The sequence below is a fragment of the Falco rusticolus genome, chromosome 7, assembly GCF_015220075.1.
Source record: "Falco rusticolus isolate bFalRus1 chromosome 7, bFalRus1.pri, whole genome shotgun sequence".
Classification (NCBI taxonomy): domain Eukaryota; kingdom Metazoa; phylum Chordata; class Aves; order Falconiformes; family Falconidae; genus Falco; species Falco rusticolus.
This window is the reverse complement of record NC_051193.1, coordinates 12517861-12639756: the sequence shown is the minus strand read 5'-3', so window position 1 is coordinate 12639756 and position 121896 is coordinate 12517861. Positions and strand designations below refer to the sequence as shown.

Genomic DNA, 121896 nt, shown 5'->3' with positions numbered 1-121896 from the left:
ACAGACCAAGAAGTTTGACGAGAGATGCTGCCAAGTATTTCCAACCAGGAATATGCTGAAACTTAGTGAAAAACGATGGAAGAATTCATCCTGTATCTCTCCCTCTTACATCCAACTTGGAGAGAAGTTGGGAAAATTAAATGAGTAACACTTCCTGAACTATGATGGTATATGGATGGAAATGTGGCTAAGAATTAGCTCCCATGGAAAAATTAAGAAAAGTATATTTCTACCATCATAATGAAGACTTGAGCTGTTATGAGTCATTAGTGCCAGTTTATAGAGCCAAAGATGCTAAGTGTCAGGATACAGTGAGCCTCATCTGCATTTCTTTCCTGTGAGCCAGCCTTTGTGTGTGGATCTCTACTACAGTGTCCTGCCACGCTGAGCTGCAGCGACTATTTGCCACCAAACATTTGGCTCCATTTCACATCCACCATCTCCACACCCAGATTTCACACCAAAAGTAATAGCTCCCAGCCCTTCCACACCCAGCTGTCACCCTGGTGCCCAGAAGTCCACTTGATTTAGCACGAGAGCCAGATTAATGATGATCAATCCCTAAGGAGTGCTAGGAGAGATCCTAAACCAGCCCAACCACACAACACTCTGCTTGGCATTGGTGCAACACCTATTCTGTGTGAGCTTTTCTGTTTGGATAGCGTTATTCTAAAGCAACTAAAAGCCTATTAAAATGCACCAAAAAAAGCAAGAAACGGCTGTTGTGATGTAGGTATGCTGCATTCCCAAGCGGGGTTCATGATCCGGCACATATCCATTCATCAAAGATACTTACAAGCATCCGAGGAAATGCCAAAATAACATCACATTGTTGAAAACCCAATTTTCACAGCAAAACAGTGCAAAGGGAACATTTTCACTGACCAGCCTCTTCCTGTGGGATGAGCACTTAGTGAGTGGAGCCCGACAGAGCAGGTAGGGCTGGCGGCTGCTTCTGATCAAGCACATCCCAGTGCCCTGCTCTGATCATGGGTTTCCCGTCAGGTTCCAGCATAGCCCATGCCTGTTCTCCACAGGCAGAGCCCTGAAAATGGAGTATGAGCTGTGGAAACGCCACCTACCCTGCACCAGGAACACGTGTCCTAGAGCACAGCATCTTCAGCTCCTGCTCGGTCCAGTCATCAGCTTTCTGGATTTATTAACAAGGTAAATCCCACTCACAAACTATCAAGTTGACAAAGAAATACAGTATAAATACAACAAAGAGCCACAGTGAAAGGCAAACACACTTTACATAAGAAAGTCTGGAAAGGCCACCAGAATGTTTGTGGGAAGGATGCAAGTGTTTTTTAACTTTGAACAATGAGACCAAAAGGTGGACAAAGAAACCACTGTGTTACCACCCCAGGGAGTGAATAAAAATTGCCACAGACTATGAATTAATTCTGAAACAACCAGGCTCTGATGAAACCCTCTACAATACAGATACCAATTCACCCACCTCAATGTCATCAGCAGAACAGGGCTGTTAATCAATGTTTTCCTGGAACTTCTTTTAAAAGTTGAGATCTCAAACTATCATTCCTCTGCTACTCCCTCTGGACAGCCTTTATACAAGACAGATAAAAGGGGAACGTCCCATTCACGACCACACAGCATAAGAGATTTCCAAGTCAAAGACCAATGCCTAATCTTATCTTTGGCATGAATCTTATAATTCAGGGTTATTTCTGACCTGATGATTCCCCACAGCCTATCTTATTTACAGAAAGACAGGAATTACCAACAGCTCATGACATTTTTATTTTAATGAAATTTAAAAAGGCAGTTATTAGTTATACATACACACAACTGATTCTGTACTTGTTAGTCATAAATATAGAACATTCAGAAGTACAAAATACACTTTATCCACAGCACAATTTCACATCAATATGAAGAGTTTAAACAGATACGTAACCAAGTGCCTAACAATGACAGAAGCCCATTTTTGGAGTAGTTTTCTTTTTTTTTTTTGTCCTTTTTTTTTTTTTTTTTTTTTAAAGACCATTAATCTACACAAAGTAATCAGTGCCCACAGTCATCAGTTCCATGAAATGCACTCCAGTTTAGATTAGGAAAAGACTGACCTTTTAAAGACAATTAGATGCCATCACCTTTTCTTTGCCCACATTCTCCACGTCTCACAGCTAACAACTATGATAAACGGGACTCTGGCAAAAATCACCTGAAGCCAAACTTGAGCACTGCCAGGAAAAGTGAAAATATCTGAACTAGAAATTAGTCCACTCGATACCTTGCAAACAAAGAGCAACAGCAGTATGACACTGATAAGGCATTAATGACAAAATGGCTGTATTATTCTCGAAAAAAGAGTACACCTATGTATAAAAATATATGTCATAGCAATCGGGTAAATCCAACACTATTTAACACTGTGCCAAAAGTAATTAACAGTTAAAAAGGCAGTACTGCAAGAAGTATTTACAGTTTCATACTGTACTTCAAACAAAAAAGAAAAAAAAAGGCAACAAAGCTACAAATGGAACTATCTGGTTAAAGCATCACTGTAGGTACTGCCAGTAGCACTTGTAACAAGTAATGTGATGGAGTCCCTCTTGTTAAACAGGATTGCTTGTCTGAATAAATGAATGTCAATACTTCAGTATCTAAAAAATCTTCTCAGTCTACATGCCTGCTCATTGAAATAACTCACCCAGACCATTACTATTTGCAGTTTCTTGCTCCATCAAGTTTAAAACCCAAAAGATTCAGTTTCAAGAAACACTGTGTTTGCCGCACAGTTTGATGAGAAATCACAGCTTTATTTCCAGCTTAAAAAACACAAAGGAAATGAGAAATCCACCACCTATGAAATTCTGGAAACCGGCAGCCAAAGTGCCAGCAAAGCTACACCAATGGCACGTAATAAAAACGTTAGCATTCCAAATGCATTTTATAACTTCAGCTATAGGATAAGTAAGTTGCTTTAGTAACCGAACACAGGACAAAAAGATACAGCACAGCCAACACTACAACAGCTTCTTCGGCCACAAGTCCTGGGACGAGGCTGTTTCAGAGAGCAAGCCACTGACACGACGGCAGCACACGGCGAGGGCAGCAAATGCTGAACTTGCTCGATCGCTCGGTCAAAAGCACAAAGCCGCCAAACTCTTTAAGCTCATTAAGTGCTCCCTCCTCGCTGGCTTGGGAATGGCAATCCGATGCCTCCCACATGGGCGTGGGAAAGAGCTGCGGAGATGGGATGGCCAGGAATGGGAGGGGAGGTAAGGAAGGGTGGAAATGCCAAGAAGAAAGCACTGGCTCGGGACAGCAGAACAGAAATGGGGGACAATAATGGCTCACAGGGAAACCCCAAACTTGGCACGATCTGGTCTGCCCCTTAGCAGAGTAGCCATCCCCTTCCCCATCCAGAAAGGCAGGAGTGGTCTACAAGGTAAGAAGCAGCCTCAGGCATATTGGCTTCAAAAAAATAATACTGTATTTAAAAAAGAACAACAACAAAGAGAGATGTGCTTGAAATTCTGCTAACAGTGCGCTTCTAACTGCACAACCAAATTCTGTACATGAGAAGCCTTCTACAGTAGTATAAAATCCACGACACGCTGAGGAAGTTATCACTGATGTTAGGAGTAAATTTACTTTAAAAACCTTATTTTTAGATTGAATTCAGGAACAGAAGTAAACTATAAATATACTTAAAGCAGTTTTGGGGGTAAAATAACACAGAGGAACAGCATCTTTTCGATTCATTTTTCACTTTATGGAGAAATATTTTTAAAAAAATGTTAGAAGAACTGACACTTACCGTGTCAAGCATCTTCTGTGCAGAGATACAAACTGCTCATCCACTGCTCTCTCCCTCATGATTAGCCCCTTTTGAAAGCATGCCCGGCTGTACAGAGGCCAACCACCTTGCTTAGCCGGCACAGCATCTAGGCAGCTTTTACAGACATCAGTGAAATTCATTCGGGGACAGCAGAGCTTTGCCTAATTCGATGAGCAGTCATTCATTCAAGCAGCATGAGTGGAAAGGGAGAAGGCTCCAAGGGAATAAACATCCATGTGTTTAAAAGAATAGTGCATAAGTGCATGGCTTGCTCACCTAAGAAGGTATTTTCCCGATCCCTGGGAGAGAAGAGATAAGAGTTTTGTTTGTTCTCAGTGTGATTTTTGTGAGGCAAGTACAGACCAGGAGATCTGAGGCCTCTCCAGTACTGCATCTAGAGATATAAAAAAATTTCCTATAAAAAGAGTCCCTAGCCCCACTTGCACATAGGGTAAGAACTTGGTCCCAGACTTTGCAAGAGAAACAGCAGGAAGGACTCTTCCTGGATACTGAAAACTACATGCTGTCCTTGGAGGAGGCTGGGAAAGCAGTCAGATGGGAACACCAGCATATGGCTAACTGCTGGAGCCACGTCCCTGGGTCATGCTCACCGCAGCCCAGCTGCCTGCTTTGCTTCTCAGCATGAAACCTGTGCGGCCAAAGCAGGCTGCGGGACAGGGGCCTGCCTGCTTTTCAAGACACTATCTCGACAAGATGGACTGCAGTGACGTGCACGGTGCCTCCTGTCAGTCAGAGGCACCCTAGAATTCAAGAGGAGCTACGAGGAAGCAGACCTGAGCGCTGTGAGGTCTAAGAATTGCTGTGGACAATGAGATCTTCTAGATGGGGGCTATGGCCTGGGGTTGCTGTTTCAAGGTCTGTGATGGCCCCTGAACATGCAAAGGCTGAGGGAAGCTGTCCCCTTCCTCCTCTGCAAAGGCTGGTTACCACTGTCCAACCTCAAAGGTTATGAGCAACCTGCACATCGGAACTCTGGGTTCCTTGTCCTTCATGAGTGATTTCTTGTCCTCACATCCCAGAAGAAATGATCTGGATAAAAATACTGACCTTACAACCTCTGTAACTCATCATGCATGTGAAATACTGCATAAAAAAGTTTCTACCACACTTCTGATGAAGACATATGGTAGGTGACTCACAGAAGAGGACGGAGATTAACTCACCTCTGTGGAAAAGCATATAGCATTCAGAAGAGTCAAGAGTCCTCAGCATGCTTGGTAAGCTGAAAATCCCGTATCCAACAGAATGGGGTTAACAGGGTTTAACAGAAGTGATTGCTTGGGAATCCAAGCAAGAATTCAAGTTATCACTGTGTACGCAGTGGACAATAGTCCAATTGATATCTATTACCAACTCACCCTAAAAAAATTATACACTACAAAACCATCTCACTGCTTGCAGCAAATGAGCTTGAATGATTTCCTAGTAATAGGCCACCACCTTGCACTGTTAAAATGTGAGGTTTCACAGTATAAAAAAGTACTTCACAGAAAAGAAATGCAGCTAATATATAAAATGCAATCTTGATGTGTTTACAGTCATTTTTTATGAGGCAATATTTTTGGGAAAGCAAGAACAATAGAAATTAAAGCAGCCAGTGAGAAATGTGAAGAGTTATAGGCCTCAATTCAGTGCAAAACCAGACTAATAGCTTATGTAAGTAAATGTTTGTTCTGAATAGAGAACAACCTGAATTAAAAGTAAGAACACCTATGTGAAGTGATGGAGACTCCCATGATATCTAAATCCTTCACATATATTGTCAACCTTTTCAGTACACTCCAGAATGGACCCTTGGTAAAGGCAAAAGAAACCAGTACAGGAAATCACTTCATACAGCACAAGATATACATAAAGTACCGAAATGTACACACATTCAAGTTTAAGTTAGAAAAGGCAAAGCTGAATCTTCTGGTGAGAGAGGCCTACATTGTGTTGCTTAATCTCACATTTAAAGTGACCTAAAACCCACAAGAATCAAAGAAAACAGAATATTGTGTCTGCTTCCAGAAACTTAAGCTTAAAGCAAGGCATCGAAATTGAGCGGTAGGCACTGCAACAAGACATTACCTTACCTTTTCTCTGTTAGTCTTTGTTACTTTGTTTTCTATTTAAAAATTACCATTCAAAGGAAATATTAAGTATCATTCACATTCAAATATTTAAGACTCAGAGATATTTTTTTTTTTAAATCAAGCAAAGTTTTTCATCTCTGAGGTAGATGACAATAAAATAAAGAAAAAAATAACGGAGCTGTCAATGAACACTAACAAGTGCTGGAGCTCCTCTGTTGGCACTGACGCACCCCAAGGAGGAGAGAGCAAGCCCTACATCACTATCTGAAACATGAGAAATGTGTCTCCTGGTTTAGTAGCTTCTACAGAAATGCAACACAGAAAAAGCAGAGCCCAAATTACACTGAATGGCCTTGGAGAAGAGCTTCCATTTCTGCTTCGCAAGCTACTCGGAAAATGGTGGAAACATGCCCAGGTCAGCAAAATCTTCAATGTTGTAATTGCCAGTACCCTGTGTTGGATCTCCTGGCATCGGCAGCATGTCCTGCGTGATAAGGAAAAAATCAAAGTGAAGTGTCACTTGCTAGCGCATTATCCAGACACAAACTGTTTCCTGTTCCATCTTTTCAGTGTAAAACCAGAAAAGGCCAAAGTTTAGATAAATAAGGTGAAAACCAGACCTGTGCAGGGTGCTGGGCTAAGGTTTGTGTGCTGCTTGTGTTTTGCTGGACCGTTTCTGAATGGGAGGTGGGACTTCAGCAGGGCAGAAGTTTGGGATTGCTCCTCTGAATGAGGCCCATTTGAGCTGTCCCATACTCCTCCCAGGCTGAAACAGCTCCCCTTGGGATGGGTAGCTACATATGGAGAGAAGCAAGCCCTCTGATTTCACTATATGGGAAGTATTCAATGTGTCACACACTCCCGCACCCTACAGAAAGGAGCTCCTGCTGTATAAGCATGGGTTTGGGGAGGGTCTCACCTCCTCACCAGCAGTCTGTAAGTGAAAATATTACTGCTCTTTGTTCTCTGAAGAACACTAAAGACTGTACATCCACCCCAGCTAACAAGATGCCCAAGCAGCCTTCGTCCATGTACAAAGGCAGAGGAAATAACAGGAACTTCTCAGGAGAAATGGGATGTCATGGTAATTGCTCCCACGTGTCTTAAGCCAAGTGAGGTCCCTGCAAGAGGCTTCAAAAAATACTCAACCTTTCCTCTCAGCCGGAGACTGAAGCCACAGGGAAAAGATATCCCTTGCTGGGAAAACCAAAGTTTATGCTTGCTTTTCCTGTCAGTCCTTACAATAATAAGCTCTTTTACTGCAAAGCCAAGTTGTGGCAGGGATGGCTCATTATCCTTATGGTAAAACAAAACCTAAAGAGCAAATAGAAAGCTCACAGGATCTGGTCTGTGAAGGAATAACTACGGCGAGCTGCTCTGTACTGAGAAGTCACCCCAAAATAAAGACCGATTAAAATCCGTCTGAGGTCTCTGAGCATCCCTGTCGATGGTGGTGAAAGAGGCTGTGCGCCCAACTGGCCATTGTGCAGCTGCCAGGGTCAGCCTTCATTTTCTAACCAAAGCTTGCAGTTATTTTCCCAGGCAAGGGGAAGTTGTAGCTGCCCCCACCTGTTTAAATTTCCATCTCTGAAGGTGTTTCTGCTGCTAGGGCCTCTGCGGCAGGGTCTCCTCAGGTACAGACCCATCAGGGTAGCCCCCCTCTTGAGTCTACCTCTCCTTATGTCCAGGGCTGGCTTCAGGCACAAACAGTCCAAGCAACTTCTTGGAGGCCTCTGAACTGAGCTCTTCCAAGTTTCTCATCACATGCAGCTACTACTCTAATTCCCTCCACATGCAAAGTCACCTCCAGGAGCTCTGCAGGTGAGCCCACCTCTCCCCTTCTCCCTTGGTCTCCTTCCTGCTAATTTCATAAGACATTTTCTGGGACACAGCACTTGCCTGGACAAAAGCAAGATGCTGCTTGGAGCCCCAGTGGGCTCTCAATTCACGCTGCCATCGGCTCCACTGGCATCATCCTGAATATACTTTTGGGTTAAACTACATGCGAAGCGATTAAACTTTGCTAACAGAGAGAGAGAGATGCAACAGATTAATCTTGCCTGGGCCCTGAGGTAAGAACACACAAGCAGGTAGTTATTTCAGATGTAGCGATGTTATTTGTTCCTGTGTGAAGCAACGGTTTGTTCACACAGGAATATTTTCAGGCTAACTTCTCTCCTGCCGTGTTCCTGTGAGCAACTGAGCATGAGCCTGGTCTTGCAGGTAAATTTACTTTCTAAAAGATAATGAGGTGTCCCACTTCCAAACCTTGCTTGGGGCTTGAACTGTCTTTCCTGCATTTCTCTGTATTGTTTTGTTGCAAAATGTCTTCCTGATCTAATTTAAAAATAAGTTATACAAGGACACAGACCTTATTAGTTAAAATTAGGAAGTCCTACTCCATCTGTAGTGAAGGCCCAAAATTATGCTTAATATTGCAAAATTAGGTAGTTGAAAAGGATTTTTTACCAGCGATCTGTTATCTGACTGGGTTTAACCTTAAGAAATTATTGGCCACTATCTTCTATGCAGTATCCTTTCCTGCTTGAACTATCAAAGAGAATTACACTGATGTCCAGTTGGACTTAACAGGGATTTTAGAGGCCAGGACCAGGATAGGAAAGACACTCTATTTGGGACTCTTTAATGACTTCCCTTTCATACATAAGCCCTAAGTATAGAGCGCAAACAGAAGGGAAAACAGCATTTTTTTGTCACCAAAGATGATGCTGTTTGTCAGAAAACAAAACCACTTCAGTTGTAGCTGATGCCAGCTAACAGCAGTGCAAACCTACGGCAGCTCACAGTAATTGCTCCAAGCCCTGTTAGTACCCCGGTCATCGAGGGCCACGGTTCTTCAGCTCAGCAGTGACAAGTTGTCAGAGGGACTCTGGGCTCACTGGGCTCTCCTCACCTGGAAGACCTCGGTCTGACTGGGCTGCGGGTGCGAATGCTGGTCGCCGCTTTGCTGGTTGTGATGTTGGCTCTGCCACTGGGACCAGACTTCAGAAGGTCTCCCCTGGAACTGGCCGCTGCTCTGGCCACCTTCAGCTGGACAGGGGCAGAAAGGGTGGAAAAGTCAGAGAGCACCTCCTTCGAAACGCCTGCCTGCTTTTGAGGCTTCATCTATCAATGCCTGTGTTTACAAATGAGTCTTAGAAAAAGGTCCCTGAGCTACACCTAGACCCTGAAGGGTGGAAACTGAGGGGAGTTTCATCCCTGACTGCAGGGTGGCAGCCAGGCTGAGAGCAAAGCTCATTGCTAAGGCTGCACAGACGTGGCAGGTGAACTGCTCACAGCAAAATGCAGTGACATCACAAACCAGGTGCTGGAAGACAATTTTCAAGCATCCCACCACTGCTTTTTAATTACTAATAAGGAGTATTTGTCATTTCACTCAAAACCCGAACTACATAATCTAAATGCTCTTTTTCTTTAAAAGACTAATTCTTCCGGAGCAGCGGGTGCACAGCTACCTATTCAGCTAAGCAGCATGTAATTTTTGTAAGCAGATGTAAAACCAGCAAGATCAACAGACAGCAGCCTTGCTGTATTAAATGTAGAGTGCTGTCTGCTGGCCCGTCTTGTCCTCCAATATTAAAGTTGCAACACGAGTTATTTAACCATATGAACATATGTCAGGTCTCCGGTATCCAGACTTGATCATGTCAAATCAGTCACTCTTCATAGTCATGGCTTCAGAAAATACAGAAACACGTACTTAATCCAATCCTTTTGGCTACCAGCTAAAGTATGCAAAACAGATAAAGTGCACATTTTACAGGAAAGTAAACAGGCTGCAGTAATGTATTTCTATCACATCAGAAGAAGATAATTATAGCTCTTCCCTTACTGACATTACCACAATCAGTAATTCAGCTGAACTAAAAAACCCTGCAGCCATTTTATGAGCCGAAACAAAATTCATCTAAGTTACCCTTTAAAAGAAAGCTGCAACTTTGGTTTTTATTCTTTTTTTCTCAGAACAATACACTGAAAATAATTCAGTGAGGCAAATGATGCTTCTTTTCAGCAAAACAGTTACTGCCAGCCGGAGGTTCAAGACATTTGTCTCTGTGAAGGCTGTGTTATTAATAGTATCCAAACTGATGTAGGTCAGGAAATGTTTCTCATTAGGTGAAAGGGTTCTTGCCAAGTAGCTTAGGCCTGAAATACAAGGCTGTCTCATAAACAAATGTACAAAGCCTGGTGGAAATGGAAATGGAGGCATGAATAAGCTCTGTGGGAAGAGCTCCATTTCAATGCACTTTTTCTAGGCAACGCAGCACAGGTCTGCACTCTGGGAGGCTAATCTGCAACAGGTCTGCGCCAAAGAGAAAAACAGCACACATTAGCCCACTGCTACCTATGCTTTTTGGAATTGCACATTATTATCAGCCAGTAATATTTTTCATGGACTCCACGTGTGCTTATCACTGATGGATTCAAAATATTTTTTACTCGTGAATATTATTCTGCTGGTGGAGTGCAGAAAACTTACCAAGGGATCACGCATTGGGTGACAGTCTGAAAGCCACTAAATTAGCATGTAATAGGAAAGGAAAACCATTTCAAAACATGGCACCTACTCTGATTGGGTTAGTAGCAGTGGAGGTACAAAAAAATCCTGTCCCCAGCCGAATTCCAACAAGCCATCTCTGGGCAAGAGGACACCGCCATACAGTCAGGGAAGTTGAAAAATAAAAAGAATGTAAGTTTGTGCCATTTACACATTCTCCTGAGAAGTTAAAAGAAGTTGAACCTGCTGACCACAATTTGAGAGGATGTGTACTACTGATGTAAGCAACTTCTGAACATTTCATGACACTATTTACTGAAAAAGAAAAAAAAACGTCCCTCATACCATAAAATACCACAATATTCTGAAGTGGGTTGGATGTGGAGGTGACGCAGCATGGAGGGGACAGGTCACCTCTGTCCACTGTGCTCAAGAGGAGAAAGCAAAACCCTTTCGCCACCTGGGCTTCCCAACCAACCCACCAACAGAACAGGCTGGAGGATTTTTAATCCAGTTAATGCTGGAGAGATTAATTCTTAACACGCATTTCTCTGTTACGTCATTTAAAACTTACCAAACCCTGCACTTCGGTTTGCTAAGCTAGAGTAGGCATTCCCACTTGGAGAAGAGGTGGCTGGGCTGGAAAGGGGGCTGTATGATGATGGATCAGCTGGGTAGGTGTGACTTGTTCCAATCCCAAAGGGAGATGACTGAGCCTTGCCAGACTGAGATGGAATTTGCTGAGGAATAAAGGGTAAAAGAAGGAATGAGTTTTACTGTTGAGGAACAGCACAGCAGACTCACTTTTTAACAATGTAAAGCAAAGACTAAATAATAAAGTCCACAGATATGAACAGGCACATTACTCCTGTCTCAGCCACATTTAATTTCTGTCAAAGCCAACTTACTGCTGCAGAAGGAACATGACAGACTATAGATCAACACTTAAAGCTCTCCTGCTGAGTAACTCACATGTACTCAATATCAGAGCTATTTGAAAAAACATGATTTCCTTCATCTCTATTACAAGGATCCATCTCAAACTGAACAGGTATAAAGAATGCACCTTTATTTGCCAGGTGTTTTGATTTTGCAGTGCAACAGTAAAGTCACAGTTATCTGAATGTCTGGCAGAATATATGCAGTTCTCAGATGACCAGTCTCCAGTGCTTGGGAGTAAATGGTCGAAGAAGTTTCAAAGCTTTTGAGCTGCTTTCTCTCCCTGTAGAAGAACTACAGGCAGCAGGTATTTTGCCTTGTAAAAGGCTTGGGAGGGAGTCTGAATCACCAGTCCTGGGAAGAGGGAAGAAAAGAGTCTAACTTGGCTTTAACCAGGAAACTGAGTTCATTCAAGGGTATTAAAAATCAACTTGCTGGCATTTTCACCTACATAGTGGCTTTGTCACAGGGTCTTAAGACTGTCACACAAATGAGTAAACACTGCAGACTGCTTTGAGACACGTACCGCCTGTACACCGAGACCAAGGGAGGGGAAGTGTCTCATCCAAAGTCATGTGCTACAGAAACATACAATGCTACAGACAGAATCTGATTATAAACCATTTCCCGCATCACAGACAAATCCAGCAGTTCCAAGAAAAACTCGCTGCCTAACCAGTTCCACAAATAGAAATAAAGGTGATTACATCTCTGAATACTTCTAATGACGTGCACTGTTACTGGCAATCAATGCACTCAAGTGAAGCTATTCTCCCCTGGAAGACAGGGACGGGGATCGGAACGAAGCCCCCATAACCCAAGGGGAAATGGTCAGCAACTGCTGCAGCACTCAGACACACACAGGTCTATGGGGCCAGACGGGATCCACCCCAGGGTGCTGAGGGATCTGGGCGAAGCGCTCCCCGAGCCGCTCTCCATCACTGACCAGCAGCCCTGGCCGCCTGGGGAGGTCCCAGCAGAGTTACCAGATGTGACGCCCATCCACAAGAAGGGACAGAAGGAAGATCCAGGAAACTGCCAGCCTGACCTGGTGCCGGGGGAGGCCGTGGAGCAGGTCACCCCGAGCGCCATCACCCAGCACGTGCGGGACAGCTGGGGATCGGGCCCAGGTCCTGCCTGACGGGCCTGATCTCCTCTGTGACAGGGTGACCCGCTGGGGGCTGAGGGAAAGGCTGTGGGTGGCGTCTGCCTGGGCCTCGGCAAAGCCTCCGGCAGCGTCTCCCACAGCCTCTCCCGGAGAGCCCGGCTGCTCCTGGCCGGGCCGGGGGCTCTGCCCGGGGTAAAACGCCGCCGGGCCCAGGGAGCGGCGGGATGGGGTCACATCTAGGGTACAAAAGGGCCTGGGGGGCTGCCTGGGCCGGCTGGGCATGAGCCCCCCGTGGGCCCGGGTGGCCAAGGAGGCCAGCAGCGCCCGGCTTGTGTCAGACACAGCGTGGCCAGCGGGGCCGGGGCAGTGACCGTCCCCCTGCGCTGGGCACTGGTGCGGCCGCCCCTGGAATCCTGGGGTCAGCGCTGGGCCCTCACTGCAGGGGGGACACTGAGGGGCTGGCGGGGTACATTGGGCTTTAGGAAATCCTTCTTCACCAGGAGCGTACTCAAGCACTGGGACAGGCTGCCCAGGGAGGTGGTGGAGTCACCATCCCTGGAGGTGTTTAAAAGACGTGTAGATGTGGTGCTCAGGGACACGGTTTAGTGGTGGACTTGGCAGTGCTTGGTTAATGGTTGGACTCAATGATCTTAAAGGTCTGTTCCAATCTAAATGATTCTGTGATTCTTGGACCAATGCAGGGGAGCTGGGGGAGAAAAACAGATCCCAACAGGCCTATAACTTGATGAAGATGCTATTAAGTCTTCAGCTCAGTTCCAAGCTAAGAAATCGTACATTTCCAATGGCTTCCACAATGACAGTCAGAACATGACATGTTATTTCTGCAAGGCTTAGTTCTATTTTATTTTATTTACGGTGGATGAATGAATTCCAGTTGCCCTACACTCAACATACAAACTCTGTTGACTTGGACATAATTTGTACTGTAAAAGGGATGAGAAGGTTTTTTAGAGTAATTTTTAGCATCTTCCATATCATTTAAAAAAAAAAACAAGTTACTGTTACAACTGAATTTCGTTAAACAGGTGTGACAGAACAACCATGGCACACTGAGGGCTGGGAAGAATCGGTGATTAATGTGGAAACAATTCAGTTACTGAAAAATTATTTAGTGCCTGCCTCAACATGCCATTCTAACGTACCAAACAATGGAAAGTCAACAGTAATTAAGAGCAGCATTAATGATAGATCAAACATGATTATTTCCAATTATTTGCTTTTAACAGAGTTTCAAAACAGTTCTTCCATTGTTACACAGAACAAGAGGCCGTTTCTGGGCTAACATTGTCAAGCACAGGGCATCCGATGGAGGGATGGGATGCTTCCTCCAGACAACACAGCGTGAGCTAGTGCAGTGCTAATGGAGGGGCAACAGACTAAGCAGCCTCTGCTCTGAATTCATGCCTGGATCTGCATGTGCCCCTTTCTGACAACTCTGCTAACTGTAGGTAACTTTGCTTGGCACAAGTTACTGGTCCAAGAAACATTTAATTCACAGGCTTAATACTAAAGCGTAACGGCTGTCCTCTTTTACTTCACTCTGTGCACATATAAAAGTAAGCGCAGGACCAAGACCTTCCAGTGGGATTTATGTCAGTGTAGCAACTGCCACTATCACAAACTAAATGTAGTTATGCATAGGGCAGCTGTCTCAAATTACTATAACGTGCCAAAGAATAGAATCAGGGGAACTGATTTCTCTCCAACCACAAATGATAATGACAAACCATGTTTAATCACGTTATAAATGGAGCTCACTGATTCTTTTGTAAAAAGCACACAGACTGGAAATCTTTAATGACCATGGAAATAAAACACCTTTAATCAATACCTGTCCTGGAAATGGTGGGCGATTTCCTGTCCAGGCAACCTGACTCTGATTTAGCTGGCGAGATATCTGTGTCAGATTCTGGCCTGTTGAAGAAGAAGACTGGATGTCGTTCACACCAGGCACATGTACCACAGATGAACTAAAGGAAAAGAAACAGTGCCTCATTTGTAGGATATATTTTCGATGCACAAGTAGTATTCCAGATATTAAAATTTTGATAATCAGACTAAAACTAATTGTTCAATCTATCTTAATAAAATGATGTGATGACTTACAACTATCACAAAGCGATGAAACATACTGGCATTCTAAAATGTCATCTCACATAAGACACAGAGGGCAAAATTATTCTGAATTATGACTTCTATAATCTCTTTGAAAGGGCTTGCAAGGATAAAAATCAGTCTAATGCACGGTTCATTAACATTTAGCTCCACACTAGTTTAATATTCAATGCATTTAAAAAAACCTGCTTGCAGAGACTATTCAAGCAGATACTTAATTTGTACTTAAAGTGAACAGTATGTAAGTATTTGCTTAAATGCCATCCTAAATGAAGATGCACGAAAAGATGATACTTGTAAGTACTTCTTTATTTGTTTCCTGTCTGGGAAATGAAGAAGCATGTGTTATTTATTAAGAATTTGAGCTTTTAATTTCTTTTTTAACAAACTGATGCTAAAGAAGAGCATGCAGTTATGTACTCAGGCAAAAGAATAATCAAGACAGAAACTTAAACTAATGTAATAGCTTTGGAATACACATATATACATACATATCTATATCTAAAAAAGAGTCTTTCCAAAGGAGCTTGTTTATATGTTAGCAGTTTCCTAATAACTGACTTTCACTACAGAGAAATTTCACAGAAATTCCTAGTTAGAACAAAAATTCTGTGAAAACTGCTCCACTTTACCATTTTATTCTCATGGAAGTCTTGAACAACTGAATCTATAAACCACACATCATGAATAAGCTTTTACATATTTTTACATATAAAAATACATATTTATTATTTTACATGTCATATATAAATATTTAAACAGAGACACAACACATAATATTGCTTTTGTGCATCAAATAAAACAGCTTGCTCTTTTCCCCAGTCCCTTCCCTATTGTCTGTTTTCACAATCTTACAGAGAAAGAAAAGAGCAGATTGGGAAAAGAAGTAAACAAGGCTGAGCAGAGAGGAAGCAGGACTTTGAATCCTCTGAGAAGCCTGACAATATCCCTCCCAGAGTGGTAAGCAAAACGTGGCAGGCATTTGAATGCAGGAGTTGTTATTCTGTCTTTCTTAAGCTGCCCAAAAGCAAAGTGCGTGTTTAGGAATTCTTTGCAGAGTTTGTTTTCATTTTTTTCAATTTTGTTTTTATTTTTTACTACCACAGAGTGTCCAAAGAGGAAAATGTGGACCAGAAAGTCCTCCTAAATCTGGCTGAACTTGGAAGCACACAACAGCTGCTGGGGAGGGCTGGCCCTACTGCCAACACCTTTCCAGTTGGACTGACAAGTCCCATCATTTAAGGGACTCTGACTGTGTCTGGAATATGAACTTTGAAAACAGGAGTCTGCAAAATAGCGCCTAAAGGCTGCCTGGGCTCAGTAACTGAACAGACCAGGCTGGAGAGCATTCAAGGAGGGCAGTTCACTGAGGGCGGAAATGCTGGCAGATGTGTCATTACTTGATGTAATAGAACAGCAGTAGGAAAAAAGCTATAGTTAAACATCAGGAATTAACAAAGGATACGAACAAAACACATGCCAAACCCCAAGATGGCAAGCCAACCATCCAGTACTATACACTATTCAATCAAAAGACATTTTAATTTACCGTCATATTCCCCCCAAGTTATTCTTGCTTTTAATTTGACAAAACACACGCACAGGGATTTTATTTCTCCCTACTGAGATTATCAGCAATTATAACTTTAAGAACACATCGGTTTAAATAACATTATAGTTTGCAGATGTTTTCTAATTCCTGGAACTGACAGCCTCTGAATGGTTTTTCCTTCACTTTCACAACTTTGGTTGGACTAAAACAGGAGAATGAAACTCCTGTATGACAGTCCCAGAACAGTGATATGAAAGGCAATAACGTAAATACAATCACTGTTACCACACTTTCAAAAGGTCACTGGAAATAAAGGCAAAGTCCTAAACTTCAGATTAGCCAAACCTGCATTGCCAGCTGGTAGGCAATGACTGGCACCTTGAATAACTCAAAAATGCCTCGGAAAATGCCAGGCCACCACCTTATGTGTGTTTGATAGCTGCCTTAGAAAGCTATTCATGCCCATGTCCCAGCCCTCACCAGGGGCTATGGATGAAGCATCCCTTTTTTCCCTTTAATAAGGTGTCCACACTGCTACCCTTCAAGGCAGCACCTTCCTAGCTTGGCTGAATGTTCCTCAGATCTCTAAGCCTGCCTCATCACCTCTTGGATTCACTTCCCTTCATGATTTGTTGCTGCTTCTTAGCTTTTTTCCAATTACATTATCACAGCAACAAGTATTTACTTACCAGGCACCACTTTTAACAGAGATATCCAAATCATCTCAGCTTATAAGCCTAGCCTAAGTGTCGAGACATGACACAGGAGTGAAGTGTATGTACACAAAGCAAAGTTCATTCACGTAAAGAAAGCCCTCGCACCTTACGTTGGTTTTGCTTCCACCAGATCGAAGGGGAACAGTTCCCCACTCTCACACAGAAACCGATACGTTCAGGTTTGGACTACAGTACCTGAAAGTCTTTCCCGAATGTCCTGGCGGAAATGGGCTTCCCTGTGAGTAAAGTTGCTGGTTTCCTGCTGTGGATGCCGAGGCCATCATTTTTTTATCTGCTACAAAAGAAAAACAGATCACAGAAAAAGAAAAAGTTTAAGGGATGAGAAAATGAAGGCAAAATTATTTAACGAGAATTGCAATGTATATATGCAGCAGGGATTTTTCTTTCCTCCTTAAAGCTTTATGAAGAAGCCCTGTGGAACACATTAAGAACGACACAAAAGGGCTATATGACAATTCAGTATGAAATGAGAGGCACAGCTGGTTTCTGTCTACTCCATACCCTCTTCGCAGGATGTACCTCATTAATGCTATTGTTTGCATGGAACATAACGCTAGTACGTGCCCTCTGGCCACACAGCCCAGACCCTCTCTGTGCCCACTGGAAGCTGCTCCTGATCACGCAGGCAGGAGTGGGAATGTGAGACAGGGAACGGCTCTGGCTGAGGTGGGGAGCAATGGGGGTGTGGGTCCCAGCTGCAGGCTGGGAAGGGGAACACAGGTTTCCTGGAAGAAAGACGGGAGAGTCTGCCCAGTGGAATGGAGGAATGCCACATGAAACAAGCCTTGACTGAAGATGCACAAGCACTTCTGTGGCTGCCTCGAGGTGGGCTCGGGTGAGGGTATGTTTCTGGCACCAGGAGAAGCCCTCCAGGGCTGCCACTGTTATCACAGCCTGGTCACACTGAGGTACGAGCTCAGGGCCCACACCTCTCTGGGTTAAATGCCCCAAGGAACAGTGTCAAAGAGCCCCTCTCCTAACCAGCTGACAAGTCGGCATCCCTCCAGGACAGCTGGAGAGGAGTACCCGACTCTCCTGGTGGCGTGCCTGCAGATCTCAGGGTGATCTGGGTGATCCTGCAGCCCTGCCTGTACTGCAGCCATACAGGCGGCTGGAGGCTCTTTGCAGCTCAGTGTCTGCAAGACTCGCACACCTGAGCTGTGGCAAGGCAAAGCGCTGGTCCTTATGGATTTTGCTGTCCTATATGTGGCTTGAGGGAGCCATGAAATAGGATGCAAGCATCCCAGTGGGGTGTAAGACAGACTAGTGTAATGAATAGCACATACATGGAGATGCCATTAACTTTTATAGTCTACTCTTAATGTGGCGACTGGAGATCGATCTCTAACTGAATGAAACGAGATTGGGTGAACAGCGCCATTTGGTTCCTTAATTTAATTTTCTGGCACCGGATTATTCCAAAGCCCAGGGAAACCTCACTACTACTACTTTTCTTAAAATAATTTAAAGGTCTGCTCCCAACCCTTTATTCACTTTCTCAATCTTACCTTACTACCTCCAAGCACAAAACACCCTGCAACTTGTTGATGGCTTGGCAACCATTTGTTGCTATGTGCCTCTGACAAGCCTAGAAGTCAAGTCTTCCCATTTTCCCCTTCTCTTTTCAGATTCGCACTCACTTTACAAGATGCTCTCTTGGACAAAAGGTCCACTCAACTCACAAGTAATAGAAATAGCTTTTCATTGTCCCTAGCTTTTAGAGACCTTGCAAGTATGGCTCACCAAGGGCCTCCAACACACACCAGCTCTTCTCTGTTAACTTAAGTTCTTATGTTATGTTCCTAACAAGAATCTAAGCTTGCCTTCCAAAAGAAAGAAGTCACCTCACATCACCTCACAGGAACCTCAGAGAAGGAACACGTATGCCACTGATACAAGCTGTCATTGCTTTTCCTCTGTAATATAGAAATCTGTAGAAATTCCTCAGTGGCTACGTACTGCCCAGCACAGACACCGAGTCTGGGCTGCAAACTTACACTCAAAAAACCAAGAAGAAGTGGGGAAAAGGTCTGGAGAAGGCTGTGTACGTAGTAGAAAGAATTGAGAATGGGTTGGGATATCTCTGAGAAGGACAGATAATTTTGCCTTTTTTTGCAGTAGTATGCAGTAATTCTTGCATAAAATGTCCCATTTTCTAAGGCCACCCTTTACAGGGATACCAAACTCTCAGGGTTGGAGGAAACTGAGCCAAAATCCTGCGGGTACTTCAGATATTTGAGAACAACTCATCAGCAAAATTGAGAGTGCCCTAAATGAACTGGAATTCCTCAAGTGGAGAAGAGTTGCCATGGCAGCTACCAGGGTCTGTGCCACAGGATGGGGCCAAGAAAAAGGGAGCGGCTAAACTAATCACAAGCAGTTAAACTGGCTTTAAAATCTCTTTCCTGAGTTACGCTGAGTGCTCTGAATCTGGCCCACATTGCTTCACTCAGGACTTTATACACTACATCTCTGCTCTCACCTTTGGTACAGCACGGAAAACCTATTTTGTTTTGGTGTTTTACCTGAATCCTTAGACCTGTTTAACTCTAAACCCCATCACTGTACTCATCAATGATATGCCCTTCTCCCAGCAAGACCAGTGCTTCTGCCCAGAGAACAAAGATCTCTGAAGAACCGCATCATCCCGTGCTTCAAGGCATTTGCATGAATTGGTGATGCCGGGCTTTTCTCCCTGCTTTTGTTTATTTAATTATGTGTGGCCACTGCATGCAATTATGGCAACAATCTCCCTATGTCAAACCTGTATTTTTACCAAATGTCGCACAGAATGAAATCGGGTATCAACATAATGCAAATGTCTTGCAGGCAGCATGCAGGTTTGTCAGTATTGGTTTTGGACAGCATATCTCATCTCTAACTGTGAACCATCTCTTTTTATCATTCAGAGAAGACCTTGATCACAGCTCCCATGAGAAATTCAGACAGGGTGAATGTCCCAAAAAAAGCATAGCCTGTAAATTGATAAGAATGAAAAGAGAAATGGCATTTCCAAGAACATAACCTCCCAGCTATCTCACAGCTTGCTAGACCCTTAACCCTAACCCCTCCCCACAAACAGTTTAGAGCTGCCTGAAAAAGAGCCAATAAGGCAGCCAGAAAGCAAGATGTTCTTGCTTGGAAAAACATACTCTGGTGTTTAGGGTTGGAGTCTTGCTACCTTCTAATGGACCCCTTTTATGGCCTCAGCTGTTGACTTCACTGTCAGAGTAGACAGACAAGGGTGAAGAGGAGTAACAGAGAAGTCCTAGCAACAGGAGGACAGAATATCAAGTCTATCCTGCAGTTACAATGCCTTCTGCATTTGAAAAGGCCAAGCCAGACATAAGAAACCAATGCAGTGAGGTCATCTCCCAACACCCCTGGAGTCAAACCCTGTGGGTCATTTCCTTCATGCACTGCGTGACACTTGCACATTGATTTATTTAAAACAAATGTAAAAACTTCTCTTTTTAAGTGAGGACAGTTAAGAACAATAAACAATTAACGAATTCTTCCACAAGCAGTGGAATTAATGAGCCTGGTTGCCTACACATATATTTCAGATGACCGCTTCAGCTGCCAGTTTTCCCAATGAATTCTGTCTGTTAGGGCACCAGGCAGCATTGGTTGGGGCTAGTTTGAATCAGCTACGCCTGTTCAACTGACAAGTTGGCTGCTACCTCTTAGAACAAGGCTGGGAAATCCTTTGGTGAGAGCACTCAGTAAGGACTCCCTCCTCACAGTAATTTTCATGGAATATAGAACAGCAGCGTACTATTTCTGAGACTCATATCACTCCCTATAAGAACTTGTCAACAAGTTCAAAAGTTGTGGGAAAAAGAGCAAGAACTCACTGACAGGTAATGTGATTGGAGATGCCTCAACTGACCAGAAAACAAGTGTATTGTTACACTTCAAGGCAACATATGCCTCTGAAAGCATCAATGCAAAAACTGGTGATTTGATAAAAAACTGCAGGCCTATCTTAAGACTACATGGTACCTTTCTTAATTCATGTCTATTTTGTGAGATGAACTCACACCTGCTGTTTAAGATAGAAAATATATATTGAGAAACAGTAAGTTTTGTTCAGTATGTTTAAAATTACAAACAATGCTTAAGGTGCTGCTGTGAAATGAAGACTCAAAAATAGGTAGCTCTGGTGACAAGAAAGCTGTCCTTCTCTCCTTGAATTTACTCCTCTTCAGCTTTAGGGGAAATATCAACTAAAGGCAACTTCTAGGAAATGTCCTGAAGACTGATGTTGCCTGGAAATTTCTCTGCCATATTGTAGTTTCTCTTCATTGTCTCAAAGCTGTGTTCCACATCATGTAACCAAGCTTAACACAGTATTAAAAATTAAACATCAGAGACATTCACTTACAAGCAGTTATTCCAGCAAACATCTCAGCAAATCTAGGATCTCTCTCTTGGGAGAAGATAGCATCAGGCTTTTCCACAGACTTTCCACCCTCATGAACATTAGCTGGTATACTTGGAACAGGCACCTGTTGAGATACACAGAGGAAGGTAACTCCCTCCATCATATTTGATGAAAAGGAATTCAGGGACAGTCATAAGGTATTTTTAGTTTTGCTGAAATCTGCCATTGCTTTAAGTTTTCAAAGATTAGAGGCAAAAAAAACCCCAACAACCCAAAACCACAAAAACCCTTGAGAAATTTCACCTGAGATAAGTCATATGATGACAGCCCATCTCTTTGATGTACTTCAAGTTCTGCTTGTTGTTGCTGAAGTTGTCTGCAAAAGAGACAAAATGACTTTGTTACAAAAAACAATTAAGATACAAAAAGGAACAGCCATGGTCTCTTATTTTATACTCAGTGAAACATCTCTCAGGTGATCCTTTCTGGTGAAATCCATCTGTTTTTAAAGCTTCCTTATGGAGAAAGCTTGCACCCCAGAAATGTAACAGGGCACATGAAGAATTCTGCTGAAGAATAGCACAGAAATGCAGATGGGCAAGTAATGGAGGATGGAATACAATCTCCTTATAAAAGATTTAAGAATTCACAATTAAGACACCAAAAATTCTTCCTCATGCCAACAACAAATATACCAGACCCCTTTCACTGATCCTACTGAAGTAAAGAGGAAATCCAGTAACATTAACACAGAATTATGCCTGTCAAAAAGAAAAAGTGATCAAAGCTCTGAAGCACATCAGACCAAATGGAACGACCTGTTGAGCTAGAAAGAACTCCATATAAATCCTTCATTGTAAGATGCTTTGGCTTTATTCTCCTCAGGACCCAGGTCCAGATTCTTATTCAACTTTTGAAAGCTTTTAAGGTAATGAGTGTCCAGAAATAAATTGCTTGTGCTAATATATAAAATCAAGACATTATATAAAATCAGTTTGCATTGACAAATGCAACAGAAAACAGAAAGCTCCTTTTCATGAGGAGAACATGAAAAAATATCTGTTGTTTAAATGACACAAAAATCACCGGAAGTAGTAGCCTTAATTCAATTATATGAATTTAGGAAAAATTAAATGTGCAGCAGCAATGAAAAAATACTTCAAAAGAAACTGCCAGACCAAATAAACGCTGGGGCCATATACTAGAATGAAGAACTTTACTGTTGAAAACTCTGCAAATTCTTGAAATGCACTTGATTTGTGTTTACTGTCAGGTGCTGCTACTTAACTAAAACAATTAGCCAGTATGAACAGATAAAATCATTGGAAGTCATGAGAATTAACTGATAGGTGACCTGTAGGGACAACTTGCAAGTGGTGGTAAGTAAGGTATATTCATGTTTTACATAGGTAAATATTGCCTATGTATAAAAATTTACAGATTTTTTTACATAGTTGTAATACATCTAGCACAGTGTTCTTCTGGATCCATTTCTTCACTTGCTTTTTTTTTTTTTAATTCTGAAAGAACACAAATTCAAAGATTAAAAAAAAAAAAACAAACCCAGAGACAGTTATATTTATTATTGCTAGCAGAAATTTTGAAGTTAGTGTTAACAATTTCTACACAAAAAGCCGCTGTGCAGTACAGTTTATCAGAAATAAACCGAAATAAATCAGAAATAAATGAAAGGCAGGAGTGCTACTGATGCATTAAGACCAGAATTTTACCATTAAAATGTGAACTTACAGTTTCTTGTTTGGACTCACACCACCCCCACGTCGGGTCATTAGGAACCCCACCTGTCTGAGCACAGGTTTGTGTGACTTTGCAGACAGACAGACCCAGCTTTGTCCCATTGCTGAGCTGGGATGGCAGAGCGCGAGAGCCACATGATCTTAGCAGCACAGCGCTGGGTTTGAGTTGTGCCCAGCCTGAAGCCTGATCAAGCAACAGCCCCGAACAGCATCGCCACAGCATCACCTTCGCTTCACAGCTTTGTCTTGAAAGCAGCTTGCAGCCCGGACAGGCAGGCGCAACAACTTGGGACTTCCCTGTGAAAAGGAAAGGCTCCACCGTGACCCTTGTCTGAAGAAGCATCATTGCCATGGAAAATAGAGAGTTCCTTGCTCTGGCATGGGCCAACACCACGAAGAGCACTGAACCAGTCTCTAGGGTGAAGCTGGGAGCTTGCTGGCATTGCAGCACCGCAAGGAAAACTGCCTGCGTAATGACAAAACCCCTCAGCAGCAGCAAAATTACCTAAATGTTTTGCACCTTCCATTAACAGTTGCTTTCTGTCCTTTGGTCACAGTTAGGAAAACTGCTTCTAGCCTGAAGATGCACAGGTAGCGTGCTATCTCGGTGGGGCTCTTTGCTCAGCTAGCCGAGAAGATGTAAATCCCCCCAGATTGTGCTAAAACTTAGAGATTAGGATAAGATTGGCCCTGGACTAACAAGAAAGTAAGCTTGATACTTGCAAATGATACTTGACAGTGGTCACAGTTTCTGCATGCTTCTGGCCTGCTTCTGAAGGAAAAAATCACCTAACAGACAGGGATTACACACCGCAAGGGTTTTCCCCCAGAGAGACACTATAATGTGACAGGCAGTAATAGAGGAGATTTTGCAAAATAGCAAGATTGTGGATTTGAAACTCTGGAAAATTAGCATACATTTTTGGCCACCGGCTTGCATTTTAGATTTTTATCCAAATCTTTCAAATTTTGAACTAGATAGATTCAAATGTCAAGGGACTGAGAGACAAACTTGCAGACAGTCAAATGAACAAGTTAGGCACAAAGTGGTGGGAATGTGAGGGACCACTCAAAAGAACTACTGAAGTAAGTAACAGATTTTTCCATCCCTTGATGCTTTTCTAGAAGACACTTTTTTCAGACACCAGTTACTAGGCTCCACGGCAAACTGGCCAAAAACCTGTGACCTGCAACAAAGGTTGGAGTAGAAGGCCAAAAGCCTCCTGCTAGCCTCGTGGTGTAAGAACACCTAATACACGAATCACTTCTGTCCTGAGTAACATGCAAAAAAGGTCAGTCCTCCAGGTCACCAGAGCCATGGATTTTCCATATTATTTTAGCCAACACAAAATTCCTAAAAATTACCTCTGGAATGCAAAGAAATTCTTTGTTCACAAGCATAAAATGCATCTTTTCCAACAGAACCATGGGAGGTAATTTAATTATGTCAAATCTATGGGGAAGTTTTTCTAAATACCACTCTGTGGACAATAAACACTCATTAAATCCTGTTGTTAACGTGAAAGCTAATTATACTGTTCCATTTGTTTTTATTACCAATGACTTGGTGCGTGTGTCAATAAACAGCACATTAGGTCTCCTCTGTTCCGTATAAAGTATGTTTTCTTGATTCAGCCATATACATACAAATGAGCCAAACAAAACAGCATACTTAACAAGTTATTTGTTTTGTAGGCACTTCTCTAACTTAGTGCTCCTTCGCCCTTCTCTACATTTCATCTCCAATACTCATTAAGCTGCAGTACAATATAAATACCAATCGTGTTAACAGCACTGAACTTTGGGGACAACCTCCCCAATCCATTTCCTATAAAACCCAAATACTTTGGTGTATTTTCGCTGCAGTCTGTACAAGCTATGCTGCACTTAATTAAATTGAAATACAAAGCCAGGTGAGCGTCTTCTGCTGTTGTTTGCTGCCACTGTATAAATAGTTCAAATGATGCTTGAAACCTGACAGAAACTCACGGACCAGCTCATGGACCAGCCGACCAGGGAGAGCTGCATGCTGCTGTCGTGGTTGCTTCAGTCCCTGCCAACTAACCAGCCCTTTTGACTGACCAGTTAATACATGCAGGTCCCTTCCATCACCCAACTGCTAGACAGTTTTTGTAAAAATTATACAGGACGAGCGTTGATTATCAGTCTGGGCAAAACTCAAACCGACTTCTGACTTTGAAACCAAAATACAAACTCCAAAACCAAAACCAAAAAATTGGTTTCAATTTCAGTTTCACAGCTTCAAGGAATAAATGAAAGAGACATTTCCTGGCTCTACAGGATACCCGACATGGCAAGGAAGGTATCGTCTGGGCCAGCAGAGGACTCTGCCTGTACTGCAGGAACTCCTGGCTCACCCACGGGTTCGGCGTGGGAAAGCCCTTGGCTCGAACAAGGAATGGTTCAGCGCATCTGAAGGTTTTGATAGTTAATTCAAATTTAGTTCAGTACATGTATTTGGAGAAAAAGGGAAGATTCTGTGAAAGCTGCTTTGACAATGGGGAGGATTTCAGCCAAATTAATCTCTATGAACACTGAAGTCACCTGTTCCTTTTCCAGGCATCAGAGTAACCAAAAAAGGATTTGAATTTTAAAATTAAGTCTCTATGGTGGGAGAGGACCAATGCTACTGTATCCCTACCAAGCTGTTTTTATGTAATACAGGTACATGTGCTTCCCCTGTCTAGTGTGGACAAAAAGGGAGTAATAAAAGCTTTGGGGCTGCCATTGTAAAATCCTCTTTCAGAAACTCTCAAAATCTCCCTCTTTTAGCCTACAGCTTCAGTTCACCAAGGGTCTGTCTAACACTGGCCTTGAGGGATCAAATAGCCTGCTGATGGCACAGAGATCACGAGAAAGTAGGTCTCTAGCAGCGCTACCATAGACTGGAATTCTATCAGAATAGTTGATCTCTTCAGTATTTTGGCCCACGACAATCTGAAACAGAAAGCATCTCTCCCACAAGCACAGGCTGATTCATCCAGCAGGCTGCCTCCAGCACTGACCTGTGCCAGCTCACTCTAAGACAAAGTCTTGGGGCGCAGGACAACTGCAGGATTCATAAATGCACGCAGTGCAACACAGGACTTGGGGGCTTACAAACACGATACACCAGAATTTCCATAAAGGTCACAAAAACATCTTTCTTCTGTCTATATATACACATATAATGACTTTTATATATTTTTATCTGTCACCATGATGGATTATTTTATTCAAACGCTGCTCTATCCGTATGTTAAATAAACGATGATCACAATTATTATTTCTTCTTTTGGAAATCAAACAGTCCCAACTACACAGGAAAATGCGGTCAAATGGGGGACTCTTCTTTTCAGCCGAACACAGCACAAATGCTAAACGTTAAATGCTTCATTTCTCCAGGAAGTTTCTCTTGGATGACTACACCCAAGAGAAACCGAGAGAAGTTTTCTTTTCTTTTTTTTGCAAGGAACTAAGTGAACATTTGAACCTAATGTTTCATTATCTTTCCGCATCAGAAGTTTGGGAAGTTGACTGTTTGAAGCTCCAAAGGAGTATCTTTATAAAAAAAGAAAAAGAGAAACAAACCAAACAAAACAAACCACCACCACCACCAAAAAAAAAATAATCAATTAATCCCTCCACAACTGGAACCACCACTGCCCTCTACAGCCTTTTGGGAATTTGCTGTTACGCTGTTCACTGGCCAAGGCAAAAGCTGTTCTGTTAACAGACACAGAGACATATGTGCTGCGGCTTCAAACTATCCTACGTTAAAAACTGATTTAAACCTAGATCTTTCGGGTACATTGTCTTTACACTTTCATGCTGAACTTTAACTGCCTCAAACCTGTATTATATGGAGCTGACTAGGTTATCACAGCGATGGACAATCCAAATTTGTCCCTGTGCAGAACTCATTACGACTGCACAGTGGCAGGCACCCCTGCCTGGTCTCCATGTGAAGCACTTTGCTGGACCCTGAGCATATGATCCTTCCACCGACACGTATAGATGCTCACGCACACTGGGATCAGTGCCAACCAACCATTCCCAGCAGGAGCTTAATGAGAAGGCGGAAATCAACAGTTACAATGACGTACAACTCCCCAAGGCATCTAGGAAATCAGAAGTCAAAACATGACCCCAAAATGTGGAAAAAAAGCAGCAAAACAAAACTAACAAAAAAAATATCCAGGAACAGCAGCACATTACAGTAAGTCCTCTTTGGAAATCGGTCTGAGAAGTGGGAAGGAACAGAGGGAAAACCAGAAAACAGTTTGAATAATGCATTCTTTCTACTATTCAAAAGCAGACATATAATGGGCTGTATCTTGCCATAAGACTAGAACATTTTCAACATGTCAGGGAAGAGGGAACATCCTCTGTCAAAGTAGCAGCAGGCAGCTTCCATATTAGGTCAACATCTCTGGGTTGTTATTCAAACCTAGCAAGAGAGATATAACAAGAGCCAGAAGCTGGCACAGTCCTATTAATCGCAGTAAGTGCTGTGATGCCAAGCTGAACAGTATAGTGGAAGCTCAGAAAAAAAACATTCCCAGAGTCAACACAACATAAGTTTACAGCCCCACTTTGTGATCAGTGGACTCTTGGGAACAAAGCATAATTAAGCCAGCCTGGACAGATTTCAGAAGTCACTTTTTATTTTGCAGGCCTGTTTTTGCATACAAATTATTTGGAAGAGAAATATGGGATAGCAGAAATGTGGAAATATCTATTTTGATGCACGGTGCAGACAGGGAGATATTCAGCTGTCTGATTTCAAGACACATTGACTTGTTTTCGAGGACCTTAACTATTTATTTGTTTAAGCCTGACTTTTTGGGTATGCAGAAAAAAACGAGCAAAACAATTGTGATGATGGGTTTCAAGTGAGTGAAGGCACAGCCCTTCTAGTCCAGGTATGTGTCATGTCCAAAGGAGCAAGTTGAGGAACACCCAGAGACACTTGATAGCTTTCTAACTTCAAATGCCAAAGCCCCAGGGGTTTGGTTTTGCAAGGGGAGCTCTCAGCATGCATCTCCACTAGTAGACTGCTCGCTCAGCATTTCCATTATACAGTCCCACAGGTTGAGGTCTTAAAATCAATAATTTCTTCTGAGCTAAAAACCTGGCAAAAAATCTTTGGTCAGACCAGAAGCAGATTTTGCTTTAGAAACAGATTAAGTTTATATTGGAAAGAAGAAATATTTATTAAAAAAACCCCATGCTATAAAGCAATGTCTTTATCAAGGCCAGATTAGCTTCTGCAGTTACTGGCTCGTAACTCAGGAGGCTCCAAGAGCATCTCTGCTCAGTTACACAGTGATGAACCTCCGCTATACTCCTACATCGACCTCCTCCTAAGAGGTCCAGTAATAGATTTTTGAAAATATTAATGCAGACAGGATGATTTAATTTCCCTCTTAAGCTAAGGGGCTGGATCTGTCCCCATACTTGGGGATATTCCACCAGCTTTTAACTGAGATAAGGACTCAGTTCCTTAAGGACCGAGTTCCTTAACTGAAGGAACCCTTCCCACTCAAGCCTACTAGGAAATAATTTTGTCAGCTTTCATAGGATGTAAGAGTAGACACAGCTCAAGGAGAAGATGCCCAGGACTGGTATGATCGCAATGAACACAGACAAGCTATTTTCTCTTTGGCTTAGGAGTCAGGCTAACCTTCCTCCAATATCGGGACAGCTGGTCTGCTGCTGGAAGCTCTGTGCTAGTTTAAGGCAGCCTGGACTGAGATCAATGGGCCTGTCTAATGATGTAACAGATAAGCGATGTTTCAACCCCAGTGCAGCCAGGCCCTGGAAGCACCACAGGATAATAACACAAAGAAACAGCTACGCTGCGAGATCTCATGATGCAGGAAAAACCCTGTTACAGACTGTACTGTTACAGAGAAACAAACGTAGCTAGAAACAGGCTACCAAAAGAAATGGAATTTGCTTTACAGCAAAAAGCAATGCTTAAATTCTTTCAAAACCATGTAAACAAGCACCTGGAAAGGTACATACTTTACATTAGTGTTGGTGCAGATGATGTATTCAATCTCATCGGAATAAGGATTCTGAAATGTGAAGCTGCTGGTTCTGATCAGCATCCATTCCCGGTTTTTGGTGCGAAAACGATACATCACAGACAGGACTTGACCCTTCAGTTTCACAACCTGCAAAACCATTTGGAAAGGTGAATACAAGGAAATTTCTACCTGCTGTGTAAATGAATAGTAAACAGCAGTAACTGGTATGTGTTAAACTTGAATTACAGAAAGCTATGGACACAGAAGGGAGATACTTAATTTGGAGAGAATAAGGAAAATATGATTCATGTCTGTAGTTGTTTCCTTCAGAATGAAACCCTCACGCTTTTTTGTATAAAATGCCATTTTCCAGCCTGCTGTAAGAAGAACACAGATTCAGGAAAACCAACAGATTGTGCTGTTATCCCAACAGGGAAGCTTTAAGAAGGTTTTAATGTGCAATGCTTACAGAGAATGACAGAAAATAAATGGAAGATCTTTTAGAAGTTTGTATGTAAACTATGAATCAAATATTGCAGCTGAAAAAAAATTCCACAGGAAAAAAACATTCTGAGGTTGACTTATCTGCTCTTCTGCTTGGATACCTAGCTATACAATTCACATACTTGATATATCAAATCACCCATCAGATCAAAATACAGGATAACACTTAAACACGATGTTGGGTTTGGTTTTTTTAGAAACCATACATGGTTGTTGTTGGTTTTTTTCCCCCCACATGCATCATAAGACTCCCAGGGACGGCACAGTACTAACAAGAAATGCTTGCTTCTGGCTTTCAAAAGAAGAAAGAGTGAGCCAGTGTTTGAATGGAGAGGACACCAATACGCCCCTGTCCATTTTAATAGTATTAAAAAAAAAAAAAGAGTGCAAATTCTTTGCTTGGACAGCCTATTTGTTTATAGCTAAGAATTCAGATGTCTGGCAACGCTCAGTTCAAATTCTGGTTTTGGCACCTGAAGTTTTGTCAAAGTCAACAGCTGGGCACCAAGTTAGAACTAAGAAGCAACCAGTTAAAGAAGTACATTCAAAACAATACTTGCTCACTGGTACTGTAACTGCATTTTATGTGTTATCCGACAATCTTGGTTTCAGTCAGAAGAAAACTTACATGGTTTCAAGTCATTCAGCTGGCACTTAGCTGGGCTAGCTGTGTTTATTTTTTATTGCTTTTCCACCAAACTATCTCAGGGGTGCCTCAGGGAAGGAAAGGGAAGGTCTATTGCAAATAAATGCCACATCTCTTTGTGGACTCTTAATCCTTATCCACTGGAATTTATTTTTTATTAGCTATCTGCAGCTTGTATTCTCTAGAAGTAGAACACCCAGTATTTACCCTGTCTTTACTGACAAGCAACTGGATTAAGAAAAATGCTCCAATCCTGTTTTTTCCAAGGTTTGCATTTCAAACTGATCAACTGGATATAGGATTAAATGGAACGAATGCAAACACAAGACACAAAAAGCTTTAGTGATGCCCAGGGATGTTCAAAATAATACTTTTGGGCTGGTGGTTTTTTGTTGTGGGTTTTTTTTTTTCTAAATGCTTTTGTAGTTTGAGTTTGGTGAGTGACATTTTTATCGGCAATTTTCTACATCCACACCCAGGGTAAAAATCACTGCCTGTGTAAAAGTGTCCAATCTGAATAGCATCTTACTGGATATCCAATAGCTTTATTCTGGATCCTTTGATAGTAAATTCTATTTGTTGATCTTGGCTTTGAGACTATCTTATTCTGGCCTGATTTTCCCACCCTGATGAATGAATTTATCTTCCCAAGGAAGTAAAAGCTTTGAGATGGATACTGGCAGTTGACCAAAAACTGCAAAACCCTCCCTCCCTCCTCTGTTATGCACCAACCTGGTTCTGACACTGTCAGCAAATTAGAAATGTCAAGTTTTCTGGGGGTTTTAGAAAAAAAAAAGTTTATTGGAAATCAGTTACCTTTTAACGAAGAGATTTCTAAGGCCAAACTAACAATAATAAAACAAACTGCAGTGATCTATCATCCTGAAGTCTGAATTAAGCAAACATCAATTCTGTTATAATTGGTCTTAATATAATAACGGTCTTAAACCAGTGCACACAAACAAGATAGCACAAGATTTTAAAGCTGCTGTTTAACCTTCACCTTCTTACATTCTTTGGAAATAAAAACCACCTGGTGCATAGCTTAACTGTTTACTTCAGTCTTTTATTGCATAGTTGAAATAACAGCCCAAATCACACTGCTACTGTACTGAACAAAAATATACTGAAAAAAGAATTGCCTACTAAAGAAACAGCACAATATTTTCATAGGTTGGACACAGGTTGAGTGAACGGGATCTGCATTTTTCTCCTGCTGTCTTTTTGTATGACCTTAAGCAAATCATGTAGGTCCCTGATCCAGCAAATCATTTAAGCACATGCCTCACAGTGAGTGGTGACAGTTTGGTCCCCAGCAGCTGAGTTCAGGGATACACTGGCAGCCTCCCACAGCCTGATCTCACTCTCAGCGAACACAGCGAGGACCAAGTCATTAACTTGTATGTTAGTTAGTCAGCCCTTCTGAGCCCCAGGCAATCACTTCAGAGAGGGATGTTTGATGTGTTATTATCCAGCAGCTCTCTGTCATTGTCTCTTGGACAAATTAGTAGGATCAATCATCTGGGCATTAGTGAAAAACAGCAGACTCGCTCTGGCTGCTCTTCTTGTCCCACTGATGTGATCAGGCACAAGTTCAGGGAGCTGAACCAGCTGAAAGTTAGCCCCTTGCAAAAGCAATTAGTCCCTTAGCTAGCCTACATGGCAAGCCCATCTGTGCTAGCACCAGGACAGTCGGAAGGGTGGGGAGGAGGTCACGGAGGAGAGAAGAGGGGGAGTAGGACCTGGCTCCTGGTGACAGCTGCCCATCAAGGTAGGTTCAGCTGCTCCATCCACCCAGGGTGGGGCAGAGAAGAGGACTGGGTGTAGGCACCTAACTGTTTCAGGCACCTAACTCTAACACAGGCTCCTGCCTGTGAATCAGCATCTTGAATCTAAAAAGCCTTTAGCTGCTGTTGGAACTCAGTCCTTTCAAGGGACACTGAAGTGGAAGCAGAGTGCTCACACAGCCTTTTCTGCTACCTCAGTGGTGGGGCTGGGAGTCTCCGCCTGAAGGAAGGGATGGTGAGAAATAGCTCAGGAGTACTGATGTCTTATAATATCTCGGACATTTCTGTAGTAGACCATAACTTCAGTTTCACAATCTATTCTGCGGACACAGTACAGCATTTAGTTGTTCTCCCCAGAGAAGCTTCTCAAGCTCTGTTTTTGCATGATAAGCTATACGGGTTATTTTAGAATTCACTTCTTAGCCACATTTCACAGGCGAAAATACTCTCAGCATCCAAAGCAAGACAGATCAACAAAACTTGGTTGAGCTACAGGGTGTTGTCAGAAAATCTGGAACCGCTCGATCAACTGAAGCTCAGTAATTGGTTGAACATACTATGCCACGCTTTCTCGTGCAGCAGGGAAGTCGCTGAAAAGACCAGCAACAAGCATAAAGCTTGGGGAAAGCACTCCTACTGTATGTCCCAGACCAATCTGAATCAATAAGCTCTGCAGTGGAATAAATGCCTTTGATATAGCTTATGTAAACGTGGCTTAACTGTAAAAATGAATCTAAATCGGTAATTCTTCCCATATGTTGCATTTCTTTTGCTACTTCTCTCTGCATTTCAGATCCTAATAGGGAAAAAGGCCAAATTCTCTGGAAGTCCTGTTACAGAGTAAAAACTGGTATAACTCCATCGAAGTATGCGAAGCATGACATAACTATGCTAACAGAGAATTTAGGTCACAAATGATGCAGCATTACAGAGGAGTGATAAATACTTTCAAATCAACAGCCCATCTCTAATGGTAAATACTTTTGGTTATCACTTAACATAGTGGGATCTATACAGGCATCTCCAAAAGAGCTCTGTCCAGTGAACACTCATGTAATCTTTTGAGAAAAGAAAACAAAATGTGTAACTAGGTGACTTACTTCTGAAAATACAGCCAGCACATGCTGATTAACTGATTACTAATTAATCAACAAATGCTTTCATATCTTGCCACTCCTTCTCCTTCATAACAGAAAAACCACCTTGAAATGTAAATACAAGCTGCTTTTCTGAACAAAATAATAAATAAATTGTGGAAGAAAAGGAGCAGGATCCAGCACCTGTTGGAAACTTTCTCTCAAATGGCTTTGATCTTCAGGATGGCAGAATTCTAAAATATCTTTCCCCAGAAGATCCTAGAATAAAACATAAAGCTGCGTAAAAAACCCGAACCACAACACAAGTCCACGTGCAGATGTGTAAGTAATCCTTGCAGATATTAGGCTTACCACTCTTAATGGTACTACTCAGTTAATCAGAGATGAATCATACAAACAAAGTTTGTAGGCATCAAGTCCCATGTTGTATCTGTACTGTTGCACAGATACATGTATTTACAAATTTTAAGTGATCTTTTTAAAACCTGTGAAATGGTGTCTCAAAGAGACCGACATCCTCTATTACAGCTTGTGATTTTCGCAAAAACAATTACAAAGCTACCTGAAATCAAAATAAATGGGGGGAAAAATGAGCAAGAAATTATTTTTGCCTCTATGTTGCAACTGTTGAGAGTTAACCAAGGGAGAGCTGTGGTAGCCAGGAGTTTGTTCACTATTCTACTCAGTTCTGTGACTAGCCTCCTATTCACAGGAGCAGATGCAAGCCTAAAGGAAAAAGAGATGCCAGAAGCAATGTTTGCTTACTGTTCAATAGATTGGCAGAAGTAAAGATCTACGGGACTAAAACTCCAAGCACTGTTAACTTTCTACCACAGAAATGTCTTCACTGGAAAGCTGTGCAAGGGGTTTAAAGCATCCTGCTGATAGAATTCTAATTAGATCTAAAAGGTATAAAAAGATCCCCCACATAACAAAGGAGAAAACCGTAAATTTTACAGAAGCATGGACAGCAAAGAAAAATGAACAGCATTTAGCGCATGCCATATGAATTTTCAGCTACAAATATGTCATGGTTTTGCTGTTTGTTTGTTTTTTTTTTAATGCACAAATAGAATTTTCCTCATTAGCTCTAACCAGTCTCTGTGTTTCCAGTGACTCACTGACCTGGGGCTGGTAGCCAATGACACTGATGCACCTTGGGTCGACGAAGGTGATGACTCCATCAGAATTATGCCTAGACAAGAACTCAGTGGGGACTGACATGCCGTTCATGTCCATGCACACAGGAGAGCTGGTTACCTGGGACCAATAAAATCCACAGTATTTAGTCCGCTGAACAGTCACATTAAGTCAAATTTGATTACATAGCTGAAGAACAAAATCTGCTGGCAGACTTCTAACTACTGAAGAAAGAGATAAATAAAAGAGCAGCACATAAATGACACAGAACTGCCTTTAGTCTGGTTCATAGGGCAATCATCTCACCCCATGGCACCTACCTAGGCTTGACAGCACAGCAGGAAAACAAACACACTGGAAGTTGCCAAGAAGCAGGGATATAGTTAGGATATAAGTACAGCTGGATTAATCTCACTTTGTGGCACCACATTAAAGTTAGGCATCTTGGTTCCTACCTTTGTCAACCAAGAATGAGACACTTGCAGAGGACAATTCAGTCCACCCATTTTAGGATAACAAGGTCAATCTCTAGAAGAGGCCAACTCATTATCTGTAGACATACACAACAGACTAAACACTCAACTTTCCAGCGAGGTGAACCTCAGCTGAAACACCCAGACAAGCTGAACAAAGTTCTCCTGAGGTTGAGATAGGTGATACGAGGCCGGCAAGTGGCTGCTCATAATGAAAGCACAGTGTCTTATAAAAGCTCCTCAAATCTCATTAGAGAGAATGACACATTTCCAGCTCTGTCTGAAACCTGTGTATCAGGCCACTTCACATCCATTCATTCCTACTGAGGCCACAAGTGAAGCCACTGTTTTTCTTACAACTCCCAGAGCTATCTCTGTTAACAAGGTCCCAATGCAAAAGGAGCAAAATCTCCTGGTTTTGCTGTTTTGAAGAAGATTAGCCCGTTCACTGTATGCAAGATTTCATCTGCTGTTATAGAACAGAGTTTAATTTGTACACCTTGACTCCTTTGTGATTAAACCCATCCACAGAGCCTCCTCTTGCCCTCCCTCACATATCCTGCTGGTCTTCTAACATAACAGATGTTTTTACACGCCACATGTTACTAATGCAATTTCCTTGGAAATCATCTTTCTTTGGCAGCTGTAACACACGAATCCACGTAACTTCCTTCTCTCCATCAGTGGAATATATTACCCTTAATTATAAAAGCCAGATTAACTTCAAAAACATCATGCAATACTCTTGTAGCTCTGCCATAGCAATAGAGAAACACTCTGCAGAACTGCCAACACTTGCAGTAACACGCAGGCTGTTCAACTCAGGTAAGATGGGTTTGGCACCTGTGCTCTAATGAAAGGGTCATTCCACCTTGTCAGAAGGAGCGATGCCATCCTAGCAGATGGCAACGAGTGCAGGCCAACAGGAGATCATGCAAGAGGCTCACACACGTTCACCCAGGGCAGAATTCCCAGACCAGAAAGATAAGAACTGGCTTCCCTGCTGCGGTGAAGGAGATTCACCGCAACTGCTCTAGCTGCCACTCAGAACTCTCGTCAGCAATGGACAAAGAAGAAAACGTAACAAGTCGGTTGCAATCGGCTGGACAAAAAGGAAGTAAAGTTTTATTTCCACAGTTCCCTTGGCTGATATCACATCTGAATGCACAATACAATATACGCAGAGAATAAAGCTATTATTTGTGAAGTGCCTCTTGACTACCTTACCTTTACCGTTTTCAGAATGACTCCTGCAATCATAATTTTTCAAGTACTTGATTAGTCAGAGAGAGAGAGCGAATGAAAGAGTAGCAGGAAGCATATCACTGGCGTTGGGAGCCACTTTACCTACCATCTGCAGCACTGAAGTACTCCCATGTTTCCCAGTATCTACAATATCCCAGCCCTACACATCCTACAGCATGGCAGGTCTGTCCGTGTTCATCTTCCAGGAGCATCTTTGCTGCTGTTATTGGATTAAGTACACATATGCACCAAAATCACATTTCCATTTTGCTCTGGTGACATGTTCTAAACAAGTCACTGGCTGCACACAGACATCAAAGTGCTTTATATTTTGGAAGCGTATTAGAAGTTATAGTCTAGTACCAGAACTTTGTGCAAATCTTTTATAACTAAACCACAACAGTGATCATGCTTTCAGAAGTAGTTTATATAAGGAGAGACTGGCATTACCTGAAGCCTTCCTATTGCCACGAGGCAGTATTTACTACCTTGTCCCACATCAGCGTCTTCTTCTGGTATAGTCATTCCTAGAGTAAACAGTAACAAATACTGTTATAATTAGGAAACTGGGACGAGCAGAGGTGCTGCTGGCCTGGTTCTATACTATTCTAAATCATACAAAACATCCTTATTCTCTTCTCTAGGATCCAGGCATTATCTCTGGGATCAGATCAGATGAACTTTCTCAGTTGTGCTCGACCCTACATATCTCTCCTGCATATACAGTACCCACGTCAGCAATTTTGGCTGCTGAAGACAAAGCAGATACAAAAATTCCATTATACACCGAGATGGACAGTAACACTGCCATGAGCACTGCTCCACAGCATGTTACTGGAACCATGTGGTGTCTTAACATAGTGGTGAATGCACGCCATGTTCAGTTTTCTTTGTGAATAATATAATGAGCTTTAAAAACGAGGCACAGCCTAGATTTTTCATTAACTTTGTGCTCATATTTAACAGCCGGTTTTACTTTTTTCTATAATGGACTAAATCTGGGTCGTTATGTTGAACAATTGAAAAAATGCTGATTCCTTGCTAACATTGCTTGTTTCAGCTGTGTAACAGGAGTAACTATAAACACAGGAATAATTTCAAAACATACAGGTACTGTTTTCCATCTCAGTGTTTCACAAATAGGAACATTCAGATAAGCACTGCCTACTTGCTAGTTGGCTAAGCCTTTAATTAAGGCTATTTCCCAACTCCAGTTTTCAGATATCAATTTCCTATGAAGCACTTGAAAAAACATCTTCCAAGAGTGACACTGCTGACTTAAGTGATTTGTAAACTCTTTCACAAGGCTTTTCAAGGAATTCAGTCGCAACAGGCACTGAATCATTCAAGAGGCACTTTAAAGAACTAATGAAATTAATTGTGCAGCAGTTACCAATTATGAAAAAACAGCCACTTTATTCTTAAAATCTGTAATTCCCGATGTACGTCAATCTTTGGACTGTGCAGGGGATGACAGCGTACAACTTAAATGATGCAAATTCTTAAATTCTTAAGTTTCTGAAAAATGACTATAAATGCTGCTGAATGAACTGAAGTAGTCTCTGAAGGAAATTACTTTGTATCAAAATAGATAAATCTTATCTGACAATCAGTTTCTAAATAGCATTCTACAGGTATTTTTCAGTTCTCATTGAGCAATATAATAGAATAAAATATATAAAGTATGGAAAAAAACCCCCATTTTTTTTTCCTATAATATATTCAAATTTTATTTGCCATGGAATTCACAATTTTGCAGGCATAACTTCATCTACAGCCCCCAACACATAATAGGATTTTACCAGGGGATCACAAGAGCTTTACAAAGGAGGAGCATTAGTGCCCCTTCTCACAAGTGGGAACTTGAGGTACAGTATGAATTTCAGTGTCGCACATTACAAGATCTGGGCAAACCCCTCCTTGCCTTCTACCCTATGGTCTTCCCATCCAGAGATACAAATTTGGCCCTAAATAACTCATTAGCTTCTAAACCCATGTGTTATCCCTCACCAAATGCCAAACTTCTAAGAAATGTTTTCTTAGAAGCTGTATGAGAAGATCAAGGTGACAATATGTGACTGTAGGACTACATTTTAAGAAATTAATCATTAAACACATAAGCTAAAAAAAAACCCCAAAACCCAACAACATTGGGTGGAATCAATACATGTTATTTTGTAATTAAACGTTATTTTGTGCTTCTGATAAGGGTCCCTCTGTGGGTTACTAGGGTCCCAAACTTTCACTTAAGAACCTTCACCTGATTTAGAACATCCTTGAAATGAAGACAGTCTGCATTTACTCTCCTGCAGGAGTGTCCTGCGCTGCCTGCAGTTTATCAGGTCCTTCAAGCCATTAAAATTACAAAACCTTGTTTTGGTATTTCACACACCACTATTCCAATCTCTCCTCTGTTACACACTAGGGAAACCACAAACAAGATGCTGAACACAAATAAGTCCCATGCTCTGAGACACCAGCATCCCACAGGGAGCATCAACCATTGACATGAAACTATAGTTAAGAGACTCATATTACAGAAGTATTTTGTCTTCCTTCTTTGCTGTGCTTACACACAGTTATTTCTTCAATACAAGACTTAGTAATTAGCTAAGGACAGCTGCAACAGGCAAAGGAACTGAATTTGGCAGCCTCTGGAGAAAAAGACAGTAAACTACCTTGAAAAAGCAGCAGCAAACTTACCTACTCAAAATTGTGTCCACTTAAAGACAAAATTTTGGCAGACACGTGGCTACTATCTACTCACATACCTGTGGAGCACAGGGATGGTCAAGCTTCCAAAACTAAACTTAGACTCCTCCACATCAGCAACTTTAATTTTCAATAGGTAGAAACCAGCTGAGAACTGTGTGCAGCTACACAATGAGAAAAGGCAGCCAGCAGTTTCACCCAACAAAGTCGAGACTGGAGGTGTGAACCGAGAACAGGATAAATTAAATGACGCAGCAGTTTAGGAAGGACCATGAAGTCATTGACTCTGCTATGAAACAAACACAGCAGTGTACTAAAACAACCAAGCGAGGAAAGAAAGCACTGAACCGAAGAGTTGACCTAACACACTTTGGCTGGAAGATGGCAGCAGGGGATGGATGGGGAGTCTCTTGCTCCTCAGTCCTCAGCTCCACACAGCAGCAAACCTGCAAGTTCAATCATCAGCTGACAGAACAAACATTTTAAAAGTTGGTGCCTGAAGCTATCATGGTTCCATTCAGACATTCAGTATAGATGGTCTGACTCCGAAGACGGTGGGTGATTCCAGGCCCTGTCACCTTCAGAGGATTTTCTTGGTAGATGCCTGGTACTTCAGAGAATTAGACCACTTAAACACAGGGGCCCATGTGCTGTTTTAAGGAAATATAGGCATTCTAGTTGGATAGCGTTAACCAAAAGATCCCTTTTAAATGGAGTTTTCCATTTGAGGACAATTTCAAAATATTTTCCCTTGACTTCAAAAGCTTTTTCAATCATTTCCTTAGCAGCACAGTGTATTGCAAAGGACAGCAAAGACACTCAGCTGGATGGCTTCCACTTTGCATAATCTTTTTTTCTGCAGCTTTCAACAACGCTTTCCTTTTTAGGAACTTGGTCCATCTTTATACTGCCCAAATAAACTCAAGGCAACATAAACAATCTCCAAAATTAAACCTAGCTAAGCAACATCATTTCTGATGTCACTCTGTTGGCAAGGGAGGCTGTTCTAATTTTCACTTTTTTTTTTTTTTTCCCCCAAGGTGGATTATATTTGGTCTGTATAACACACTGGAAAATGTATTAGTTGGGCTATCCCACAAGACACCCTATGAATAAAAAACAATCTGGCTGGAATTAATCAATACACAACCCAGTGAATTGCAAACCCTTCCCTAAAAGTGCCTAGAGTGAAAATATGCCAGAATGATTGACTGCTCATCTTTCAGGGTAGGTACTATTACGGACAGCATTCCACAGAGGGAAATTAGTTTCTTTATTCCTTTGCTGATACTTACAAAGATTCAACTGTGGGTGTACTTATAGGGGAGGATGCATTTGTAGAAGAGATTTACTTTTGCTTTAGCATTCTTGCTACTGAACATACTCCAATACAGACAGCTAAATAAAGATATGTGTGCTGCACTTAATACTGCTTTGTCCCGTTCCTAACATAATGTAACATTGCTCCTTAACATCACCAAGTACCATCAGTATCTCCAAAAAATGTTGTGAAAGCCTTAAGGAAAGCAGCCATGAACTGATCTTTAGGGGGCATCAACAAAATAAACATACATTAGTTGATCACATTCTTTACGTGCAACCCTGATATAGGCTTTATTTCTCAATCCCAAATATATGCTCCTCTTGAATAATAAACACAGTGCTACACTTGTTCAAGTTAATACCAACAATTTGCAAAGCTAAGCCTACAACTGAGCATCACAAATAGAATGCTGTGCCATTAGAGGTTATATTTAATTTCCAAATGTCCTTTATGCCAGCAAACAGTTTCCCACAGAGCAATGGCATGTGTTTGTGTGGACAGAAGGAACTTCTTTGTTTTCCCAGTGAGCTTCCAGTTGGCTCTAACAACAGAACAGCTTCATTTTCTGCCTTCTTTCTCTACCCTCCTGCCCCATTTTTTCTGTGAGACATAGAACAGTGTTAGTGGATTTGTGGTTTTACTTCACTACACTCAAAAATAAATGATTTATGAGTCTGTAGAAGGATGCAATGTCAGTGTCCAGTGGCCGCTAGCAATCCCCTGTTAGTGCTTGTATCTGTGAGAACCATTTCTGACAGTTACATGCCTGTGCACGAAACTGTGTGACTTTATCTCCCATACTCAACAATGGAAAAAGGCTTTCACGAAAAAAGGCTGTGGATGTTTACAGCATAACAAGGAAAAATCTCATGAAAAATCCCAACAAAACCTAATTTTTTTGTTGTTGTTTGAAAAGCCTTAAAAATGACAGCACTGCAAAGAATATTCAAGCAACTATGTTGTTTTGTATTGGAAGAGGGAGCACTTTGCACAAAGTCCAGATTCTGGCCAAAACTTTAGAATAACCTAACAGCTTTGGCATGCTGTGGTTAAGACATTACCGTAAGTCTGACTTAGAAGACTAAAATGTTTCTTTTTTAACTAAGGAGAAAAAAAAAGATTTCCCCATTATTTGAATTTAACGTTATTCTGGGACCTTTTTTAAGTTTCTGAAGTATGTATCTATCTAAGCCTTTTCATCACTATGTGTTTTTCTGCAGGTTCTGGCTTTGATTTACAGGAAACAACCAACATCCTGACAGACTGTATCTTCTCTCTCCACCAAATATTTTCCATCAATTGTTATGGTATGAAAAAAACAAACAACCTATTAGGAAAATATCGTATAGACCACATAAGACTCATTTCCTTTCAGGAATGAGATGTTCAGATGAGAAAAAAATCAGAAGAAAAGCAAATCTTGCTGAAGTTGAAAATTGAATGAGCAGGAGAAGGTCAGCATTTCTTAGTTTTGTGACTGGTTATGGAACGTGAAGAATTGCCTAGGCTAAGGATCACAAATTCTTCCAGCTGTGCTGCTTCGCCGGGAACAGTGGGACAAAAGCTGGAATTGGTGCTCAGCCAGTTTCAAACAAGGGGTCTTTTTACCTCATTCAAAATAATCCAACACTACACTGTCATTATTTAATCTAACATGCAACGTAGCTGGTTGGAATGTCGATCTGGAATATCTGACTCCTTTGACTTCTACAAAAGTTTACCCCAATTATTTGAGGCCAACATGTAATTTATAGGGATGTAAGTGTGTGGGTATCATGTGCCGAGCTTTGGACTTGAGCTTAGTTTTACCCTTCTCTTGCCGGCATAATGGAGGAAAATGAACAGACCATTAACAAACAGCCTGAACGGAGGATGAGGCATGATGCTTCCTGTGTTTCCTCTCCCATTTCTCAGTGAAAAAGGGGCAAAAAAAAAAAGGCAAGCTAGATGTGCAACAGTGTTTTCATGCTAACCACAGACCTGAGCCATAACAGAATTTGCCTTCTACTTTAGATCTCTGAAAAAACCACAATCCAGTCCTTAAAATATGCCACCATGCTGATACCAGCTGTCTGTAGTTTGTTTTCACCTGTTTAAAGTCCTTAAATTACTGAAGAGATTTAGCATAGATGACTCACAGCAGCAGCGTTGTCAAACCCAATAGGCTATCACACTAATAATGATCAAAGAGCAGTGCTTGCCATGGTACTTCTGTATCAATACTGATTGTGTTATAATCAGTGTGGGACTAAAAAAATGAACACATTGGCCACAGACAATGCAATACAACCCCAAAAGAAAAAATACCACCTGTTAAACAAATTACATTAGGTACAGATTAAGTGCATTTGCTAATTAATTGTTATTTCATTTATGAAAGTATGTTTTGTATGTTGCATATAAGTTCTATAATGCACATGCCACAGTGCATGCTCTAAAAGAAAAGGATATGGAGTTTATATTAGAGTGTCCACTTGGCAACTGAAATATAAATGCAAATGATCTTTTCAATAGCTAAATTTTTAAACAGCTGTGATTTAGCACAAACCCATTTATTCCCAAGAACCCAGAGATGATGCAAAGGTCAGGGGCTTGCTCCTCTCTGATTTGAACAAAAGTAATTTTATTACAGGGTAGAAAAGCCTTAGCAAATTCAATTACTGCTGCAGTTATTCCATTTGCTTTGCAGATTATGGTTGAATATACCACTGGAAATGAGGAAAAAAATGCAGCGATGTCGCCATTGACTTACCCAAATGTAATGGGGACTAATTCAGCCCACGGATATTCCCATTCAACTCCACAAGTCAATGGATACACAACAATCACCAACACAAAGTGGGGAAAACTGGGAGGGCAAATAAACACTCATAGAAGGGGCCCCAATTCAGTACTATCTGGCCTGAAAAAGGCACTCGGGCATGACTATTATGAGTAACAATTTGGATGGTAACAGAAAAGACTATTGAAATTCCACATAAGGCTGTCAAAATCGAAAATATCCCTTAGGATTACGCTATAGTTCGGAGGCATTAACCTTGTGGAGAAGCATTGGGATATCATAAGGGAGGGCCATATGGTTTTGAGGAGTGGAGTAACAGAAATGGGATGAAATTCAACATTACTAAATGCATAAGCATGCACTTGGGGACTAATAACAGTCATAAACTACAGCAAAAAAAAAAAAAGGGATGAAACTTCATATTACTAATTGAAAGATCACACCAATTCAAAGCTATTTTTGCTATGAACTGGAAGATCTGGAGTTGACAACTGAGAAAAAGGCAGCCTGGTATATATATCAGGCAATTTAGGATGTCAGCAGGATGCACTATACAAAAGAGAAGCATGCCATATCAGATGCTACCAGCCAAGATAGGAAATACCATTTTCATTATACATCACTACAATCTCATCTGGAACAAGAGTTTATAGTGCCAGTCACCCACATTTTGAAAAGTTAATGAAAACACAAACAAGTGCAGAGAAAAGACACAAGGATAAAGAAGAGAATGCATTGTGAGAATGGAGATTAGAGGAAAAGGGCTGGTTTAACTGTGCAAAGTCAAGGCTGACAGGATATGACACCCTTCTGGAAATGCACCAGAACACTGCAGAGCGACAGAGACACAAAGCAGGAAAACTCCTGTTCGATCTTCAGTGAAATAAAACCAAGAATACACTGGCATAAGCTTCCCATAAACTAATGAGGATTGGAAATTAAAAAGTTTGTTAAGCATGGAAGAGCAGTGGGGATTTGGAAGAGCTGGAGATGGGGAAAACACCTCGCTGACGTGAACTGGAACTCACAATATGATACCTGGCAAATGGGTACTCAAAGATCCAGAAAACCTTTTTCATCCCATGCTCCTGCACTGCCGTGCCTGCTCCCCTACAGAAATGGCAGCTGGAAGTTGTATACTGCTGACATTGTAACCTGGCACCGATATGAGTTCATGTGTTTGCAGCTCTGCATTAGCAACATACACCCCTGAAGCGTCCGATCTCTTTAAACATCCCACAACACGCAGCAAGCTTTTCATTCGAGCTAAGCAAGGAGCTGAAAGAAACCCCGTTTGACCTGCACCTTCCTGAAGAAACATCCCGTACATCAAGGCTGAATTCGACTACATTTGGAATTACTGATAGAAAAGTTAATCTCTTTGTGGAAGAAAAAATAACCCAAACCCTTTCATTTTCATAGAGCAATTTACACACTGTGCTCTCACTCTTTTGAGACAGAAATGACACTGAAACATTTTGACTCCTACAGCACACTGAAAGCTACTAAATCCTATTAGCAACAAGAGGGGAGGTTTTCCTCCTCTTCTGAAACTGCAGTTCAGCAGGAAATCAAGAAGTAGTTCACATCTGCACACCACTGCACAGACTTGGTGCAAACCAGCTCTTAGCATTCATAATCCCTGGACAAATGTGATTTATGCTTGCGGTGTAAGACCACAAAAGGGCAGGACAACTCATGGTTTGATTCATGCCAGCAGGCGCTGTCATATTGCAAACAGCCTCTTCAACTACTGCAAGCGCCAAGGTCAACTAACCCAGTTCATGATGATGTCTGGATGAGCTCCACTGTCTCCTCTTTCAATTTTTCAAAGGTAAATATTCCCATATGTAATACTGAGTTACTGTAGGTAAATGTTTTCCTCTGTAGTTCAAAGAAACATGCCAAGAGTTGTTTCCCAGAAAAACACCCTCAAAACAGAATTTATCACAAACACTGAACATTCTCCACTAACGCCACCCACTGTGAAGACCTATGCACCTAAACAGAAATTACACATCTTCATACATAGGTGCTTGCAATTCAGCACCTAAATGTAAAAGCACTGTCCTATGTTTCTAAATGCTTTGTATCTACCTTCTTAAAATTAGGCCATTTTTATGTTCATTCATCGGACTGAAAACTTTTGGTCCCAGTTGCTGGAATCCTGCATTACTGACAATTCCTACAGTTCCTCTGTGCCAATGAAACTGGGAAGGGTTTCACATGGAAAAATGGGGAGGCTCTGAGTGAGTAACAGCAGTTGCTTTCTTGATATCAAATCTTCTCAAGACCAGACGGAATTGGTTACCCCACTAAAATTCAGCCTGGTTTTGTACCAGCAAAGGAACCTGAGCCAGGTTTTCAATTGTCTTGAAGACAGTGTGGTACACACCACCTTCAACGAGATCAGACAGATACATACCTGCTGGTGGCCAGGCCTTGATATAGCCAGTGCAATGGACAACAGCATACTGTGCTTCGCCTTCTTTTACTGGGCCAAGGCCATTCCTAAATGGAAAGGAAACACAGAAGTATTATGTTGACTGACTTTCAGAAGAGCTTTATGCTTTTAAACTACAACTACTAATGATTTCCTGGTATTTGCAAGTTATGTTAGAAACAACCCACCATCAGCGTAGAGTTCTGTACGATGTCAGCTCCATTACAACGCTACTCAAGCCATACCTGTTTTCCATAATATTTCTCTGAGAAAGATACTGGAAGCTTATTTCAGACATGGAGCTGGTTAAGACAAAGTCGTTGAGAGACTTGTGCAAGGTTTACAAAAAGATCCAGTGACTCCACCACAGCTGAATTTAGTGGCAAGCTCTCCCTTGAAACTCAGCGCTGTTTTACACTGTGTGCTAACACAGATGTTTGTCCAGTAGTACTCCTTGAGTGAGCTTAGCCCAGTGGAAAGTAAGAGTGCTTATGGCAACTAACTGTTGTGCTAAATTAAGTAAAAGTACCTGTATCTTTTTCTCATGGTGGTTATTCTGTTCAGAGGTAAATGATCCAGAGGAGCATTTCCACACCTAGAAGTAAATTAATATTTGAAAGGGCTCAAAAAAGAAATCTAAATACTCAAGATGAACATGCATTTTAAGATGTTTATTAGCATATATAAGTAGACAATAATGGATACTTATTTCTGATAGAAAGTCACAGATTCATGTTTTCTTAGAACTTGAAGCTTTCACAGACTGAGCTTTTTGAGTGTGGTACAAATATTGTCTTTACTTTATAAAGAAAAATAGAAAAGACTACAAAAGGATTCCCTCCTGCACACCCCCAACCTAAAGACTATTTGAAATAGATATTCCAAGAATGGCTAAAGAATAGATACACTTCAAAATACTATAAAACAAGGGTGAAAACTAGAGAAGAATGTAAGTCAAGCCCCCAGATATCCACACAAATCAACCTCAGTGTTTCAGTAGCTCCCCAGGACAGAGCATTCTGACTGCCATACACCAGCTACTATGTTAGTAGATACTAATCTAATGTTTACAACCACAGACTATTTACACTGTCAAGTAACTTTGTTTAACACTTGTCCATGTATATTTTGTGATATTTCTAACTATGCTGAACTGCATAATTTTAACAATCCATTTGAAGCTGAGTAAATAGTTTGAAGGGTAAAACCAGTTCATTTTTAATGGAAAAAAAGAACAATAACAATGAAAGAAGTAATCACAAGGAAAGTTCACATTATTTGATGCTCATTCTTCCCACAAGTTTGTCGTTTGGTTTTTTTTTTTTTCTACCAGTCACTGCCAAAGAGAAGGAATGAACAATTAAAATAAGATTTAGAATTACAAAAACAATGGAGCTACTGGCATGCATAAAATTACTCTCGTGCACTGGAGTTTACAGAATCAGGGTGCTAGGGAATAACTGCAATCTGAACTGTTGTTTTAAAAGCTGGGGCACAACTGTAAACAGGACATTTGGCCTTGTTCCCTTCGCACAAAGAAGTCCTCACATGATCACTGTGTGCAGCTTGGAGGAAGAGAAAGCAATGTTCCCAGCTCTGCCAGCCTGTGTTTCTTTCCCCCCAGTTAAGGGGGGAAAGACGCTATAGCTCTGAATTCTGATCTTGCAAGTATGAAGTATATAAACCCCTTACAAAGGCACCCAAGAGCCATACATTCAGCCTCCTCACATGAATGGAAGAAAATCCACCACATAACCTAAGAACAGGCATCTGTTTTAATGTGTGAAATATTTTGCTTTGCATGTTTCATTCCATAACAAATTTGCATCGTCTGTTTTCAGCATATATACTGGATATAGGCTGCAGATGCAATTGTGTACTTTCCCTCCCTAACCACACAGACAGAAATTTATTGCAATAGCAACAGGCATTTTATCCCATTAGCACTCGAACAACAGAAGTGCCCACAAGCCCCAGTCAGAAGAACTGGGCTGGCAAATCTCTTTAAAGCAGCCCAAGCAATGCAGGAGAAGTTGGAAAATTGCAAAATAAAAACCCTCTAACAATTACTCATTTATCTAGCATCAACCAGCTGACATCTGGTTAATTCATACCAGGCTTAGGTTAATTCCTACATAGCTGGCAAGTTTGTAGCTGAATTCCTGTTTGTCTTCAAGATTCTTTTAGTATTATTGGTTTGCTGAAAAAATACACAAGAGTTGGTCTTTCGTTACACTTGTGAAAGTTTTGTTCCCAAAGTATTGATTCGAACAATTTGACTAGAAGAGACAATGGCTTACATTCCAGGGGTGAAGTTGTCATGAAGTTCTCTGGGGAAAGCATCCTACACCCCACACTGATAAAAATAACTGCAACACACAGATGAGGTGTTATTTTGTCATTAAAGGAAGACAAGTTTCAGTTTTACTCCAGTTCCAAAAGCAAGATCTTTGGAAATGCTTAATGGGAGAGTGTCATTACAGCTTTGTTTCCTAAGCGAGGTAAAATTAGTGCAATAAGGTATCTGAAGTCTAATCTGAGACAGGACTGGAACCATCACAGGAATACAAGGTAAAGGATAATACCTCATCCTGCAAATGAAAGAGCGCCTTGATCCCATGCACATTCTCATTGAAGACTGCTGACCCTCTTTCTTTACTGTTCCAGTCTTCAAGTCCAGGATTCGTCCTAGAAAAGCCAGGGAGAGCAACTGATGTTCAGTACATAAGTTTAATTCCATTTACTACGAACTGAGACGACAGTAAGTTCATTAGCTAAATGTCATCAGCCCAGTTGGGGGAAAAACACCAACAAAAAATCTTGACCATGGTCTCACACAGGTTATGTGCTGGCTTAACTAATGACTTCAGTGAAGCTGACTGAGTCACAACAGTGATGGCTCTTTTCTCTGTTGGCCCAAGACCAACTTCCAAGGCAGGGTCAAACGTCTGGAGGCAGAGAATGACAGCAAGCATTTTTGACTCGATCTGCTCGTTCCACTCTTTACCAGAACTGTGGATAAAGCAACATGCATCATTCCCCTGACAGCTGCCCCTCCTCCCCTCTGCCTTTATGCCTATCCAGGACGCTTCCACCATACCACCACCTCACATATTCAGAACTGCAGTGATGGTGAGGAACACAAAAGATCAAGATTTTCTCCTTGATGATAAGATACAGGTTATATCACAACAGCACTTGTGGTGAGGCACTTTCAGAGTGGATAAAAACCTGACGTATCGGGCTATTTTTAAAGTTAATTTTCAGCCGGATCAGGGAGACGATCTGACTCACCACAAGCAACATGAGTCTATGCAAGGTCCGTGGCTGGACCCTGCTGATCAGCAATAAGCTGACTACAAACCTCAGGATCTCAGCCCACTGACAAAGCATTGAAAAGGGATGACAGCTACCAAGTCATCTCAACAGAACACTGAGCTGACACTATAACAGTAAGCTGAGGGAGGTCTTTATTAAAAAACAAAGGTAGCAAGGTGGTAACAGAATAATCTTCCCATTCTCCTGAGACAAAACACAAGGCAGTGACTACCACAGAGAGGTTCAGATCAGTGGTGATGCGGTACAGGGTATCACCTAGAATCCTACTGTTTCACACCAAAGAACTAAGAATGGACTTTGGCATCTACAGCTCAGTTGCTAACAGATGACTATAAAATCTTGTGCCTTAGTAACACAGACTAAAAATGAATAACTGGCCCAGATCCACAGTGCTTCAGGGCTGGATACAGCCACAAATGTGACAGTGGGCAAGAGAAATGCAGTGGAACAGCTGCCGGACAATTAAATGACAGCTACCAGCGCTGACGACACAAGACCATGAGCAAACCTACATGTTTAAAGGTGAGTGTCTTTCAGTAACTGAAACTATATAAGCCAAGTCTTTACTATGATATAACTAGACAAGTCTACAGCAAAATATGATACCGTACTCTGTCTATACTAAACTGAAGAAATAACACAGAATACATTCAAGGCCTCCCTCACCAGATTTACTCACAACTTTCTGTCCAAAAATGAAGCATGAAATAATCCTACTGCCAAATGTTAATTTCAGAAGTACTTTAACTGAAAAATATTTACCTCCATCCATGAATGGGAATAAAATAACTTACAAAACAGTTTAAAGATTATTACTTTAGATAAGGAAGTAGGCAGCAGCATTTTATTCTTAAGGTATACTCAAGATTACTTCTGGAGGAAAGCCATCCTTGTCAACAGAAGGTTAGATACTATTTGGTATAGCTCCAAGGTATAGATATATCTCAGATGGTTAAGTTGTTAGCAAGCCTGGGACCAATTCCTAAAGATGCTTCAATTCAAAGCACTGCGCTACCAGCACTCATACCACTGTATTTCTCAGCTCAGTTTATGCTGACCCTATGATGTAGGATGGATCTAAGCTTCAAATCCACCTCCCTCCCCTGCATCCAAGGGTCTCTCTCAGTCTCATTTTCTACAGGTAAAGCCACGGTCTATTTCCCCACCAATTTAGAGAAATAGAATATCATTACACAGGAGGCAAACAGACTCACAAATGAAGGCAACACATGATGAAGCAAATAAAGACAGAATATATGTTCAGGACCCAATGGCTGTTCATATTGAGCATCAAGACAAATCAAACTATTAAAGGCATTTTTCTCTTTGGACACAATAACTTTGTCATACACATCATCAAAAGAAAAGTCATTTTCTGTGCACTTTTATTTTTTTGCATCCCAATTTAAATTCTTGAAGTGACACAAACAATCCAAAAGCAGTTGACAGTAAATGTAAGTCAAGCAGCTCATAGAAAATTCTCATTTTTTATCATTCAAGAGCATCTATAAAAATAAATATACTTCACAACTATGTGGTTGGTAAGCCTAAAACTGCTGACATGTTCCTTTGGCATGTCTGGAACCCCCGACAACAAAAGTCATAGTTTTTAAATATAGCTTTTTGTTTGGCAATGTCTTAGAAATATGTACCAGATAAATAGTCTAAATTTTGCCCTGACTTACAAAATCACTGCAGGGGGTATGCGGGGGTATGAGTCAGAGAAACGTGTGGTGCACAGATATTATGACAAAGTGCTCTCAACAGCTTGTTTCAATAGTCAGTCATGTGTGTATTAACCTTGCAGAGCTCTAACAATATAGTGCAGATTTTGATAAAGAACAAGCAGCTTGTGTCTCATACTATTAAACACTTACAATCAAATTATATTAAAACAAGGAAGAATTATAGGTGACTAGACTAAGGATAAAGCTTTCAATTTATCTCAAACATGCTCATCTGTGCACTCCCTGGCGTAAGAGGGATCTCCTAAGACCCAGCATACCAGGGCTTGTTGGAGCTTTGAAGTTAATAATACCGGTGTTGCCAGGTGTGCAGAGCATATCTGGGAGAGTAAACTGGGAAGAAACCCACTGTGAGATCTGCACGCAACCAGTGCAGCCACGCAGCACAGGTAGAAGCTAGCTTTGGGAAAGGAACGGCATTATACTACATTCTTGCACCCTGTGTCTGCTGCAGTACTGCACACACCACCGAGAGCTTTCTCTTGCACCCTGTGTCTGCCTGCAGTTACTGCACAGACACCACTAAGGGTTTTCTCTGCAGAGCTCTCCTATTTCATGATGGCCATCTGGATACAGTGTTACCACCTTTTATTTCCACCCTAACTGCTCGAAAAACCGTCTTCATTTCTAGACCTAGACTTACAAGCACTTAGCTTTTACCAGATAATTCCAAAGAAGGCAAAGAGACAGGAAACAGTGAAGTCAGGACATGCTGGAGTTGTACCCCAGTGTTTGTCGTGACTTCTTATTGCTGTGACAATCTGCAACGGTGACAATAAAATGTCACCTGGTCTCAAGACAAAAGTCCCAGCCATTTCTCCTAGGCTCCCTGCCACTCCACAGCTGACTGAGAAGGGAATGGACCCACACCACTCTGCTTCTGCCAGCATGGAACTGCAAAATTATCTTTTACCTGCTTTGGTATCAACTATAGTTCACTGCAGCTGCTCATGCGATGGACCTTGGCAGGCCCCATGCTGCGGTCCAAGCAAACTGGCATAAATCACAACATGTCCTATGGACAGCTCAGTTCAAGGCGGTGGCATGCTCTGATGAGAGCTCCATCACAGAACCATAAAATATTCACATCTCCATGTGTTCCTGCATCTTTTACACTGGTACTGCTAGCTCGGTGGTAAATGCTCAGTTAGGTTTCTCCACAGGAAACACATACAAAGTACATCCAATATTAAAGTTGGCAATTATGTTCTTATTAATAAGAAATATTCTAGGATGCTCTGACAAATTCTGTTAACTGAATAGCGCACATGTACATTTTTTAAATTTCTTCTAGTTTCTTCAGAAGAACAGTTTTAACAACCCAGTGCCACCACCAGCTGGATCCCTTATGAGCTTCCCCATAAACTGGTAATTGCAAGTAGTCCACCTTCACGTTAAACTTTTCCCCTCTCCAGCTCCAGACACAACCTTCAGATACAGCAAGTGTAGGATGTGTATCTCCATCACAGCACTACTGTGACTGACACTGCTGTCTTATTACCATTTACAGCAGCTGCACAACTCAGAGGAAACCAGAATTTACTCTGCTGCAAAAGAGAAAGCAAATAAATGAGTACAATGCTTATTAAAACCAGCACACAAATCTCTCTGGTTGGTCCAGGTATAATTGATAATTTGTTGAAATCTACCCACTACAGTCCCCATCCAGAAGGCAGTATTGCTTAAACCTGCAATAAACTAGTCCTCTGAGCAGGAATCAACCACATGACCCAGGAACCTGGGACCACAGAGGTGAGGACAGTGTGCGAGTGACTCATTATTTGGGTAACACTACAGAAGTCATATAAAGGTCTTCCCAGTAAAAAGATTAGTTAGCAACAGATTCCAGTACTGAGGATACAAGCCAGAAACATTCCCCTTGTGTTATGCTGCAGCATCTTTTCAAAGATGCTCTAAAAACTTTCTTATAATGATCAAGGGGACAAATGTTCGCATTGGCACAGATACACCCCTTGTGTGTGCAAATAGTGAATGGATTATGCACAAACCTTCCTGTTCTGGATCTACAGTTCCTACCGTGAATGTTCAAATACCTTTTCTGTGCTTGCAATGTTTGAGATGAACGTAAGCCAAGGACTGGCCTGGGCCTACTGAAGTTCATGGGGTTTCAAATCTGGGAGTTTGGCTCAAATCCATCTTTACACAATAGCACCAGCCTGTTAGAAAATTCATTCCTCCACGTTTAAGCACTGCATGCTAAGGTTTATAGTCTGGTAATCAAACACAGTCTGTTCATTGTTACTTTTTCAGGGTTTTTTTGGTTTTGGGGGGGGGGGGGGGGGGGTGTGTGGTTTTTTTTTTTTGTTGGTTTTTCTTTTTTTTCTTTTTTTGTGGATTCAAAACTTCATAAGCTTCAACGCCTAATTTTACTACAAATGCTTTCTCTGCTGGATTTCAAGTTCCTAAGAATCCTACAGTCTCTAGTTAGAAAGGAGGGTTGTTACATAAGGGTATTCTGCAAAAATTTCAGTGTAAGTTGAAATGGCTGTCTCTAAAAACAATAATATGGTATTCACATCCAGTTTGCAGCATGAAAAATAACCTTTTAGAGCACCAAAAGACTACTACCTGCTTACAAAGATCAGAAGAAATCTGTTTTTGCCTCAAGCACACAAAAATACTGTTGGCAAAGTACATGACAGAATTTTCCACTTCCCTCTAACTTATCAGTAGATGGACTGCTATCTTGAACAGAATCTTGGACCTGATAAGGAAAGAGTCTGCATTAATATATTGGAGTGTCCCTTGCTCTCAATACCTTCAGCAACCCAGCAAACTTTGTGCTGTAGATGATAGAGTCTTGTCTTACAAAGGACTAGTCAGGTATTTCATAATCATTGTCAGCCACCGGATTGTCTACATATTTCTTTCCAGGCAAAATAAAATAGAGGATAAACCAAGTTTGGTTTGGACAAGATAACAAAAGATGACTTTGTGCTCATTAAGTGTACTCCCCAGGCTACTCACGGAAGACAAACAGAACACAGGAATACAGCACCCAGAAATTCTTCTGAAAACTAAACACATCTTTATCTTACTATACAAATGGAAAGAGCAAGAGAGGGATGCAGGAAAACAAGAGGAAATAATTAAAAATAAAAACAAAGTAACGATCAAGATACCGATGCTTCTGGACACAGCTCCAAATGTAAGCTGACCCTCAAACTTACGGGTCAGAGAACAAAGGACTTCTTCTATGGCGATGCTTAGTCTTTATTAGTACATTAAGTCTTTAGAAATAAGCGGTAGAGATCAGCTTAAAGATGTGTGTTCTCAACTAAAACTACTAGGTACTCATCCATCACACAGAAGCGCAACACTGCAAGCAAAATATTTATCATTTGTAAGGGGGCAGCACAGAGAAGTCTATCACTCATGAGTGTAGCATCAAAAACCCAACTCTGTTACTGTATCCTGGCATATGAAAGATGCGCATGAAGACAGCATTAGTGGTTGGACACTGACTCCACAACAGTTTGTACAGATAGAAGACACAGGTAGCTGCTTGGGATAAACAATCAACTTCCAGAAAACAAATCAAAACATCTTTTTAAAATTTTTTCTTTTATCAGTTTACATATATACACTGACTACAGCTGAACATTCAGCTTTACAGCCACTAAGGTACTCAGCTAACAGAGTTCCTCTTGGAAACAATGGATGCATTATGAATACATAAACAAAATGTCTTTAATAAGAAGATTAAATAGCCTGAATTTCATCAATTTATATGAAATTACTCTTGATAATCTCATGGCAGAGCAAAGCAATTATTCTGCATTAATTCCACAATTAAAAAAAATAAAAACCTTTAAAAATTCATACCCTTGCAATTGTAAGGGTTACCATTTTCTCTCATGTTTAATGCAGCTCTGCAACTGCTTTAAGCTCTATTGCATTTAATAAATACACATTCACCCCGTGGATCCCACCAAAAAAACTTACAGATGATCTAAGAACACATTAAGAATCAAAACTGTGATGCACATACAGTATTTGAAGGCTCTCTTTCCAGGAACTCACATTTACATAAACCAGAGGCAGCTTGCAATATACAAATAAACCATTATACACATAAAAAAAAAAAAAAAAAATCCTGGTCACACAGCTATTCTCTCAGCATTCTGGGGTTTATTATTTAGATGAAGGTAACGGTCATAAAAGCACTGACATATCTACCATGTACATACACATGTTAGAGTACACAGTCCCTGTCCTGAAAGCCCAAGTGCCTGCCCTCGAAATGACAAGGTATTTACCATGGGGCTCGGGGGACCGAGCACAACTACCACGGTGCAGAGATGTGCTGCTGGTCCTCCATGTATCCTCTACAAACAGAGCATCTCTTCAGCATCACAACACAGAGGCAGGAACTGTGTGGAGTTAATGCACCAAAGGCTACAATCGTAATAAAACTGTACCCACAAAAAATGCATCTCCCTGGCCTCTCACTGAGGGGAAAGCAAACACGGGAGCACTAAGAATAGCCTGGACACTCAAAACATAAGTGGACTTGAGACCATCCTAACTTCAGATTACAAAATAAGGGCAGAAACACATGACTGGCACCAGTTACACTGTGCACCCAAAATCAGCACTGAGTTTACAGCGTGCCTCTCCTGCTCACACCAGAGGTTACAGTGCAGCGCTCTCAGGCAACGCCCGCTAACCTGGTGTTTATTTTATCACCGCTAGTTCATATTTGCTGCGCAGTTAATGGCCTTTTAAATCTACAACAAAAAAAGACACCAATTCTCGATAACATTAAAAACACATTGAGAGGCCACGAAGAATGTACAGCTCTAGAAAGTACAAGCCTGATGAGGTTGTTTTTAGAGAACAGATTAGCTAACTCGTGATGCTTAACTCATTCACCAAAGAACCCTGCTCATTCACAAACAACCCCAGCGTGCAGGCGCTGGCACTCCTCGCACATTTGCCTTCCTCTGCATCAGACGCAGCACCGCCACGTGGGACTGCTGCCAGGGCTCGCAATGATGCAGAGCAGATGGGCTCATAGCAGGCAGCAGGCGCCTTCTCTTTCATACTTTGGATTCATGCAAAATAAGTACCATTGCTGCATTGTTAGGGGTGTACATATAGTTTTAATACACATGTGGAAAGTTTTAATTCACATGTGGAAAGGGTCTGATCTTCAGACCGTCTCCTCTGTGGGTGCAGGAGCCCCTGGGTTCTGCCTGGAAGGTGTCTGGTAGCACAGGTCATCGCTTACTGGTATCATAGCCTTTATGGACCACAGTCACAGCTTCAAGCCCCGGCTTACAGGAAGCTTAGGACATGGCAGGGGAGAACATGTTTGATTGTTTGTAGATGGTCAATGCAATCTAAATTTCCTGATATTAAAATCACAATCCTACCAAATCTTCCAAGGCATGGGTCAGTAGGACTTTGAGGGAGGTAGCACTGTGGGTGGGAGCAAGGTCTCCCCATGCACACCCAACCCTTGCTTCCCAGCTGGTCTGACTGTACAGAACAGGCTGGGACCTCCCCACAGGAGCCCCACAAGGCTGTACAGCAAGCCAACACTTACACCTTTGTCCTCTGCCTTCTAGGGTTTTGTGCCCTGGCCCAGCTTCTCCAGAAGAGCAAAGCCACGGGGACACTGGTATACCAATACCCCTTGAGAATACAGTACAACTGTATAATCAGTCAGCCTCACACAACCTGGAACAAAATCAGGGACCACACAGGACTTCCCAGCTGTCATTATACTGCATACGTATCAACCAAGAAGCTTGCGGGATGGCAGGGATAAAATGCAATCGCTCTCGCTCCAAAGTTGGCAGTGCCTTCCACCCAAATGTTACAAGACTGCTACAGCTCTCGCAGGCTGGGGCTTCACTGTGCTCGTGTGTTTGTTGTATCATGCAGCAGGAAACAGCACTGTATCCCTACCCCACCGTACACACTACGTGACAAAGCATCGCTAATACACCGATAAATATATCGGTAAACAAAATAAATAACTGGCTCCGGTCATGTACTTATCCGCAGCTACTAAAGCGATGTCGAGAGGAGATCCACACCTTCACTCTTATTTTAAAGATGAGGGCACTAAAGCCAAAGGAAAGACTTCTCTTGCCTGCGGTCAACCAGCAGTGGAGGCGCAGCCAGAACAGGGTCCACGCTTGAATAAGCAATATGAGTTCTCAGCAGAGCAGAGCTGTAGATAAAAATTCTCAATAACATAATCCACAGTGATTCTCAGAAAGTCCATAAAGATCTCATGACAACTCTATGCTTATCAGGGCATAATCAGCTTAAAAGAGAAATAAACATGATTATGCTTCCAAAAGAAGACTATAGGCTAGGTTGCAGATTCATCTTTCTTTATATCCAGTGATAACCTCTTGATGTATCAGCGTAGAACCTGAAACAAATCAGTCCAAATAAGGAAAAGAAATCTCACTTGAATCAAATACTCCACTTTCACGATGCTACTTAGAACCAGGACATGCTCTCTATTGCTCATTTTCCCCTCTCCACTCATGAAAAACACTCCTGAACTACCTATCCCACAAAGATGACTAATGTTCCACTAATGTGGGTGTCCAAGTGGAGACCAGCGACGAGTGGGGTTCCTCAGGGGCCGGTATTGGGTCCAGCGCTGTTCACCATCTTTGTCAGTGACGTGGACAGTGGGACTGAGTGCACCCTCAGCAAGTTCGCTGATGACACCAAGCCATGCAGTGCAGTCAACACACTGGAGGGAGGGGACATTATCCAGAGGGACCTAGACAGCCTTGAGAGGTGGGCCCGTGTGAACCCCATGAAGTTCAGCAAGGCCAAATGCAAGGTCCCACGCCTGGGTCAGGGCAATCCCAAGCACAAATACAGACTGGGTAGAGAATGGACTGAGAGCAGCCCTGAGGAGGAGGACTTGGGAGCTCTGGCTGACAAGAAGCCCAACATGACCCAGCAATGTGCACCTGCAGCTCAGAAAGCCAACCATACCCTGGGCTGCATCAAAAAAGCATGACCAGCAGGGCAAGGGAGGCGATTCCCCCACTATCACCACCTCTGCTCTCATGACACCCCACCTGGAGTGCTGTATCCAGCTCGGGAGACCCCCAGCATAAAAAAAGACATGGACCTGTTTGAATCAGTCCAGAGGAGAGCCACAAAGATGATCAGAGCACCTTTCCCATGAAGACAGGCTGAGAGAGTTGGGCTTCTTCAGCCTGGAGAAGCGAAGGCTCTGGGGAGAGCTTACATCACCTTCCAGTACTTAAAGGGGCCTGTAAGAGAGCTGGAGAGGGGCTTCTTACAAGGGCAGGTTGTGGCAGGACAGGAGGGAATGGCTTTAAACTGAAAGAGGGCAGATTTAGGTTAGCTCTTACAAAGAAATTCTTCACTGTGGGGGTGGCGAGGCGCTGGCCCAGGCTGCCCAGAGCAGCTGTGGATGCCCCATCCCTGGCAGTGCCCAAGGCCAGGCTGGATGGGGCTGGGAGCACCCTGGGCTGGTGGGAGGGGTCCCTGCCCATGGTGGGGGGGTTGGAACTAGATGGTCTTTAAGGTTCCTTCCAACCCAAACCATTCTGTGATTCTATGATTATAAATATAAACCATCAAAGCTCACTCTCCTCGCTAGCCTAGCTTCTCTGGGGGACTATTTGAACCTCTCTAAATATGTTAAGGTTTACATCATCTAATTGCAAAAGGCGTTGTATAAGCATTAGAGTCAAGTTATGACATTCTTACAATAGAATGAAGAGTTGATCCAATCAACAGCAAAGTTAAAAAAAAATAAAAGTAATGCAATTGAAATGTAGCTATTTTCCAAGCTATTTTTAAATATCTGTCTGTCCCATACTTACCAACTGGAGACACTGACCCACAAAGGGATAATTGAAAAGCTTTCTCACCCCCTCTTGTTTTTCAATAAGAAACCCCTCACATTACACAGCTGTTTGCTTAATACAACTTGTTCTTATAAAAGCTCATGAGGCCAAAAGGTCTCTGCTGTGCCTGCCTTCAAGTTTGACTAACCAGTCCGCATCAAGTAATTCTCCACAGTGTTGGGCAAATATGCATCTTTTTAATTAAATTAAAAAGGAAACTATGTGGGCTTTTGAACCTTGCTATTGAGTTAATTTTAAGGGACTATCTGAAGGGATAGCGTTACAGATCACATGCAGATCTCTCTGCTGATGGACCTGGAAAAATGGGACTTAAAACCCCAAGCGAATAATTCAAAGCACATGTTGAAACTTAAGTTATTAAAAAAAAAAAAAAAACAAAAACATTTTAAGGACTAAATGTATTTTCAATTCTCCACAATAGTTATCTTATGTATGGGAAACATTCAGCATACTAAATAAAACAGCTTATAGAAACCCACACAGATGTGCAAGCTCTCCCTAGACATAAATACAACAGCATCTATCTCCATTTCCAGTTCCCTATCTGTAAAGCAGGATGATGATCCTGTTTTTTCATCCGTGCATCGCCCATTTAAACTTCAGCAGCAGCAGCTTTATCTTGCTATAGGTTTGTATAAGTCCTGACAGTCACATTCTGATCTCTGCAGGTTCTTTCAGGCTCAGTCACTAAACAAATAAATATCACCAAGTTCATGGTTCAATGAGCTGGTCAGTTGGGGTAGCACTTCTGTTACAATTATCGGATGTGTTTGAAGGCAAGCCTGAGCTGGAGAAAACTATACTAAGGCCTGCCAGTGATCCAAGACACAAAGAGCTCCTCAAAAGACAGAGCAGACTTTCTATAACTAGAAAAAGGATGGAAAACCCCAGAAACAGTTACTCGAAAGCACCATCAGCAGAGACTCCCATGACAGAACAGTTATCCAAAACAACTGAAATATGTAATTTATTCTTTTACCATTCACAGCTGCGTAATAAATCAATACACAAAGGTCGTAAGTAGCTTTTAAATTAACCTATTTGTTTCACTTGAATGCTCAGACAGGAAGCTTTACTGAAAAACACTTTGGCCAAAAAAGCTTCAGCTCCTGGCATTCTATATCACTTGTACTTCATTATCAAACTCAAATAACTGGGATACATGCTTTATTAGTAAATACTAGTATCATCTGGTTCTGAAATTTGGCTGTGGTCTGTTCCATATGAGCTGGTGACACACTACAGAGTAGTCCATTAGAGGAAATAAATAATGACTGCAAGATGACTTTGCAAGATATTTTGCTGGGGACAGAATTAAATTTAAACCCATGAGGAAGGAGAGAGAGGGAGGAGAACAAAAGGCCCAAGGATGCTATCTGGTTGTTTTTATAAGCTACTCTTTTAATTCAATTAAAATAAGGTGTGTGGGGCAAAACATTATTATAGGTTTTAATTCTCTTTTTGAAGACTCAAGATACTTACAAATTACATGCAAAAGTCTCCATACTGTGAAAATGAAAGGAAGAAGGCTTGATAACCTAAGTTCAGATCTAAGGCACTACAATAAAACAGACCAAACCACAGAAAACTGTGGGTTTGTGCTGCCATATGGGAGGCTTTTCCCTCCATGCAGCTCTGTGCAGGGTATCAGTGAGAAGCAAGCGGGTGCCACGGTCTCACCAAGCTGATCCTTCCCTAGCATTCCATCAAAGACTGTGGAAGTCCTGCCTTGGCTGTCCCAGTGTTATGAAATAGGAGAGCTTTAGCTAAGGAAAGAGAGATGGCAGCAGCATGGGATAAGTCAGTAATTCCCCTTTTGAAGCAAGCATAGACTCGGGTGGAATGCTATCAGTCCCAGGTACCACTCCTCACTCCGCTTCCCTAGCCTGTTGCTGCAACTCATCACATAATAGTAAAATATTTCAGTGCATTGTATTAAATTCATTGAGACAACACAACACTCAAATTAGGCGAAAGGAAAAGCTAGTTCTCAACAGGGCAGATGTCAAGGCTAATATTGCACCCTCCCAACATCTGTGGAGTTCTTATCAAAGCAGTGAATCACCTGAGATTTAGAGAGGGTTGCAAGCAGGGCCAGTGCCAAAAGGCTCTAAGAGGTATGCTCAGACTGCTTTAGTGGCAATGTGTTAACCAAAGAAGTTGGTCAGGTATTTGTGAAACACTAGTATTTTTTTAATGGAGGAAAAAATCACTAACTCCATATATTTAATCGTGTTTAACAAAATAGAGCGGGTTGAATAAATATTGAACATTAAAAACATGCAGCACCCTTGAAACCCAGCAACTGAAAATGATCCAGTCAAAACATCTGTGATAACAGACCTAAGTATGCAGCAGTTTCCAAGTGAGAAACTCAAGGTGAAGACGGAAGAGAAATAATAACCGCAAAACCCACTTGCACATGCATGTCTAAACACCTGAAAATTCACCCTAAAAGCATTCCCTAATGCTAATCAGGTGTAATAAGTCTGTCTCAGAGTACTAGGCTAAAGTCGCTTCCTTATTTTAGCACAAACATGTACTGACCTCTTTAAACCACCATTATAATTACCGAAGTAATTTTTAAAAAATGCAGCTTATTCTCACTTGTTTTCCTTCGAGTACTATCCACCCAAACGGAGCGTGTCAGCGGCAGGGAGACCACTGGGTCACTGTGTTTGTGTAGGAGTTGCTTTATGAACTGTTTTATACATAGCTGGCTTCTCCCAGCATTTGGGATTTCCCCCCCACTCCCTCAGAAACAGCCCTAGAGACAAAAGCAAAAAAACCCCAATAAATTCTCTTGGAATAAGTTAGAGAGATTAAATGTACCACACATTTAAAATATGATCATTTCAAAATACCTATTTTTTGAGAGCAGACTGCATTTTTCTTATTTCTGCGGTATTGTATAGTGTGTCAAAAGTACTGGAATGGTGCTCTAAGGCCTCAAAGTCCTCTTTCTCACGTAAACCACACAAAAAGCCAAATTCCACTCTCTGTGTTACCCCTGTACAATAACGGGACCACAGTTAGCGGTCACACAGCCAGACCTGAATAAAGGATTTGTTTCGTTCAACTGAAAAACAAGGCAATCCCCTTGCAAAGGAAGCGTTAAGTCCTGTACATGTAATGTAATGCACAGAGTATTTAAAACTTTCCTCATCTTCCCTCTGGAAAGCCCAGCGCATTCAGACTCAGCTCTCACTGACCCACTAAGCTTTCCTATTTTGCCACATGAAGTTCACAAACGGTGCTTGATCAACCCAAATGACAACAGAAGAGAAGCTGAAGACACAGAGGTTTTGTGCATCCCCTCCAGGCACACGCTAGCGGGATAGCCAGGATGCAGATGCCATACAGGCACAGCTTCCTTGTTGCCCGCTCCTAAGCATCTACTGCACCGATTCATTTGCTTGCAAACAGAATGGGGATGGAGGAAGCAAAATATTCACGTCCTCCATCCTACATGTAAAAAACGTGCCAGCTGAACAGACTAAAGCTTAAACCCCACAAATTCCTATGCTTGGCACTGCTCAAGTTCAAAGGCTATCTCTAGCTGGCACCGTGACCTTCCTGCTATGAGAACAAACAGTCCACAAAAATGTGGGCAGATTATTTTTTTCTTTGGAACAATGCAACAGGCTGGTGTGTATGGAAAGTCTTACAACTGGAACATTCTCTTCACTCTCCGCAATGCCGGTGGGACCACATAACTTTGCTGAAAAACAGGTATCACATGGTGATTTGGTAGTTGTCAGCAACGAGCCAAATCTTTTCTAAGATTTCACACTTTAAAATAGGAAAAGATGCCTTGCCAAAATTGGCTTTTTGTACAGTAAAACCAGACTGAAACCTGAAACACTCAGTTCACACGAATCACTCATATATTCTATACATGGCAGTATGTTTCAAGAATTGTCCCCTCTTTTTCGGGACAGCTTCAGTGTTGAAGCTTCTATTTTCAAAAATCTCCGTTCCCTTCCATTGCAGGTACAATAACCCTGGCACAGCTGTCTCCAGCCTCCACCCTTCTGAGGAATAAAGTTGGGGGTGTTTGGGTATGTATGTGTGGGTGGGTGGAAAATCCCATAAAATATTAAAAGCCAAGTTTCAGACAGGCCTGCAGAGACACAAAAGATTTCAGGACATCTCATATCACGTATATGGAAACTTTACCTCCTCCCCACCTTGCCTGCTTTGTGTGTGCTGTTTACTGGATGCCTGCTCATCTTCACTCTAGAGGTTGTTACGTTTCATGGACATACAGTGAAAACAGCTGATGATGAACCACTGTTGCTGGGATAAAAAGTACAGGTAGCTATTAAGTCTCTGTATAAACAAAAAATTATACAACTCAGTCCCCACCTGCCCAGAAGCTAACAGCCTTACTAGGTCAGTCATCCTGTCCCAAGATGCTAAAATCTAAAATACTAAGATCTGGTTTTAATTCTCTGTACTCTGCCTTCTAAGCTGCTGGGCTGGGCACTTTCAGAGACAGATGGTTCTTTAGTGTTCATGTACTTTAATTCAGACAGAAGCAAAAAAAATAAATCAGATGTCAGTTGAAACAGCCCCTTACACACAGAGTACCTTTCCAATTCTGATAAACATGCTCCTCAGAACCAAAGGCTAGAAAACAAAGTCCCAAAGGAGCTTTACTACATCTTTTGTCGACTATCTTACCAAGGACACACTTCTATGAACAAAAGGAATTTTTTTCCCTTCCCCCCCCCCGCCCCCCCTCCCTTTTTTTTTTCTCTTTTTCTCCAAGGAAAGTTAAGAGCTCTCGGTAGAAAAACATGCATCTTTGGCAAGTATCTTAATTTCTACAAAAGACACAGGGAAGACACAGCATCTGATGATGTATTTTTGGTATACAATTTTTAGCACCAATACCCAAAATAGACATTTTACCTTTTTTTTTTTTTTTAAATAATAAATAGGCTGATCCAGTTTTCAACTTGATGAGGAGAAGCTCCCTGGCTTGCTAATACATTGCAGATGACATCCCATTAATTAAATGTTTTGATAATACATTACTTTTTCATTAGACATCAGTTTTACTGTTAGTGACAATGACATTTAAGGCATAACAGAATTATATTTGACAGGGCTGAGTTTCTGGTAATGCCTCAAGTTAGTCTTTAAATTTCTTCACAGAATTTTGCACATGGAACCAAACAGGAGTCTGATCCCATTCTCTGTACCAGCTAAATCTTTGTTGTAGTCAAGAGTTCAAAACAGAGACCATGAATAAGAGCCACATTTGCGTTCACTTGGCTGGCTGGGTGTATGAGAAGAATCCCCTCTCTTCTAAGAAAGATTATGCAGAAAACAGAATTGGCAAACTGACATGGAAGTATAAGACAGCTCACAACACAAAAAATCCTGTGCTGATTTTCAGGAAGAGTATCTGTTGTAATGAGAACTTACTCCTAATCTTCTCTTTTACGTGGTTATTTACCGTTTGTTGAGCATCTCCCATCTGTTCAGTGTTGTGGAAAGCTTTTTTTCACTTCTCCACTGGTCTCTGGCACTGCCCTCTTGAGTTGAACACTATTTTTCTCATTTTTACAGACAATTTGACTCTATCTACAGTATCTGGATTCTGTGGCTGTGAAATCTGCGTATGTTGAAGCCATCACTGCAAGACAACATATTGTTTGAAGGTTCTGAGACAGGTTCCCCAATCCAAATCCCTGCTCGTGTAACATGGAGTGATGTTTCCATAATATTCATGAACCACAGTGAATTCTCACTCAATGGTCTTTTCTTCTAAAAAGGTACCTATCAGCTCCACTTTTGCTGTGGTCACTCACCATTTCCATTATATAAATTCTACTTTTTTGCACTTAGAAAATAAGGCAATAAAATACCATGCCAAGATTAAACTTGGCATTCAAGTTCTGCCCAGAAGTAACCTCAATTAATCTTTTTCAGCTAGCAAATAAATTGACTTAGTCATTTTTAAAACACTTGAAAATTAAAGCTGTAGCGTTTCTCGTTCTCATCATTTTCTTGCAGTCACAGGTCTGCAGTTTCAGCGCCCCTTGACTGCTCCGCTAAAACAGTTTGCAAGGACACCTTCTGAACCTGCATGGCCTGAGGAGGTTTTATGCCACAGATGGGATTACACATGCTGCTCCCTGCCTCACCTTAGCTATAGAGAGTGAGGCTGAAGGAAGAAATAATAACTGGATTACTGTGTGCTGTACTGCTTGGAGCTCAGAACTGAATATAATAAACTCAAGCGTTTCCCATTTGCACCACTGGAGATGCTGGCTGCAGGAACAGGGACCTCACAGCCTTGACAAGTATATCTCGGACACATCATGGAACCACTTGGGGTACTAGGCAACCATATAGAGGTACCTCTATTTCTCATTCTGCCTTTTCACAAACTGTTTACAGAGAAGTAGATTGGTAGAAATCAGTCTTGCAAAGTGCTCTGGAACACTGTATTTTAACAGAAGGGCAGTCTACTACAGTACTTGCTCAGTCATTTTTTGGAAAGTAAATGTAGCGGAGGTATTCTTCCAAAGTTTTTTCTTTGCACTTAAACCTAAGTTCTGTCTGTTCCCTGCAACATTAGAGATATACTGTCCACAGCTGTTTAGAGGCTCTCACATTAAGATTCCACTGTACTGTGTGTTATTCAGCCCTTCACCACTTCCAACCCTGAACCTGCACCTGAACCCAACATCTATCAAGTTTCATCAGTGCATCCTAAGGGCAAAGAGGTCTTTCCTAATGGATCCTACTGTGGGATCTGATCTTCATCCATATTTGAACTGATCTTTTTCCCCATCTGCAGGTTTCCAAGAACAAAGAGGGAAAATAAATTATTACTCTGAATAACTGCCCCATTCCAATTAATCATGACCATGACGCATGTAAAGACTTCCTGGGAACACTATTTACTGCTATCAAGTCTCAGCTGCTGTCTTTTTTTTAGAGGATTTCAAACCATACATCACAGTTCAGCTTTCCTGTTGCTACAATGTGTTAGCAATTAATGTACAACAAACAAGCAGACAATTGTTCCATTTCCAGGGAATAAAATCTCCAAGGATATAAAATGGAAGAGAAACTATCCATCCTTCCCCATATCCTAAGAGTTAAAAATAGAGCAAGCAATTACCTCCCCAAACACACTACATGGTTCAGGCCACAGTAAACAGCCTATGCTTTTACTGTTCCTAAAGTTCTGTCCTCTCCTTACCCTTAAATATTCAGTCCCCACCTCTCCTTGGTGTCAGCACAAGAGTCCAAGCAACCCTATTGATACGGTGGGCCAATGAGCTGTCTCTACCAAAACCAAGGGGGTTTTTGCTTAGCTTAGCTTTCGGCTGGGTCAGCCCCCTTGATGTGACTCACTGTAGTACCACATGAATGCCAGAGGAGAGGGTGAGATGAGGTGAGGATTGCATAAGCTGGTGTGACTGCCAAAGAAACGCTCATGCAACCACAGCCCTAGTCTCAGTCTTATTCCTGGGGGCAGAAATGTGAGAGGGAGCCTGCTTTCTCCACTGGCTTGTTCTCTGTCGCTCCCCTTTGGCAGTGGCAGCCTCCCAAGTCCTCAGGGTCTGGAGCAGCTTCTCAGGGCAGCAGGATTGCTAAGAGGTGCTGGGAAAACCCCGGCAACGCAGCACTAATGATCAGCGCTTGTAACAGGAAAAAACAAATACAACCAAAGGACATTGCTGTGATCTGATGCAAGGCAAGTGAAGTTTCTCCTTTGTCAAGATGCTGTCATTGCTTCCCCAGTTCAAGGGCTGAAGGAGGTTACATGGTTGAGAAAATGGACCCTGAGAAGGTGAGGAAGAGAGCAAAATTAAAAATCATAACATACCATTATACTTTCACCTGCAAATCTCCTCTTTACCCTAAGCAGATCCTGTGCCTAACAGCCAGAGGTCACTAAAAGATGAGGATTTTCCTGCTGCCTACAGTGAACTTCACTTTGAGCAGGAAAAACGTCAAGCATAGCTGACTGGCTTGCAGTGTGCACGTCTTTCAAACTCCACGTTGCTCTTTGTTCTATGCATGAAACTTAACTTTGGAAAGCCGAGAGAGTCTTGGGTGCTGCCCAAATGGTTTGATAAACACAGACTTAAAGGAAGTGCATTTGCCTACTTGACATTTTTCTAAATGTCACTAAAGGCACCCATTCTTTCTGTTCACTGCAGTATTTCATTTTATTCCTGTTACAAAGCTGCGACGCTGAATACAGCTTGTGTTACAGGAAGGAAAATGTAACTGGTTGAACAGACTCTAGAATCACTTTGCTTCCAGACAGGTACCTCAAAGGAGTGACAGTTGTGCTGCCGAAGTCCTGCTGCATGCTGTTTAGAAGCAAAGTGATGCTGGACTGACGGTCCTTATAGAACACTGCTTCCCTTATTTAAATGGTACCTCACAGGGTCAAGGAAATGCTAGTTTAATATAACAAATCTAGAGCTTTCTGTTTATCTATGTGCTCCACAGACTGACAAAACTACTAGTATGTTAACTAAATGTACTTCACCAGTCACATCTTTAAAACAAAATCAGTAAAAAAGCAGGACTATATTATGGTGTTACTTGCTTTACACTAACTTTATTAAAAAGCTAGAAAAATGCAGCAGACACCTTAAAAAACCTGTTCTGTGATGATCTTACCAGAGATGATGTACATACAACTATATATACCTATGTTTGACTCAAAGCACACTGATGATTCTGCTTAAGCCTTGTGAAGATGTTCAGCTGGCCAAAAAATTGCACTGCCCGTGTAACCGTAATAACTTTATAAATGAAAATTCACACAATGTGCCCTATATAGTTAGGGCCAACTACGCACTGTTCTTACTTGCACTTGATTGGAACAGTTGCAACTACACACTCTCTCCCAGCCCATAAAAAGCACCCTTCTACATCCAGCCTGCCTCTGCACCTTAGGAATGCTACCCTGGCTCTAAACAGGCTGATGCTTTCTCACACTGGGAAAGTGTTCAGCCGTGATTTACAGGCCTTCTGTGTCAACGTGACAACTCCCTAAGACTCAGGCAGCAAAAAGATTTAGCCCTACAAATACTATTATTTGAACTTCTCTTTCCACTGGCTACAGATGAATTTAGTGTAAAAAAAAAAAAAAACCCAACAAACCACATAGTTAAAATTGGAAAAAGCACATAGCTGGGTTTTCAGAAGTGCTCTGTGTTTGTCTAGTCCCGCTCTAGTTTGACCAGGTTAAGGCCCATAACTGAGAACTTTTAGAAGTCGAAACATGACTGTTCACTGAGGCTCTGGAGTAACTGCTTCTTGGAGGAAGATGGTATGTATGTTAAAATGTATTACATGCTACATAATAAAACCAGAAGTTGTGCTCTTTTGCGAGACTCGTGGTATTAAACTCAGCTGCTTTGCTCTGCACAGGTTCCCTCAACTGTTCACTTGATTTCGATCCATCTGGATTTTCACCACAGAATTTTGCTTGGAGTTTCCAATTTGAATACATGAAAGCTCTGCCAAAACCACATCACATTCAAACCACAGGAAATCATGAATTTGGCACTGTTTTGACATGGAAGCTGTAAACAGTGTGCAGGTTCACTCAAAACTGGATCACCGTCCTTTGAGTTATGAAACACAACAAAACTTCCAGCAAACCAGGTCAGAATTCTGAATTAGTAAAGCAAGGAGAAATTATGTGACTTTTGCATGGATCAGGATTTTGTTACAAAAATTTTCCCCCAGCTTTTTTCCTTTAGCTATAAACATACTATGTGGAAGAATAAAAACAGAAGTTGGGTATCCTCCTTTCCAAGTTTGAGTTAAAACGGGATTTAGCTAATTCTCATAGCTCTAACATACACGTATCCTATTAAAGACAAAGGTAGTTTCCTACTGGCAACTGTGAGCATGAATAACTGTAAAAGCCGGAATGATACTGAAGATATGAATATGGTTTAGTTTTATGTGCAAAATGATAAGTAGTTAACTTAGAGCTAAATTATATCACGGCTACAGGAGCAAGCCTCCAGTTAAAATCCACTAGGTTTTTCAGCTGCCAAACACTGGATTTTTCCCCAGGATTCCCGTTAGCAAACCGCACGGACCTTTATGAAAATGGAAACAGTCTGAAGTATGATTTTTGCCTTCAAATAAACAACTGCCCTAAGAAACACATATTTGTAAAGAAGTCACAAGTTTCATTGAAGACAAAGGAAAACAATCTACAATTCCAGACCAAGCCTGGAAAACAATCCAGATTCCAAGCCTACCCAAGCCTGAAGTTTGAAGGCAGAGCTACATGAAGGTGATCTGACTGAAGTCCAACAACAGAAAGCAAAATGTAGTTATGCAAAACAAGATTTATATTACTGCACCACCTGCAAGAAATGCAGTTTAATCTTGCTGGATTTCATTTTTACCGGATTTTTAAACCAGGCAATTTGAATTGTCAGAAAAACTGCAGAAAAACGTATGTGTTAACTGTAACACACACAGAACCATACATCAGACATATCTGACCGTCATAGAGTTTTTCAGATGTACATAGTTGCTCTCAGGCAGCTTTCCATCATCGTCCTGATGAACCTGTTCATACAAAGTGCTGAGCCAAACCATTCAGACTGTGGCTGGTTCAGCACAGGAGTCACAGAATCTGACACGTAGATCACTCTTCCCGTCTCAGCTGCAACTACAAACAGGAACCCATCTGCAGCCTCCAGGATAAGATGTTTCAGTTCCTTCCAAAGAAAGGACTTAATCAGAATGCCAGCAAGAAAAGGGAATTAAATAACACATCTGTCCACTGCCAAAAATATTGTTTTCTTGTGATCTTAGTAGCTGATCACAACCTAGGCAGAAATTTTCACTGTAGTATTGATTTAACAACACAACCAAGCTTGTGGCAAGCCATAAATTGCTGATCTTAATAACGTTTTCTTTATGCCTTTCATCTGGTGATGTCAAGACACTTTAGGAAAATTAAGATACTAAACTCACTGCATAGGTGATAGGCATCTGACATGAAAAAAAAAAAAAGATATTTCAGAGTACAAACAGAGGAAGCGAACAGCTATAACTCAATGGCAAACTCATCCCTTAATTAAACGTCCTGAATAATTAATTGGAAAGAAACCAACAAATCTTGTGGTTCGGTTTTGGTTCACACACACACAGCGCGCCCACAGGATGAGCTCTGTTTGTAAAATTAAACAGTCACCGGATAAAAGACAGAAAGTGTAACGAGAACAGGACAGGAATTCCCAGCCTCTCCTCCCATCAGGGGCCTCAAGCCACTGCACAAGAAGGTTGTATCACTTCTTGCTTTCTTTTTCCGCCTGTGAATATGAAACCTCAGAGATCCAAAGGATCTGAAACACCACTGCCTTTGGCCTTTTCTTTACACAGTCCCCTGCTCCTCATCCTGGGTACTTCTGTCCTGAGACACCCACACACCCACCTGAGATGCAGCACCCAGAGCTCCAACTCCACCTGGGGCTGGAAGGGGGACTGTAGGTCTTTAAAGCAAGGTACTTCCGTCCCTCACTTTCAGTCACTGTGTTTAGACGCCCAAGACCTTGAATTCCACATGCAAACAGCTCTTTGTACGCATCACACAGAAACGCTAACTTTGCTTAACAGAGCTTGAAAACCTCTCACAGGAAAGGAAAACTACCACTCCTGTTCCTGGGGAACAAGCTCAAACAGCCTTTGCTTGGTGGGTCCAGTGACCACGCGAGCTTGTCAAGATACTGCATCTGGAACTCGGACAGAGAGCTTTGGACAATCTCAGTCCCATGCCTGGTTAGACAGCTCAGCACAGCTAGTGTGCAAGTGGCAGATACTAGTTGATAAGGTGAGGATCAAAATCTGGTAAATTCTACTAAAGACACGGATAACTCATCTCAACAAACACTTAACAGACTGTTAACCTCTGCCTCTTTATTGTACAGAAAGCACATCAGTTTTCAATCACTGACTATAAAACCCCTACTGCATAGCCATCTGCACTATACAGAGCATAATGAGACCTGTTTCGCATACGTTATTAACACAGAGAAAAATAAACCTTCTTGTTCTGCAAGGTTCCAAAAAATCCCAAAAGCTGCAATGAGAAGTGACTAGGGTGCCCTACCAACAGCTAGCTGAGCAGCACAGGCCCTCCAGAAACACACCAGGAAAGCCAGAGTAAGTAGAGATGTGAACACAGAGAGGTCAGCAGCAGCTGCTGTTTCTCTAATAGAAAGAAGTATTGCCTCTAGCCATAACTTAACATGTGTAAGTGCTTAAATCGTTTCAGACCACAAAAATGCACACTACACCCATAGGACTTCAAAAACAATGAAGGTGGTAGGAATTTTCAGTGCGCTCAGTTAAACACAGTTTTCCTTCGAGCACTGGGCGCATCTTCTTCCATCAAAAATGTAACCAAGGAAGTACCTCAGCCAGGACAGATGGGATTAATCTCTGCCCCAGTTCAGCTGCTGGGAACTTAGGCATTAAGACTAAACAATGTTTTAACCTTCCTCTAAACCCCAGGAGGGAGAGTCAGGTCTTTCCAGATCCATTTTTACCTGTTTTAGAGAACCTTTGTTTAGAATGGGACGAACCTAGGTTTTGAGGCAAAAATTCCCATGACAAGAGGCAGCAAGCGATTTGCTTTCAGATGGATGGATCTCAATGATAAGAACACCCATTTTGCTGCTTCAGAAAGATTTGTCATATAGTTAAGATTAAGTCCAAAGAGCCACAAAAAATTGTTTGATATTCACATCTTGGATATGTAGCTTGTACCAGTTACTACACAACAGCAAAGGATCATCAAGCTGACGCTCTACTCCTCTCAGCATTTCCTCACATCTTTTAAGACCACAAACCAAAGAAAACAGACAACTGCAAAATATCTAACCTGTTCTGTAAGAAATGAGGGCTTGTAGGCTCCATCAGTAGATTTGTTTCCAGTGCCCCTCATGGATTTCATGTGTGAAACGGCCATCCGAAGAATTGTCAACTTGTCAGGCTTACGAGCCAATGCGCTACAAGTGGGTACCATATCAGACAGTTCGGTGATGTACTGTGTCATCTTATTTCTTCTGCGTCTCTCAATTTCACTATGATTCTCCCTGAACATTTAAAGAAACACCAAACCAACAGAAAACCAGACATGATCAGTGTAAGAATTGCAACTGGAGGTAACAAATCCTAACACTTTGCACTGGTTTTACTGTTTTCACCCCAGGAGAGCAAAGTGCATTACAAAGCTAAGCACTATTATCCCGCAGTTTATAGACAGAAAATCCAGGCAGAATAAATATGATTTGCCCATAGCTGTGAAAAGAACCCGCATTTCTAGGTATTGGCTTGTGGCCTTAATCTCTTAACCAGTTTAACTTCCTTTGGTATAAGGACAAAAAATGAAGTTGAAATATGTGAGGAACTGACAATGGCCAACTCCAGCCAAATTCCCAAATTTGCTGTGATGAACCTCACAGCTTCCAGTCCCTACTCAAGGTGTTGGATCTGCTTATAAAAGTTTTCTTTTAGAGGAAACCTCTCACTGACAGCTGGATCAGGTCAGCAGTAAGCACCAGAGCTGGCTTACAAAAACCCCCACTCAATGACAAGACAGATCTCCAGTCCTGTAACGCCGTGTGCAATGTCTCGCACCCCTGCAGGGAGACACTACATGCTTACAGGATCAGACTGCAGGACTGGAACCATATATGGTATAACAGCACATACAAAAAAATCCCCAGTAAATATATAAAATGAGTATGAAAGACAGCAAGTAAACATCTGGCTTGTCAGACACAGATCAGAATTGATGTTCGAGAACAATCTAGCACAGCAGGGAAGTAACAATGACAGCACGTGACGTTGCCCCGCTTTGGGCTGAGCTCCAATGTTCTCACCCTTTATAGCAAACATATGACTGAGGCGGTGAGTCAAATTTGAGAATTCTCAAAACGGACAGTCACCAAAACCTTTCAGAACTGAAGATCTGAGACTTTCTTTTCCCATACTGTAAATCACCATTACTTGATTACTATTAAGGGATTACACCAATATATACACCTGAAATGGTCCAAATGGACCTAGAATACTTCAGTGCCTAGCACTTATTTTGCTCATACTGTACCTGTCAGGTGGCAGCTAAATACAAGTACACAACAGGTACATGATGCTTCAGATGTCAAAGCAGCATCTTCCACTGATTTCAATGAGCTGCGCATGGCATTTTCTTGTGGGATCGCTGGCTGATCCAACAAGATGTGAAAGGTGATCACCTGGAGAGTCCACCAGCATTGACCGGTATGGCAACACAACATTAAAAGAAATCGCAACATTCTTTGGAGCTGACTGTTACAAAGACTGATCATGAAAGTAAAGCTAGGGTCGGCATGCTTTTTGGCTACTTTTAATAATGAATCTTTTCTTAAAATGCAGAAAAGAATCTGAGTTGTAGCTGCTGCTTCCTCAAGTAGAGGAACCCATGGGCTTGACCTGCTTTACAATGTGCATCCTGCCCCTGCACACATAGGTGTTACACACGAGGCATTGTCTCCAGAAATACCACTTGTAACGGCTGCATGCAAAGTTATTACTCCTACTGATGCCCGTGCTTACTGTCTGATAGGAAATCCAGCTATGCGCCCCTGCAATGATAGCTTATGGATGTTCAGTAAATTACAGCCAGTCCCTTGGTTAAGGTCACTATTTATTTAACTTATCTATCACACTGTAATAGTGAACCTTTCCATTTCAAATGGCTGATAAGCAGCCTTTGTGTGGGTCTGCACAGATGTATGAGAAAACAGTACCTGTGTGGGAACGGATCATATACACATACACAAGCAGAACAGCTTGTGCGACAGTGCACATGTACATAACAGCACACGTGTGTACATGTCAGCATATACATGCAGATAAATACGGACAAGGGGAAGAAAAATGCATGTTTACATGACAAAAGCTTGCTCTAAGTTCAGCATTTTCATGGAAGCGGTGACCGAGAAGGAAAGAGAGAGACAAAGAACACATATATTCAACATATATTTTACATTTATAAATACATATTACATTGCCTGCCACTAAAGTATTTTAATGCTCCTGAACATTGAAAATAACCATTATAAAGAGTAAACAAAGTGACTGCAAAACTTCCTGAGAAGAAAGAGAAGAATATCCAACAGTCCGTTCATGATTATAAAAGCTAGAAAGTAATAGTATGTTAATCATCTGGCCATGAAAACATTCAAGCAAACAAAACCCTGAAACTTTCCTGAAACTAGGTCAAATTTAAACCCTTACAAGAAAAAAAAGAGAGGCTGTCTCCTCTTCCAAAAGCATCTGCCCTAGGAACCCTGGCATTCATAGACATGTATATAGAATGATGTCCTAATTCTGTCATTTCTAACTTCATTTTTGTATGGAAATTTTGGAGGGGTGTTAGACTTTGGGAAACTGCAGCAGCTGATCCAAACTCACTTAGATCCAAGGTTAGTATTTCTGATTTCAAGCATTTTTGAATCAGCCAACCCTGACTTTTGATCAGCCAGAACGGCATCATATAAAACTGGGGGCAAACCATATTTGATTTTCCTTTTTCCTACCTGGCCATTCTTTCTGTGTCAGCAGTACTTTGATCATCGTCCCACCTAGAAACAAAATAACCAGCTCTCTAAGCTAAGGCACACGTACTGAGATTTTTTTGGACACGAACATCGCCCTCTTTTGTCTCAGCAGAAGAGCTCTACAGAACACGCCTACCTTGCAAACTTTTCCTTATCACCAGAGATTTGATCACCATCATACCTAGAAACGAAAGATAGTAAGTAAATCCACAAGGGTTATGCATTGCATGATAGTCAACACAGCAGAAAGCAAAGAGGTTCACAACTGCAAACTATTACAAGTAACAGCAAGAAAAACGAAGGCATGAGAACGATAAAGCAAAGAAAACGTAGTCTGATGAAACTTCCAAGCCATGCCGATTCAAAAGCTTCATTTGTATATTTAAAAAAGTTGGGGACACATTTCAGTGGATTTACGCAAACACTTTGACATACACTCATTGCTTGGGAAACTTAACAACCAGCACCATTACATAAAACACCACTGAGATCTTATCAACAGCAGTCCATGAAATATTCATTGCTGCGTTGGAAGTGAAAGAGTTGTATCTTTTCCAGATTGCAACCACAACTCACTCCATTCAGCAGAGGGCACTGATGGTCTACAGATAACATGAGAGGGCAGACACACGCTGAAGTGCAATGCATTATATAAGGATGCCTTCAGAAAAAAACACCAGCAGGTACAGACACTGTACCGTCTGTTGGGAAGACTGGCAAAAGCCAGTCAGGCAGATGAAACTGCTGGGTAAATAGAAGTGAAATTAAAACTGGCTTAAATTCCTAGAAATAAACAGGTACCTCATTCCCACCCAAATCAACAGATTTTAGACGTCCAAACAACTATGTATGGTGTATCAGCACAACTTCATGGAGGAAATCCAGATCAATGGGACTCTTGTCCCATGGGATTAAAGCTTCACTGTTTCCTGAAGCATTGTCCCAGCCACAGGCAGCAACAAGACATCTGACTAAAAAAACGACATGCTGCTCCTCCTTTCCCTTTCCTAAAAACATACTAAACATTTGAAATTAGATTTTGCTAGCAGATTAACAAAGAGATACATTTGTTTGAAAAATATCTTGCTTCTGGAGAAACAAAACTGCCTGCTCCTAAACAGAAAATGTAGGTTTTGAACATATAAACATAAGGTTAATGGCTTTTCTAGAAGTGAAGAGTATTACTGCTCAAGAGTAGTCGTGAGATTTTGTATTCATTTATGCCTTCCAAAATGATGTAATTTATTAGAACAGAGTACCTATGAAGGTCCCATGTATTAGCTAACAAAGTCATACAGCATAATTAAGCATCTTTTCTCTTCTAAAAGACGAATAATGAACTTTTTCTTTTTTTCTTCTCAAATGAATTAAAACTAATTTTAAGTACCCCAGCTGTGCAAGCTCCTCTATAAGGTTTCGTATTTTCCTTCCTCACCAAGAGTCATTCAAATACTGAAGACAAAACTGAAGCAGGACTCTGAGCTGTATTTCTTTCTATGTTGTGTTTAACACCAGCACTCTCAAAACATTCAAGTGAAAATACCACTTTATTCCACTTGACTCTGCCCAGAGAACAGCTAGGCCCAAACAATTTTAAACAAAAAGACAGATTCGATGAGGAATGGCCACATGCCGTTAGGTGAGAAGTACATGCATACACCTCCGTGTGACAATGAGATGCCATGCAGAGATACCTGAGCTGGCTTGGAAGTCCCTGAGAAGCAAGATGTGTTAACTCACGTGGAGTACCGTACTAACACCACTACCTCCTCCGCTCCCACTACCCTGGGGCTTGTCTACTCATCCTTGTCTGGTTGGCTGGGCTGAAGATGTTATTGCCTCCAGCTACTGTTTTCTCCCTTCCAGTCTCCCAGCTGACCTCTCTGTGTGCACGCTTCTTCAGGCACTTCAGTCAAAGCCAGCTGGGTTAGCTTAAACATCTACACAGCAGTTCTTTGCTGACCGAGTAATTTTGACTGAGACAAGCTAGGAATCAGTCATGTGAGCAATTTGCAGAAGGGAAAAGTCCTAAAATGAGGGTACAACTAGAAGAAGATGTCTGAACATGGCCCTGGGCACCTCTGCACTGTTTTTCTGTACTCTCTAACAGCACAACAATCCAGGGTTTTTACAGCATTTAAGATTTAAATATCAGATTTTGACCTGACATCTAAAATCAACTGAGTCTAAGCACCGCACAGCATACCTCTGCCATAAAAATAATGGAATTATTTGCTCTCCCCACCACCAGACTTTGAAAGCCTGAAGCCAGGATGGAGATTGACCAGTGCACATGCACCAGTGTGCCTTGAAACCCTGACACTTATGCAGGCACAAACCGGGTCACATTCATCACAAATCTTGTTCCCTTAACATATGTCTTCTAGCAAACATTAGAACTAGCCCTCAGATCACTAGTTTTAACACCTGAGACTGGAATATCCTTTCTGTAAATGACATCAGCTAAACAGGGGTGCTGCTGGTCTTGTCCAGTAGGTTATGGTACAGCACTACAACACACCTTCAGCGTACTTATCTTTCAGACTGACTAGGAAGATCTTGTTAAAACCCTGTGGTGGCAGCTGTGTTTCAATACGGCTGCTGCTACAGAGCTGCAGTTAAAATTTGGATAATCAGCGGTTATCTGTAGGCCTCAAAGTTATGTGCCCCTCACTGCAGCTGCTGGGTTTCTAATGAAAAAAATGCAGTGTGACCAAAAAAAGGAAAAGTGAAAAAATGGCAACGATGCTTTAATGTTTGTTTGTATTTCTAGCCTAGCCTATTCCATGGTAATTAACATTTATTTTGGCAAGTTTCACTATTCAGTTACACCTAATGATACATAATGACCTTTAATCTTAAAAAAAACCAACAATCCACACCTCTGTCATATTGTCTTAACAAGCAGTTAACATCTGAAATAAATTCAAAATATAATTCATTTTCAGTGGCAGAAAGACAACTTCAGCAATGCCAAATAACCAAAGTTCATCTACAGCAGTTGAAATAAGCTACAAATCACAAATTTTCTCATTTGACATAGCTGCAGAGCAAAATTATGACACACACTGTTAGTTTTGTAAGCCAGTAACTACATTAGGCAGATTTCTGCCAGGATGCCTAATTTGCAGTGGAAGCTGATAAAAACAGTAACTAGAATTTGGGTCAGGTTGTTGGCAATCTCTTCAGCCATATTCATATTGACTTTAAAACATCAGTAGTGAGACAGCCGTCGTTCTCCACTGAAAGAAGCCAGTGATTCAGCCAACTCTTTGTAAATGCTCACCTTGAAAATTTGCTGGGTCCCTCCCCATCTTCATCATCAAAGTCCATTCTGTAAAAGCAAGATTTCCATATCAGTAATTGTGACGTTGGCAATGGTGACATGAACATTCAAGCCAGCAGTTCTCAACCTTGTTTGATTTATATTTTGACTGGGAGGTGTTACAACTGTAGATTCCAGTCTTGCTCATATTCTCCAGACCCCTAAAAGTAGTTCATCAGCTGCTAGGAATACAAGGAGTACACGTTTTTTAAAAAAATAATTAATCACTGTTCTCCACTGAAATCTGCACTGTTAAAATGAACAAATAAAAGGAAATACTAAACAAATGCAGTTCTTGTGAGATAGTCAGAAGTAATATCTCTTAGGCCTGATAGGAGTTTACAGAAATTAGTGGGGACTTTATGTTAGAGGACCGAAATTAAGGCTAAAGAAAATAAAGTTCTAATGCTGTACCTTATAATAAACATCAGGCCACTATTCTTGCCCCAGTCTAAAGAAAGCATGTTAGAGAAAGAGCAGAATAAACTCACAGCCTCTCTGCTAAGAGGATTATCTACGTCACCACTATTGACTGTAACTGGGGTACATTCTTTAGACTTGCCCTATATTACCGATCACTTCACACGAATTACCAGCCAGTCTGCAGTTGGCAACTACTTCGTGGTATTCCTGTGGTCATTATTAAAATGACCGATGGGGCTACCATGCACCTGACTTACCTGGTTTATGTCCCAGACCTTCTTCTTAAGTCAGTGGAAGAGATGAGCTCTTCCTTGGGCCAAATCCCAGCCCTCCAGTTAGGCTCCTCCAGGGAGCCACAAAAACCAGGAATTTCTTTCTTCACATCATAAACAGAGAGAGTAGGAAGATTAACTTCCTAAATTAGCCACCTAAATTAGTTTCCTATGTTAGGCAGTGTGATTGTCTCCTTCCCACTGATATTAAGTCATTACAAAGTTATGCAATAGCATAATTTCCAAAGCATTTTATACACTTTTATACCTTTAAAAAGAGGTGGACAAATGTATACCCCAATTACAAGGGCATGACTCTGACATTAACGGAGACTAAGAACCAAGCTGATACAAAATTATCATACACAATTATTGTATTAGTGTATTTATTTTAATGAGAAAATACATTAGTATGATATACAGACCTTGATCAGTCACTTAAATTTGAGTAGATAGGAAATCATAGTTTTGTTACACAAACAGTTTTGTCGGGGTTCTGTTACACTCAGCTTTCTTACATTTCAGTGTAATAAAATGTCATACAATTATGGATTCCATGTCTCCAACACTCTTCACATTAACAACAGTCATATTAAAAGCAAAACCCTCCAAAGTGACACTAATATTTACCTCAGTAAAAAATTAATCCCTCCCAATTAAAAATTAATGATTTCCATGTTCAGAGTGTGGGAACAATGATGTAAAAAGGCACTCTAAAACTACATCAGCATAAAGAAGTATGAGTGCCATTCAGGCAGTACTGCCTTGCTTCCTAACTCTGATAACCAAGACAGACTGGTCCATAAAAGATGTGCCTGAATCACAGCAATCTATGTACAATCAGGACAAGGGCAGCAAATAAGCACAGGAATTGGAAGTAGTATTAGAAAGGTCACAACAACATTCTCCAGATGGTAAGAGTAATTATTCATTTCTGGACGAAGCAGAAAGAAAACCATTTCCCCCCAAAAGTCTTACAAAAGACATCTATTTAATTTGATTAAGTTCACACAATCGTCATTTCACTATAAATTTCATTTTTGCTCACCTAGTTACCACCAAATTCTGTTTGAAAATCAGCAATGTCTCAGGCACTTTGTGCAGAACGCCGCCACCCTCCAGCAGCCAGCACCCTCACTCGTGCCACGGGTCTGAGCTAAGCCAGGACCCAGCTGACATGCCACTACCTGTCACCCCAAACATGGCCTTCAGCGCTGGCACCAGCAGCCTGGATTTCGCAAGACCTGCTGCATATACAATACTCCCAGCAATTCAACATTTACACATAACCATCTAGCTGAAGGTCTCCTCTTACCTACCTGCTTCTTCCCTACATATAGTAACGTGCCTATAGGTGCCATTCCAGAACAAACTTCTGAGTTATTTCAATTCCACTGTTCCTACCTACTGGGCTGGCTCCACTGGAAAACACTCACAAAAGCATCATGTCAAGCACATCCTTCACTGGATTCACTGCCAACCGAAATACAAATGAGAGAAACCTCCAGTTCCAAACTCGGGGAAAAGGGCCGCAGAAAATATATATGCCTATGGGGAAGAGCCTTTTCTTCAGGGCATTTAATAAGACACTGCTTTAATTTGGGAGTAGATTAATTTTGTTAATCCTTTCCTTCCCCTCCAATACACTGAGATTCCATGCCTTGATAGATTTTCTTAGCTTCCAGCCAAATACTCCAACTGAGTGCTAAGAGATGGATTTTCCCCCAAAAATCAAATATTAGCTCTACTGCATTTAGTCTAGTCTGTCATTACTGGAATATAAGGCAGAGAATTACAGAGAAGCCGGTAACAGTTTAAGGCTTGATCCTGTTGCTCACACGGTATACGTACTTCCAAAGGAGTAAGCAGGACTACCACACCTATTTATCTAGATGGCTGGATATCAGCTTCTCATCTTATAAGTTCTTAATGGGTTAATATCCATAGGTGATACCTACCGCATTTATAGCGGGCTCATCACGGCAGAATCAGAGTGCCCAGGGTGCAATACCATACTATAGCAGACTAAATCTTTAAATAATGCCTTTGCTTTGTTAAAATGCCTAAAGACATTGCCTTTATTCCAAATGCAAGATTATTAAAAAAAAAAAGAAATTAAACATAAAGCTCATTAAAAATGTCAATACTTATACACTTGCTGTTGTATTTTTACCTCTGTCCCATCTTTCTTAATAAACATGTTTCCTAATTTTATATTCCACTGTGAAAAATGAGAAAACCCCTTCAAAACATGAAAAAAAATCTCAGGTATAAAGCCATTGATTCCAATGTCCTGACTGAACTACTGTGTCTGCTTTATAGCAAAGCGGAATGAAAGATGGGGAATCAGTTGTAACGTTTAGCAAAACACAGCAGAACACATAAAATTAATATTCCAACAAACTTCTCATACCCTGACAGATAAGGTCTTCTCTTTAGATAGAATATATTGCGCATTAGCTGAACAGTAGAAGCAGCCTCCAAGAAGACAAATTACATCATTTCAGAAGTTTCAGAAAGAGTATCTTTTATCTTAATTTAAAATTCCCATTAAAAAGAGACTTTAAAAAAAGAGCTGCACTATGCTCTTTTGTTTTGAAGAGACAGCATAAATCTTGTTTTCTCTTCCATACATTTTCACATCAATCGTAAAAAAAAAAATCCCTGATGTATAAGGTACCTGTTGAAAATAGATCTTCCTCAAAAGATGTGTGTTTACCATAAATACTGTGACAAAACTATTTTTTTAAAAATTGCTTGGGTTTAATTAGAATCATTTCATGCCAAAAAAACCCCCAAAAACTCAACAGCCTCCAGCAAGGTGGTCCTGCACAGGTTAAAAAATTCGAGAGGGGAGAAGATGCAAACATTGCCACAAAATTATATGTAAAACTCCCAAGAAATGTCAAAAGGGGCTTGCCATGATTATACAGCGTAGGAAGGGGGCAGGCAGGACTGATGAGAAGCAGACGCAGCTGAGAGGCAGACGGGGATCTGTACTACAGCCTTTTGTTCTGTACAATATTGGGGGGTACGACCAGGGAGGGAGGCTGGTGCGCTGATATCCAGCAGATATATCCCCAGATCTTACATTCAGAGAAAAGTACAAGACTATATGCTGAACTGAAACAAAGCCAATGCAACTGTAAACCAACCAACCAAAGAAACCCCCCTAACCCTCCCCTCCCCAAGCACAGATAACCTAGGAAGGTGAAAAAGCCCCATATCCTTAATACAGCAAAGCCTAAAGAAAAACCGTCTTAAATAAAGAACTGATGTTACCATTAATCTAAGGTAGTCACTGACCACTGCAGTGCCCTACCTTATGCTGTCACTTTTTTCTATAAAATATAGTATAAATTATAGAAAGGAAAATATTTTTCCAAGCTGTCAATGAAGCTGAATGCCTACACGGCAGGACAACCTCCTGGCTAGCCAATGAGTTGCAACTGATCTACAGTCAAGTCCATACAGCAATTATTCTGCCAGCTTGCTCAGCAATTATGAGCAAAAGAAACAATTTTCCAGAGATAACAGAGCTGGAAAAGATGGCTGTGTTCACTAGCTACATTCCTTATGTTGACACAAAGCATTCATTTCTAAACTGCCAAAGGATTTAGGTGTACAAAGATGTATCACCAGGACAGTAATGAAAGGACCAAGTGTTCATTGCAACTTTGTTCAAAGAGAAGCTAGGAGGAATTAGACACAGCAGGCATTTTTCCCTCAGGTCGAATACATATACACTGAACAACAACAAAAAAAGCACCCTCAGCTCCGGCTTGGAGAAGGGCTATTAGTTCAGAGCTACGGTGCCACAGATAAAATACCACGTATGGGTATAACAGCAATCTATACACTTACTCACTGCATTTGCATGTTAATACATTCAAAATAATTTGATTTTATGTTCCTCCCACCCTCGCCCCACTCCACTTTCTCACAATAGATGATGATACTTAAAATGCAATGGTTAAAGCATAGCTTCAATTAATACCAAGTCAGTATTCATATAATCAAAAGATTTCACAGTCAGCAGCATCAACCCTTGGTAACGGTAATTTGTAATTTGCAAACTGGTATTTGCAGTCGACATGGTTTATGATCAAAAAGAGATCAACTACCCTGCAAGTCAAAAGTACACAGGCTATATATGTTATGTAGCAACGAAAAGATGTTAATACTTTTTCTCTTTTGAGTGCAGATTTGAAAAGGCTTTTTCATTTAACAGTCATACAGCTAGCTCAGCCTATGAAGCTGAGTCAGTGGGGCTAAATCTCTTGATTGTCCTATCTGAAGGAACCCCCCTCAGAACAACCAACCTGACCATTCATTTCACACCAACTTAGCTCCACTCCAAAATGACGTCCATGCTCTCCCTTTTTAATTCATTCCAGGACTGAGACTCCAGCAGACCCTAAAACTGGCAATGTATTTTGGTGAACAATCCCTAGAGTAGTTTTCACCTGGAGTAAAATCTTTCCTTAGGTGTCCATCAGTGAAGATTTTACTACACTACCAATTCCCATTAAGCCCTACCACTGTCATATTTGGGGCTAAATATAAGACTAATCAATCTCTTTTTGCAGGCACTCTCAGATCAGGTATCTCTGAGAACTTAAAGACCATTATTGTGACCAAACCTTTGATAAAACAGGGTGGGTTGTAATGCCGGAGAGTAGTTTTCTGCCCTCTGCAGCTCTTGCTACGCTGTTCTTCTAACGCAGGATTAGTATGAGTTGCCACAGAGCATCTGATGTGGAAAAACTATCCCTACACCACACCAACCTCTGAAGTGGATAAAACAAATTTTCTTCTTTATCAGAGCCCTCAAGCTAGTGTGAGGGCTGAACTTGATTCAGGGCCTTTCTCCCAGAAGAAGGACTATGCTGCATTTCCAGTGAGACCTAGAATATGCAGACCACAGTCTCTGAAGAGTGGACTGCTTGTGTTATTTCTGTACCTGGGACTATAAAGAACACTTTTTAACAGAAGGCCTCTATTTGAGAGATTCCAAGTCCAAACTTCAGATGAAGTTGGATAAGCCTTCATGTGCAAGTAAAAACACATCTCACTACCTGCATTCACATGATAAAACCTTTTAAGGTTAAACAGATTTGGCAATATGCATTCATTGCACGTACAACAGCCACGTGATCCAAACTCTGTTCTTGATGCTTTGCCCAACCTGAAGTCTTTTTGAAGCATGCAAAATACAAACAATATGCTATCAGCAAGTTTGATCTTGCAGGAAGAGCAGATACATTGAAGAGAAGAAAAAAAAAAAGCCATAATGCAGTTTCACATACATAAACATTACATAATAACCAGAAACGTTTTCAGTTTTCAATACCAGTCATTTCCATTTTCAGCACCTGAAAAAAAAAGAAATGGCTTACCCAGAGCGTCGCTTTCCCCCTCTGGAAGGCATGGATCCTGCCATTCTCACTTGTCCGCCTGCCATTGGTGCCACTGGCAAGGCCACCGAGCCAGGAATATCTGATGCCATTTCTGTAATGCAGAGGTTGGGAAAGAGGTGGGGAAAAAAACTTTTAAGCCATTACTTCAAGGAGAAAACTTGTGATGACAACATCAGAGAAGGTCCTTTCAAAAATAGCAGAGAAGCCTTCTTTTATTTCTAAGAAAAACTAAAGCTCTCCATGAAAAGACCAGCAAATTCACAGCTCCCTTAAAAGAAGTCCAGTTCTGTCGACAGCCATATGAGTGCCATACAGGTGCCTCTGTATTCCAATTTACCTAATAGTTCTAATTTTACTGCTCTGAGGGGCTGTCAGATGAAGGCCAACAACCTTTTACAACAGTTAAACTGTCCTGTAGAGAAATGCACAGCTGAACCTCCCAAGACAAATGAGCTGCGGATCATTGTACGTGGGTACCAAGAAAACTAAAACTTCAAAAGCTTCTCAGTTTGCTACCGGGGTCAAGAGTTTAGACCAGGGAAGAATTATCAGGTGACACTGGTTTTTGTATTTTGGTGGCATTCTGAAGACCAGACTGAACTTAGCAGAGCTCCAAGGCTTTCTGCATCTCTGCATGGTGCCTTGCCAAGCAGTACCCAACCTGAAATCCAGGCTGATACTGGTCCCTCTGCCAGTGCTTTGGGTACAGCCACAGGTTAATGGATCTTCAAACCTCAAAACTTTGACTTGAGGAACAGCAAGAGCACACCTTAACCAATGTTTTTTAGACTGCTAATGGCAAGCACTTTTACAAACTATTAATAACAGCTCATTACACTTCAAAAGAAGTGGAATATAATGTATTCATACCCTTTCCTCCTGTCCCATGGGTTAAGCATGTTTTGCCTCTGTGCAACTCTTGTAAACTACGTAAGCAATTAAAACATTTTTAATGCAGATATACTCACTCTGCAGGTAAAATCTATAGTTACAACATTGAATTATCTTGAAAGAAAATGCATTCTCCTTCCAGCTTTTCCTTTTTGTGTTTCTTGAATTGGCAGAGTATATGAAGCTACAGATAAATATATTTACTAATGGAAAGCAAATCTGTTTTAAAATCTTGCCATTTTTTTCCAACAGATAAGTACAAAAGAACTTCAATTATAGAAACAGGAATCCATGTTCTTTCATTATGTCTGGAGAGCACTTAATCTCTGCCACACTTTCTATAAATCCATTATGCAACATTATGCATTTCAAATAATAACATTTCATCTGTTCACTGATTTCATGAATTTCTTCTAGTACATTTACTTTTATTAACTCCTTTCCAACTAAAAAGCAACAGAGCAAAGTACTCATCTAATATTTTTCAACAAAGTGTGCAAGGACAAACAGTGAGACCTCTGCCTACATCAGCACACCATGGGAAGTCCCACTGTGTCTAAAGCTGCTGCTATGTGGAAACACTACATTAATGTATATTAGCATATTTCCATACAAATAAAAGCATGAGCATCCAAACAACTGGTAAATTACTATTCCCAGAATAAGTACCCTTAGAGGTCTAATGCCAGTAATTCACTTGGAACATTCAAACTCACGTTTCATGGTTAGAATCAAAGGTCATTTCGAAATGCTCTGCTCACTCATTTATTAAAGCACATGGTAAAAACCGTAACAAATCTACCTGCAAAGCATCCCTGCCACTCAGAAACACGTGCCAGTAGAGATCATCACAGAGAGATTTTTTTTTAAAGTAGTAATTGTAAAACAATTTCAGATGAACTCTGAGCAGTATTTTAAGAGAGTAAAAAAAAAAAAAAAAGTATTTGCAATTGTGATGAGAAATCCTGGTAACCTCCTTTTCCTCAATCAAAGCTGATGAAAAACCAAGGCCATGGGGTGAATTCATCTACTTTTAACAGTCTAAAAGTCAAAGCTAATTATTTAAGGTAAATTTATAGGTCACTAAAAGGGAAACAAAGCACCATCCCTGCACTACTATGCATCCCATGCTCAGAGGTGCATCAAAACTGGTTGAGTAAAACTCTTTCTACAGGTCCCTTGCTCTCACCACTGACGACTCAGGGAGACCTAGACAGTTTTGATCTGATGTCCTGTCCAATTTAGGTGGTTGTGGCTAGGCAGAATGAATTGGTTTTCTGCTCTTATGTTCAGCCTTTAATGTATGAAGACATGAGAGGTTAGGGTCATTAGCAAGTTTCAATTAGTAAGGAAAAACAGAAACTGTGTACTTTTTATAAGAAAAAAAGAAAACAAACAAAGGCTGGAAGAATGGCCAACCCACAGGCTCAGTTATATCAGCGTCCAGAAACACCTGAAAGGAAAAAAAGCATGTCTTCAATAGTTTTCATTGCCAAGATATAAGCACAAGAAGAAAAAAAAAATAATAATCAGGGGATCCACACACATTAATCCACGTGAAAGCTCAATTAAGAGGGAGGAAAGCTTCAGGCCCTTCAAATCAGAAAACCTTCCATTATGCAACAGTCTAAAGGTGTGACAGACCTGCACACACATCGTCTCAGATGCCAAATTTACCCTTCCACTTCAGATTTTCCCATGCCAAAGAGACACCAGCCATTGTAGGACCTACTGCAGCTTTCGTAAGACTCTCAAGGGTGGACGTACACTGCTAACAAAAGCAGTCAGGTTTCCAAGATTCCGTTCCTGACTCAACAGATTTAGAGTTCCGCAGATGGAGAAACCAGGAGGGTTGGGTCTGTTTTCAAGCCACTCAGTAAATACAGCAAAGAAAGCAACTCCAAGGACAACACCACCAAGGAGCATGGAGCACCCAGAACCTGACCTGCCTCAGCGAGAGCAGCCAGAGCAGCAGTGAAGCACCTCACACAGACTCTCGGTGCACAAACAGTGACACCAGAGCACTACAGGAGGGCTTCGGGGATAGAGCTGACAAAGTGACCCCATGGCTCAGCTGCTGCCAACTGGGTGTTGGAAGCTGCATCAAAGCTGGACGGCTGTGCAGAAGTGTAAGCACTAGACTGTGGCTGTAAAAACTCTACTTACAAACAGAGCAACTCCCTGCTGCCGGCTGCAAGAACTTTTGGGGAGACAACAGAACAGATCTAAGCTGCTTCCTGAATTACTTGCACCTCTACTCATCTGCAAGCATCTAAAAGGATGAGGTCGTTGATGATATTTTTACATTTATAAAGAAGTGCTGGTCACAAATGTAGAAACATGTTACCTCAAAACATGAGGGCCAATCTGGGAAGTCCGAGCCACAAAAAAAATTTGATGGAATAGTCAGCTGCTTCTCTGACTAAGCACTTGAGAAGTTACCTGTCTGCATGCTTCGGGAAGAAACAAGACAGAGGAGAAAAGACACTGATAGACTGGAATCTCAGATAGAAATACTGTGGCAGAGAGGTATTCCAGGGAGCTGGTAATTAAAAAAAAAAAAAAAAAAAAGAAGAGTGTGCATCAGACACAGACCTACAGAAAAATAAATATATAAAAAAGATCACAAAAGTAACCTGCAATCGCGTGAAGTTTCATCAACATAAATTTAGGGCAGCCCCTTGAAAGTAAATGAAGTTATTCTGTTATACCTTGAACTAGTACGAAAGCCAGCACGGCAGAAGCAGGCATCAAGCTGGTTATATATTTTTAAGAAGAAAAAAAAAAAAAAAGGCCATGCTGGGTCAACAATCATAAACATCATGTTTCCGGGCTCATCTACACCCACGTCCAGACACATGTTAACGCTGATGTTCACAGAGTGTTTCAGCAGCGACAAACATCAGGAAATAAGCTGTTCTCTTCCCAAGACTGGACTTACCTTCTGCCAACAGAAATGAAAACAGGCATTGCTTACTTTACCCAAAATTAAAACATGAGCATAAGGGTATAATGTTCAAAAAGTAAAACAAGGTCAGGCTAACTGTTCATGAAAAGCATCTCTAACCATCAAGGCAGTGTTCTGAAAAAAATAATAATTACAAGTTCCTTAGTGTTAAACAGAAATCACTTTTCTGCTGAAAAAAAAAAAAAAAGCAGTATTTAATTTCAAAGTTAGAAAATTACCTAGATATCTGCCAAAGAACACAGAAATGCTATTAAAATAAAACCAAGCACAACGCTCATAGTCTTCAGTGGATATTCTTCCAGTTCGATGACACCTAACTCTTGTCTTATCGCTGTCATGCCTGGGCACAGGCCTGATCCTGCTGCTAATATTCATGTTCATCTTGGGGATCCATGAGGAGCCATATTAATCCAGGGACAACGTCAGTGCTCAATGTAAAAGCCGCAGAATTAGTCCCTCCATTTCTGCCTGGATTTAATTTCACTGCTGAATGCTTCAAGCATAGATATTACACTTCTCTCTAGCACCACATGCAGGTCACCCCCCAAATATTCAGATATCTTTTTGAAATAAAAGACAATCTGCAAATGTATTTTAAAAATACAGGGATAAAATACAGGAATTTATTCCAAATGAACTCCACGTTCATTCCAAACTTTGTTATAGAGATCTGTACAGAAAACGGCTACTGTGCACTACACAAAACAAAACACGAAAGGCAAACTAGCTGCTGCATAAGGATACCTTGAAAGTGCACATGAACCACAGCCACATTAATGGACAGTGCAACACGCCAGGATGAACCCGGACTTCTTTTTTTCAGGCAGAGAATTATTAAACCACAGCTTACTTAACACCAAACTTTAAATCTTGAGCCCCACCCCAGATCCACCACCTGAAATGCAGCTCTAACTCATCTCTGACACAAATCTGTGACATGCTGAGACACCCCCCCGAGAGAAGCGCAGCTCTGACCAGGTATCTTCACAGACTGCATCACACAGCTCCACAGATGGTGCTTCCTCCTCTGCTCCTCTCCAGAAACCACAGACGTACATGGTGCTGTGAAGCTTTGAAATACAACCAGACACTGTACATGACAAGACTTTGTAAGTCCATCTCATAAAAGATCCTACCAACCTCACTATTTTCAGCCACTGGGACACCCCAGGCGATACTCCCCTCACCTACACACACCAGACACGGACAGGGCCAGGTTTAAATCTGAAGCCTACCAGAGAAATGCTTTCACAGACTTCAACGCACTTTCAATCCCCAGCATTAACTTTTAAAGACCAGTTCCAGGTTTGCTATTACATGTCATGTACCACTGAGCATGCTCTCCACAGGGCTCTTTTTATCCTTTAGTATCTACTGTAATAAACGGGATTAAAGTCAGGTATCAGCATCTGATTAAACAAACAAGATTCTACTTTTATCAATACAAATACGACAGATTTCCAATGGCTAATCCACAGAATGACTGAGATGTCAATCACCTCCAAGTAAATGTGTATCTAAGGCTAAATACAGAATTATGAACATGCCCTCTTCCATGAACAGCATCATACACAGAGATTTTAAATGTTCTAAAAAAGCAGATTTCAACAAATTCTTTGGAAAATGTATTTTTCCATACCCTAAAGTCATATGGGGCTAGATGCATCTCAGCAAAAAGGCTTTGATTGCAGTCAATTGCAAAGGGGATTTTCTGCCTGCCACAGAGACATTTAAGAACAAACTAAATCATACCTCTTACTTTAGAACATGCCAATGAAAATATGAAGCCACCATGTAGCCAAAAATATTTCACAGAAACACCTATGCTAAAAATCTAGCTACATACTCAGTCATTGCTTTTATGTTAACTACAGAGATTACAAAACAGAGCTCACTCTCAGAGAATATAAAACATTTTCATTGTTCCTGATAACTCTGTTAATACTATTTTACTTGCATTCCACTGCCAGATACTCTAAATAGACTCCACATCAGAAAGATCTACTGTACAGAGAGGTTATGCAGAAAAGCAGAAACATTCCTTTCCATGTTCTTAACAGAATTACAATAACAACAACAAAAAAAAAAATCATGAAATATAATAAATCCCACCTTTAAGGAAGACTCTTACAAAGATGCTATTTCTTTGCTGTGAACAAAACCTTCCTGAAGAGAAATTTTATCCGCATATAAGAAGTGTCAGAAACCTCTGGGAAGAAATGTAGCAGCATTGGTATTCTGCTCAGAAAATGTCATCACAGATCTGTTTACCTTAACTGTGGACCATGATTCAGCCGGTGACAACCGTCTTGCATACTGATCAATTTATTTGCAGCAAAATTACTAACATTTTCTACTTTAACCATTTAGGTTCTGGAAACAGCTACTAAGATAGGGAAGGCTTTTATGAATAATATATAGATCTTACTTAATTAAAAACTTTCCCTTCCACCACAATGCCCCATACTTTGGGGTATAGGGGGGTCCCCCCCTATATCTTGAACAAAAAATAGGGCATACAGTGAGTAGTTACTAGAGAAACACTCCCTTTTTTAAAATTAAAACCAGAGCTTTATCATCCATCTGCATCACAGGGAAATGTTAAGTATACACTAAGAGGAGGGGAGATGATGCAATTAAGCTGATCATCTTGGGGGAACAACCATTTAAGAGAGTGGCCTAATGGGTGGTCTAGAGGCCAGACCTAGTTATCTCACTCGCTGCCTTTTCTGCTGTCACTGAAGCAGATGCCAAAGTTACTGCAATGTAACAGATTTAAGAGAAACCTACCTTATGTCCCACCAGTAAACTGGGAGACCAGGTTTTGAAGCCAAAGAGGTGAAATCCTCTACAGTGCCTCCACACTTCACTGTTGTGTCCATACAACCCATTTGTGGAGCCCTGAAATCTCAGTACAAACCATACATTTTTGCATGCCCTGCAGTTCAACACCATGGAGATGTGCAAAAGAAGGGGGGATGCAGGCACAAGAGTTAGAAGTAGACCTTGACAAAGAGAGTTTTGGTTGACTTTAGGGGAATTCTTGCTTTAAGTGCTCAGCTTGAGAGACAATGTGAGACAGATCCCTGCAGGATAAGAAGCCAACACTGAAAATCAGGGTCCTCTAGAGCATCCAAAACTAGGCATGCAGAAAGCACGGCATCCAAAACCTCATTAGTGGAAACATCAGTCTTACGATCTGTAACATCAAAAATTATTTCAAACAGTACTCCCAAGTGCTTTTAAGTGCTACTTTACAATACTTACTATGTTTATTTCCAATTTTCATGCCAATCACTTTGTTCATTCCAGCGGTCTGTGGTCAGGGCACAATTTCCACAGACGTCAGGGCATAAGAAAAGGACACAGACTGCATGAGTGCTCACTGCCTATGTCTTCTCTGCCTGAATGACCAGCAACCCATATACAACTGAATAAACTCAGAATGGCCTTTAGTATGATCCAGAAGACCTGGAGTCACACCTCTGCCCCTACTGCAGATTGTTATAGAGTAAAAATTCAACTTGAAGTGCAGACATTACTATCTAAGGTTAGGCTGGGAAGAAGGGAAAGGGTAACTGCTTCTTCATTCCTTCCATCTTTCTGACAAACAACATGGTACCAATTCACCTTCTCACACACGCCCACGCATTTTTCCTTGGCTATTTTTCCACTTCTCATTCATATTTCCCTGTTATATCTTCACGACCTCTTCAGCCTCTGGCTTAGATTAACTATTTCTTGTACTCCCTCTAGTAAGCCAGTATGTCTGACTGCTGACAAATCCTGCCAAACCATGACCATTCCCTTCAAAAAAAAAAGAGGTTGTTGGAATTCAAAATAAGAAGAAAGGATTAAAAAACAGGCCTTAACGGGTCTTGTTCTGAAAGTGTGCCTCCAGCCTTTGCAAATAATAAACCCCTCAGAATTAAAACAAGGCTTGTATCTGCACTGTGGAATGAACTTGAAGACTGTCACCTGAACCTAAGCACCTGGCTATCTCTAAAATATGAGAGATCTTTCTCACTGCAGAAGTGGGGGCTTTATCGCAAGCAGAACAGCACCTAGATCTCCACCATGATTATGACGGACAGACACATTAGAAGAAAAGCACTTCTCACATCCGAAGTCTAGAAGCACACTGAAAAGTGGGCTAGAAGCAAATCCAAGGACCTGGACTCTTGCGCCGAAAACAGCCTGAGCCTCCAACACTTGGCAAGTCTCACGGGTATAGTCACAAGTAGGAAAGTGCACATGCAAATTGGGCAGGGAAGTAAGGCACCTACAACGCCAGTTTGCAGAGAGGATGAAAATCTGGCTTTGAAAGGCTGTTTCAGGATTGATGGAACCTTTATTAAAAGAAGATAGGCAGGTCCTTAGCTTACATGAAGCGTCACAGTGAAGCTGCAGTCAACAGCAGCAGGATCATTTATGCTGTCTGAATGTGACCCTATCTGGGTTTAAGCCATTATATACATGGCCATCCACTAATACAACACAGTTCTTCACTGTTTTCTGCCTTCATTTGCCCAGGTTTTATTGATGTTACTTCAGTTGATATTAGTGACATGTGGCAAAAGTACTAAATAAATCACAAAAAAATTAAGCTACCCAAACTATGCATCATTTCCATTTGAAATGAATGGTGATCCTCCCTCCTTCTCTGACATTTTGTATTTGCCAAAAATAACTGCATAATTACAAGTTGTGTGCAAGAAACAGAAGGTAACATTCAAAGTTATTTTCCATAATTTTTACTTAGCATCAGAACTAGCAAATACCGTATATGGTTGTTCTGTTATGCAGAAGTGGCCAAAGCTAACCCATTAATGAACTCACAAAAAGTGTAGAAGCACACACCCAGCCTGGGCAAACAAACACGATGAAAAAATAATAAAGTGTAATGATTTTCCTTCAAGTTTCTCAGAGACAGATCACGCTCAGTCCGTTAACTCTTCATTTAACAAGTCTCCTTCATTTGGCTTGTTTTGGTTGGCATTCAATTAGAAATTCACGTACAGGACATTTTTTTCCCTTTTTAAAAACAGAACACTTGCTGTCTTTCATCCGGTAAAACACCAGGAGGTGAAGTGGAAGCTGCAAGACAAGCTACAGCCAGGCACAATAACACTGAATTAAGCCAAATACCTGCACATGGCCCTGCCCCATAAGATTATCACTAATTGTTTACTAAAATGGCTTGGTTGCTCAGTAAAAAAGCAAAGAGCCAAGGGGAAAATTCAATTTGCGCAAGTTAAAAAGACAACCCAGAACACCGTACCATCAGCTCTGCTGTGATTCCAGCCACGGCCAAGCGCTGTTGCATTTGCCTCTGCATTGCTAAGACTTGCCGAGATTTGGCTTCTGTCTACACAGAAAGAAAAATCCTTTCACCCAACAATTTCGCATTTCCTGCCTTGCTCAACATCATGTCCCTTGCTGGCCGTCCTCGTGATACATGTACATGTATAAACCAGAACAGCTAAACCTAGATCCCTTCTGCCATTGTGTCACTTGTCCCCTCCTGGGAGCTACACCAAGTCTGTCTACTCCTTAAAAGCAAGGTGAAATTATTTCAGCTACCATCAAACTGTCCCACAGCTTGCCCTTTTTCACCATTTTTATCTTCCTGCTCCCTTCCTACTTTTGCCAACCCTTCCTGACCAGCTACAACTACATCTGGATGCCCTAAACTCCCTGCAATGGGAAGCTGTGGATGGTAGAAGTTTATGGGTTTTAGTAGAGCCTGCTCAAAACTACGAAAGAGAAATCCACTGAGTGCTACAAAATACAAATGTCATGCCTGGCTCAAGAAGCCTCCAGGTCACACATGGCTGGAGGGTGGGAAGGTACCCAGGGGAAGCACCGTACGTGCGTGCTGTGATTTCATACTCCTCCAAGCACCTGCTTTTGGCCAGTGCTAGAAAAGGCATGCTGGGCTTGAAAAATCTTTCTTTTGGGATAGGACAGCCAGTTTTTATTTCATAAGCAGAGGGGACAACATTTCTCAAGTGTGCTTCTTCTACAAAGGTAAGAAATTAGCCAACTACCACTATTATTTCATTAACAATCAAATCGACCATTTTCCATAGTATGCCCTTGCTCTAGATCAACAATTACTAGTCTTATATCATTGCTATTTGTCCTTCCCCAAACTCCTCATCTTATTTCCCTGTTCTACAAGATAATTGTCAAAAGACATTTACAAGCTAACATCCTTTCACAAATTCCTATGCAATTGTTTTATGATAAATAAATAGTAACCATGAGTGCCGATAAACTATTGAGCTAAACTATCTCATCATTTGATACTTCATTTTTATTCATTCATCTTCAAATTACTTATTTTAAAATACTATTTCTATTACCTTCTATCGAGAAGTCTGGCTTTTTACTACCGATCTAGCAAATTTTTTTTCCAGCTATAGAAGCTAGTTTAGATTTCAAGCAAATATCACTGCCTGATCGCATATCTATTTTGTTCATGTACAAGTTCAACTGCCAATTTGCAGAAATTGTTTTGAAAGTGCTATTAAAACACTTGCAATTGTATACACAAGAAAAACCTCATGAGATCAGTACTGTGTTCTTCAGAGTTTATATCGTAACAAGTTGACAGTGCTCTAACTCCTATCAGCTATATAAAACATACTGAATAGCTATAAATATGCAAATAAATACAGGTAATGGGTAATAAATCTGCCTACAACACTGACCAAAATTGATCTTAATCAAATGCAGATCAGAGGTAGCCTAGCTTTCCTAGGAATCCAAGCCTCCTCTCAACTATTTCACTTTTCCCCTCTACCCAGAAATGCACAGAATTCACATGCAAGTAATTTTAGTTGACTTGAAAGCCAACATAACTTGATTCTTGACCCTGTTTTCTGTTAACTACAGTCGAAGTCAGCGATCAGATTTCATGAGCATGCAAGGCAGTATTTATGACTGCAACTTTTAGTTTAAGGTGGAAGAACTGTGACGAGATATTTCTTAAATAATGAGCAGAGATGTTTTTTCGAATTAACTCATTCCTGGTTCCCTCTTAGAGTTGTTTCACATAAATATTCTTATAATCCATTTTCATTGAGGTGGACAAGCACAGTAAGCGTTAAGTTCACGGGTGCAAGTACTTATAAGATTTATCCTAAATTTAAAAATTTGAAAATCCAAGGAGCAAGACCAAGACAGAAGTGGTATATTGCACCTGACCTGCCTACTACAACAAACCAGGAGTCAATCACCAGGAGAAATCATCGCTGGTAGTTGTCTTATTGAGCCAAGTCACAGAGGAGCTCATAAGCAGGACTATTTCTGAGCAAGTGGTGACTGCCAAACTACATGAGACTAAACCAAACACTGCTGCTGTGGTGGTGGCCCAGGAGCCACCCTGCAAGCCAGGGACCAAACTAAGGTCAAAGAGCTGTACAGAGACACCCACACCCCACCAGCCGCAGAAAGCTCAAGAAAAACAAAGTCCAGCTACGTGGATGTAAAATTTAGACCACTCTGACTTAAATCATTCATTGGAAATTACTTACTCATGCCCTTCAAATGCCTTTATTATTTATTACAAAGATTTTTTTAAAGTGTGCCTCAGAAGGATATGTTAATTCTATATTGCATTCAGAACAGCAACTTGCATTACCAAATACTTAATTATCAGTATATTTACAGTGTCCTTGGGCACTGTTGGGTAATCAGAATGCTATTGTTTTCATTAAATACTTTATTGATAGCGCTAATGAATTCAGTTCTGCTTGATCAACAAGCAAATGATGCTTATTTGATGTTACGATAATTAATTGGCCTTTCAGGTGTTTCCACATCCCAATTTATTACCAAGAATAAGAATATCTGTGTGAAACACCCTAAAAAGAATATCACTACTCATCACAAAACATCTTCTAAAAATAGGGTGTGGCTTAGTACTGCTCCCTTTCCTCGTAATTTCTAATGCAACATTCTCTGTCTGAAAACTGCAGGGGGAAAAAAACACGTTTAACTCAATTTCAAAAACCCAGCCTAAGCCTCGCATGTTAAATGTTCAGTTCATTTTATCCTTTCTTGAACTTCCAGTAAGTCAAAGGAGATTTTCTGATTAACATTTCTTTTAATTTTTTTTTCTCCAGAGATGGGAGAAAACAGCTAACCTCACTTTCCCATCTCAGCAACAAGGATCAAAAACTCTGTAGGACTCAAACGAGATGTACAAGTGAACAGACTGCTTGTGTGATCTGTTAACTCCAAACCATTATTTTTCCAAACTCCAGACCTGGCCTATAAAGCATTATAGTCCAGCCTTCAGACCACGGAAAAGGGTTGTGGATAAGAAAATTCCAGATTCAAATCCAAATGGACCTTGAACAGCCACCTGAAAAGAGTACACCAGTCTTCCACAACATTCAACTGGCACCTGTCAGAGACCTGGATGTGTTCAGTTTAACCTCCCGCAGGGGACAACCCTCAGAACATCTGAAGTCTTAACTGCTCTGACATACCAACCTATATTAGCAGCTAGCCTCATCTTTGAAGATGAGCTTCCCAAAACTTGAATTTTTCTGCAAGCAAAAAAAAGAAAAGTTAAAAATAAAGGCCTTATGATTCTTCTACCTTTCACTGTCCCAGGGTCTTTAATTATACTTTCTAGAACATTCTACCTCTTAGGTAATTTCTCATATTTGCAGACATACAAGAGAACACCACCAGCACCACCACCAAAAAAACCTCCACAGAAGTTCAAAGGTAGCTACATTTGCGGGTTTTGCATCCCTTTCTAGAATTCTTCATTCTCACAAATGCTCCAAATAGAACAAACACCCCAACATTACAGCATAAGGGAAAACTTCATAAGCATACAATAAATACAAAATACTACTATGCTCTGCTGCAGAAGATTCCTTAGTGTTACTTTAGGTTTACTACACACTCAGGAATTTGTCATGAAGTTTGGAATGCTTTTTTCTGCTTTACTTCTTCACAGAGCTATTTCCTGAACAGCTTTTATAACACTGAATCTCGTATTTTGCTTTTTAAAATTATCAGTTTTAAAATAAGAGAGAAAATGATGTTTGCAGGTAAGCTCTGCTAGGCTTTCAAGAAGCGATCAGCTGTAATGGCCATGCTCTTACTGCTTTTTCAGAATTATTAAACACAAGAATCCACCAGATGTTCTACCAGTGAAGTACTAAACAAATGAAAATTTGTAACAACAAAACATTATTTTTCCATGTCCCCTTATTCATATTAAACATCATTTGACATCCATTACAAGCCACTTGCTCCCAAAAGTATACAGACAGTTCTGTGGATACACCAAATACAGAAGTGAAGAACAATACTGAAAAAACCCTCACTATAAACAAACTGGATGTTTGTCAAAAAACAAGCTGAGTATTTGTCTGTAAATATTGATGAAACTAAGTTTTCGGCTTTGGTATTTGCTAACTGAAGAGCAGCACAGACAAGTACAAAGGACATACAAAATTAATCTGAATGCCAAACTTGGCGATCAGGTTCCAGCTACTACAGGGAATTACACAACAAAGCAAACTACTAGTGGGAGCCAAATGCACTTACCAAGAAATCACTACAAATACTTCATCACTACATTTCGACATTAGAAAGAATCATGATTTGATTTCTGAAAATGTATTTACTTCCAGTGACAGCTCATTAACTTGATTTAAAGAGCAGTTTGAGTTAACATGCTAACCAAATACCTCCATATAATGCATTTATAAATTTAACTCTCAAACACACAACACACACTTGACAACTATCTCATAATTTTCACTCTGTATAACTGTATTTTTCATACAGTTTGATCATTTCTTTTGTGTATGAAGCAATGAATATTTTGCTCTCAATCTTAATTCAAACAGTAACTGGCTGAGAACAAATTAATGTGTTTTCAAAGGCAAATTAAGTGACAAAAGCAACCATAAATCAAGACAGCAAGAAGTAAGTTGTAAAGCCTATATTAAGACTTTAAAGCTAGGTGGATCATTGGTAGTTCAGCACTGAAATAACTATCCATCTATGCTTATGTGTATATTTTGCCAAGATGCTTAAAAAGCACATTACCCCAACATCATATACCTACTGGATAAAGAAAACACAAATTAATGGTTATTCATGTGCCTGGAATAAATAACTTCTTGTTTCCAAGGAGGAAGCAGCTGTATATTCTGCATTTTATCTCCTCTTCTTCCCAAAGGGTCAAAAAAATCTTTGCTAATCCAACACAAATATGGTTGCAATAAAAGTATGTTATTAAAAGTCTGTTATTAAACCATTATCAATTAGTACATCACAAAAAAAAAAAAATATTCTCTGCTTGCTCCAGGATAGGACTCCACACACTGCTACAAATATGTCATTTTATAATAGATGCATATGAAAAAAGTATCCCAGATTACGTAGTCTTGTAAACATGACATGCAAACCGGAGGTAAAAGAAAAGGAAACAAAGACTCAGCTGTGGCACAGAGCTATTACTTGTTAAGAGTTTAAGCAGGAATTCTGTAGTAAATCTGAACCCTGTACAGTGCCTGTACCACCAGACCGCCTTCTTTCCCTAGTCAGTTCTCAGACATGAGATAGCCAGCCAGCAATAAAAGTGAAAAATGCAGGCAGCTTGTAACAGCCAAGAAATTTTCTGCACAGTGAGAATTTACTGGTCTCTGAAATTCTTACTCATAATTACCACAGTCATTTTAAATTTAGCAATGATGAAGGAACACTTTGTCCTTAAGACCATCTTGAAAAACCAATACTAACAAAAGGGTTTAGTTGAAGACTCAATGAGCTCTGGAGCTGAACTCGGATACAACATTATTAACCTCCACACGTAACACTCTAGGAGACGGAGCCATGACTCTGCGTACCCTGAAACATTTACCACATGTATGCCCTTCCTAGAGCAAAGGGAGGACTGGCATGCTGCCTATGTCTTATTCAGTTGTGCCAAGGGCAGAAAGGCTTTTGCACATCATCAGATGAGGCAGAACCAATTCCTTAATGTCATATCAACCTTTTCATCAAAGTAGTCAGATACTACTTTAGAGAAGGAATAAAAAGACATGTGCCAGCTATGAGACTAATGAATAGCTTTCCTCAAGCAAAACATAATTCAGCATGAACTTCATGTTAATGTTCTTTCCACCCACTCACACATCTCCAAGAGATTCTGCTCAACCAAAATGCCAGCAAGTAAAACCACCCATCTTTTAATTCAGCTATTGTACCCCAGCACTAAGATTTTGTTTTACAGTGCCATCCTACAGCTGCCTAACCTCAAACATTACTTACTTATTATTTACATGGCCTCTCTTTTTTTAAAACAGGCATTGAACCTAGAGGGAGAAACACAAGTAATGAAAAGGAGAAATATGGCGATCAAAAGATATTCAGACTGGCAGCTTTCACTAAAATGTTAAAAACCATCATAGTCCTCAGTTCCATTTACAGTTCAGAACCAAAGGGCTTAAGAAGCAGAAAGAGGACACCACTAAAAAAAGTAAAATTATGTCTTGAGCCAGAAAACAATTTGAAAATGTACGATGTTAGTTTGAAGAGTGAAAGAGTATCAAGATATATTTAACCAGAAGACTACTACATCTCAGAAAGGCACAGGTTCATTTGTTGTATCAGGAAGACATCAAAAAGTACAGCAAGTTCAGAAACACTCAGTCTAATTTAGAATTAAAAAAACCAACAGCTGTGACCATTCAAGAACCAAGTCTAAAGCCTGAATAAACTACAAGGAGCCCCGAAGACTTTTATAAACCTAAGTACTTCACAGTGACCATCAACAACAATGGAGGAAGAAAATTCTTTATTGCTGTCTTATTTTGTAAGTCTCCATAATGGAAATTTTATACTTTATTCTAAAATGTCTGTGATGAGCCATTTTTGGATAGGAGTTCCACACAGCACAGTCTGATCTAGCGCGTTTTGTTCTTAGTGAGAATCCCGTCCAGCCTCATCTATGTGACAAAAAGAAACAGCTTCCCTTGGAACAATCTTAACTCATAGATGTTATGAGCGACTCAGAGAGCTGCTATCACAGAACCTAAAGAGACATTGTGCACCTGTTAAAGACTTGTGTAGGAACTGTGAAATTTGGATTCTGCAGGGCTCAACATGGGGAAGATTGCTACGTTCACTCAAGACATTCCAGCAGTCCACTGTCCTCTTTGCTGGAGATCACCAGCGGGAGAGCAGCACGTCTTCTCAGCACCTCAGCTGCTGCCGGTTGTCACTCAGAGGTACAGCTCAAACCCACCCCAGCAGCCGCTGGTACCCCCGGGCAGTGGTGCGGGGCTGCTGGTACCCCCGGGCGGTGGCGCCCGGCCCCGCGCCCTTTCAGCACCATGGATGGCACCTGCAGGGACCCGGCCACTGCGGGGGGGTGTCCGGCCACCGCTGGGGGGGGGGGGCTGGGCACCGGTGGGGGGCACCGCCCCTCCCGCCCTGCTCCTCCATCGAACCCACGCTTCACAGCCCATGCAAGTCTGGATACCCCCCAAGCTATTTTCACTGAAACTTTGGGCCGATAAGATGTGCACAGGAAAAGTTGCTGACAGTTATTCAGGCTTTAGTCCACCCATTAAACATGCCCACGCATTCAGAAAGAAATCTGATTTTCCAGTCCTCATAAGAGAGCTTGAAAATGCTCCTGCATTTTTCTCAGTGATGGGTCATTTACTTTAATTTCAACAATGAAAATGCATACTTCAAACCTTCACTGGTAAGCAAAAACACAACACAGCTAAGATGCAAGTGCTGTTCCCACAAATGCGACAGCACGGCAAATGAAACTTTTTTTCTTTCTTTTACATTAACCAGAAAAATTGGCTGTTTCACATGAAACCATCAACAAAACAAATTAACAGAGAAGCATTCATCCCAGAAATATTGAAACCTTCACATAGCTCCAATAATTTGCCATTGTATTCCTATGGCTGCTGAAATCTCACAAAAATAAAGGGAAGTTTTCATTATGCAGCCCGGTTTTCTACTGGTCAAACCACTACTCACATAAAGTGCAGAGCATTTTCAGGGTGACAGAGCTAGATGCAGAAGGCTAGGCAATCTCTTAAAAGATGATTTTAAAAAATAAATAAATAAATAAATAAATCTGAGGAAACCATTGGTATTCCCATATACTATGACACGAACATGACTCACAGGAGTAGTCATCAGACTGACCTCGGTTTTCCCAAGCTTGCTCACAGGGCCAGCCGCCACAGACTGCTGTTAAATGAGCTGCCTCTCAGTGCTTGGGAACATTAAGAATTTAGCATTTCAAACCAAGCTTTTTTAGCTAACACTGCTTTAAGTCTTTAAAGTTGGACTCAAAATTGAGCTAGCAGCTTTGCCTGTTGGACAGGAAACAATGGAAATCCAGCTCATCCATGGCCATGTTGGCTCTGCAGTACCAATAGCAATAAATTTTTTTGTCAATAAACAGACCAAACATGACTCAGAGGGCAGTGACACACAGTAGCCAGTGCCATTTTATAGCTAATTTTATTACTATAATCCGCTTCCCACAGCTACTGCTACAATCAACACCTAATTGCAAGGGTTGACTTCTGCCACGTGTTGAGGGTCACCGTGCCTTGGACAGATTAAGCTTCTGTCACATGGAAAATGGTTAGCAAATTAAAATACTAGCCTCATACTGACATCCCAGTCAGCCACAAAATTTTACCAGCCTGCCCCTCTTCAGGACGTAACTGATTAAGTTAGAGAGGCATACCAGATGCAGTCTGTTTTTACATATTGCAGTAGTATCTGGAGACTGGAGATGCACTCTACAAAACAGCATCCCAATAACAGAAGACTATCTGTATTCTCGAAAGAATTAAATCGTAAGTTAAAGAAGATCTGAGACTACTGACGTGATCTATTCATAAGAAGTTACTTTAATTCTCCTTGCATTCAAAATTATCAACTTTATCCCAAGTTTTAAAAGCATTTCCAGTTCTGTCCAGGTATTACAGGCAATACAGTTTTAAAAATATACGCATCGCAAGGTCATTTAACAGCACCCAGATGTCCACCTACCTTTACTAACAGAAAGCCAGCTGTAACAAGTCCCGAAAAACATCTACTTGCATGAAATTGTGTTCTGGATTATTACTGGGAAAGTACTGGAGACCATTTTTTCAAAATCAGACCTGTATATTCCACAGAAACAGGTTTTGCTTTTACCTCTGAGGAATACAAATATGCAGTGGTTTTGTTCTTTGCAGCTCAGAGATTTACTGGCATGCCTCTTCCCATAAAATATTTGCATATATCTGAGAGTCAAACTGTGCTGATACATTCTGTGTTTGCCAGGAAGTGAATGCTTCAGTTCAATGTAACTGAACATTTAAACAAGGACAGGCACCAGGACAAATGGCAGTGTAATTAACATACCAATGAAGAGCCAGTTGTTAATTACTATCCATTTCAGGCATTTTGTATGAGCAACTTACCTGAAAAGCCTTCCCATCTGCATGCTGGCAAAGCCAGTAATTAAACAATTCAACACCCCTTTTGCTTGATTAGAGAAAAAATTATAATTATTTTATATTATTCTATCTGTCACATGCAGTTGACATTTAGATGAAAAAAACCGCAGCAGCCCAAACCTAAACATTTGAAATGAATGTTATGAGCTGTCCTTGAACAGAACAGCAACATATATACATCTAGGGCAGATGTAAACTAATAGAGGCTCCTAATTTGAACCAACTGATTATACCTTCTAGTAGCTGCTGGGTTATATGGAAGGCAGCACAGTTGCTACTTAGAACAGAAAAAGTTCCACTTTTCTCCAAGGGGGACTTCAGATGCTACCTACAGAATGGAATCTGAATTTATAAGCAGTTGAAAGCTTTGGGAGTAGCTCCAGTACAATGCCAGGATTCATTTACATTTAAACAACAGTAACTGAGAAGTCAATATGTAGCTCAGCATAGCACCACAGTTAAAATATGGTAGTTACAGAAATTGTAAGAAAGGTAGAGGCACATAAGCGGAAGGCAGGATTGAAACTGTAGGATAGAAACACTGAAGACGGGCAAAAGCGAAATAAAAGCTGACAAAAAAAGAAAGCAAGCAGAAAGTTTAGCAACATTCATCAATATGTAGAGTATCCAAAACAAAGGATTTCTCTTTCTCCCTGTGCAGATGGCTTTGCCCAAGGAAGACTAGCGTGCTTTGGGTACAAAAAAAGGAAATTACATCTATCTTGAAAACAGCTTCTAATTCATTACCCATTGCATGACTACAGCCATTAATCCATGTAAACAATAAAACCAAGATCCATGTGAGATTTTGACTATTCAGATGAAAGTTTCAATCAGCTCTTGTTAAAAAATTGGCATTCTACGTTTGGTACTGGAGTTTCAAACCACATAATTTATGCACTTTAAAGGCTAGATTTTCCTGAAATCCTGCAACATTTTGTGACAAAGTAGTTGCTTCTGGCGTAGCCAAAAAGTGGGTATTTGGTCCATTTGGGTTTATTCAATCAATTAATTTTCCTTTGGATTTTTTTTTTTAATTGGAATACAATAAATGATTAATTTTATGAAGGTTTTTCTTTCCTAAACAATGTGCATCTATCTGATCTGGATTATAACCAGAAGCTAACGAAAATGTACAAATGCAGCCTTTCAAAATTTTTCTTTTCCTCATTTGACAGAATGATTGATACAGATGGGGTGACAGGAAATCTTTACACCTGAACAAAGGAAATACTGTTAGCAAGGAATAAACTGTACCAATCTTTCACACAGCAAGTGCTCACCTATCTTTCTGAAATTTCAATTTTTTTGCCTGTATCGTCCAGCAAATCTATTTTTTTTGCACAGACTATCTTACAGAAGTCTGAAGGAGCACCTCTATCTTCATAGATTTCTTTCCCACATAACCTTCATTGAGCACACTCTCACAGTCAAGAAAAAGAGTGTAGCTTGGGTTGGCATCCGCACACTTCTGCACCCAAGACAGTGTCTCTGCACTACACAGTGCTCGCTAGACAGAACAGCTCATTCACAGCCAGTTCCTCTATCCCTAAATACTACTGGCCACCCAAAGACACTTTGCTACAGATTGCAAAATCTGCCAGAGATCTACAACAAGACCCGAGATCTAAAGTCCCATGTCTTAAACTCAAAACCTCTCTTTCCCTTTTCTATTGCAGATTTTAGTAACATTGTATTTTCTGCAGGTAGCACTTTCTGCAGGTAACGCATTTTCCATTCTTACTTGTCAGTTATGAAGCAGTAAGCCCCAAAAAAATTACCCTAAACGACACATATATCTGATTTTCACAAGCCATTTAGGCATAATCTCTGAATACATCTTCATAATGACAGCCCCATTTCTGTCCTCTTAATAACAATAATCACTACATCAACAGTGTTATTTTGCCTTGACTGTTTTGAAAAGGCTATTTTTTTTCTTGTGCTACCTAATCTCTATAGCAATTTTTCTTACTGGAAAGAAAACTCAGCAATACCATCTGGTTTTACAGAAATCAGCAGTATCTGTTTTGTTTTGCATTTTTATTAAGAGGCATGGGGAAACATTCTATTTGAAAAAATATTTGGAACTAACCACAAGCTACATATGCAAATTTTAAACAAATATTCTGTGATAGAAGAGATATCCCGAAATGAAATCTTTTGTATGCCCTATATATTAGAAATATCAAAACCTGACATTTCTTCAATGCAAGTTATTGTTCAGTACACAGTCCTGGAGGACAAAACATTATCACAGAACAATTCAAGAGGCACTATCAACTCATACCACGGTTTGACTGAAATAAGGAGCGATTCTGCAGTACCAAAGATAGGGAAATACAAAAAGGAAAAGATCTGCAATTTAAGCTTCCCATTAGCTAACGAGTGTTCCATTTTTGAGACCTTTGTTTTAACATTATCTTAGATGACTACTTTCTTTGCATCCCAGAAATATCACAGCCCATTATAACCTCCATCACTAGAACACTCCATTTACTCCTCAGGATGCTGTTAAATTGATTTTGGAGTTTACTGGATAGTCTATAGTGTAACAAAGGGCAAAGCTGTAACTACTGTAGCAATAAACCACAACACCTTTTGGGCTCTGAGTGGAGCAGACAATTTTGAAATCTAAAACACTGAAGTGGATTTTTTTTCAATCATCAATTTCAAAGCTGTATGAGAACTAACGAAAAGAATGGCCAGATCATCACTTTCAGAAAGGCAATTCCTATTGGGAAAATGGAATGGGCAGCATCAAGAAAATTCATCCAAAGCACTTAGTAACTTGAGAGCCAACGTAAGAATGGCTAACAGATGATTTGGTTCTCAGAATGTCCAGCTGAAACGGGAGAATGATCTACCTCCACTTAACTCCCAAGTCACACAAACACATACAAACAAAACCAGCTCCCAGAACTCAATATACCTGCCTAAATCAAGAGCCCAGATGCAGGGCTGAGTTACAAGTTTTCACTGATATGACATAAAATTTGCTGTTAACTCATTACAAACTGAAAGTAAAGACAGTTTATTTAATCCTCTTTCTTCAAGGTTCAGCCCCATTTTTTTTATATCTTGGATTAGCCATAGGCTAAAAGTACCCCTGGTCAGCTACTGTGGTTGTAATAGTAATGTCATAAGCCTCAGCAACTCCCTTCTCTCATGACCCACCACCTCTCTCTCTCTCTCTCAACAAATCTCTAGTAGGTGTCCTGCTGGAGACATGTTGTTCTCCATACCTTTAGACTTTGGCTCTTTGCTTTGAAAGAGATCATTAAAGGAGTCTTAGTGACTATATGAACAACCCAGTTCTTATTTTTTTCCAATTAAATATAAGAATACAATCCTAAGGATTCACAACATCTTAAAACATAGCAAAAAATTAATCCTAAGGGATCTGTCCTCTAAGTGTAACTGGATAAAACCCTGAAATCTCATGATTTCTTCTGACTTGACTTACAAGTTTGTGTCATTTGGTAATACATTTGTGGGTACTACCCAGGGTGGCCCTTCCATCTAGGGATAACTCACCAGGAAGAAATGAAAGGATACAACCAGTTCATTTCACATCACCTAATCACAGCAGAAAGTTGCCACTCTGGGACCACCCATCAGACTAAGCCAGGTTGGAACTCATTACCCAAGACCAAGGAATGTCTCAGGACAAGACAATGTTGAGTTCATTAAGCGTTTTATGTTTTCATCCCGACTTGGCTAATACAAGAATCACCACATCACGTACTGCACTCAAGCCAAATTTGACCCCAAAGTAGCAACAATTATGGACAAGTTTGCATTCCAAAAATATATATCTAAAACAGACATGGCACTACGTTACTTTGCTGCAAGCAGTGATTTATGAAATGCTTGTTACACCTCCACAATTTTTTTGTTCTTAAATCCCATTTAATATGCCAATCTTACTTCAGCAGGAAATAAATTAACTCCAATGCTTTGTGCCGATGCAGATGAGCTTCCCACACACCTGTATTGTGTTTCATACTTCAGTTAGTCATACAGATTGCGACAAATGAACAAAGGACTTCTAACCAGAACCCATTCCCAAGGCTAAGCATGTGGGATGAGGAAGAAAGAAGACTATCACACAGAGCCCCCCCAGTTTTGTCAGTCCAATGTCTAGTTGCAGTTACGGACAACTATCAGTTTAGATCTAACACAGCCCAGAAAGCCCACAGAGGTGGCCTTACTCCCACCACAATTTGGTCTCTGTCACTGCAATTCTCAGGAGCCTTAGTCAGGAAAGGCTGCAAACGGCTCCCACTCCCATGAACTTTCATAACTCAAACTCTGCATTAAAAAAGATCAGTGGGAAAATGGATAAATCTGCATTTAATGTGAGACAGAAGATGCTGCTGCAGAGCAGTGCACGATTCTGTACCAAGAGATCCCACACTGGAAGATTTTCACATCCATAATTAGAGAACACACAGCTTTTCTGTCTCCTCAATCCCCATTCCACTATCTAGAATATGACTAAAATCACATGTATTTATATAGTGGTAGCTGCAAGTTAATGTCCTGCCTAAATTATCAACTGTTATTAGAACCCCAGACAATTGCTTAATAAAAATTTAATCATATTGTAATTTCTAATCATCATTAAAGATGCTTAACAAGTTAATCTCTCTATTGTGCTTCCCTAACATTGCAGATCAGAAAGTCAACTGGCGTAAGGCAGCACAGCTTCACCAATACTAATAGGGCTACTTTCACGTTACTCCAGCTGAGGATCTGGCCTGAAGAGAAAATAGTAGCATTAAAATCCTCTTGCTACACCTTTTGATTTTTTCTCTGCACTGCTTTGCATTTAATCCAAAAAATAACAAAATCAACAGATAGTGATTTAAAAAAAAACACACCAGAAATCAAGGTTTTTCATGCAGCTCTATCTTCTGCTGTCCGTGGTAGAGCAAACACAGCACCGCATAACAGATCAAAGGTCTCCTCTTCTTGCCTCTTTACAGCTCAAAAATTCCTCATTTTGACTTCGTCCATGCATAGCTACATTTGTCTGACAGCAACGCTCACGCAAAGAAAACGTGGGAAGATCATTAACAGCCAGTGAGTTTGTCTTTCAGCTGAGATCTGTTCCAACTGCCTAGACGAGGAGTGAAACGATGCTCTGTAACCTCAGCCTTGCAGAAGTAGGTATTGGGTCACTTCAGGAAACCAACACGTCCCCTCATCCTTCTGGTGGACCAGCAATCTGTGCTTAAGAGAGTTTGAGGACCACACTGCAAGTCAATTTTAACTGTGTCAGATCATTGCATGGAGATGCATACAGAGTCAACACACTTGGCTCTCATTTCCCTCATATTTTTTTTATGTTTCTTCGATAATCTCATAATGCTGTTGAAATTCAAAGTAGTCACGGGAGAACAACTATGAAGCCATACCCTGAGGCTGCTCTGCGGTGTGTGCATACCATACCTCCTGCAACCACATCTTTTTTGTGGCTTCAGCTGCAGGCAGGTAAAAACAGAAAGCAGAAGTGGTTAGTGCAAAAGGGCCACGAGGCTCTGTACTATAATTCAGTGGTTTTAGCACAGACCTCTAAGTGGTCAGGGCTGTTCCTTCAGTGCAGAGCTTGGAGGAGCAGACAGGAGAATGGCAAACCCAACTTAAGTCAGAAAAGGCTGTGTGTTTCCTACTTTGTCTGCAAAACAGCTCACTGATTCTAGCTATGAGTGCACACAATGGAACTCTCCATTATCATGCACAGCCTGGTATCCTGGAGGCTAAACAATATTAATTTAATAACCTTCCATTAAATATTGATTTTCATTTAATAAGTAGAATTCTGATATTAAAACTTAATCTAATTGGCAAAGACCTGTTCCTTCTTACTTCATTGACACTTACTGAACCAAATTGTTTATTATTTGTCATATTCACTTTCAGTATGACAACTACATGACCAACTACAGCAGGTTGTAATATAAAGAACAACCTTTAAATGTTAGTTGGGGTTTACTCAAACTGACCCTTAACTGTCAGAACCGAACCCAGCTCTACAAAAAAATGACAAAACGTGACCATGCACTAAAGCAACTAAAACTGGAATGCACCTTTGATAAAAATATTCTTATTAGTATTGAGCCCAGTGCAAGATCCGTTGTCCCACTTACTTTTAGTGTCAGGTACTTGTTGATCCAAGTACATCTCCAAAATATGTACCATGGCATTGCATCTAGACCCACTTTATCACCCACTCAACAAAATAGATGCTGCATCTCAGACACCTAACACAGCATCAGGAAACATCCTCCCTCACAAAAATTTCAAAAAGAAAATTTTAGCAAGTTTCTTCTCTTAATAAATGTAGTAAAGTAGTATTAACAAGAGCATTTCTTGGGTCCTTTGGCAAGAAACCAAGCGCACGGCAAAGACCCTGCACACCCTGAGGTGCCCCCACTCAGTTTCGACACCCTGGTGTGTTTCCAAGCAGTGCTTCGCAAGCCGGTTTTGCTTCCCGACAACAAACCTGGCCAATGTAGAGGCAGGAAAAGCAAATACTCCTACCAATTCCCAGGGCAGCCGTACGCCTGCACGGTGCAGCCGACACCCGCCGCCCCCGTCCCCGCCGGCTCGGGCAGGGGAACACAGGCTCTCCGCTCCCTCCCCTGCCATATGACCGCGTATGCTTATGCAAAACTGTTCATTTCTGCAGTGCCTACACCCAACGGCAGCGACACGGCGGCAGCCGGACTCCTGCAGCCCGAGGAACCCGCCAAGGGCTCCCGGCTCCCTGGCTCGGTCCCGGGGCGGGCGGGCGGCTCCTCGCCCGGGGCAGCCCCGCTCTCCCCGCCGCCGGCGTCGCGCCCCCTCCGGGCCGCAGCCAGCGGCCGCCACCGCCCCGCGGGAGGAGCCCGGGGCACAGGGCAGAGCAGCGGGGGCTGCCCGCCCCGCTGCGGCGGGGACCGCGCCGTCCCGGGGCCGGGTGTGTGCCTACGGCGGGGAGGGCGTGTTGTGCGGCGGGGCCACATGGGGCGAGACGGACTCCCTGCAGCGCAGGGGGCGACGGCAGCAGCAGCTACTCACCGGGAGGGTTTACCGCCGCCGGCGTTGCCATCTTGTCTCTGAGAAGAATTAAGACAAATGCAAGAGGGGAGGAGGGATGTTCTAGGCAGCCCGGGGGAGGCGGGGGAGGGGAAGGCAGCCGGCGCCAGGGCGGGCGGGCCGGGAGGCGCGGGGGCGGCGGGCGGCTCCCGCCCCGGGGCCCGGCGAAGGCGCTCCCCACTCCGTGCGGGGCGGCCCAAGATGTCCGATGGCCCCCGCGCCGCGTCTGCTCATGCGCCGCTCGCAGTGAGCATGTGCCGGGCGGCCGCACATGTGCGCTGGGCCCGCGGCCGCCGGCGCCCGGGCGGGCCCCCCCCGCGTCTCGCCCCGCAAAGAGCGGGGTGAACGTGCCCTGCGCCCGCTCCCACACTGGCCGCCCCCCTCGGGACTCGAACCGGCGGCCCCTGTGCACGCTGCTCCTCACGGGGCGCGAAGTCCCTAAGGGAGAGTGCTCTGGTGGAGGCCCGCGCGCGGGCGAAAGGGGCGGGGCGGGGTGGGGCAGTTGAAGGCTCCGCCCCCGCTCCCAAAACTGAGGGGAAGCGGTCAGGCGGCTGCCACTGCCGCCAAAACAGAGGGGGAGCGGTTAGAGGGCTAACTGCTGCCCCTAAAACTGAGGGGACGCAGTTGAAATGCTATCTGCAGACCCCAAAACTGAGGAGAAGCAGCTGAAGGGCAGCCCGCCGGCCCGAAAACCGAGGGGAAGCGGTCAGAGGGCGCCCCTCAGACCCCACAACTGACAGGAAGCAGTCAGGGGGCAGCCTTCTGCCCCCAAAACTGAGGGGAAGCAGTTAAGAAGGGCTTCCTGCTGCCCCCAAATTTGAGACGAAGTGGGCAGAGGGCAGCCCGCCACCCTAAAACTGAGGGGAACCAGTTGAAGGGCTGCCCACTGACCCCAAAACGGAGGGGAAGTAGCTCAAGGGCTGCCCACCGCTCCCAAAACTGAGGGGAAGCAATTCAAGGATTGCCTGCTGCCCCCAAAACTGAGGGGAAGCAGTTGAAGGGGCTGCCTCCTACCCCTAAAATTGAGGGGAAAGCAGTCAGAGGGCAGCCCGCTACTCTAAAACTGAGGGGAAGCAGTTGAAGGGCTGCCTGTTGCTCCCAAAACAGGGGAAGCAGCTGAAGGGCTACCTGCTGCCCCCAAAACTGAGGGGAAGCAGGGTCAAAGGGGTGACTTCTGCCCCCAAAACTAAAGGAAAGCAGTTGATGAAGGGCTGCCTGCCCCCCACAAAACTGAGAGGTACCAGTATGGGGGCAGCCCTCCACCCTAAAATTGAGGGGAAGCAGTTGAAGGGCTGCCTGCCACCCCCTAACCTGAGGGGTATCAATTGAAAGGCTGCCTTCTGCCCCCAAAACTGAAGGGAAGCAGTGGAAGGGCTGCCTGCAGCCCCCATAACTGAGGGGAAGCAGTTAGACGGTGGTCTGCTACCCTCAAAACTGAGGGGAAGCAGTGGAAGGGCTGCCTGCTGCCCCCAAAATTGAGGTTAAGCAGTCAGAGGGCTTCCTCCTACCCCCAAAACTGAGGGGAAGCGGTCCCAGGGCGGCTCGCTGCCACTGAAACTTAGGGGTTGGGTGGTGGTGTGGTCTGCCCAACATCCATGAAACGGGGGGGGAGGGCGGTTGGGGGGCGGTTGGGGGGATCAAAGGGGTGACTTCTGCCCCCAAAACTAAAGGAAAGCAGTTGAAGAAGGGCTGCCTGCCGCCCACAAAACTGAGAGGAAGCAGCTGTAAAGCTGCCCGCTGCCCCCAAAACTGAGGGGAAGCAGTATGAGGGCAGCCCTCCACCATAAAATTGAGGGGAAGCAGTTGAAGGGCTGCCTGCTGCCCCTGGAATTGAGGGGAATAAGTTGAAGGGCTGCCTGCCACCCCCAAAACTCAGAGGAAGCGTTCAGAGGGCTGCCTGCTGCCCCCAAAATTGAAGGGAAGCAGTTGAAGTACTGCCCACCGCCCCCAAAACTGAGGGGAATCAGTCAGAGGGCTGCCGGCTGCCCCCAAAACTAAAGAAAAGCAGTTGAAGGGCTGCCTGCCACCCCCAAAACAGAGCGGAATAATGAATGGTGCCCGCTGCCCCAAAAACAGGGGAATCAGTCAGGGGGCTGCCTTCTGCTCCCGAAACTGAGGGGAAGCAGTTGAAGGGCTGCCTGTCGCCCCCAAAACTGAGGGGAAGCAGTTGAAGGGCTGCCTCCCACTACCAAAATTGAGGAGAACCAGTTTAAATGCTGCCTGCCACCCCCAAAACTGAGGGGAATCAGTCAGAGGGCTGCCGGCTGCTCCCAAAACTAAAGAAAAGCAGTTGAAGACCTGCCTGCCACCCCCTAACTGAGAGGAAGCACTCAGAGGGCTGCCTTCTGCTCCCAAAACTGAGGGGTAGCAACTGAGGGGCTGCCTGCCAGCCCCAAAACTGAGGGGAAGCAGTGGAAGGGCTGCCCATCACCCCCAAAACTGAGGTTAAGCAGTCAGAGGGCTCCCTCCTACCCCCAAAACTGAGGGGAAGCGGTCCCAGGGCGGCTCACTGCCACTGAAACTTAGGGGTTGGGTGGTGGTGTGGTCTGCCCAACATCCATGAAATGGGGGGTGGGGGGGGTGGGGGTGGGGGGGCTGCCACCTCTGAAACTGAGGGCCCTGTTGAGAGGGTGCAGGGGGCGAGCCATTAGATAGCATTACCCTACCCACACACACAGTGACGCGGGGCTGGCAATCAGCTCGGGCAAGAGCAAAGTGAGCACTGTATCTTTCGGGGGGAAAAGCCATGGTGTCACCTTCATGTTACAAGTACATTAAGCGTATGCCTGTAAGATGGAGGACTTGGTGCTTCAACTGGATAGTACTACACAGAAACGTCTTAGTCCTTCATTAATAATACTGATTTCCTGGAATTACAAAGGAAAATGTAATAACTCCTGGAATTCTTTTAAAAATATCCAGGAATTCAGTGACAGATCATTCTGTGCTCCTCCGGGTGGAGTTTCAGAATTGTATCACATCCCTCTCAAAGCCGTGGTTTCCCTCATGCTACGCTCATGTTCAAGCTAAGCAGTGCAGCTGAACAAGTGATCCTTTGTAACTTGCTCAAGCTCGCATTTTAAGGCTTTCCATTAGGAACAAGGACTAAAAATACCCTTTCAATGAAATCTGAGATTTTTCTCATAATCTCATAACTCAGGTCTTTAAGGGGGGGGGGGGGGGGGGAGAAAAAGAAAAAGCAAAAAAAGCAGTATCACAGCATTAACAAACTGCAAGATTTGTGGAAAGCCACCAGTGTGGTAACTGCAACAGTCACAGGTAGTATGTATGTAATACTGGAAAAAAAAAAAGGTTTTTTTAATTGCTTTTTCACACACCTGGAATGCTGTGAAGGGCTGTTAATCTTTAAATGCCTCCCCATGGCTGTGCTCAGTTGCCCTGAACAGCCCTGCAGAAGTTGATGGGAGCACTCAAAATAAAAAGCTGCAAATCAATCCCTTGCTTTGCTGAATAAGTAACCTGAAACAGTTTATCCATTAAGATGTAAATTGGCAGAAAGAAGAAGAAAGCATGGAGGCTGTGTTTACTCATTTCCTGTAGATGAGTTTAATCAGAGTAGCATTAAATGCTCCTGCTTATCTAGAAAGTTTACTTTATCTTTGATTTATTGTGCTTTTGCCTATCAGATGTTGAGCTGTTTTCCTAAGCATCTTACTGCTTTAGTGCCTGCTGTGGAGTTTTGGATGCTCAGCAGGCAAAATTCTTATCTTAAGGCATTTATCCTGCTAATACTAGAAGACTGTGTTAATATCAGCAATTTTGTAAATACAGCTTATTTCCATTCAGATAAAAGGTGTTTTCAGAGAACCTTGGTCACAGTATTTCTAGATTCTTACCTTTAATGAGTAAAGCAACGTTTGGAGTAGCTTACTCTGCTGCAGGAAACAGGTCATAGCTCAATTCCTTCAGGGTTCTATAAAGTCTCATGTTCAAATTGCACAGGTAATACCATTCATGAAAGCTTTTCCATGAGCCTTCGTTACGTCAAGTTACATACATGCAGAAAGGTTAAAGGGCCAAACCCCTAATACTATAATGTTAGCAAAATACCTTATAAAACCATAATTTATAGTATTAGGTACTTCTGAAGTGTCCTCTGAAGGCATTTACAAGTATTCATGCGTTAAACCTTATCTCTCTCTTACCAGAAAAGCATTAATATTTCTTACTTCATTTATATTTTAGAGATAGGGAAGCCACCCTGGAAGAAACAAACCCAAAGAGCTCTGACAGTGCGCTACCATAGCTTCCAATAGATGTGTGGAATAAACCATGCAACAACTGAGTATAAAACAATGAAACTAGTCAACTGTGTGTGCTGTCCTCTTGCGTAATACCCCATGAGACATTAGATTAGCCCAGAAAAAGCGCATTACAGCCAGTATATTTGATAACTGTGCTCCGCCTAAATAAGACCTTAGGGCTTAGAATGGAACACATTCTATCAAATCTACTGTGATTCAGGCATAATTATGCAAAATAAAGCTTTTTGCTTTTTTCTTTGGTATGACTTTGTTGACTTGCTCCGTTCAGTTTAATATGCAAACCTTTGTTCATTTAAATAGATTGAGAAATGAGACTGATTTTCTCTCCTCCCCATCTTCTCTATCTTAATAGGCAGCATTAGCACAGTCTTTCAGAAACCCTGAAACAATCCATAAATGAACAGAACTATTCTCTGTTGATCTGTAATAAAATACTTGCTATCTCATTCTGAGCCTTTCTGTATCTGTGATGAGATCTGTAACACTGGTAACTCAAGGGAGAAACCATCACTCCTCTTAAAACTGTGTTCTAGTAACAGTGGAAATGCATGCTGTGTTTTACTTCCACTGTAATACAAAGAATGCATACACAGTAAACCACAAAATCAACCTAGTTACTGAATCCATGTTTCTCCAAGTTCCTGCCAAGCTGTGTACTTGGAAACCTAATTCCTATGGAATGGGGCTCCTCACAAGTAAAGCAGAGACAGCACTGGACTCTACCCTTGCACTTGCCAAGAGACGAAGCAGTGCTGTATCAATACCAAGCACAAAACATAATGCATATGCAAGATAGCAATATGCAGAATTTTTACTGTTCATGTGACACAACAGGGAGTGCTTCGCTTACCGTATTAATATAATTACAAACAAGTGTTGACACGATGTGTAGGAACAGGAAAGTAAACGAATTAAGAAAAGTGATTTTTATCTCAATCTTGTTATGTACCAGAGAATGTCTGTTAGGTGTCTTTACAGTGATTGTTTCCAATTTAGAGGTCTATTATCACTGATGGTAGTTCTCAGCATACATCTTGGCACTAAAAGTAGATCAGTTGAGCACTGCAGCATGCTGTAACTGCTTTTCATTAACACCTTGCCTTTGAAAGTTTGGCACAGGCCTGCAAATTGGAAGACCTGGACTTGCACCTATGTGTTTTCATCCTATGCCATGAACTAATAATTTCTGAAAGATTTTTGTTTCTTAAATAGAGGAAAGCGATTTTTTTTATTATTTCCTTTGAAAAACTGAAGTCTTTCCAGGATGGCTTACTCCATATGAATAAGTAAAGTCCAGAAACAAAAAAAAAAAAAAAAAACACAAAAGAAAAAGGTAATAAATTGGAGCAAATAAGAATATATGTTCAGTGACAAAAATGGGTAAAGAAGGTCTTTGGCTTTTCTTACCAATTTGTGACAATTCCACTTTAACAGAATTGAAAAACAAGGTCTGAAACCTTGAACCTACAGTTCCCCAGTAAAACTTTCTTTTCTGGGGACAGGAAGCTAAGTGAAGTTTCAGACATTTTAATCCGGTATGATCAAAACCAGGGATGTTTTAATAAAGTCTGATATTTTAATCAGACCTTCCAGCTACATTCTTTGATCTGTGTTTCCATTGTAATTGAATTAATATATTGCACCAAATTCATCCAGAAGTCTCAGATAGTTTGGAATGAGTTTGATATGTGTATATTAAGCAACCCCATCCACCCAAGTACTTGGAACTGGAACATTACATGCCCCTTTTTAATTTGTTTCGTCACGTATGGATGACCACACTTGCCTAAATAAGCTATAGAAAAAATGATGAAATTGAAAACATGAACTATCATAGGAAGGTCTTAAAAACATTTGTTAAGGAAATTACAACCTTTTTCTTTATAAAGTATTCCATATAATTTAAGAGCAAATTGTATTGTCCCTATACAATGCAATAAAATACCTCGGTAAGAATGTGGAAGTTATATTAATCTCTATTTCGTCCTAGAGGTATAGAAATGTCATTTCTATGATGTTCTCTACAGTTATTGCTGTTAAATACTGCAGTGGGTTTTCTTTAGGGAAAATGACATCGACTATTAGTGAAACCCTCCTAAAGGTGAAATATCTGTGGCAGTCTTACCTACGAAACGTAACTGAGATCAGACAAGTATTCCTATGCTAATAAAAGCATGAACTAGGAACCCAACACACCTGCATCTTTTGTCTCTTAAGTTCAGCTCTAACATTTCAAGGTTCTTCCAAGTTTATATAAATTTAGCCATGTATTAATAACTGAAATTTAAACAGTTAAACTTGATTATAAAGCCTAAGAAAGGAATAGCTGGTGCAAACACATTAACACATGGCTTGTTTTCTTTACAATGTTTACTAAACAGATTTTATTTCCTGATATAAACATCACTGACTGGCAGAAGCACTGCCAACAACAGACATCATTAAGCTGATAGAGGCTGTTAGTGGTTACCTCAGGCAGAACTGACCACATAGCTTATGGGAATATAGTTTTCACAGTGCATACCTAATTATATGAATCATAGAATGGTTTGGGTTAGAAAGGACCTTAAAGACTATCTAGTTCCAACCCTCCCACCATGGGCAGGGACACCTTCCACAGACCAGGTTGCTGCAAGCCCCATCCAGCCTGGCCTTGAACACTTCCAGGGATGGGGCATCCTCAGCTTCTCTGGACAACCTGTGCCAGTGCCTTGCCACCCTCACTGTGAAGAATTTATTCCTAACATCTAAATCTGCCCTCTTTCAGTTTAAAAGCATTTCCCGATGTCCTGTCACTACAGGCCCTACTAAAAAGTCTCTCCCCATCTTTCTTATAAGCCCCCCATAAGTACTGAGAGGCTGCTATAAGGTCTCCCTGGAGCCTTCTCTTCTCCAGGCTGAAGAACCCCAGCTCTCTCAGCCTGTCTTCATGAGAGAGGTGCTCCAGCCCTCTGATCATCTTTGTGGCCCTCCTCTGGACCCACTCCAACAGGTCCATGTCCTTACGTTGGGGACCCCAGCGCTGAGTGCAGCACTGCAGGTGGGGTGTCACAAGAGCAGAGTAGAGGAGGAGAATCACCTCCTTCAACCTGCTGGTCACTCTTGTGACCAGGCTCAACATGGCCTGACAACGTGTGCCTGCAGCCCAGAAACCCAACAGTATCCTGGGCTGCATCACACATTGCCAGGCCGTGTCGAGCTTCTTGTCCACCAGCACTCCCAAAGCCTTCTCCTCAGGGCTGCTTTCAATCCATTCTCAGCCCAGCCTGTATTGATACTCGAGGTTGCCCCAGCCCAGGTGCAGGACCTTGCACTTGGCCTTGTTGAACTTCATAAGGTTTGCATGGGCTCACCTCTCAAGGCTGTCAAGGACCCTCTGGATGGCATCCCTGCCCTCCGGCGTGTCAGCTGCAGCACTCAGCTTGGTGTCATTGGCAGATTTGCTGAGGATGCACTTGATCCCACTGTCCATGTGCCAACAAAGATGTTGAACAGCGCAGCCCCCAATACGGACCTGAAACCATTCTGTGAAGCGACAGACAAAAAGCTATAAACCATGCTGGTCTACCTACCAAAACCCAAGACATGAACACAGAGCTAGATCCCAGAAATGGCACTGGGGTCTGAATCAGCAAAGTGACACAGGGTTCAGAACTATGTGGGCCAAGCCTTTTTTCCCAAACTGCCACGTTTCCCACTTTGAAATAAAATAAAACCTGATTCAATTGAAGGGATGTGTTTCTGCTATATTTTAATTGGGATATTATGATTTAAAGAGTGAAGTGAGTGAGACCTGTTGGGTTGGAGACACACAAACAGTTCCAAGTCAGTAGATAGTCCTGAATATCATTTGCCACCTTCAGAAATAAGGGCCTGAGCTAAATTCTGGAGAAAAAATATACCCATCGCGATTAGCTCCAGCAAGGTGAAGGCTTTCTTTAACTATTCTGCCACCGCATGGCATCCCCCCAGCTCACTAGTCTTACAATACTAGCTGGAATAAAAAATTACTCAGTTTAATAAAAATGAACAATAAAACCAGAGCTGGTCTTTTGCATGGAAAAAGGGTCTTTTTTCATTCACTTCTCAGGGTGGGACCAAACTGCCAGTTTCCCAGATTCCTGCTGCCCCATCTGCTCTGTTACAGTCTGTGAATGCAATAAAATGTAGATTCAAGTAACGTTAACATCCACATATCTTGACAAAAGTATTTCATTTCTTGGTTCATGATTTCTAGTTTTACAATATTTCTAGAACTGATCTGTCTGTAATTCACAAAAGATTGATGTGTTCTGACATACATTAAAACTAACGGTAGGACCAGGACACGTTTACATTTATGGCAATGCAGTTTGAAAAGTAGATTTTTAAGAACATAGTATGTTAGAAAAATACTTCTGCCAGCTTGGTGGAGGTTTTTGCCTTATTTGAAATTAGAATTTATGAAGATTATTTTTGGTTTTTGATTTTTATTCTATCCTCTTTACGGAGTTTTCTTTATCTCACCAGAGAGATTTACTGAGGATCATAAGCTGCAAAAAGACTAAAATGGCAGAAAATCTCTCACAGTTATATTGCAACCTTCTAAGTCCCATGAAACACAGAAGGTGATCTGTGTCCTAAGGAAAATAGGAAATTATGAGGAATCTGAAGCATCCTGTGCTATTTCAGTTGAGCACAGGACAGCTGGAAAAAACACATATGTGAAGGAAGTGGCTGTCTGATATTTGCCCTCTATTCTAATGTTCACTTTCTCTGCTTTCTTTAGTCCCTCTTTCTCCAGCTACACAAGATAACAATTTCTAAGAACCATAAAAGAGAACAGAAACACATGCATTTAATTGTCTTATAAATTGAATTATGATTTATGACAGGTTTTACATTTCACAAGTAAGATATTATGCAAATTCTCAGCAGACCCTTTCATTTGAAAGCTTGCACAAAATATTTGTGGTAGCTTCCTACTTGATTTTATTTCTGAAATAGATAAACTGAACACATGTACCTGTGTCTCAAAGACCAGGCAGTGCCTGCTTAATTATGTTCAAAAGTCTAATCCCTGAATTATGGAATGCAGCATAATTCATTTCTACATTAGCAAAAGTGTGCTTTAAAAGTGATGGAGCATTCCTCACCATATGCTTTATGGTTCTTGCATTTGCATTAACAAAGAAGGAACAACCATCTTGAATATTTTAATAGCTGGATATATAGCCACAGATAATTTGTCTTTCTTAACCATCCTTCCAGACCACCTCAAATAAAATCTAACTCATTTACTGTATCTGCTAACATATAAAAATGGAAGTGTATTACTGTACTTAGGTTAAAAACAGTTGCCAATACATACCAACTAATCAGACTGAAGATCCACCTGGACAAGCGTTTCGTTTCTGACAATGTCCACTAAACTCTGCTACGCTTGAGAAAGAGAGGAAAGACAAGGCAAATACTGAGTTATACTTCCCTCTACTGTACTCTTGCAGCTTCCAGCAAACTGGCTAAGGGAATTCATGTAGTAGGAGGTTTCATCTGCATAATTAAAACCCCTCTTAGCATTAGCCCACTGTTCTGAATTGATTGTAAAATGTCACATCAATTAATTTCTATCCAGCTGGGCTGGATCATGTATTGATCCCCTCTAACAGGAGGCTGAGCATCAGAATTTGAAGCAGTGGAGTGATAGGAGTTGGCACACATATTCCTGTTTTGTAGCTGCATCTTCTGGGGTAGGAGATAATGGTACAGTGCAAATAGCACCGCAAGGCACACTGAGATGAATGCTTATAAGAAAGACTATGGAATAGCAATGCCTAAGGTGTGTGCTTTGAACTGGACAGAATAGTAGGGAAATCTGTCATAAAATATCCTGGGTATCGAGGGACTGAAATGCATTTTACTGCGTTCATCTCATCTAAATTCACTATGCCTGAGCGTTTCACATCCACAAAGTTTTGTTGAGGATAAGGCTCTTGGACAATATTAGGCAAATGCATTTTGGGGGTTTGGAAGCTGCAAAATAAGCAACTTCCTTTTCTCACTCATCTTTGTCTAAGAGAAAAAGAAGAAAAAGTAGTTAGCTGTTTAACGATTCAGTCACCATATTGCAAAATGCAATGTGAAGAGGGTTATGATGCTACTTTGGGGTTTTCCTGTTTGCCTAGCAGACAAATTCATACTTCTGTAAGAGTCACTTACTACCACTCCAGAGCAACACTTTTTCCCTGAGTGTGCATGGAATGCATTCCAGGGCAGCTGCTTACAACAAAATGTAAAAGGAAATACCTTTAAAACTTTGTCAGTGAGATGTAAGCAGGACACTGTTTTTTCAATACTGCCTCTTCCATGATGGGTTTTATCCTGTCCATTGGTGTGAAGCAGAAGGACAAATAAAGATAGAGAGACCAGAAGAAGAGTGGTGGATAGGTGACTGATTCTTCAGAGCCTGGGCTATCATTTTATAATGTGTTTACAGGTTTGGTCAGGGATTTCCCATTCTAAGCACGTTGTGCTTCACTTCAAAGTTACAATCTATCAATTAGAGTATTGAATGGTGATGGAAGGCAAAAATCAGAGAACAGGATTTTTGAGAAATGCCCTTGGTGCATTGGAGCTATAGAGGACTACAGAGATTATGCTAATTCCAAAACCCCAGTAGGGAGGATATTAAGGCTATGCAGCTGTATCTGTCTGGATAGGGCTACATGTTTTCCCCCATGCTACAATTACATTGCCAGCATCTGTGGCAGTGACTGTGCATGACAGAGACAGATCAGAGCACTGAGCAAGTTCAGGAGGGAGCTATGGTGAAATACAGGTAGCCAGAGCCTAAGTAGCAATATGGGATCACAGGAAAGTACTTCCCCTGCTGCTTCCTGGAATGTAGCTGGACACAGCTGATCCTTGTCTAAATTCGCCTTTAATCATACTCAGCATTACCTTAATGTTTCCTCTGCTGCTTCTGTTGACTGAAACAGATGATTTGCATAGAGAAGAGTAAGATTTCCTAATTGTGATCAGGCTGCCCAAAAGCTGCTGGATGTTACACAGAGGTGCATGGGTAGATGCCAAAATGAGGATTGGATAAGTTCTGCATCCCCTTTTTCAACCCTCATTTACCTCACTGAGTTTAGGATCTTCAAAAGGCCTCGGGAAACCAGGCCTTTGAGAATCTCATCTTGAAATGAAAGATGTTTTTTAAAAACAGGATTGAGTGCTCTGCATTTTCCCAGTGAAGAACATTGTCTTCTCCTCATTCCCCATGAACACATTCTTCGGTATGTGTTTAGGGTATTTGTTGTACCTCTTGCTGCCTTACCCCAGGAGCACCAGTGACCAAACAGTAGGAATTTGTCCTGAAAACTAGCATCTGCAAAATACATCTTTTCCTGCAACATTTTTCATGGAAAAAATATTGACACAATATTTTCATACTATCATGACTAATATCAAATGCTCTTCTCAGACATTATTTGAATTGTTTGGGTTGGTTTTTTTAAAAAAAGAACTTCTATTAATACCATATGGAATCAGATTAGTCCTGCTGCTAAAATGTTCACAAAGAAGGCAAATCCTTCCATCTTCTCCTGCTCAAAGCAATAGCAAAATAGACATAAGCTGTGTGCTTACCAGTTTGCAGGTGATAGAATTCAAGGTCATGTTGAATTACTAATCATCTAACCATCGCTTGGCAGCACACAGCCATGCATGCAAAGCCCACTCCACTGGGCTGTGTTACAACAGAGTAGTGGTAATGGGGAAGAAAAATATTTTTTTTTAAATACCGATAATTTTTCTGGAGCTCACACTGTATTTACCCCATAATTTTAAGTACAGATTAACTCTATAAAAATTTTCTGGGTTTCTGTACTGTGTCTTTAGAATCAAAACTCTGCCACAGTCAAATCAAAGTTTAAGTACCCACAATTAAATCATGTTATTCAAAGTTTTCAAATTCTTAAGTGTGATGCGGTGGGGCATGTCTCAGGATTAAAACAGAAGAACTCAGTGGTAACTGCTCATTTATTCCTGTCTTTGCTGCCAGGCAGAAGAAATAATATGCGGTAAATCCATGGCTTTCCCTCACCACCAGATCACATGGGGTTGGAGCTTTGCTCCCAGATCGACTGACATCCATTGCACAGGTCATCAGCATCATCTTGTGCAGGGGAGCGTAGGAACATGTTCTCTAGCCACCTGGGCTTTCTGTTAATGCATGGGGTTGCTAAAGTGTAAGATAAATGAACTCTTTAAGTTTATATTCTACCAGGATTTAGAAGTTAGGCATGTACCTCTTGCTAGTGAGGTGTGACCATTTGCAGGAACGGTTTTAAGGGACTTCTGTAGCATACAGTCCTGCAGAGAACTGCCCTGTTTTTATCACTTTTCAGGCATACATGCCCACAAAAGGGAGTAAGAATTTGAGTTCCAGTTAACGGCTTATATCAAGTACTTGGCCTGGTGCCACACACATCCCACAGTTCTACAGTTCTAATGTTTTCCAAAATTAATTTCCCTTTAAAAAAAAGTATCTCTAGTCCTTCTTGATTATGAGGGGAGGGGGAAGTGTTAGCTTTTGTATCCATTAAATTGCCTGAATGAGCCCCAAGATAGAGGTTGCTGACATTTCTTGAATGAAACGGATTTTTTCCCCGAATCTGCAGTTTCAACGAAGTGTTCCTTCACAACATGCTTTTTTTGCTAAAAAATTTTTGGAAAAAATCTGGAGGCATTATTTACTTCCTAATTTTATCAGTCTTATCAAAATTTTAAACCAAAGAAAAACATCATTTTATCTACCATCCTTATGTATCTGGCTTAGCCTTTTGTAATATATTTTAATAATATTCT

General features: G+C 41.5%; 1 protein-coding gene and 1 long non-coding RNA gene across 2 annotated transcripts in view; both read right to left on the bottom strand.

Moving 5' to 3' along the window:
• Positions 1-1740: 1740 nt before the first annotated feature.
• Positions 1741-109182, bottom strand: ARNT2 (aryl hydrocarbon receptor nuclear translocator 2). The gene is given in 21 exon segments (XM_037394360.1): positions 1741-6391; positions 8822-8958; positions 11001-11166; positions 14326-14464; positions 17073-17172; positions 21286-21409; positions 21589-21661; positions 29073-29224; positions 33295-33369; positions 34237-34371; positions 36420-36496; positions 45213-45298; positions 45760-45825; positions 47816-47918; positions 68737-68770; positions 68773-68820; positions 68823-68954; positions 71123-71336; positions 77134-77181; positions 83267-83378; positions 108743-109182. Coding segments are annotated over 21 exon segments (2151 nt in total). The 5' UTR covers positions 108774-109182; the 3' UTR covers positions 1741-6292.
• A 7598-nt stretch (positions 109183-116780) lies between these two features.
• LOC119151762 overlaps positions 116781-121896 on the bottom strand; it is a 13346-nt gene continuing 8230 nt past the window's right edge. Inside the window, exons 5-6 of the long non-coding RNA XR_005105539.1 lie at positions 118397-121896; positions 116781-117194 (exon numbers count right to left, since the gene is read on the bottom strand). The exon at positions 118397-121896 is cut by the window's right edge and continues 480 nt beyond it. This is a non-coding gene — a long non-coding RNA (uncharacterized LOC119151762). The remainder of the gene's footprint in view (positions 117195-118396) is intronic.